The sequence below is a fragment of the Chlorocebus sabaeus genome, chromosome 15 (assembly GCF_047675955.1).
Source record: "Chlorocebus sabaeus isolate Y175 chromosome 15, mChlSab1.0.hap1, whole genome shotgun sequence".
Classification (NCBI taxonomy): domain Eukaryota; kingdom Metazoa; phylum Chordata; class Mammalia; order Primates; family Cercopithecidae; genus Chlorocebus; species Chlorocebus sabaeus.
Window position 1 is genome coordinate 49,855,848 of NC_132918.1, and position 144,179 is coordinate 50,000,026.

Here is a 144,179-nt window from a genome sequence, read left to right on the forward strand (position 1 = left end):
ATGTGCATAACGTGCAGGTTTGTTACATATGTATACTTGTGCCATGTTGGTGTGCTGCACCCATCAACTCGTCAGCACCCATCAGTTATACCAGACTTTCTTTCAAATTTGGAGTCAATCCTCTCAAACCCTAGGGCTACTTTATCAACTAGGTTTACGTAATATCCTAAATCCTTTGTTATCATTTCAACAATATTCACAGCATCTTCACTGGGAGCAGATTCCATCTTAAGAAACCACTTTCTCTATTCACCTATAAGAAGCAACTCCTCATCTGCTCAAGTTTTATCATGAGGTTGCAGCAATTCAGTCCCATCTTCAGGCTCCACTTCTAATTCTAGTTCTCTCGCTATTTCCATTACATCTGCAGTTACTTCCTCCACTGAAATCTTGAACCCCTCAAAGTCATCCATGACGGTTCGAATTAACTTCTTTCAAACTCCTGTTAATGTTGATAGTTGACCTCTTCCCATGAATCATGAATGTTCTTAATGAAATCTACAATGGTGAACCCTTTCCAGAAGGTTTTCAATTTGCTTTGCTTAGATCAATCAAAGGAATCACTGTTTATGGCAGCTACAACCTTATGAAATGTATTTCTTAAATAATAAGACTTGAGAGTTAAAAATTACTCCTTGATCAGGGCTGCAGAATGGATGTCGTGTTAGCAGATATGAAAACAACATTAATCTCCTTGTACATGTTGATCAGAGCTCTTGGTGACCAAGTGCATTGTCAATGAGCAGTAATATTTTGAAAGGATTTTTTTTTTCTGAGCAGTAGGTCTCAACAGTAGGCTTAAGATACTCATTCAGTAAACCATGCTGGAAACAGTTGTGCTATCATCCAGAAAGAGTAGATTTACCATAATTTTTTTGAGGGCTCCAGGGTTTTTGCAATGGTAAATGAGCACTGGCTTCAACTTAAAGTCACCAGCTGCATTACCTCCTAACAAGAGAGTCAGCCTGTCCTATGAAGCTTTGAAACCAGGCATTGACTTCTCTCTAGCTATGGAAGTCCTAGATGGCATCTTCTTTTAATAGAAGGTTGTTTTGTCTACATTGAAAATCTGTTGTTTAGTGTAGCCACCTTCATCAATTACCTTAGCTAAATCTTCTGAATAACTTTTTGTGGCTTCTTCAGCAGCACTTCCTGCTTCATCTTACAGTTTTACATTTGGAGATGGCTTTTTTCCTTAAACCTCAGGAACCAATCTCTGCTAGCCTCCAACTTTTCTTCTACACCTTCCTCATCTCTCTCAGGCTTCATAAAATTAGGTCAGGACCTTACTTTGGATTAAGGAAATGTGGCTGGTTCGATCTTCTATCCAGACCGCTCAGACTTCTCCATATTAGCAATAAGCCTGTTTTGCTCTCTTATCATTCATGCATTCACTGACGTAACACTTTTAACTTTCTTCAAGAACTTTTCATTTGCACTTACCACTTGGCTATTTGGTGAAAAAGGCCTAGATTTTTGCCTGTCTTGACTTTTAGCACGGCTTCTTCACTAAACTTAATTATTTTTGGCTTTTAAAGTGAGAAATGTTAAACACTTAGAAGCCATTGTAGGGTTAATTGCCCGAATTGCAATATTGTTGTTTCTCAGGGAAGAGGGAGGCCTGAGGAAAGACAGACAGAGAATGGCTGGTCAGTAGAACCGTCAGAACACATACATTTATTGATTAAGTTTGCCATCTTATATGGCTGTGGTTCATGGTGTCTCAAAACAATAGCAACATCAAAGATTACTGATCATAGATCCCCATAACAGGTATTAAATTCAGGCACAGTTGGCGTCACTGAGGAAATCTATAAAATATTTAAGAAAGAAGTAATATTAAAATTATACACAAACTCTTCCAGAAAATTGAAAAGGAGGGAATACTTGCCAACTCATTTTGAGGCCAATACTACCCTTACATAAAACCAGGTAAGAGAGACTATGAGAGACACTAGCTACAGACTAGTATCCCTCACAAACACAAATACAAAACTTTAAAACAAAACGTTAGCAAATTAATAAAAACGTGTAAAAAGAGATAACAAATTATTACCAAGTAGGGTTTATCTCAGGAATGCAAGGTTAGTTTAACATGTCACAATTGATAAATGTGATCTTCCCCATTAATAAACTAACAACAGCCAGGTGTGGTGGCTCATGCCTGTATTCCCAAAATTCGGGGAGGTGGGAAGGTTGGTTGAAGCCAGGAGTTCAAGACCAGCCTGTGCAACATAGTGAGACTCTAGGTCTACAAAAATAACTTAAAAGTAGCTGGATGTGATGGTATGCACCTGTAGTCCTGGCTACTGGGGTAGCTGAGACGGGAGGATTGCTTGAGTCCAGGAATCTGAGGCTGCAGTGAGCTATAATCCTGTCAACAGAATGAGAGCCTGTTTCAATAAATAAATGAATAAATAAATAAATAATAAACAAACTAAAAACCAAACCAAACCATATAATCACCTCAGTGCATGCAGAAAAAACATTTGATAAAATCCAATATCCACTCCAGATCAAAACTCAAAACAAACTAGCATTTCTTCTAAAGGAAATGTTCTCAACTTGTTAAAAGCCTCTATGAAAAACAGCTAACATCTTAGTTAACAGTGAAAGACTGAATACTTATGTCACTAAAATCAGCTATGAAACAAGAATGTCCTCTCACTGCTTCTATTCAACATCGTACTGGAGGGTCTGGCCAATGCAATAAGGCAAGGAAAGGAAATAAAAGACATCTTGATCAGTAATGAAGAAGTAGAGCTGTCCTTATTTGCAGACACTATGATTGATTATGTATAAAAACTAGTGAAATTTACAAAAAGACAATGGAACTAATAAGTAAAAATTTTCTACTATGGCAATGTTGGCAGGATACAAGATCAATATATAAAAATCAATTGGTTTTCTATATGTCAGCAATCAAGAATCCAAAGTAGAAAATTGTTTAAAAATTACAATGACATCAACAAATATTAGGCTGGTGCAAAAGTAATTGAAGGTTTTTAAAATGTAATGGCAAAAACCACAATTACTTTTACGCCAATTTAATATTAAATTAATATTAAATATCTAGGGAGTGGATCTATCAAAAGAAGTGCAAGGCTTGTCCACTAAAACTACTAAACACTTTTGGGAGAAATTTAAAAAGACCTAAATAAATGGAAAGGTTTTTTTTTTTTTCCCCCCCACAAAGTAGAAGAATCAGTAAAGTTAACATGTCAATTCTGTCCACAACTGATCTATAGATGCAATGCAATTTCTACTGAAATTCAAGTAAGTTTTCTTTTTGGGAGATATTGACAAGCTGATTCTGCAGTTTATATGGAAATACAAAAGACTTAGAATAGTCAAAATGACTTTCGTAAAGAAGAACAAGGTTGGAGGATTAATACTATCTGATTTCAAGACCTATTGTAAAGCTACAGTAGTCAAGATAGCATAATATTGGCATCAGGAAAAACAAACAAATCAATGGAACAGAATGAAGAGTCCATAAAAAGATCATACACATAGGGACAACTCAATTTTTACAAAGACGCAAAGGCAATTGGGGGGAGAAAGGATAGTCTTTTCAACAAATGGTGCTGGAATATTTGGATATACGCACTCAATAAAAAGACTTTGATCAATTCCTCCAAGGTAAAATGTGCAAAAATTTCCTCAAAGTGGATCAAATACCTAAATATAAAACTTAAAGCTATAAAATTTTGGAAGAAAATACAGATGCAAGTCTTTGGAATCATGAGTAAGGCAAAGATTTCTTTAATAAGACACCAAAAACAGTCTATAAAAGAACAAATGAATGATCTGGACCTTATCAAAGTAAAAAACTTTTGTTCTTGAAAGACACGGTTAAGAGAATGAAAAGACAAGTCACACACTGGGAGAAAATAAAGCATGTATCTTATAAAGAATATGCACTCAGAATATGTAAAGAGTTCTCAAAACTTAATTAAAAACAAACAAACCAATTAAAAATGGGAAAAAGATTTGAACAGATATTTCAGCAGAAAAACATGTTTGAGTGGTAAATAAACATATGAAACGATGCTCAACCTCACTAGTTATTAAGGATCTGCAAATTAAACACTCAATGAAATACCACTTCATACTTAAAACTACGAAGTCTGACCATATCAAATGTTGGCAAAGATGTGAAGAAACTAAAACCCTCATACACTGTTGGTGGGAATGTAAAATGACACAACTTTGGAAAGCAGTTTGGCAGTTTCCTAAAAAGTTAAACATACACCTCCCGTATGATTCAGCCGTTCCACTCCTAGGTATTTACCCAAGAGAAAAGAAAGTCTATGTTGGAACATTAATGCTCATAGTTGCCTTATTTGTAATGGCCCCAAACCAGAAGCAACCCAAATGCCCATCAATAGTGAGCAGATAAACAAATTGTAGTATATCTATGCAATGAAATACTACTCAGTAATAAAAAGGAATTAACTATTGCTACACATTAAAAACATGGATAATTATGCTGTTATTTATCTGAAAGAATTCAGGTAAAAAAAGAGTACAGAAGAACCAATATGTTCTTTAGCAATCAAAAATGAAAATAACAAGATATTAAACTCAAAGCTTGGACACCAGTTAGTGAAGAACAATTGAAAGCAGAAAATAATTAGGGACTTGGGTATCAAATCAGGGAATTTTATTTTCATTTTCCAAGCTTGATGAGAAATGGCAAGTTGATTAAATCAGTCAGAATCTCCTTGATTATAAATTCATGTGATCATATGTAAATGCTCAACCTTCCAAATCAATTCACCCGCAGAGAATTCTTATATTATAATTATTACGGGCAATTTCAAACAAGATTAGAACAAAGAGTATAATAAACTCTCATGTTCTCATTACTCAGCTTCAACAATTTTCAATTCATTGATAATTCTGGGTTTGTTTTTTTTTTTTCCTAGAGACAGAGTCTTGTTCTGTCACTCAGGCTGGAGTGCAGTGGCATCTCTGCTCACTGCAACCTCCGCCTCCTGGGTTCAAGCTATTCTCCTGCCTCAGCCTCCTGAGTAGCTGAGATTACAGACGCCCGCCACCATGCCTGGCTAATTTTCATATGTTTAGTAGAGACAGGGTTTCACCATGTTGGTCAGGCTAGGCTGATCTTGAATTCCTGACCTCAGGTGATAAATCTGCCTTGGCCTCCCAAAGTGCTGAGATTATAGGTATCAGCCACCGCACCTGGCCGTGACAATTCTGTTTCATCTTTATAGGCCCATCCATTCTCCTTGGCCCAGTTCCAAATATCATGCCATTTCATCTGAAAATATGTGTTTGTTTTTCTACAAGAAAAGGTTTTTTTTTTTTTGGTCTCTGTTTTGTATTTCTAATAATTCAAATCCAGTCCTGGCAACTTCATCTGAAAATTTTGGAGGAATTGGTGAGGAATATGGGACTGCCTACACATTGAGAAAAGTGAATTGATTTACCTGCCAGGAGATTTTTTTTTTTTTTAAGAAAAGGAAAAAGAAAAGGCTTATCTCCTCTGTTAAAAAAAAAAAAAAAAAAAAAAAAAAAGACTGATTTTTCTCTAGCTAGTGGGCAGTGATATCCTGTTTAGCTCTTTGTGAAAATCCCAGAGGATGTTGTGTAACATAATCTTTATCCAGGAAAAGAATTTTAGATGAAAATTTGCAATTCTAGAACCTATGGCCTGTGTGCAGTCGGGCTCCTGAGAGCACCCACACTTGCTTTATAGGAGGTCACTTGATCCAGGGAGTCACTGAACAGATGTTGAACTCCTGTGAGTGCTTCTAGGGCGTTAGCTCTGGGAGTTGTTTTCACTAGACAATAGGATTCTTCGTTCTTCCAGATCTTCCAATCTCTCAGCCCCTCTTTCTTTTTTCTGCCGTGGAACCATATCTCTGCTCAGATGCAGTTACTGCCAAGGGAAACACTGCATTGAGTCCAAAGAATTTCTAGTGAGAAGGTAGTAACTTTTTAAACACAGAAGTTTGGGGATATTACTCCTCCCTCCTCCTCAAAAAGAAACTTAGGTGGGCCGGGTGCGGTGGCTCAAGCCTGTAATCTCAGCACTTTGGGAGGCCGAGGCGGGCAGATCACGAGGTCAGGAGATCGAGACCATCCTGGCTAACACGGTGAAACCCCATCTCAACTAAAAATACAAAAAAATTAGCCGGGCGTGGTGGCGGGTGCCTGTAGTCCCAACTACTCAGGAGGCTGAGGCAGGAGAATGGCGTGAACCCGGGAGGTGGAGCTTGCAGTGAGCAGAGATTGCGCCACTGCACTCCAGCCTGGGCGACGGAGTAAGACTCCGTCAAAAAAAAAAACAACAAAAAACAACTTAGGTGTACTATACATAAACAAAGTACACGAATCCTAAGTACATAGTTTGATACATTTTTATGTATGTATGAATTCATATAATCATCACCCAGATAGAAATGTGAAACTTTTCTAGGACCCCAGCAAGCTCCCTCATGCTCATTCCCAAAATCAATAACATGCCTTTCTCCCTCCAAAGTAACACTATTTTGACTTCCACGATCATAGATAACGTTCACCTGTTCTTGAATTCACCTAAGTGGAATCATATAATCTTTCACGCGTAGCTTCTTTTATTCAACATTCCATGAGCTTCACCTATGCGGTGTGTAAGCAGTAGTGTGTTTCTTCTGTTGAAAATTGTTGTATAGTATTCCACTGTATGAATATGCCACTATTTATTTTTGTTTTCTACCAGTGATGCCATTTGGATTGTTTCCAATTTGGGAGTGTTAAGAATACTCTCCTTTATCAATTATGTATATTGCAACTATCTTTTCTCAGACTGTGCCTTGCCTTTCACTCTCTTAATGTGATTCTTAATGAAAAGTAGTTATTAATTTCAATGAAGTTCACAATGTTAGTCTTTTTCTTTATTGTTATTGCATTCAATGTTCTGTTGAAGAAAGCCTTGATCACTCCAAAAACATAAAGTTTTTTTTTTCCTATGTATTATTCTAGGAGTTTTTTTTGTTGTTGCTGTTTTGCTTTTCATGTTTAGGTTTATAATCACTTTCCATTTAGTTTTTGTCTATGGTGTAAGGAAGGGGTGAAGATTCATGTTTTTTCTATATGGATATCCTATTGATCCAGTACTATTTGTTGAAAACACCATCTTTTCCCCTACTGAATTGCAGCATCATGATGGACTATGTAAGTGTGGGTCTGTTTCTGGACTCTGTTCTATTCATTGGTCTATTTCTTTTTATGCTTACCCCAGTATCAAACTATCTTAATTATTTTTTTAGTCCATTTTGTGCAGCTGAAACATAATATCTGAGACTGGGTAACTTGTAAGGAATAGAGATTTATTTCTTCCAGTTCTGGACACTGGGAAGTCCAAGGTCAAGGGGACTGTATCTGGCAGAGGCCTTCTTGCTGCATCATCCTATGGCAGAAGGCAGAAGGGCAAGAGAGCACACGCCAGAAAAAGAGAGGGAAGGGGGTCAAACTCATCCTTTTATCAGGAAACCACTCCTATGATAACTCACTCATTCTCAAGGTAACAACATTAATCTATCCATGAGGGCTGCCCTCATGACCTAACCACCTTTTAAGGGCCCCATCTCTCAACATTGTTGCGTTGGGAATTACGTTTCTAATACATGAATTTGGGGGACACATTCAAACCATAGCAATGATCATATCTTCATAGTTTTCTCAGTATCTGGTAATGTAAGTTTCCTATTTTGTTTTTCTTTTCTTCATTATTATTATTTTTTAACTTGTATTTCAGGTTTGGGGGCACATATGAAGGTTACATAGGTAAACACATGTCACAGGGGTTTGCTGTGCATATTATTTGATTACCGAGGCCTTAATCCCAGTACACAATTGTTATCTTTTCTTCTCCTTTTCCTCCTCCCACCCTCCCCCATCAAGTAGACCCCAGTGTCTGTTGTTTCCTTCTTTGTGTTCATAAGTTCTCATAATTTAGTTCCCACTTTTAAGTGAGAACATGTGGTATTTGGTTTTCTGTTCCTGTGTTAGTTTGCTAGGATAATAGCCTCCAGCTCCATCCATGTTCCTGCAAAAGACATGATCTCATTCATTTTTATGGCTGCACAGTATTCCATAAGTGCATATGTACCACATTTCTTTATCCAGTCTACCAATGATGAGCATTTAAGTTGATTCCTTGTCTTTACTATTGTGAATAGTGCTGCAATGAACATTTGCATTCATGTATCTTTATGGTAGGATGATTTCTATTCCTCTGGATATATACCCAGTAATGGGATTGCTGGACTGAATGGTAGTTTTGCTTTTAGCTCTTTGAGGCATCCTCACACTGCTTCCCCCAATGGTTGAACTAATTTACACTCCCACCAGCAGTGTATAAGTGTTCCCTTTTCTCTGCAACCTTGCCAGCATCTGTTATTTTTAAATTTTTTTAAATAGCCATTTTGATTGCTGTGAGATGGTATCTTACTGTGATTTTGATTTGCATTTCTCTAATGATCAGTGATATTGAGCTTTTTTTCATATGATTGTTGGCTGCATGTATGTCTTCTTTTGAAATGTGTCTGTTCATGTCCTTTGCCCACTTTTTAATGGGGTTGTTTGGATTTTTTTCTTATAAATTTGTTTAAGTTCTTTGTAGATAATAGATACTAGACTTTGTCAGATGCATAGTTTGCAAATACTTTTTAAAAAAACTTTTATTTCAGTTTTGGGGGTACATGTGAAGGTTACATATGTAAACACATGTCACAGGGGTTTTGCAAATATTTTATCCCATTCTGTTGGTTTTTAGCTTTTTTAAAATTTTTATTTCAGATTTGGGGGTACATGTGAAAGTTACATAGGTAAACACATGTCACAGGGTTTTGCTGTGCATATTATTTCATTACCCAGGTATTAAGCCCAGTACCAAATCTGTGCTTACTCTGTTGATAGTTTCTTTTGCTGTGCAGAAGCTCCTGAGTTTAATTAAATCTCATTTGTCAATTTTTGCTTTTGTTGTAATTGCTTTCAATGTCTTTGTCATGAAATCTTTGCCCATTCTTATGTTCTGACTGGTATTGCCTAGGTTGTCTTCCAAGATTTTTATAGGTTCGAGTTTCACATTTAAGTCTTTAATCCATCTCAAGTTGATTTTTGTATATGCTGTAAAAAAAAAGAGGTCCAGTTTCAATCTTCTGCATATGGGTAGCCAGTTGTCCCAGCATCATTTATTGAACAGGGGATCTTTTCCCCATTGCTCATTTTTGTCAGCTTTGTCAAAGATCAGATGGGCATAGATGTGTGGCCTTATTTCTGGGCTCTCTATTCTGTTCCATTGGTCTATGTGACTGTTTTTGTACCAGTACCACGCTGTTTTGGTTACTGTAGCCTTGTAGTATAGTTTGAAGTCATGTAATGTGATGCCTCCAGCTTTTTCCTTTTTGCTTAGGATTGCCTTCATTATTTGGGTTCTTCTTTGGTTCTATATGAATTTTAAAATAGTTTTTTCTAGTTTTGTGAAGAATGTTATTGGTAGTTTGATAGGAATAGCAATGAATCTGTAAATTGCTTTGGGCAATATAGCCGTTTTAATGATATTGATTTTTCCTATCCATGAACATGGGATATTTGTGTCTTCTCTGATTTTTTTGAGCAGAGTTTTGTAATTCTCATTGTAGAGATCTTTCACTTCCCTGGTTAGCTGTATTCCTAGGTATTTTATTCTTTTTGTGACCATTGTGAACAGGATTGTCATTCTTATTTGGCTCTTGGTTTGACTGTTGTTAGTGTAGGAATGCTAGTAATTTTTGTACATTGATTTTTGTATCCTGCAATTTTGCTGGAGTTGTTTATCAGCAGGAAAAGCTTCTGAGCTGAGACTATGGGGTTTTCTAGATATAGAATCATGTCTTCTGCAAACAGAGATAGATCGACTTCCTCTCTTCCTATTTGGATGCCCTTTATTTCTTTCTCTTGACTTTGCTCTGGCTAGCACTTCCGATACTATGTTGAATAGTCTGAAATTAGGATTAGAACTCTTTTTTTTTTTCTGTTTTCCATTTGCTTAGTAGGTTTTCCTCCATCCCTTTATTTTGAGCCCATGAGTGACATTGTGAGATGGGTCTCTTGAAGACAGCATACCATTGGGTCTTGCTTTTTTTTTTTTTTTTTTTTTTTAGCTTGGTGGCCTACCCCTTCCTCTGGGAGCACTGTCCCAGGAGAATTCAAATCTCTGTCTTTTATGTGGGACATTTAGCCTGTTTACATTCAAGGTTGCCATTGATATGTGTGGATTTGATCCTGTCATTGTGCTGTTAACTGGTTATTATGTTGGCTTGTTTGTGTAATTGTTTTACAGTGATACTGGTCTCCATGTTTAAGTGTGTTTTTGTATTAGCTGGTAGTGGTCTATCCCTTCTATATTTAGTGCTCCTTTCAAGATCTCTTGCAAGGCAGATCTGGCAGTACTGAATTCCCTCAATGTTTGCTTATCTGAAAAAGATCTTATTTCTTCTTCACTTAGGAAACTTAGTTTGGCTGGATCTAAAATTCTCGGTTGAAGATGTTTTTCTTTAAGAATATTGAATATCGGCCCCCAAACTCTTCTGGCTTTTAGGGTTTCAGCCGAGAGGTCCACTGTTAGCCTGATGGGTTTCCCTTTTTTGATGACCTACCTTTTCTCCCTAGCTGCCTTTGACATTTTTCCCTCATTTCGACCTTGGAAAATCTGATGATTATGTATCTTCGGGATGAACTTCTTGTGTAGAATTTTGCAGAAGTTCTCTGTATTTTCTGATTTTGACCGATGGCCTCTCTAGCAAGGTTGGGGAAGTTTTCATATATGATATCCTGAAATATGCTTTCTAAGTTGTTTGCTTTCTCCTTATCTCTTTCAGGATTGCTAATGGTTCATAGATTTGGCCTCTTTACAGAATCCCATACTCCTCAGAGATTTTGTTCATTCCTTTTTATTCTTTTTTCTTTATTTTTGTCTGACTGTCTTATTTCAGAGAAACAGTCTTGTATTGTGTTAGTCAGCTCTGTTGGATCTGTTAGTTTCTTTTATATACCAACTATTTTGTCCTTCAGCTCCTGTATTGCTTTATCATGACTTTTATTTTCCTTGGATTGGGTTTTGCCATCCTCATGAATCTCGATGATCTTTGTTCCTATTTATATTCTGAATTCTGTTTCTGTCATTCCAGCCAGTTTGGCCTGGTTAAGAACTCTTGTTGGAGAACTGGTACTGTTGTTTGAAGGACATGTGACACTCTGGCCATTTGAGTTACCAGAGTTCCTGCACTGGTTCTTTCTCATCTCTACATGTGGGTATTCCTTTGATTGCAGTGTAGATTGAGTATAGTCAATGGACTTTTATTCTGAATGTTTTCACTGGGTCAAGGCTTTGTGCAGGGTCTTTACTTGATGCTGACTTCTTGTCCCTTATTTCAGAGAGTGGTATGTTAGTGAGGTATTTTTGGTGTTGAAGCTTTGGGGTGTGATTCAGCAGGTGGCATTCAGGCATGTTGGTCAGTTGGTAGACTCTTGCTTGGTTGTGTGGCTCCCCTATGTTTCCTCACAATTGCAGCCATGTCCCCTCTCAATGCTCTGAAAGTGTGGGTTCCTCTCCCCGTTGAGTCCTGACTGTACATCATGACTTGGCACTCTTGGGCTGCTCACTTTAGCTCTGGGGCTCTCTCGGTGTTTATGTTTCTTCTCCAACTTGAAGGCAGCAGAGGAAGAGATCTTAGTAGTGGTTGTGGCCGAGAGTCATTTGCTTGTCTCCCGGGAGCTCCACCCCAGAGAGCTTTGGGTCAGCAATTGCTCAGTGCAATCAGCCCAGGATGGAGGGTATGTACTGGGCCCAAGCAAGGGATTACCTGTCTGGTGACAAGCAGTGGGAGGTGTGTGGAACCCCTGGGAGACAGACGGGCCTCCTCTCCTTAGGTGGACCGCAGCTTGTTGGAAGTATGAATAAAGCACTTAGGGTCTTTACACCTTCATTAGTCAGAGGTTGGCAGGGCAGTTCCACTGCAGAGGCAGTGGCAGAGAGGCTTTCAGTTGTCCCTGGAGGCTCTGTCCGGGGAATTGCTGAGTTGCTAGTGGCTTGATAGCTCTGGCATAGAGTTGCTGGAGGCCCAGGCCTGGAGGACCTGCCTGGTGAGGAGATATGGGAATAGACACCCATGTAACAGTCTGGCCACTTTCTCTGTAGGGTCACTCCAGTCCCTAGTAACCTCACATTTTCCAGTATCTGGAGGTATCACCAGTGAAGGCTGCAAAACAGCAAAGATGGCAGCCTGTTCCGCCCTCAGGAAGCTTCATTCCCAAAACATACAGGTCTATTGGCAGTTCAAAGGCACCTGTAGGAGGTGGCTGGAAATCCTGGTTGGGAGGTCCTGCCTAGTGAGAAGGAATGAGACTGAGGACTCACTTAAAAAAGCAGTCTGGCCGCATTTTGGTAGAGCAGCTGTGCAGTGCTGGGGGATCCCTTCTGCCCCCAGTTGCTCGCTCTCCAAAGCCTGAAGGCTGGATTGGCTAGGTGGCCCAAACAGGAAAGACAGCGGTCCACCCGTTCCTCTGGGAGCACTGTCCCAACAGAATTCAAATTTCTGTCAGCTGGTGAACATGGGTAGGGTGGCTGGACACTCAGTTGGGAGGTCCCACCCAGTGAGGAGGAACAGGATCGGGTGTCTGCTTAAAGCAGCAGTCTGGCCATGTTTTGGTAAAGCAGCTGTGCTGTGGGGAATCCCTTCTGCCCCCCGTTGGCTCAGACTCTCCAAAGCTTGAAGGCTGGGATGGGTAAGGTGCCCAAACAGCAAAGATGGTGTTCCACCCCTCCCCCTAAGAGCTCCTTCTTATGGAGGTGCAATGCCACTACTGGTGGCTGGCTGGAATTCCAAGCCAGTGGGTCTTATCTTGTGAAGTGCTGTGGCAGTGGAGCCTGCAGGCTGTCACTGCTCCGTCCCCTGGATTCAGTCTCTTTCTTAGGTGTATGTATGGGAGTCTAACCTCCCATTTTGTTGGGTCTGCACCTACTTTTGCTGAAAAGCCCAAATACCTAAGCCTCCAGGTTTTCCACGCATGCCTGAACAGCCGCTCTGCCAAGAGTCCACATAGCTCTGTCTGTCAGACTAAAGGCCCTGGTGGAGTGGGTTCACAAGATCTCCTCACCTGAGGGTTGCAAAGATCCATGGGAGAAGTGTGGTTTCCTGGGGTTTCACATTCACTCACCCTTCCCTGGGCAGGGGAGGGTCTCCCTGGCTCTGTGTTGCTCCTGGGTGGGCCACTGTCCTGTCTTGCTTTTGCTCATTCTCCATGGGTCAAGTTGTTTCCTTGATTAGTCCCAGTGCAAGTGTCTGGATGTTTCAGTTGAAGGTGTTGTATTTACTCATGTCTTCTGTTCCTCTCCATGAGAGCCACACATACTACCTGCTTCTAGTTCGCCATCTTGGCCTGGCATTGTTTTCTTTTCTAATATTTTTACAGCTATTAAGGTCCTTTGCATTTCCAAATGAATTTAGAATCAACTTGTCAATTCCACAAAAAAAGCTCAGAAAATTTGTATTGTTATTGCATTGACTCTACAGATTACTTTGGGTAGAACTGACATTTTTAACAATATTGGATTATCCAATTGATACGGTAGAGCCCTCTATTTCTTTAGTTCTTCCATGTCTTTTCCCAATGTTTTGTAATTTTCAGTGTGGAGGTCTTGCACATTTTTCATTAGATTTTTCTATTTTTGTTACTATAAATGGCATTGTTTTACATTTCATTTTCTTTTTTTTTTTTTTTTTTTTTTTGAGACGGAGTCTTGCTCTGTTGCCCAGGTTGGAGTGCAGTGGCCGGATCTCAGCTCACTGCAAGCTCCACCTCCCGGGTTTACGCCATTCTCCTGCCTCAGCCTCCTGAGTAGCTGGGACTACAGGCGCCCACCACCTCGCCCGGCTAGTTTTTTGTATTTTTTAGTAGAGACGGGGTTTCACCATGTTAGCCAAGATGGTCTCGATCTCGTGACATCGTGATCCGCCCGTCTCGGCCTCCCAAAGTGCTGGGATTACAGGCTTGAGCCACCGCGCCCGGCTTACATTTCATTTTCTAATTGTTTATTGTTAATATGTAGAAATACAACTTCTAAAATATTAACCTTGTATTCATATTTTCTAAATTCCCTTATGAACTCTCATAGTTTCCTATATTTTTTCCTATGCATACAATGATGTCATTTGCAAATGATGGTGATTTTGTTTCTTTCCTTCTGATTTTTACACCTTCTAATTTCTTATTTTTGTCTTATTAAACTGCCTAGGGTTTCCAATACAATATTGTGTAGAAGTGGTAATAATGGACAACTTTTCTTGCTACTCATCTCAAAAGGAAGCATTCAATAATTTTTCATTAAATATGGTATTAACTGCAGGTGTTTCATAGATATCCTTTACTAGTTTCAGTAAGTGTATCTCTTCCTAGTTTTATGAAAATTTTTTTCAGAATCATAAACAGGTATTGAAATTTAGCAAATAATTTTTCTACCTCTATTGAGATGGTAATTTTTAAAATTTGGACAATACGATTATATCACTTTTTGATTATTAAGCCAAACTTGTACTCATAAAATAAATCCACTTTGGTCATGATGAACAGATATATATACTCCTCGGTTTGATCTGCTAACATTTTAAGATCTTTGCATCTCTGTTTTGAACTAGTGTCTCTGGTAATGTTGTGTGCATGCTGGGTGCCCAGGAATAGTTAGAGGTATAAACTCTCATACATGGGTCAGACTCTGTGTAGGTCATTGCTGTGAAAGCTTCATTGAGGCTTGGTTTCCCTCACTCCCATCTACTCTAAGCCAGCTTATCTTCATCACTAATCAAGGGGCATGTCAGAAAAGGGACCATTGTAATGTTAGGCCGCGTGAAATGTGCTCACACTTGGTAGAGTACCCAAACAAGGTCAGAATTAATATGGGATAATCCCAATGTCCGCAGCATAGTAGTATCCTGGAGCCAGCTCATACTGGTTAAAACTTTGGAAATCTTTCAAACTGGCTATTGATTACAGTCATTATTAAAAATTAAATTATATAAGCATACAATTAAATAAATTACATTAAAAACAAATACTGAAAACTCATCACTTTTTAATTATGTTACTACATTTCATTATTATCTTTGCTCTTCAGATCATTTACATCTACCATATCTGTATGATTGGAAACACTCTGTGTTGGTTGGCTACTGATCATCTTTTCCCAATCTGCATTCAGTGGCATCACGTTGGAGCTTAAAATTGGCTGTGGTGGGAGTATTTACATTATGGAAAACAGCAAACACTACAAATCAGGGCTTTTTACTTATCCCCAGAGAGATGGTTGTTAAACATTTACAAGCACATCACTGTGGCAGCGCAGCCATCTGCTCTCTCTACTCCTCTTCCCGGCTTAGCATGCATGTGGGATACTTTACATTTACCAGGTTACCTGTCTATGTACCTTTCCTACTAGAGTATAAGCTCTCCAAGGGTGCAGATTTTATATTCGTTTTCTTCATTGTAGTGTCCTCTGCATCAACAGCAGTGCCTCACACATAGCAGGCCCTGAATAAACGTATTGAGAACAAGCGAGTGAATGGTTTGCGAGTGTCCTCACTTCTTTTCTTGCCGGAGTCCTGCATGCACCAAGTCACTCATCTCTGTGGACTTGGCCTGTTTGCACCAGCTCTCTTTCCCAGCCCCTACTCCCATGGCCTTCATTTAGGCCCTCCTTCCCTCCCTAGAACCAACAGCCTTTCCCTCAATTTCCCCACCTGTACTCTTGTCTCTGGTTTTTTTTTTTTTTTTTTTTTCTTTTTAGATGGAGTCTTGCTCCATCACCCTGGCTGGAGTGCAATGGCACAATCTTGGCTCACTGCAACCTCTGACTCCCAGGTTCAAGCAATTCTCCTGACTCACCCTCCCAAGTAGCTGGGGTTACAGGTAAGGGCCACCACACCCAGCTACTTTTTGTATTTTTAGTAGAGACAGGGTTTCTCCATGTTGGCCAGGCTGGTCTTGAACTCCTGACCTCAAGTGATCTGCCTGCCTTGGCCTTGCAAAGTGCTGAGATTACAGGCATGAGCCACCGTGACTGCTGCCCACCTCTACTCCCACTGACTTGCTAAGCCCCCATCCAAAGACCCTGCATTCCTGCAAAAACACAAACCATACAAAAACACAAACTGGACCTCATAATTCCCACTTCAAATCCTCTGTCGCTCTTGCAACAGCATTTACAAAATCTAATTCTAGGCTCTGGACCTACCTCTTTGTGTCACACATTTGGGTTGTACTTTGGAAGAATGTAATTTTGATAATAACCTAAGGCTCTTTGGAGATGCTTCAGATGTTTAGCATCTGATGTTAGGGTGAGAGAGGAGTTCAAAATCTCCCACCCACATTTGAAACAAATTGGCTTTTATCTATTTATGCACTCAAGTTTTGCATATTTGCAATTTTGTTTGTTTATCCTATAGATAAAGTCTGTTGCATATATTCTTCTCTGGACATTCATCCACTCTCCCTCCTCCTCTGTCCTGCTCTGTGGGTAGAAAGCTGACCTCTGTGGATGACACCAATCAGGCTCCCTTGTTTGCTGTGCTCCTGAGTTTCAGCCAGTGGCAGGCACAGACAGGAGATGAGAGGAAGAGTAAGAGCAAATGAGAATATTTATGCCCTGCTTTCTCCTTGCCAGGCTTTGGTTGGCAGTGGCTGTGGCTGTGTTCCTCCATCTAACCTTGCATCTCCTGTTGGGTGGCTCTCTCTTGTAGCTATAGTTTTTCTTTTCCCAGTTACTGCTCCCTTTTCTTGGTCCTTTGAGCCGAGGGATGCTAATGCTTTTCCCTCCCAGTGTTGCCAGCGCAGGGTTCCTCACACTCAGCTGCTGGTTTCCCTGAACTCTGCCCATATCTCTGTAAATAGTCCCTTTCTTATTGAACTCTCCCTTCAGTCTACCGTTTCAGTGTGCTAGCTGTTTCCTCCTAGAACTCTGACCCGTACTGTTACGGACTGACTATTTGTGTCCCTCCAAAATTCATGTGTTGAAATCCTAACCCTCAACATAATGGTACTAGGAGATGGGACTTGATTAGGTTGTGAGAGTGGAGCCTTATGAATAGGATTAGTGCCCTTATAAAAGAGGCTCCAGGGAGCTCTCTTGCTCTCTGCCACGTGAAGACACAATGAGAAGTCAGCAGTCAGCAACCCACAAGGGGGCCCTCACCAGAAACTGACCATGCTGGCACCCTGATCTTGGACTTCCAGCCTCTAAAACTGTGGGGAATATTTACATTCCTGTTGTTTACAAGCTCTGCAGTCTGTGGTACTTTGTCATAGCAATATGAACTTACTAAGACACATCCCAACCCCTTATTCCTAAGTGTGACTTGCAAGGCCCCACCGTTCATCACTGGGTGCCCCCCTCCACTACCCCGTGTAGCTTCTCCTCTGTTGTTTGGGATTCCTCAACACTCCCCACCGCACTCTAGGCTCTCCACGCTCCAGCACTTGCTTCTGTTGTGCCTTCTCTCCACTGGCCCCGTTGCCCATCCTGTCAGCAGGCAGTTGACACCTGTTTGCCTGTTGGTCTCCCTGAGGTGTAGGGGCACTCTCGGGCAGCAGGAATGTTCTTGAACTTGCACAGAGCTTGGTACAGAGCCATTTGTTGAATCAGGCAAGTAACAGGCAACTCTTTTTTTTTTAAACGCCATCACTGTGTAGTAAATCATCAACATATTATCTCCCTTGGATGGAAATCCCCAGGCATAGGAGCAGTGTTACCGAGGCCCCTGGGGCTGGTTGGAAGAAGGGAAATGACTTACCTTGATCCTCCTCCATGGGCTAACGGGGCTGCACTCACCTGGTACCAGGCCTCCTCCCAGGAAAAGAGCCCTGCTTGCTGAAGAGGCAGAGCAGCTGGGGACACTAACACTGCCACCAAGCCAGGCTTGGCTTGTTCATGGCTCATTTTACTCTAAAACCTAGAAGTGTGTGTGTGAAGGGCACAATTTTATACTTATAACTATATAATGTATAAATACAAATACAAATGTAAATTACAAATATAATTATAATGATAAGCATATAATTTATAATTTATTATCTATTATTGGCCAAATGTGTTACCTGGCCTTAAGAAAACAAGGTTTGGAAATGCTAGGAACCAAACCACTCACTATCTCAAATTCTCATAATCTCACATTTTTCTATTCAAAATAGCACATTGAAGACCAAGCTGTTCTCAGTCTGCTCTTCACTTCTGATTCTAAGGTTATTCTGATTGCTCAGGACAATGCTCTCCGGAAGATCGCCCCCCACCATGGGCCTCACAGGTCAGGGAATGGGTGGGGCTGGAGTCAATTTGTCAAGAATTGTGCAGCATCAGGGCAAGTGTGGCTGGTCCTTTCTCCCCCGTGCTCAAGAGCAACCAGCTCAGCATCACTGGGAAGGGGGAAGAAGAGCTGGGAGGGACTCCCTGCCTTTGGACCTGGCCACAATGGGGACTCCCACCACTCAGCATCCCATTGGCTCTGGGAATGCAGGGAGCCCGGGCCAGCGGTTTCTGGTCTTGAATGTGCATTCTCAAAAATGTCAATCACCTCTTCAAGGAGATGACTTAATTAAGCACCTTATCCAGTGGTTCTCAGCCCTAGTTGAGCATAGAACCATCTAGGGAGCTTTAAAAACTGCCATGGCCCAGCCCTACCCCCAGAGGTCCTGATTTAATTGGACTGAAGAAGGGCCTGTGCACTGGGACTTTTTACAAAGTTCCTCAAGGAATTCTAATGTGCAGCCAGGCTGTCTAATCATATCACCCAGCTCATTACAAATAGGCCCTGAGAATTCTTGTCCTTGTCCTCTAGGAGTTCACCATCTAGCCAGGAACACCTGGGTTTCTCTGGTGTCTGAGTAAAGATCCTGGGTGTCTGTGAGCTCCTTGAATATCAGTGGCTGAGGCTGGAGAGACTTCAAAGTCAAATGCAGAGCCAGCAGACTCTCCCCTCCTGTGCCCTCCCTCGGTCGGGGGTGTGTGTGTGTGTGCACGCATGTGTGTATGTGTGTGCACGCCTATGTGTGGGTACTTACTACCCACTGATGTGTCTTATACCAATAGTCCAGAGAAGCAAACTCAGAAGCCTTAGCGCAGACGCAGGGAGTGAACGCCCTTCAGGGAGGTGGCGGTGAGAGGTCCCAATGCTGTGTTGTGGGAGTGCTGGACGTAGGGCTGGACCACAGAGCAGAGGCCTCTTCTCAAGGGACTGGCACTACTCAGCCTTGGCCAACCTCACCATGAAGGAATGTGGGCCTGGCTTTAACACATCTCCCTAGTTTTCAAGAGAAATCTGAAATCTGGATTTTTCTGTTAAATTACTTGATTTTTCTTTGCTAGGCTCAATTTTATTAAAACACACACACACACACACAAAGTATGATAACAACACAAATCTACACACACACAAAGTATGATAACAAAACAAATCTGTAGGCTGGAATGAGATCCAAGCACCCAGAGCTAGAGGCAAGAGTGCACCAATTTTCTTGTGTTCTGGACTAAAACTGAGCATTTCCACTCCTTGTTAGGGACCTGAAGTGTAATGCTGTGTGGTTCCCTGTTCCTCCGTCTTGGCAAATATGCGCCCCCTGTTCAGAGGCTGTGGCTGGGACCAAGGCCCTGGGGACAGAGACAGCTGCCCTGGCACACATCAACTGCCATATAACGGGGTTACTTGCTACCTGCTTCCATTTCTGTAACACTGTGAGATGAAATATTTGTTTTCTAGTGAAAGATAACCCACACAGGAGCCAGCTGCTAGTGCAGATGACAGAGGAGGAAAGCAAGGGAAAAAGGGCAGCTTTACTCAGAAGATAGGAATGTCAGATGGGGTAGAGTGAGCCAGGGTGCTCATGGGGATCATCAGATCTGTGGGGGACGGTGCCACCATATGCTGTATTCGTAGACAATTACAAAGTGACTAGCAGGACTGGTTTGGCAAGTGCCTCTGCTGGAAATGGGTCATGGAGAGGCCAAACTTTAGAGAATGTGCCAAGCATGGGAGGGGGCTGGATCCGGGTTACAATGTACTCTGGCACTAGGGGGCGGGGGTGGTCATGAGCTCCCAGGATGTCTGCTGCGGACAGGCCCTTGGTCGTGTGTGTGTCTGTGTGTGGGCGCACTTGCACACCTGCAGGGAGCACAATTGCACGAGCAAGCCCGGAGGTATGTGGGGCTCACATACACGGGGACGCTGAGCTGCAGTTTGGGTGGGAGTGGCGGCACAGGGGCCTCCTTTCCTCAGCTCAACTCACTGGGCTTGGGAGTTCCCACTTTGAGTAGGTTGGGAGAGCCAGAAGTTCCCCTCGACCTGGAGATCCAAGCCCTTTCAGGTATTTGGCTCTCTCTCATTTCTTCAGTACTCAGCATCTTCCCAGAGGGCACCCCCCAATCACCCTCAATTATTGGGTCCCTTCTGCTCCCCCGCTGTAGCCCACCCGCTGCTCATCTCCACCCTCTAACGTCATCTGTTTCTTTGCTTGTGTGTCCTATCTCTCCCTTAGAATGTGAGCTCTGATATGGCAGGGCCAGATTTCCTTATTCATGTGCTGGGTGCATGAAAAATGCCTGATAAATACCTGGGAAAAGGTGAGGGAATGAAAGGGCAAGAGATCCAGGAGGCCTCAAGGCCAGGTTCTTGGCTCTGGGAGGATCCTCCCCTCCCCGCTCCTCCTTGCAGTTTCCCATGGTCATCCCAGCTGCTGAGGCACCTCCACCCACCCCTCCATCTTCTCTGAGCCCAGGTGTCTGCTCTGGGCTGTGTGGGAAGGAGCAGGCAGAGGCCCCGCCCGTCAAACGTCCGTAGATCCCTGGGCAGGTGAGACCACAGGGCAGAGGAGCTCAAGTCCCAGTACTCAGGAGAGGGTCCTGGGCCCCTGGAGTGGCATCCTCAGGCCAGGACATGAAGAGCTGAATTCTCAGAGGAGGCAGAGATGGCAGGAGTGGTTAAAGAGGGCTTCCTGGAGGGCCACTGTAAGCCAGATCCTGGAGAGGGTAAAGATGGGGAGGACATTGTTGGGGTGAGGGAAACCACATAAGTGAGGCTTGGAAGCCAAGAAAAGGCAGATGCATCCAAGCTGGCAAGCTGGTGCTGAGATGGGGACTCCATGAGCTGGGAGAGGAAGAGTCCCCAGTTACTGGCTACCTGGCTCAGCCAGCACAGTGTGCACAGAAGGAAGTGACTTCCCCAAGGTCACAGCACAAAAACGATGAAGCTAGGACTCAAACCCAGGCTTCCTACATACAAAGCCACAAAGCCTTAATGCCACAGCCACAGGAAGCTGCCCCTGGCAAACAAAACGACTGAAAGCTGCCTGATGCAGAGCCCAGCCCTGAGGTCAGAGCTGGGAACACTGCCCCTGGGGAGAGGTGCAAGTTTGGTCTTTTGGTGTTCCTCAGGAAGGTTGTCTGCCCTTAAAAGTCTGGAGAGTGCCTCCTCCTCCAGGAAGCCTTCCCTTCCTACTCTACTCTCATCCACCCCGCTTCATGAGCTCCTTCTCACTTTATTATGCTGTACTACACGTCTCTGGGGATGAGACATATCAGCCTGGGCGCTGGGTCCCTGGAAATTGGCATAGTGCGTGCTGTTGGCTGGTACTGCTGAGTGAATGCTATGCCAGTCCTTACCCAGACCCTACACGGACTCTAACTCCTGAACTGCTACCAGCCCAGAGCCTGGCCTTACTTCACACTCACCTTCAGCAATTGGCACTGCTCCTTGATGACAATATACGTTCATCACAGTCACATCCAGCCCCACCTCCAGTCCACTTGGAAACTGGTGTTCCATTGGGTTTGCCCTCCCTGACCCTAAGCCCCTTTGCAGGGCTACCCCTTGGCTCTGGCAACAGGAGGCTGAGTTGTTTTTCCACCATTAAGGTCAGCTTTGCATGGACCCAGGACACAAGCACATTCTCTTGTCCAGGGCAGGCCTTTGCAAAATAGCTGCAGTTTGGGCTCAAGCAGGGACCACAAGTCAGACGAGACAAGAAATGTGCAAAGAGGGAGTCACGTGCCTGGCTTCTACGGGTCTGCGGACAGACCAGGCAGGCTGATGGAGGAAGCTCTCAGGGTCCCTCCCCAGACAACATTTAATACGCAGCTGAAGGACTGAATGACAAACTTTATTAGAAACGCTCCTCATTCATCAGTCAAATTCACATTAAGATGGGGGCAGTGGGGGGGGGCGGGTAGGGAGAGGCAGTGCTGTCTGGGGCTCTGATATCCCACTGCTGTGATGATTTCCAGTTAAAAATGAGCCTGGGCAGAGAGTGTCTGAAACATATAAGAGGTGGCGGCGGAGGCAGCAGCAGCATTCCTGCGAGAGGACCAGGCTTGGAGCGGGTGGAGGATGTGTCTCCCATATCCACCCTTCCAGTCACAAGGCCGCCCCCACAGACCTCAGCTGATAAATAAACAGCACATCACACACACATTTGAAACAGGAAACAGACTCGTACAAGTCTCCTGAAGTGAAAAAATAATTTCCTCAAATAAAGCTTTGGGACAGCCATGCTGCGCCCTGAATGGACGATGCCCAGAGACCCTGACACTCCAGGAAGGCCCCCCAACCCAGGACACATCAGACTTGGGTGTCACCATGCCCCCGGTTCCCCCGTTCCCCTGTTAGCACCTTTGGACTAAGTACTGTCCTCTCCGCATTCCTCTTTTAAAATGCAAATGCTACTTAAAATAATGGTAAGGATATGCTCTTCCCTGGGGCGAACCAGTCAGACTCCTCTTCCCTGAAGAGAGGTGTCTGGGCATCCAGAGAACTGTGAGTCAGTGGCTGGGAAGCGGGGCACGTGGAAAGGGGTAGGTAAACAACGTTCAAAGAGGTAAGCCGGAGGGTGTCTCCACACTGCACTGTCCACTTGCCAGGTCTGCGGTTGGGCCTCCTGGGAACAGTCCCTCAAAGTGGCACAAAGTCCTAAAATGGCATGACAATCCTGCTGCCCTGGCAAGGGGTGTGGGCCAGGAGGGGCACAGCGTCAGGCTGCTTTCATCATTCATTATTCAGAGGCAATTTTCTCCCTGCACTGGCTAATTTCTCCCTGGCCCTGTCTGCAACAGGGTACGCAATAGAAAGTCTCCTGCCTAAATGTTTTATTCATTCTCTTGAATAAGGAAATAGGCTCTCTGATCAATACAGTGGCTGCTGTGTCCTGGTTGGTGGCAGGATTTCCAGCAGGTGCAGACTCCAGGCTCTCTGTGGCTCCGAAGGAGGTGTCTGACTCGGGAAGGCTGCCTCGAGGGCAGTAGATACTGTTGGCAACAGACCTTTCGTTTCCAAAGTTGATACCACATCCTGGTCTTTGAAAGAACTGAGTGTCCTGGGGAGCCGGGGAAGGGTAGATCCTTTCCCCTATGTGCCACGGGACTGTGAATGACAGACGGGCCGGGCCCTGCGTTGTGTGTCTGTGCTGCCTGTCAGGCCCGGTTCACTGGTACTGCAGATAGTTTTTGAGAGACTGAGGCAAGGGCAGGGAGCTGATGTCCCGCAGGCGCTGGCGGCCCAGGGCCGAGCGGACGGATCTCCGGCACAGGTCCATCAGTGGCAGGGGCTCCGCTGCAACGAGAGGGGAAGCAGTTAGAATGTGCCCCGCGTCGTCCTGGCACCTTCTCATCCCAGCCCCCGCTGCACGCCGCCTCCTGCCCGCTCCTCTGAGCTGACCTTCAGGGCCAATGGCTTCTCCTCTGAGAAGATTTCTCTGGTTACATAAGCTGAAGGCGTAGAGCAGTGTTCATCAGACCGTGGAATGCAACCAGTGAGACTAAAGAGGCACAAAATCAATTCAGTGGGTGGTGACCAGCAATAATTTTTTTTTTTTTTTAAAGAGAAAATGGGAGCAATACCCATAGAAAGGACAAATATTGTTTCATGAAAGCCTTGTCTCTGATGTCGGTGTTTAGTGTGTCTTAATGTGAAAAGGACTTCTCACTGCAGGCCATGATGGAAAATGTTTAAAAGCTGCTGGCCTTGGGTGGATCTGCAGAGGGGTTTCCTCTACAGACCGGTTAGATTCTGAGAGGCTGGCTGCCTGAAATGCCTGTGAACCCTCGAACTTCCCCTATAGCTTTCCTTGATGGTCAGCAGCAGGCTGCATTTTCTTCCAGCACCTAGCTCTGGAAACATTTGTAAGTTAAAATCCATAAATAATGGAACCCCGGGACATAGGACCAGTTAAACCAAGTTTAACTAGGTCTATTGCAGACACCTTTAGTAAGATCTTATTCTGGTCCAAGCCCTATGATTAGCCCTGGGGAAACAGGGATAACTAAGCTAACACCAGAGGCAGCTCTGAAAGAGGGCGGGGGTGGAGTGGGAGGTGGAGGCTCATGATCTGGGATTTTAAATATGTGAATCATTTTAATAGAGTGTAATATATGCAATAATTCCTAAATATATAGGTACAGAAACTGGGAATTTCTTACATAGAAGAGCTGTTTGAAAGCTTCAAAGAGAAGACATATGATGGGGTTTTGAAGAGTGAATAGGAGTGTTAAAGGCACATGAGGGTGGAGAAGGTATCCTAGGCAGAGAGAACAGGCAAAGGCAAAAGAGGAATAAAACAGGACAGGCTGGAAGTTTGTGGGGAGAGGAACAGCGCTGATCAGTTAGCACCAGCTGGAAGGAAGATGATGATGGTGGTCACATGGCAACTGGTATGGTTTGTACAGGGCTGGTTTCCCCAATCCTACAGGCTGGAAGCCTGAACCTGCATCTTAATACTTTTTTTTGGTAATAGAATAAATGATATTTCATAAACATCCTATAATGTACTAAGATACAATAAAACTGTTGAGTGGTGAATACTAACACAAGAACTGTGATAGGAATAGTACCACAGAGAAAGGTCCTCTACAGATCCACCCGAGGCCTGCAGCTTTCAAACATTTTTTATCACGACCTGCAGTGAGTAGTACTTTTTACATGGGAATGTAGTCAAGAGTCAAGAATATGTTTTACAGGAATTTTTATTTACCTGAGCTGCACAGTTAATAAGGGGAGCCATTAAAATGAAAGTGGGGCTCGGGGCACATGCTTTGGAAGCTGTGCACAAGAGTACATCCAGCTCTCCTTCACTTGCGGCCAGGCTATCTGCAGGGAGCACTAGAGGCTTCAAACACTCACCTCTGTATCCTCTTTTTAAAACAATTATTTATTATTTTTATTGTATAATTCCACTTGTACAAAACCTCCAGAACAGTCAAATACGGAGACAGTATATTGATCCTCACAGAAAATGAGGCTGGACAGGGGAAGCCCAGCCATGCCCTATTTTCCAGGCCCAGAAGGCTGATCGCTCACCGCCAGTCACCCAATCACTGTGCCTAGGCCAACATTTGACAACCCTACCTCAGGGTGTCCCCATCTCTCCTCCAGCAACACCCTTGTCCCCGGTTCTCCCACTCCCTGTCCCCCATCTGGCATCAGGAAAACTGAGCTGTTAAAGTTTCAAAATCATTGGCAGACCTTAAGAGATTTTCTTATCACTTTAACACCCTGGGCATAATAGGTATTCGACGCCCAAAATGCTTAGCCTTGTCAGCAAACCCAACTCCTTGTGTGTTGCCTGCCCAATTAGGGGCTGAAGAGGACAGATGCCTTTTACCTTCATCTCTCTGCAGTCATTGAAATCAATCTAGAGTCTAAATTCCAAAGGGAGAAAGAGAAGGAGTTCAGAGTACGTTGCTAGCTCTAAATGTGAAATATAAATCCTCTCTCCTCACTTCTGAGGGGAGAGTAAACTGACAATCCCAAAGTGCACAGAGAAAGTCCTTGAGTTCCTGCCCCCACTGTGGAACGTTAAGAGCTCAGAGAATGCCCAGCATTGGCTGTGCCCATTCCCTTGGCTCTTCTTTCTCACCTCCCCTGGCTTTGAGGCTTTTCTTAGAACTACCAAATGTCAAAGCTTGGAAATAATCACCTAGATAGGAAGTGAAGCACAGAATTTTCCAGTATGGGAACTATTCTTAGAACTATTTTTTGACCAAAGTTAAAACTGAAAAAGAATCACTATTCACAAAGGTGAATATCCAAACGGCCGATAAACATATGTAAAAGTGCTCAACTTCATGAATCATCAGGAAAGTAGAAATTAATACCATAATATGACTCTGCTACCTACCAACAAGGAAGACTAAAATGATGATTTCCTCTTTCCTGTGATGCCTGAGACTGAAGTCTGGAGTGATGAAGACCTCTGATAGGATGTGCTTAGAAGTTGTCAAATATTTAGCCAAAATTCATACCCAGAGTTAACTGCATAGCCTGTCCTCCAATCCAAGTTTGCTCAAACAGCGGTGATGATTCCAAGATTGTCTATGCAGGCTCAACTGATGAACAAATAAATGTCCCGGACACTGTTAGGAGCTATTAATGTGGTCTTTTCTAAAAATAGGCTTTTCTTCTACTTTTTATTGTCTACTTATATTTAATTTATATATTAATGTAAAAATGAGGACTCATATGTTTGTCTATTTCTAAATTTGTATTCAGTCTGTAACCCTCAGATGTAATTAACCTAATGAAAAGAAGCGGCAGGCCACTGCAAATTCTGTGAGACAGGAAAAGAACACTGGTGCTCTCTTGAAAGTGCCACCTCCTGGCTGGAGGCCAACCAACTCAGGACATTACAGCAACTCACGACAGAACAACCTTGCTCCATGGAAGAAGAAAACAGGAGTTAATTCCACTGCCTGCCAAATCCTGGCTAACCAGTGGTTCCCAAGTCTGTCCATATTACAACCTCACTGCTAGCATAACCAGCATTAGAGAAAGCCAGTACACTAAACATATCTATAACCAAAGACTCTCACAGAGTCTACTTCACTCCCCTGCCGCCTCCACCAGAGCAGGTGCTGGTATCCATGGCTGGGAGACCTGAAGACAGATCACATCACAGGACTCCTTGAAAACATTTCCCAGCACCAGCCCAGAGCCTGGTAGCCCCGCTGCATGGTTAGACCCAGAAGAGCAATAACAATCTTTGCAGTCCAGCTCTCAGGTAGCCCCATCCCTAGGGGAAGCAGGAGAGCACCACATTAAGGTGGATAAAAATCCAACAAACAAGTATCTGCTGTCTTCAAGAGACTCACCTAGCACATAAGGACTCACATAAACTCAAGGTAAAGGGGGAAAAGAGATATTCCATGCAAATGGAAACCAAAAGCAAGCAGGAGTAGCTATTCTTATATCAGACAAAACAGGCTTTAAAGCAACAACAGTTTAAAAAGACAAAGATGGGGCCGGGTGCGGTGGCTTGGGCCTGTAATCCCAGCACTTTGGGAGGCCAAGGCTGGTGGATCCCAAGATCAGGAGATCAAGACCATCCCGGCTAACATGGTGAAACCCTGTCTCTACTAAAAATACAAAAAATTAGCCGGGTGTGGTGGTGGGCACCTGTAGTACCAGCTACTCGGGAGGCTGAGGCAGGAGAATGGCGTGAACCCAGGAGGTGGAGCTTGCAGTGAGCCGAGATCACGCCACTGCTCTCCAGCCTGGGTGACAGAGTAAGACTCTGTCCCAGAAAAAAAAAAAAAAAAAAAAAAAAGACAAAGAGGGACATTATATCGTAATAAAAGGATCAGTCCAAGAGGAAAATATCACAATCCTAAATATAAAGGCACCTGACACAGGAGCTCCCAACTTTATAAAACAATTATGACTAGACATAAGAAATGAGATAGACAACTACACAATAATAGTGGGGGACTTCAGTGCTCCACTGACAGCACTAGACAGTTCACCAAGACAGAGTCAACAAAGGAACAATGTAGTTCAACCATACCCTAGAACAAATGGACTTAACAAATATTTACAGAACATTCTACCCAACAACTGCAGAATATACATTCTTTTCTTCAGCACATGGAACATTCTCCAAGATAGACCATAAGATAGGCCACAAAACAAGTCTCAATACATTTAAGAAAATCAAAATTATATCAAGTATCCTCTCAGACCACAGTGGAATAAAATTGGAAATTAACTCCAAAAGGAACCCCCAAAACCATACAAGTACATGAAAATTAAATAATCTGCTCCTGAATGATCTTTGGGTCAACAATGAGATCAAGATGGAAATGTAAAAATTCTTTGAATTGAACAATAATAGTGACACAACTTAAAAAACCTCCGGGATGCAGTCAAAGCAGTGCTAAGAAGAAAGTTCATAGCATTAAATGCCTACATCAAAAAGCTGAAAGAACATGAACAGACAATCTAAGGTCACACCTCAAGGAACAAGAGAAACAAGAACAAACTAAAGTCAAACTCAGCAGAAGAAAATAAGTAACAAAGATCAGAGCAGAACTAAATGAAATTGAAACAAAAAATACAAAAGATAAATAAAACAAAAAGCAGGTTCTTTGAAAAGATAAACAAAACTGATAGACCATTAATGAGAATAACCAAGAAAAGACAAGAGAAGATCCAAATAAGTTCAATTAGAAACAAAACAGGAGATATTACAACTGATACCACAGAATACAAAAGAGCATTCAAGGGGCTTATTAACACCTTTACACACACAAACTAGAAAATTTAAAGGAGATAGATAAATTTCTTGAAATATACAACCTTCCTAGATTAAATCAGGAAGAAATAGAAATTCCAAACAGACCAGTAACAAGTAGTGAAATTGAAATGGAAATTTAAAAAATGCCACCAAAAAAAGTCAAGGACAAGATGGATTCACAGCTGAATTCTATCAGGTATTCAAAGAATTGGTACTAATCTTTCTGAAACTATTCCAAAGGATAGAGAAAGAGGGAATCCTCCTTAAATTATTGTATGAAGCCAGCATCACTAATTATCAGGGAAATGCAAATTAAAACCACAATGAAATACTCCTGCAAGAATGACCATAATTTAAGAAATAACAGATGTCAAAAAATAGCAGATGTTTGTGTGGATGTGGTGAAAAGGGAATACCTTACACTGCTGATGGGAATGTAAACCAGTACAACCATTATGGAAAACAGTACGGAGATTCCTTAAAGAACTAAAAGTAGAACTACTGCTTGATCTAGCAATCTCACGCTAGGTATCTACCCAGAAGAAGATAAGTTATTGTATGAACAAGACACTTGCACATGCATGTTTATAGCAGCACAATTCACAATTGTAAAAATATGGAAACAGCCTAAATGCCCACCAACAAATTAGTGGATAAACAAAATGTGTGTGTGTGTGTGTGTATATATATATACACACACACACACATACATACACGCATGCACACGCACACACACCTTGGAACACTACTCGGCCATAAAAAGGAATGAAATAATGGCAGTCACAGCAACCTGGATGAAGTTAGAGACCATTATTCTAAAAGAAGTAACTCAGGAATGGAAAACCAAACATCTATGTTCTCAGTTTTAAATGGGAGCTAAGGTAGGAGGATGCAAAGTCGTAAGAGTGATACAATGAGGCTGGGCATGGTGGCTCACACCTGTAATCTCAGCACTTTGGGAGGCTGAGGCGGGCAGATCATGAGGTCAGGAGTTTGAGATCAGTCTGGCCAATAGGGTGAAACCCCGTCTCTACTAAAAATAAAAAAATTAGCCGGGCATGGCGGTGCTCGCCTGTAGTCCCAGCTACTCGGGAAGCTGAGGCAGAAGAATCACTTGAACCTGGGAGGCGGAGGTTGCAGTGAGTCGAGATTGTGCCACTGCATTCCAGCCAGGGCGACAGAGCGAGACTCTATCTCAAAAATAAGTAAATAAATAAATAAATATTTAAAAAATAAAAAATGATAAAATGGACTTTAGGGACTTGGGGGAAAAGGTGGGAGGGGATTGAGGGATAAAAGACTACACATTGAGTAGGGCATCAAAATTTCAGAAACTACCACTAAAGACTTTTTCCTTGAAACCAGAAACCACCTGTTCCCCAAAAACTATTGAAGTTAAGAAAGTAAAAAAAAAAAGAATGACTAAAATGAGAAAGATAGTATTAAGTGCTGATAAGAATGTAGAGCAACCAGAATGCTCACAATGCTTTCAGTGGGAATGTGAACTGCACAACCACTTTGGAAAGCTAGGCACATTGACTAAAACTGCTGAATCTCCTGGGCAATCACCTAACAGAAAAGCATATGCATGTTCACCAAAATGTACATTCACAAATGCTCATAGGAGCATTACTTGTAACAGCACCAAACTGGAAGCAACAATTCTACTATCCATCAACAGTGCAATGTAAAAATAAATTGTGTAACTTTATATAGAACACTAATCAACCACAAGAATGAAGGAACCACAATTATATGTAAAAGCGTGGAGGAATCTTTCGACATAGTTTTGAGTGAAAAAAAGTAAATTTTGTGTGACATCTTGTGTATAAAAGCAAAAGCAAGGTGATGAAGTTAGGGCAGAGGTGACCTTAAGGGAGTAGTTAAAATGGGAAAAGTCACTGCATCCAGTTATGATGGTCTGTTTCTGTGACGGAAATTGGTGGAGATCTTGGCACAGAGATTGGTGGCTTAAGCTGCTTCCCTGGACCCTTTGAAGTCTTCTCTGCCTGCAGTGAGAAGATGCCAAGACACAAGTCACTACCCTACCCCAACCCTGTATTTATATTTGAAAAAAAAAATCAACATCTTAGGGTCAAGAGGTGAAATTCTCTTGTGGTAATTTTAGACAATGGTCAGCAGATGGGGGAGAGTTTGAGCGACAGTCCTGAAAGCTGAACTCAAATAGACCTGGGCACTGCTTGTTTTCAAGGAATGAAACGAGGAGGAGCCACATACATGTACAAGCACACACACACTCTGTGGCAGACACTGCGCTCATCAGTTATCCACAGAATATGGCTTTGGTGTCTGAAGCCTCAGAATTGCTTTCATGCCCCTGAGACTCCCCTCATGCTGCTCCTTTTGCCTAGAACACTATTCCTTGTACTTCCTGCCAGGAGCATGCTTCATCTTTCCAGACACAAATCAAGTGTCACCTCTTCCTCAATGACTTGGCTCTTCTGCCCTCAGGGTCTGCACCTGTTAGGTGTCAATCCACTTACTTAATCATGCAAATTGTCAAGTGTATCATTACCTGTAGTAATGATATTTCTAAAATATGGCATCCCTATATTGACTGGCCCTGTCATGGGCAACAGAGACCTCAGCTCCCATCTAGGAAGCATTTGGAATTTGGAGAGTTTTCTGTTGACAAGCTTCACTGTTTCCCCAGTAAAAAGGGTTGTGACTACAGCTGGGACACAAGCAGCATCTTCAGACGAACTCTGTGCCAACAAGCATCATCCACACAGATGGTCCCCACAGTCCAGGTGGGGCCCTCATTTTTCCCTGGGATAGGGAGCTATCAAGTTACTTCTTGTGCACAGAGGAGTGTTGCACAGGAAAATAGTCCTAAATAATGCATGGCCTTCCCTAGCAACGCTGCAAAGCAAGGATGTGAGAAACCTCCAAAGGGGACAACTCAGAACAGGGAGTGCTTGAAAAATTCCATTCAAATGTTCCAGCTGAACTGCATGGGGCTGTTCAAAGGACGAAGGCAGGGTGCTCAAGAGGGCAGCCTGGGCCCACACACTGCACCCCTCCCACCCAGCGTCTCTCTGAAATGACAGAAGATTCGCTCATGTGTGCATGCGTGTGCACGAGAGACAGGATAAGGGTGCTGGAAAACAAGAAAGGCCATCAGCAGCCAGACATTATGGTAAATTCCAGGAAGACAGGAAGCAGGTGCGACAGGATGGTGGAGAAATCAAGCAGCGAGACCAGTAGCCTTGTGTACCAGGGGTGCACAGGGTTCTCACCAAAAGAGTCCCAGAGGAATCCCAAGCTCCAAGGAGTAAATATAGGGTAATCCTCAAAGAACTGTAATCCCAACATCTGGGACAGTTGTGTTCCTGTCTGCCCCAGTTGCAGAGCCTGATCTAGCTCTGTTTGAGCAGGGCAGCCTTTGGGAGAGGCTCCTGGAGGTGTCAGGGTCCAATAGAGAAGCTGAATAAAGCATGGGCAAAACCTCCACAGCAGAGGTGGGCAGGATTTGTGGGAAAGACACCTCCACTTCGATGAAGAACTCAAGGGTCTGGCCTTCCCGTCAGCTCCCTGACTCAGTACTGACAGGAGAGTGTGTCTGGCAAAATATTTTCACCCAGACTCCTTACTCTCCCAGGCTAAGGGGAGCTACACTGTTGCAGAGCAAACAGCAGCTTCCTTTTCGGATGTGTGCAGTGGCTCTGAAAGAAGAGCTTCTATCCCCCTAGTCTGAAAGTTACTCAAGGAGGCATTCCAGCAAAATGAAAAAGGAGCCCTAGAAACAGGATGGTACCCACCTCCGGAAAAAGAGGAGAGTGAATGTAACCCTGAAGTGAAGGAAGGTAGAATGGAACAATTTGAAGTTCTGTTGGATCCTGATGCTTAGTAGAACCTCTTTCTAGCAGCTGACTTTGCTAAAGAGCCATCCCCCGATGATGCTCTGTCCCCCTCACCTCTGACTCCAGCCCTCAGCTTCCCCACCACTCAGATCTTCCACTGCACCCTTTGAAACTGCCACTCCACATACAGAAAACTGCAACCCCAGCTTCTTCTCTGTGAGCTCCCCTCCACTGCCTTAACTGGACCAAGCATCTGTCCCAGCACCCCACTGCCCTTCCACCTTCTCTGGGGGCTGTGTACTCACTCAGGCCTGGAGGCAGGGCACGGCCCCTCCTGGCTCCTCTGCCACATACAAAGCTCCACACCCACCTTCCGGTTGTGAGAAATCCCCCTTCCTGTGTGGTTCACACCACCTGGCTCAGTCCCCTCTCCACTCCTTGATGCGGTCATCCACTGACCACTGGCCCCATGTTTGTCAGGGCTTTGGCCTGGCCTCCCACACCCTCTCTCCACCCACACCTGCCACCCCTTGATGATTCCTCCACAGGGATCACTTTCTCATCACTTAGGCTCCTGATTCTTGACTGCCAGATCCTCAGGGACCCTCTCCTCCACCCAGCCACTATTACCTGGACCACCATGAACCTCAGCATCACCCCTAAACCCATTCTTGCACCCCAGTCTCTGACCAATGAATCGCCACACTCCACCTCCCTCCCCACCGACCATAACCATTATTTCCCCTCAGGGAAACCTGGAGGCCACAGGGCCGTCTCTTAAGATCTGCTCAACCCACCAGCCTTCTTTTTCTTCCCCTCCCCTCCTCATCCAGTTGAACAATTTACTATTGCCAGGAATCAAGGGTATGGGGCCAGGCAGGCCAATGGGGTAGCCAGTGAGGGGCTGTGGGAGGGGCAGGGCCAGGGACTAGGAAACGCACTGGGAACAAAGAGCATCTGGAATTCTGTTTGGTTCTCAGTTCTTAGACCTCAGTTCCACTGCAGGGCCTAAGAGAGGATTTGTCCTCCTTTCCCTGACCTGCCATGCAGCTGGGCAACTGGGAGCCCTGGGTGCCTGGCCAGTCTCAGCTACCAGCTGGCAGAGTGGCCTCGCCTTCCTTCTCCAGCTTGTGTCTCCATCAGAGTGGGAAATGGCTTGGCATGATGGCTGAGGCGCCTCTGCACTGGTTGACGTTTGGCAGAACAGAAATCACATTTAATCCTGGCAGTGAAAGGGCCTTGACTGTACCAAATCAAATTAGATTTGATAGAAAAAAAAAATGCACATGAAAAAGTGAATGGCAAGGCAAGTGATGTCTGTGAGATAAATGTTAGAAAAGCCTTGCAGACCTGGGAATGTGGCTTCTGAGCTCTGGACAGAGGCCAGGCAGGTTTCCTCGGGGAGGTGGGGCTGAACCAGACCCAAAGGCAGGTTCAAGCTGCTGTTATTATCAAAGGCCGGACTGGCTGAACTGAGGCCTCACTCAGCTTTACAGGTGAGGCTCATTTTAGCCATGGGCTCACACTAGCATTGTCAAAGGAACAAGGGGTCTAGAGACCTGAACCCCTTTCTGGGGGCCTTCCTTCCACAGGCCTCTGCCTTCCTGGCCAAGAGCTCAGCAGCGCTCAGCTGCCTGTCCACTGCTGGCTTGCTGCTGCACCCCAGCCCTGCTGAGCCACATGGGTGTTCACTATCGACCCCCTCCCAGCTGTGAGGAAGAATGACTGGCTCCAGGAAGGCGCTGGAGACTCGGGTCCTCCTGGGGGTTTGTGTCCAGGACCACTGTTAGGTCTTCTTGACCTTGAAGCGTACACATCTTAGAGAAACCTCTGTGTGTTTGGGTTGGGCAGGGAGTGAAGAGGTGGAAGAAGGTCTCATCCCTTGCCCAGCCTTTGAGAGCCCAGGCTGGGACACGGGGGGCTGTACTGGAGGTGAATCCTAGCTCAGCCTCCACCCTCGTGCAAGGCCCAAGCCAGACTCTTTCAGTAGCCTCTTACCATCGAAAGCAGAGGCAGATCCACCACTAATCTATCCGTGGAAGGGGTCGGAGTGGGCTCTGTTTTCACAGAGGAATTCAAGTTCTATTCCAGCCAAGGTCCTAGCAAACTCAGCTCATGGACCCGTCTTTGATGGTGCTTGTGTGAATTAAAGGAGGTAACCTATGGAAAGGATTAAAACATGGTCTGGCATACGCTCAGATGTCATCGATGTTTGGTTTGCTGTTGTTATTTGCTCTCCCTGGGTCTGTGGAAGAAGATCCTCTGGGGTAGATAAAATGGGCAGATGATGTCCCTAGAGAAATGTCACCCTTGGGATGTTGGTAGCAAGCTTGGAACCCTGGTTGGAAATTGAAGGAAAGTGGGAGAAAAACAGAGGACTGGACTGGGGTCTAGGAGCCTTGATCTCTATGGATGTGGACTTGGGGTCAGCTTCCATTCCAACAGGCTGCTCTATCTTCTCTCTTCAGGATTGAGTCTGAGATCTCCTGAGCCCAGGGCCTCAGGGATGAAAGGCTGGCTGGGACCTGGGCTGCTGCAGTGAATGCCACTCCTCAGGTCAAGGCAGGCAGGAAGGTGGAGGCAGAGGTGACTGGGTTCAGGAGACAGGAGTTTGAATCTCAGTTCCACCATTAACCCCTTGGGACGCTACAACGTTCCTTCCCTCTCCAAGCTTCTCTTTCCTTCTGAGGCCACTGAACGAGATTTTCTCTAAGCATCTGGTCAGTTCTGAAATGCTGGGGCTCACTCTCTTGTGGGGAATCATAAAACCCCACAGCCTTGGGGAGCATTTGGTGGGGTGGCAAGGATGTAACCAGAACCCCTTTCTCAGGCAGGTCTTTCAAAGCTGTCTGCGTGGGGCACCCATAAGCTTGACTGGCTTTCCCACAAAATCTCCACGAGCAGGGGAAAGGCCAGGATCCAATATGATTCTCCTCTGTCTCCACACCTCTTAGAAGAGAAGCCTTGGACCAGGAGAATGATATTTCTATAGTAATATTTATTTAAAACTCCCAAAGAAAACCAAGTCACAAAATCAACTGTTTTTTTTTTTTTTTTTTTGGTGTCATTAAAGTTCAAAATAAGCCCAATATACAGGAGCCGAATTGCAACCCTTCCCTGAATATCAGTGGAGGGAAGAAGGGTCTGCAGAGACAACCCTGGGGCAGGACGCAGCTTCCTGATTCTCAGAGGAACCACATACATCCCCCTGCACCCTGGGCCTGTGCCTGAAATCACTTCACTGCTTATTTCTGCAGGCAGACTGTGGTCTCAGAATGAGACTGACCCCTGGCAGGGGGCACATGTTGACTTCAATTCATACTAATAGACATGCCTGAGAACACCTGAGTCCAGGTATTATGAGGAGGAGGCATGGGAGTCCTGGTCTCCAGCGTTCTGAACCTTCTGATTCTTCCCCTGTCATGATGTGATGAAGGCACAGAGCTGCCCTGACTCTAATATTACCGCAACATCAGCCACTTCCTGTCTGAGTGCAGATCCTGTCACCTTGTGCTGGTGAGAGCATGGGTGAAATGCAGAGAAGGAGCTAACCTCATCAGAAAATTCACTCCCGAAGAGGCAGAAAGAAAAAACTGGCTCTGTTCAACTGCTTACAACCAAAGTCATACCTGTGAAAGTTATAGGAATCATTTCTTCATATGAAAAAAATTATATAAAGGCACATCTCCCCTTCCATTTTTGCATTCCTGGATTTTGATCAGGATGATCGATAATGGTTTTCCTGGAAGTTGAGACATTTTTCTTGTGGGGAGAAGTGAAAAATGACACTACATACCTCAATTCAACATGTACTTAACTCCTTATCCAAATTAGGGACATTGTCACACGCGATCTCTGCCCAGTCCTTGTCTGGGACCCTCATTAGCCTGGCTATGTGGTCTGTGGACTGGTAGCACCGGTGTCACCTGGGAGCCTGTTGAAAATGCAGGATCTCATGCTCCACCCTGACCTACAGCATCATAAGCAACATTTTAACATGATCTGAGTGATTCTGATACACTGGTCCACACGCCCTGTCCGTGACCTCACAGACATGAAAATGCTCTGCAGTGAAACCAAGTTCCTTGCCCTTCCTTCTTACTGCTGTACTTCTCTAGTGGGAGCCCTGTCTTTGTAGCCGTGTTACCAGGCTGAGGCCTTCAGACATACTCATGATGTCCCTCCTCTGCTCTCCAAGCCCAACCTACCCCCAAGTGCTTTCATGTCCACCTCCTAAATATCTCAGTGCTCCATCCTTTCTATCTTCCTGACTCCATCAGGAACGCAGCCTCCCTAGGTCTCCTTGCCCTTTTCTGTCCCCATCCAACACAGCTCACACCTGCTGCTGTGAGCCCTTCTCCACACCCTCATCAGACTCTCCCAGGCAGAGGCCTGTGAATGGTTCTCATCATTATGGTGACGAAACCTGAGAGTTTTATGAGACGGTCCTAGTTTGAAATATTCTGTCCTGCTGCCAGACCTCATTGTCCTAATTTGGGGTTTGGGAAATGTGGTCTCCCTGCCCTCAAACTTCAGGAAATCCCTGACTACCCTAAATCGCTATAGAACCATTCCCTGTTGCTGGAGCTGTCCGCACCCCTATGGGCTCCCACAGGCAGGCCTGGGAGCTGTCCTCACCCCTATGGGCTCCCACAGACAGGGCTGGGTCTCGTGCTAGCTGTCCAGCCCTTACCGCTCTGCTTTGGATATTGTGGGTGCTGGGTCAATAAGAATGAGAAACTTGGTGTTCAGGAGAGAGGAGGCAGCTGAAATTAGCCTGCATCTCTACAAAGGAAAATGCAGCCCAGGTCCTCTGATGCAGGTAATGAATAAAAAGTAGCTCTTTCATACTGCCCTGAGTCCACTGAAGAACCCCAGCAAGGCCCTGCAGGCAGACAGAATTAGTAACACTGCACCAGTTCCTTGGTCTGATAGAGGATACTCCTAACTCAGCTTAAAATTGTCCCAGAAAATCTGACTGTGTTTAACTTGGAGCCTGTCCCGGGGAGCTGCACAATGGTTGGACGTGCTGGCCTCGGATGGGACATCCCTTGTCACATGGGGAGAGTGTCAGGTGGGGGTGCCTCTGGGTTGGCATGCACCCTGCTCCACGGATCTTCCCAACCTCTGCAGTGTTCTCTGTCACTGCAGCACCAGAACAACCCAGCCGCCCCTACAGGTACTGAAAGAAACACATCCAACATGGGAGAGCAGGCAGGGGAAGCAGAAGGGTGCTTGCAGAGACAGCTAGTGCTAATTTCATCCAGGGCAGGGTGAAGTCCTCAGGAATGGGTCCCCAGTTCCCTGTGGCATCTCCTTCTAAAAAGGAAGGAGGAATGTGGGGACAGCAGGACTTACCTACCAGATATCAGGCTATTTAACGCTGTAGCAATGACACTGAGTGGTACTGGTATAGGAGTAAGTAATTTAGGAAGTTGCAGAACAACTAAAATGAAACAAGGCATTATTGAGGTACACATGTATGCACAAAAAATCTATAAGGAAAAGAGCAAAGGAATAATAAGCACAAAATTCTAAGAGTGGTTGCCTGCAGCAAGGGTGCAGATTGGCGGAGATAACACGAGGGACATAAAGGTGCTTGATTATCAATGTTCTAGGCACTGGGTTGGGTGGTAGATTCTTGGGTGTGCATTACATTATAAAGGGGTAAATACATAAACAAGGAAATTAGAATTAAAGAGGGCTATGCATGGGACCAAAGATGACAGTGTATTACAACTAAGGATTATGTTTAATCCAATTCTGTATATCAGAAGTTCAGTTAAAAACAAAGAGAGAGGATTTAGGCCCAGCTTCCAAGATGGCCAAATAGGAACAGCTTCGATCTGCAGCTCCCAGCGAGATCGACGCAGAAGACAGGTGATTTCTGCATTTCCAACTGAAGTACCTGGTTTATCTCATTGGGACTGGTTGGACAGTGGGTGCAGCCCATGGAGGGTGAGCCAAAGCAGGGCAGGGCATCGCCTCACCCAGGAAGTGCAAGGGGTTGAGGGATTTCCCTTTTCTAGCCAAGGGAAGCCGTGACAGTCTGTACCTGGAGGAATGGTACACTCCTGCCCAAATACCGCACTTTTCCCACAGTCTTTGCAACAGGCAGACCAGGAAATTCCCTCCCGTGCCTGGTTTGGCAGGTCCCATGCCCACAGAGCCTTGCTCACTGCTAGCACAGCAGTCTGAGATTGACCTGCGATGCTGCAGCATGGTGAGGGGAGGGTCGTCCACTGTTGCTGAGGCTTGAGTAGGTGGTTTTGTGCTCACAGTATAAACAAAGAGGCTGGGAAGCTCAAACTGGGCAGAGCCCACTGCAGTTCAGCAAGGCCTACTGCCTTGCTGTAGATTCCACCCCTGTGAGCAGGGCATATCAGAACAAAAGGCAGCAGATAGTTTCAGCAGACCTAAATGTCCCTGTCTGACAGCTCTGAAGAGAGCAGTGGTTCTCCCAGCACGGTGTTCGACCTCTGAGAATGGACAGACTGCCTCCTCAAGTGGTTCCCTGACCCCCGTGTAGCCTGACAGGGAGACACCTCCCAGTAGGGGCCGACAGACACCTCATACAGGCAGGTGACCCTCCGGGATGAAGCTTCCAGAGGAAGGATCAGGCAGCAATATTCGGTGTTCTGCAGCCTCTGCTGGTGATACCCAGGCAAATAGGGTCTGGAGTGAACCTCCACCAAATTCCAACAGACCTGCAGCTGAGGGGCCCAACTGTTAGAAGGAAAACTAACAAACAGAAAGGAATAGCATCAACATCAACAAAAAGCACATCCACACCAAAACCCCATCTGTAGGGGTCACTAACATCAAAGACCAAATGTAGATAAAACCACAAAGAATGGGAGAAACGAGAGCAGAAAAGCTGAAAATTCCAAAAACCAGAGTGCCTCTTCTCCTCCAAAGGATTGCAGCTCCTCACCAGCAAAGGAACAAAACTGGACGGAGAATGAGTTTAACAAGTTGACAGAAGTAGGCTTCAGAAGGTCGATAATAACAAACTTCTCCGAGCTAAAGCAGAATGTTCTAACCCATTGCAAGGAAGCTAAAAACCTTGAAGAAAGGTTAGAATAATGGATAACTAGAATAAACAGTGTAGAGAAGACCTTAAATGACCTGATGGAGCTGAAAATCACAGCACAAGAACTTCGCGACGCATGCACAAGCTTCAATAACCGATTCAATCAAGTGGAAGAAAGGATATCAGTGATTGATGATCAAATTAATGAAATAAAGTGAGAAGACAAGATTAGAGCAAAAAGAGTGAAAAGAAACAAACAAAGCCTCCAAGAAATATGGAACTATGTGAAAAGACCACATCTACGTTTGATTGGTGTTCCTGAAAGTGACGGGGAGAATGGATCCAAGTTAGAAAATACTCTTCAGGATATTATCCAGGAGAACTTCCCCAACCTAGCAAGGCAGGCCAACATTCAAATTCAGGAAATACAGAGAACACCACAAAGATACTCCTCGAGAAAAGCAACCCCAAGACACATAATTGTCAGATTCTCCAAGGTTGAAGTGAAGGAAAAAATGTTAAGGGCAGCCAGAGAAAAAGGTCAGGTTACTCACACAGGGAAGCCCATCAAACTAACAGTGAATCTCTCGGCTGAAACCCTACAAGCCAGAAGAGAGCGAGGGCCAATATTCAACATTCTTAAAGAAAAGAATTTCCAACCCAGAATTTCATATCCAGCCAAACTAAGCTTCATAAGTGAAGGAGAAATAAAATCCTTTACAGACAAGCAAATGCTGAGAGATTTTGTCCCCATCAGGCCTGCCTTACAAGAGCTCCTGAAGGAAGCACTAAACATGGAAAGGAACAACTGGTACCAGCCACCGCAAAAACATGCCAAATTGTAAAGACCATTGATGCTGTGAAGAAACTGCATCAATTAACGGGCATAAAAACCAGTTAACATCATAATGACAGGATCAAATTCACACTTAACAATATTAACATTAAATGTAAATGGGCTAAATGCCCCAATTAAAAGAAACAGACTGGCAAATTGGATACAGTCAAGACCCATGGGCGTGCTGTATTCCAGAGACCCATCTCACATGCAAAGACACACACAGGCTCAAAATAAAGGGATGGAGGAAGATCTACCAAGCAAATGGAAAGCAAAAAATAAAAAAACAAAATTTAAAAAGCAGGGGTTGCAATCCTAGTCTCCAATAAAACAGACTTTAAACCAACAAAGATCAAAAGAGACAAAGAAGGCCATTACATAATGGTAAAGGGATCAATTCAACAGGAAGAGCTAACTATCCTAAATATATAAGCACCCAATACAGGAGCACATAGATTCATAAAGGAAGTCCTTAGAGACCTACAAAGAGACTTAGACTCTCACACAATAATAATGGGAGACTTTAACACCCCATTGTCAACATTAGACAGATCAACGAGACAGAAGGTTAACAAGGATATCCAGGAATTGAACTCAGCTCTGGACCAAGTGGACCTAATAGACATCTACAGAGCTCTCCACCCCAAATCAACAGAATATATATTCTTCTCAGCACCACATCGCACTTATTCTAAAATTGACCACATAATTGGAAGTAAAGCACTCCTCAGTAAATGCAAAAGAACACAAATCACAACAATCTGTCTCTAAGACCACAGTGCAATCAAACTAGAACTCAGGATTAAGAAACTCACTCAAGGCCAGTGGGGCGTGGTGGCTCATGCCTGTAATTGCAGCACTTTGGGAGGCCGAGGTGGGCAGATCACGAGGTCAAGAGATCGAGACCATTCTGGCTAACACAGTGAAACTCCGTCTTTACTAAAAAAAAAAACAAAAAGATTAGCCAGGTGTGGTGGCAGGCACCTGTAGTCCCAGCTACTCAGGAGGCTGAGGCAGGAGAATGGCATGAACCCGGGAGGCGGAGCTTGCAGTGAGCCGAGATCACACCACTGCACTCCAGCCTGGGCGACAGAGCGAGACTCCATAACAACAACAACAACAACAACAACAACAAAAAGAAACTCACTCAAAACCACACAACTACATAGAAACTGAACAACCTGCTCCTGAATGACTACTGGGTAAATAATGAAATGAAGGCAGAAATAAATAAGTTCTTTGAAACCAATGAGAACAAAGACACAATGTACCAGAATCTCTGGGACACATTTAAAGCAGTGTTTAGAGGGAAATTATAGCACTAAATGCCCACAAGAGGAAGCAGGAAAGATCTAAAATCGACACCCTAAAATCACAATGAAAAGAACTAGAGAGGCAAGGGCAAACAAACTCAAAAGCTAGCAGAAGTCAAGAAATAACTGAGATCACAGCAGAACTGAAGGAGATACAGACACAAAAAACACTTCAATAAAAATTAATGAATTCAGGAGCTGGTTTTTTGAAAAAAATCAACAAAATGCATAGACTGCTAGCAAGACTAATAAAGAAGAAATGAGAGAAGAATCAAATAGATGCAATAAAAAATGATAAAGGGGATATCACCACTCATCCCACAGAAATAGAAACCATCATCAGAGAATACTATAAACACCTCTACACAAATAAACTAGAAAATCTAGAAGAAATGGATAAATTCCTGGACACATATACCCTCCCAAGACTAAACCAGGAAGAAGTTGAATCTCCAAATAGACCAATAACAGGTTCTGAAATTGAGGCCATAATTAATAGCCTACTAACCAAAAAAAGTCCAGGACCAGACAGATTCACAGCCGAATTCTACCAGAGGTACAAAGTGGAGCTGGTACCATTCCTTCTGAAACTATTCCAATCAATAGAAAAAGAAGGAATCCTCCCTAACTCATTTTATGAGGCCAGCATCATCCCGATACCGAAGCCTGGCAGAGACGCAACAAAAAGAGAATTTTAGGCCAATATCCCTGATGAACATTGATACAAAAATCCTCAATAAAATACTGGCAAACTGAATCCAGGAGCACATCAAAAAGTTTATCCAACATGATCAAGTTGACTTCATCCCTGGGATGCAAGGCTGATTCAGCATATGCAAATCAATAAACGTAATCCATCATATAGACAGAACCAATGACAAAAACCACATGATTATCTCAATAGACACAGAAAAGGCCATTGACAGAATTCAACAGCTCTTCATGCTGAAAACTCTCAATAAACTAGGCATTGATGGAACATATCTCAAAATAATAAGAGCTATTTATGACAAGCCCACAGCCATATCATACTGAATGGGCAAAAACTGGAAGCATTTCCTTTGAAAACTGGCACAAGACAAGGATGCCCTCTCTCACCACTGCTATTCAAAATAGTGTTGGAAGTTCTGGCAAGGGCAATCAGGCAAGAGAAAGAAATAAAGTGTATTCAATAAGGAAAAGAGGAAATTAAATTGTCTCTGTCTGCAGAGGACATGACTGTATATTTAGAAAACCCCATCATCTCAGCCCCAAATCTCCTTAAGTTGATAAGCAACTTCAGCAAAGTCTCAGGATACAAAATCAATGTGCAAAAATCACAAGTATTCCTATACACCAATAACAGACAAACTGAGCCAAATCATGAGTGAAATCCCATTCACAATTACTACAAAGAGAATAAAATACCTAGGAATACAACTTACAAGGGATGTGAAGGACCTCTTCAAGGAGAACTACAAACCATGGCTCAATGAAATAAAAGAGGACATAAACAAATGGAAGAACATTCCATGCTCATGGATAGGAAGAATCAATATCGTGAAAATGGCCATACTCCCCAAGGTAATTTATAGATTCAATGCCATCCCCATCAAACTACCAATGACTTTCTTCACAGAATTGGAAAAAAACTACTTTAAAGTGCATATGGAACCAAAAAAGAGCCCACATAGCCAAGACAATCCCAAGCAAAAAGAACAAAGCTGAAGGCATCAGGCTACCTGATTTCAAACTATACTACAAGGCTAGAGTAACCAAAACAGCATGGTACTGGTACCAAAATAGAGATATAGACCACTGGAACAGAACAGAGGCCTCAGAAATAACACTATACATCTGCAACCATCTGATCTTTGACAAACCTGACAAAAACAAGAAATGGGGAAAGGAGTCCCTATTTAATAAGTGGTGCTGGGAAAACTGGCTAGCCATATGTAGAAAGCTGAAACTGGATCCCTTCCTTACACTTTATACAAAAATTAACTCAAGATGGATTAAAGACCTAAATGTAAGACCTAAAACCATAAAAACCCTAGAAGAAAATCTAGGCAGTACCATTGAGGACATAGGCATGAGCAAAGACTTCATGACTAAAACACCAAAAGCAATGGCAACAAAAGCCAAAATAGACAAATCGGATCTAATTCAACCAAAGAGCTTCTGCACAGCAAAAGAAACTATCATCAGAGTGAAAAGGCAACCTGCAGAATGGGAGAAAATGTTTGCAATCTACTCATCTGACAAAGGGCTAATATCCAGAATCTACAAATAACTTAAACAAATTTACAAGAAAAAAACAAACAACCCCGTCAAAAAGTGGGCAAAGGATATGAATAGACACTTCTCAAAAGAAGACATTAATGCAGCCAACAGACATATGAAAAAATGCTTGTCATCACTGGTCATCAGAGAAATGCAAATCAAAACCACAATGAGATACCATCTCACGCCAGTTAGAATGGTGATCACTAAAAAGTGAGGAAAGAACAGATGCTGGAGAGGATGTGGAGAAATAGGAACACTTTTATACTGTTGGTGGGAGTGTAAATTAGTTCAACCATTGTGGAAGACAGTGTGGAGATTCTTCAAGGATCTAGAACTAGAAGTACCATTTGACCCAGCAATCCCATTACTGGGTATATACCCAAAGGATTATAAATCATGCTACAATAAAGACACATGCACATGTATGTTTATTGCAGCACTATCCACAATAGCCAAGACTTGGAACCAATCCAAATGTCCATCAATGATAGACTGGATTAAGAAAATGTGGCACATATACACCATGGAATACTATGCAGCCATAAAAAAGGATGAGTTAATGTCCTTTGCAGGGACTTGGTTGAATTGGAAACCATCATTCTCAGCAAACTATCACAAGGACAGAAAACCAAACACCATACGTTCTTACTCATAAGTGGGAGTTGAACAGTGAGAACACATGGACACAAGGCGGGGAACATCACACACTGGGGCCTGTTGGGGGGTGGGGGGCTATAGGAGGGATAGTATTAGGAGAAATACCTAATGTAGATGACAAGTTGATGGGTGCAGCAAACCAACGTGGCACAAGTATATCTATGTAACAAACCTGCACATTGTACACATGTGCCCTAGAACTTAAATAAAAATAAAAATAAACAGAGAGAGAGAACAGAAGTGAATGAGAAAGTTGTGAGGTGGCCCCAACGAAACTCAAAGAGCTTGGCCAGAAGATGAATTATAAATTCTAGCTAAGGAGTAATAATGGAGTCACTCTTGCCTGCTTAGAACTTAGCGTGGCTGGACAAAGGCAGAGCTGGAAGGAAACAGCAGCCCAGGCCTGGACTTAGAAGACCTAGAGTCAAGTTCTGGCTTTACAGGGCAGGCCGCTTCTTCTGTAAAATGGGAACATCACCTGCATCATGGGGAGTGCTGGGAGGATTAGAAGAGGGACAGAGTCCAGGTACCCAGCATAGGCCCTGTCTTTTGTGGGCAATGAATCAATGACAGCCATTATTAATATTTCAGAGAAGTTAGTGTTCTTTGGGACAAGGTGAAAAATAGACAGCTGGTGTAGGGAGCTGAGGACTGGACACCTAGGTAGGATGCCTCTACATCAATAACCACAGATAATTCCAAACAGAGGCCTGCACAGGACACAGCATCTAATGCATCCGCGAGCTGGGGCTCAGAGCCAGCTCCGTGTGGCCCACGGCTCCCACTGCACCCATCAGCCTGCTCCACTCTTCAGGATCCTCCTTCTAATCTTCTCATCAGAAGCAGAGGCCTTGGGAAACTTATGAGTGTTGACATATTTTCAAAGTCCATCTGCGTGCTCTTACTGGACTCTTCAACTGATTTTTTGGCGATAATAATAGTAATATTATAGTTGTAGTAAGTGGTAGCTTACATAGTACTTCCTATGTCATGAGACGTTCTAAGCACTTTCTTTGTCTTACTGTATTTAGTCCTCATAACAACCCAATGAGGTAGTTACCATTATGAATGCACAGCTACAGACTGGAGGAAATGGAGGCAGTTGAGAGGATAGGCGCTTGCTCAAGGCCACCGTTAAGTGGTGAGAATGGGATTGGAACTGGGGCAACATGCTCTGGGATGCACTCTCTGTTGCCAACTCCCCTGAAGAAGTGGGATGACGGTCACTGCAAAGGAAACCTCTTCACCAACCCTATCAGTTCTGTTCCTGAGTCCCAGGGGCCCCATGGCCCTGACCCTCAGCCCTGCTTCATGTGGTGGTGCCAGTTGGTTTTCCAAGCTCAGCCAGAGTGAGGGACTCTGTCTAGTGGGGGGCAGCAACTAACGGGTTCAATCCACTTAATTCCAACTGGGATTTGGCCTAAAGAATTTGGAAAGGGAAAGGGAGCTGACACGGACTCCACAAGGGGGTGTTCTCCCCTCCAGACCCAGCCACCAGAACCACCACCATCAAGTCCCCTTCCTGAAGCAACCTGGGGCTGTGCTCCTCACAACCGCTGAGACTACCTGGCACAGTTGACTCCTGTTTTCTAGCAAACAGCTATGCTTGAGCAAACTTCCTCTACTTGGGAAACGTCATCCCTTAGCCTCTTGCTAAATAGCATAAGCCCCAGGGGCTTAATATGATGGCCTTCTAATGGATTTATTGTGTTTATTTGACCTTTCCAAGTGTGAGCTCAGAAACAGGCCCAGAGGAGGATGGTGGAAGCTTGTTTTTCTTAAGTGAAGCAAAACTGATGAGTAAACTGAATTCTTGGATGGAGTCTGCCCAGTTTTCTCACCAGAGCTCCCCTCCTCCTTTAGTCAAATGATCCAATTAGGCCCAAGAGGAACTCAGTATTTATGAGATACTCCAGAAGAGGAAAATTGTGTCTAAGAAGAAGTGGTAAATGATGAAGTCTGAAATAAATGTTTTCAGTTTATAAACAGCCATGATACAAAATAATAGTTGGCCAATTTAAAAACAGCAACTTTACTTCCACTTCTGGTTTCAAGGCAAATGATTTTTTGTTTTAGATACATTTTTAAAAAGTTAATGATCAGTGCATTAATGAAAACTATGTCAGGTGCCACAAATACATTTGCAATTTAGATCAAAGGCTGCAAACTCCAGTGTCCATGGTGCCAGGCAGGTAACCTAAGTGAATAGTGGGGAGCAGGTGTAAGCTATGGGCAGGGGGCATTTCCTGCTCTTTCCAGAAAACTCCAAAATTCAGGTTTTTATGTGACATTTCTATGTTGTTTTAATTTAGTATGGCCAAACAAAATATTTCTAGGCCCAGATCCAGCCCTGAGCTGACAGTGTCACGTCTATTGCAGAATAAGGCTCATCCACCATTAGGGATGTCAGTACCTGCCAACACCACCAGGGGACAGCTGGTCCCTCAGTAAACTGCCAGAGATCGGATCCAACCACAGAGGCCCAAATGCAGTTGCATCCAGGAATCTGATCATTGTTCTTCCATACCTCAACCAACTCTAGCTGTGATGTCCGTAACTACGTAAAAAACCAGAACTGCTTTTAAACCCCATTTAGTGTCTGAGTGTCCAGATTGGGAAGTTCACTTTGTGCTGATGCCGGCTGAGCACTTGACCTGCAGTAACTTACTCAGTGCTCCTCATACTCTATGAGGGAACTCAGGCACAGAGAGGTCACACGATTTCCAAGGTCACACAGGCAGCATCGGCAGGGCTGCTGGGCTCACAAGACTCTTGTGTTCCTCACAAGACACTGGTCAATGCCCAGAACATTCACACATATTTGATGTACAATGCCTATGATATCTACTTTTTCCATAAAACCAGACACTTTCTTTCTTATTTTACCGTAGACAAGAGGTAGCAGACATTAGAGGTTTATGGACAAAAATGTATTGGTAGAGAAAAATGACAAAGAAAATGAACTTTTTTTGAATTGGGAAAAGGCAGAAAAATACCTTAGTTCAGGTAGTGGCAAAAGCAGTTTCTTGAAAGACCACAGACTGAGATGCCCTTGACCATGGATAACAATGATAACCATCTAAGACCAGCAGCAGCTGCCCTTTGCAGAGCCCTGCCAACGCGCCCAACCTGGCCATAGTGGTTTAGATGCGTCCCGTTGCTGCGCCAGCATAGCAGGTCTAGACTCGGCCTCGTTGTCCCATGTTACTTCACAGTGAGGAAAACTAAGTGCTGAGATTAAGCTTCTAGCACAATATTGCAGTGCCAGTGAGTGGAGGACAGGTGCCTGTGCATTCACTGTGTTTCGTCAATTACCCACAGGAGTTAGTTCCAAATCTCTTAAGAATTTGTCTTGTGCCAGATCAGGTGCAGGGGAGCTGGAAATGAGTAAGATGCCCTCAGCTAAAGGAGTGCAGTTTCCTGGGCTCGTGGGGAATGAAGGGTGCTCCCCCAGGGCCATGCTCAGGGTGGCGATTGACGGAGTTCACCCCTGGTATTTTCCACATGAACACAACTGACCTGTTGACTGAATTCTGATGGTAACTTCTTGCACTGAATTTATTTATAATTTTTTAATTGAGGTGAAGTTTACATAACATGAAATTAATAATTTATTTTGTGTTTGAGATGGAGTCTTACTCTGTCACTCAGGCTGGAGTGCAGTGGTGTGATCATAACTCACTGTAACCTCAAATTCCTGGGCTCAAGGAATCCTCCCACCTCAGCCTCTTGAGTAGCCAGGACCACAGGCATGCACCACCATGTCTGGCTAATGTTTTGTAGAGACGGGGTTTCACCATGTTGACCAGCCAGGTCTCGAACTCCTGGACTCAAGTGATCTGCCTGCCTTGGCCTACCAAAATGCTGGGATTACAGTCGTGAGCCACCATGCTCAGCCAAAATTAACCATTTTAAAGTGTACAATTCAGTGGCGTTTAATACATTCACAGTGTTATTCAATAATCACTTCTGTCAAGTTCCAAACCATTTTTATCACTTCCAAAGGAAACTCTGTGCCCATTAAGCAGTCGTGTCCCATCCTCCTTTCCCCAGCCACTGGAAACCACTAATCTACCCTCTGTCTCTATGAATTTACCTACTCTGGATATTCCATACCCTGAATATGAATACGGAATATTATATGATTGTATGGAATCATATAATATGAGACCTTTTGTATCAGGCTTCTTTCACTTAGCACAATGTTTTCAAAGTTCATCCATGTTGTAGTATGTATCTGAATATCATTCCTTTTTATGGCTAAATAATATTCCATTATATCAATATGCCACATTTTGTTTGCCCATTAATCCACCGGTGGACATTTTGGGCTGTTTGCACATTTTGGCTATTGTGAATGGTGCTGCTATATTCATGCATAAGTATTTGTTTGAATACCTACCTGTTTTCATTCCTCTTGGGTATATACCTAAGAAAGGAATTGCTGGGTCATATGGTGATTCTATATTTAACTTTTTGAGGAACTGCCAAACTGTTTTCCACAGCAGCTGCATCGTTTTACATTGTCGCCAGGAATTCCTCCAAATCTTCCTCATTTGTTATTTTCTGTTCTGCTTGTTTGCTTTTTAATTATAACCCTCCTAGTGGGTATGAAGTGGCATCTCACTGTGGTTTAGATCCTTGCACTGAATTTAAAGCACTGCTTCCTGACCTTTTGCTCAGCACGAGATACAAAGAAGATAGGAGAACAGCTGGGGTAACCTGGAGGGGCTCTGTCCAGGCATCTGTCCAAGACATGGTCAAACAATTCATTTGCCCATTGTCCTAGCTACCTAGAGGGGCCTCAGAGGCCGCTGTCAGAACCCCTCTATGTGGGCCACTTGCTGAGAGGCCCTGGAAAGCTCCTTGAGGCCAGAAGTGGTCCGTCCACGGACTCTGCTGCCCCATGCCTTGCCTGGCCACTCCGAGGACTGAGAGGAGCAGGGTCTGGCACCCAATAACCCATCTAAGGTCATGATGGGACGGCCCAGTCAGCAGGCAGAGGGCAAATCCATGAATTTAGTTGAACAAGATTCCTTCTCTCTTTTGATAGAACGCCCAAGTACTGGCTCTACCACAAACTTGCTGTGAGAAAATATTAATAATAGCCAGCATCACCAGTATGTCTACTGCACCAGGCGTTGTTGTAAGAACTATCTGCAAACTAACTCATTTAATCCTCATAACGACCCTTGACATCTTCATTTAGAGATGAGGAAAGTGAATCACAGGGGGGTCACCACCTGCCTAAGGGCATCTTGGAGCCAGTGAGTGATCAGTGGGGATCCCACCACAGTCCTAGCCCAGGTTCTGACTGCCACGCATGGTGCCTCCCTGGGCTGCAGTTCTCCAGCTGCAAGGAGAAGGGCGAGTTTTCTCCAAACAGCAGAACACTTTGCCAAATGAAATTGACGCAGAACTCCAGACTATTTAGCAGAGAGACGGGAAGCTGCTCAGAGTGGAGGACGGGGTCTTGGGTTCTAACCGTGAGGCAGGGCTTTGAGGTCTTCCCAGGAACAAGGTTTTGGGTTCCACGATTCTGAGAAATGAACATGACAAAGCCCTAGACTCTTGCCCGATGGTAAGGGCACATCACATTTAATAAGTGTGAAAACAATACCTTATACTTACAAAGCACTTTGTCTTTTTCCGAGGACCCAAACAATCCATTTGCTCTCAGAGTGAATCATTCCAAAAACCCCCTAGAGGATTAATGGGGCCCTAAAGAACCTCTATTTTCTAGGACAGAACACTCAGGAAACTGAGAGACCCGCTGATGTGGGTTCTGTGCAAACTGGAGTGTTGCCAGTCTTTTCTTGCTGTGGTTTCAGCTTGTATGGCAGTCTCTCGCAGCCCAGGCCTCTTCCTGCCTCGACAGTTCAATCTAGGGACCAAAAATAACCACCAAGTATGGAGCACTCACTATGTGCTGGGCCCTTGCTCAGAATTTTTTGACAAATCATTTCCCTTAATCCTTATGATGAACTATTAGGGAGGTACTATAGGACCACTGTCCCTTATCCAAAAAAAAAAAAAAAAAAAAAAAGAAAGTTCCAGGGTTTAGTAATTAGGTTGCATATGCCATGTATGGTATAACATCCCCAGTGGCCTGCAATCAAACACTTTAATATTTCTACAGTGAAACCTATGAATATTCACACCAAGTGGAATAAGGAATGATAGAAATAGTCTCACTCAGTTCAAGTTGAGTCTGGCTGCCACATGAGTTTGCCCTAAACTTATGAAAAAAGTCTTGGTTTTCAGAACATAGTCCTGCACTAGTGTCTTCATTTAACAAATAAGTGAGGCTCTGAGAGGTTAAATGACTGGCCTAATTAGGATAACCTAGCTGGTGAATACTGGAGATAGAGTTCAAGCCAGAAGTATGACGTTAGAGCCCAAGTCTATAACCACTTTGTTACATGCACAGGTTTCTGGGGGAAGCAGCTGACAGTTCAAATCCCTGCTCTGCCACTTTGGAGCCGTGGCATCTGGGCAAATCACTTCACCTCTGGGACTCTCAGCTTCTGGGGAGGTCATTGCAGTTGTTCTCAAATATTCTGGCTCTTGCCCTCTGAGCAATGATCAGCTTACCCTTCCTTACTCACTTGAAGTCAGGTGTGGCCATAAGACTTGCTAAGGAAATGGCAGCAGAAGTGATGTGTGTTACTTTTGCTGGGAAGCTTTAGGAGCCAGGGTGAATTTTGCTGCCTTCACTTTTCCATTAGTCACCATTAGCGGCTGTTCCTTCTGCCTTGGACCCGAAGTGAGGACATACTTTGTGGAATAAAGCCTCCTGCTGAACAGCAATGAGCACACAGTATGGGCAAAAACAAACCTTTGTTGTTTGAAGTCAATGAGGTTTGGGGATTGTCTGTTACTGCAACAAAACCTTGGCTATCCTGACTGGTATAGGTTTCTTCTCTATAAAACAAGTTGTGTGAAGATCGAATGAGATGGTACACATAAATCTCCACGGCAGTGTGTGGCAATGGGTATCTGTTAATTCCCTCTCACATTCTCAGCCTCAATTTCCCCAACTGTAAGAAACAGTTAACTTGCTCTGTTTTAATGAGTGAAACTGCTTGTTAACTTATGAGATGTTAATGGAAAGAATTTTTGGAGTATCCGTAAAAACCTGGATATATTGTCTTACATGTCCCTCTTACCACTCTGGTTTGATGGGGATGCTGAGAAAAGGTGGTGGGAGGTTGTGGACAGAATTCCAGCCCTGGGACAGGCAGCCTCCTGAGGCCTCTGGGTTCCTGACAGAAGCATCCGCTATGGACCAAATATCCCCAAAGGCAGGGCTGCAAAGGGCCGGAGCATGTCAGGAGGAGGTCAGAAGGGCCAAGCGGCCTGCTGAGAGCTGCTGAGCACAGAGGAGGCGCCATTTCTCCCTCAGGCCAACAGATGGAGGGGGTGAGGCTGTGGGGCGGAGATTTCTGTGATGAAAATGTGCAGTTGCCACAGGACTTGCGTTAAGACCCATTTAGCAACGTGGATTAAGGAGCTATAAATAGCACCTAGGCTCTCTCACAGGCCATAAAACACTGTTCTCTGCACTGCTCCCAGCCTGTGGCCTGCCCTGCTTAATTGGGGCTCAAAATAAAATACCTGGAAGGCTGCTTTTTGATGGAAGGCCCTTGTTGCCATGGTGACCAGTTGCTGGGACCGGGATGGGGCAGAGGCTTGATAGAAGGCTGCTAAGACTTAAGGTAGGGAGGAAGAGGAGGAGGAAGAGGGGAGAGAAAGGGAAAGTGAGAAAACATTGATAAAGATTACTGTGGAAGTCTAAAATCCACATCACGAGGCCAATGGAAACACCACCTTCTGCCCATAATGGCTACGAAAAATGGCAGCCTCACCCAGCTGATGGGCTAGCAAATGAGGACCGCCGGCAAGGAAGTGGATCTGGCTGGCCCAGGGTGGGTATGGAAGGCAGAGGAGGGAGTTTCAGGCCTAGCTCAGTCCCTGAACAGCAGGTGAGCTGGAGCTGCTCCCCACCTTCTCTGGGCCTTTCCACTGTACGACGAGGGGCGGAATGAGAAGGTCTCTAAGCTAGGACTAACAACTGAGCTCCCACCATTGTCAAGGAGAAGGCAGAAGCTCCAGGTGCTGAATCACCTCCAAGATACATGAAGTGATGGAAGCAAGGTGCACGGCAGGGTGTGAGCGGACTGCTGCTGCTTGTGTATTTGTGCGAAACACCTTAGAATACACAAGAATCTGACAGCCTCGGTTGCCTCTGGGGAGGGTGGCTGAAACAGGGGTGGGCCGAAGACTGGTGACTGTCATGTTTTGATAAAACCTTATAAAGGTATTCAAAATAAATGAAATCTAAATTTAAAAAACTGGACTCCAAAAGGCCCAGGTTTTGATGAATGAATGAATACCAGTTAGAGCAGTGGGGTCACCCTCCATGATCTGGTCTCTTTGCTGACTGCTCCTTGGACTTCTCACAACCTCCTGAGTGCTGCTGTGCAATTTAAAGCCACTGTGCCTTCGCACGTGCTGTACCCTCCCCTGAAATGCCGTTTTCAGTCTTCTCCATCTAGGGAAAGGGATACTTGAGTCTTTAAATCTCAACTCAATTATTCCTCCTCTGTCTGCACTTCCTCGATGCCACAGCTGACCCAAACACCTGATATTCTCCCTCTCCTCCACACCTCCTGCACAACCCAGACCCCTTTATTAATGCTCATCTCACTGAGTTATCATGATTATTACTTGTGTGTCTACCTGATAAACTAGGGGCTCTTTGAGGCAGAGCCTGGGTCTGATCCTAGGGAGTACCCCAGGACCTAGCACAGAATGCTGCTCAGTAAATATTCTGCGTCTGAGAGATCACACACACACAGAACGTCTATCCCAGGTGGCTCCCTGGTGGTCTGTCCACTAAAAATTAAGTCTTTTCTCTCATTCCACTTCCAGCTTTGGCCTCATCTGAATGCTGGGAAAGTTAATTTTTAACATCAGTTTGAGCAAAATACAATTAGGAAGGGAAGCCCTGCAGCAAGAAGTGATCTCAGTACACGTGCCCAGCAGCACACAGTGAGGGGCCTGGCTGCTGCTCTGCCCACTGCGGTAATTGATTTTGTGGGTTATTCATAGCAAAGGTGTCATCTGGGCCTTCACCTTGGCTGCCTCTCTGTCTGCCTGCTTGGGAACCCAGTGGTAACGAGACACCCACGAGAAGGGGTTGCCAGGCAGAGGCTCCTGAGCTCAGTGACTTAACTAGCTCAGTGATTTAACTAGCTCTGAGAACTCAGTAAGACCCTGTCCCTCGCTGGCCCCCATTCACAGCAAAAAGGGCTTGCACCAGTGTCCCTAAGGCCCTGCCCACTTGGACACTCTATCTGAAATTTTAAACATTAGCCCAAGCAGGACAGAACAGTGAAAGACGCCACTGCAGACAAATAAAAATCTTTTTTTCTTTTTTTCTTTTTTTTTTTTTTTTTTGAGACGGCATCTTGCTCTGTTGCCCAGGCTGGAGTGCAGCGGTGTGATCTCCGTTCACTGCAACCTCCGCCTCCTAGGTTCAAGCAATTCTCGTGCCTCAGCCTCCCGAGTGGCTGGGATTACAGGCACGCGCCATCATGCCCAGCTAATTTTGTACTTTTAGTGGAGACGGGGTTTCACCATGTTGCCCAGGCTGGTCTTGAACTCCTAACCTCAGGCGATCCACCCGTCTTGGCCTCCCAAAGTACTGGGATTACAGGCCTGAGCCACTGTGCCCGGGCACAAATAAAAATCTTCAAATCAACATTAGAGACTAGCAGAGGGGATTTAAGGCTGTCCCACTAGTTACAGGATGATATTCACATGCAAGACAGACTCCCAGAGGGAAACTCAGAAACCTAAGGGACTACCTCTCTTCCTCAGGGCTGAGTTGAAGGCACTGTTGAAACATGTCTTCACCAATACTGTCCTTGCCCTTGCCCTGGATGGAAGCGTAGTGGGGACAAGACAGAGGCCAGGCCCAACTCAGTTTTCTCTGTCATTGAACAGACTTTTCTCTTTTCTTATTTATTTTTTCCTAAGCCTTTTGCATTCCTAGGAACATGCCTTTTCAGTGAATGAAGGGACATTACCATGAATATAGTCTTATCATTCTGATTTACTCAAAAGATAAATCATTTATGAACTTCCATTCTACTAACCTTTATGTTAGTTACTAATGGATTTCTGATGGTTTTGCCTCCAGCATCCTCCACCTGCCCTTTAGGTAAAACACTTCAGATTCCTTGGGGAGTGTGTTTTTCCTGAGGCTTTGCCCCATCCCAACCCCAGGCTTGGAGCCTCTGACCAGGCTGAGCCAATCAGCACATTCCAGTCCAGTGGCCGCCGTGACTGGTTCAGGGGTGAGCCTGAGATCCCAGTGGAGCCCATAAGAATGGATTCCAGGACTTATGCTGGGCATGGCCTGCAATAAGAAGGAGCAACAGGTGGACCCAGGGCCTCCTTGAAATCATTTGGGGACCTGAGAAAGATGACCCCGTAGAGGGGCCTCTAGAATGTGTATGTAGGAGGGGCTCAGAAGTGGTGGTCTGTGAGATGTGAGATCTAGGAAACACTGTCTACTTAGATCGTGTTATTTCGGGTAGGTTGAGGGTGTGGGGCCTAAAGCCCCATAAGACACCCCTAAGGTGCCACTAGACACGTAGGAAGAAGAGGTGAGAAATGGAGAGAGAGATGCCAGACCCTGCCAATGGTGTTTGAACCTGGGATACAGGTGAGGCTGAAACAACTACAACTACTCAGTGATAAAAGCACAGATATTCCTTTTATTAACGTAAGGAAGTTTGGGGTCAGGTCTTCTGTTCCTTGTAAAAGAATACAACTAATAAACTACTTCTGCTGTGCTAAGTCCATCCTAGACCCTGAACATGGTTTCTTGAATTATGATTGGAGGTAATTCCTGATGGATACCCTAGGGTGTGGTAGAGGGTCTCTGGTCTGGTGAAGAAAGGCATAGGGTGAGAACTGCCCTTAAAAGGACTGCAGTCAGAGCAGATCCCAGGGAGGGTGAGAAGCCATAATGGGATGCCTGAGGCCAGGCCAAGGTGCACACTTAGAGGAGGAGGTGCTGCTCCAGAAAGCCTTGCCCCACCTTGTCTCCCCAACTGGTACCTCAAAACCCACCTGAGCTTTTTTCTTTGAGTTCCATGCAACATAAGAGGACAACAAAGAGTCAGGGAATGTCCAAGTTAAAAGGGAGTCTCCAGGGGCACCAGCCCACACAGGAACTGCAAAAAAAAGGATCTGCCACCTAGAGGGCTGGAGTGGCTGACTCAGTGCCACCGTGGCCAGTCTAGGCAGACCACAGACTAGAACCTCTGAATTCTCACTTCCAGATCGTAGTCCCTTCCAAAGGCCCATAGCTGTTGTCTTTGCTCTTGATTTACATCCCGTTATGCAAAATCTCTACCACCAGGTGGCGATGTAGAGTTACCGCATGTAGTGTGGAATTTTAAGTGGCCATCGCGGATTCGCTTTTATGAAAGTGTATCTTTATTTCATCTAAAAGATAATGGAAAGGGAGATGGAAAAGAAAATTTTTTTAAAAAAGGTAGTAGGCATTTAAAACTTTGATCAGTTTTATTATAACTTCGAAGGCAAAGAAAAGAATTCTGATTACTTGCATTGTGTCGTCTTTAATAATTACTTGCCTCTTCCTAACCCTGTCAATGAGGGAGTGGAGAGAAGCCATACCTTGAAGTCAGACCCGCCTGGCTTTGAAATCCAACTCTGCCATGTAGTAGCTGTATGTCTTTGGTAAGTCACTCCTCTTTGAGCTCAAATGATCCATCTGTAACAAGGGATTCAATACTACGACAGATAGGGCTGCTGCATCCTCGGGGGATAGCATATAGTAGGTGTTCGATAAATCTCAGCTGAATGAATGAATGAGGTACCTACTGGAATGCTTGGCATAATATAGCAAGTACCCAATAAATGACACTTATTACTAGAGGCAAAAGAGAAGCAGATCTACCAATGAAATTATAGGCCGTGGGCAGTAAGAAATGGGGCTTTGTAGGGGATGTGGGAACTCAGTGGGAGGCCAGGAATCACAGCGCAATGGTGGCTGCCCACTGGCTTACTGCACAAGGCGGATGCTTTTCAACTTCAGTGTGTAACATCCCGTTTCACCACGCACCTCAGTCTCAAAGCCCTTCTGGAATCCTTTCTGCCTTGTGGTGAAGTTCTGAAAGAGAATTCCCAGCCACCCTTTTCTGTGAGCCTCTCTGGCCTCACCTGTGAAAAAGAGGCTGAAATGGTTCCTGAATGTGTGGTGCTAAAGATGTGTAAGGAGCTCAGTCTCCTCACTCGTCTGACGCCATCCGCCTTGTGGGCTGAAGACTTTCCAGACTCAGGGCCTCATTCTCTACGTCTGCAAAACCCGCAGGCGGCTTGGATGGTACCCATCCCTTCCAGAGGTGGGATCTTGAGTCTACTGCTCCCCGGCAGGCTGACAGGCTTTCCCAGGGGCACAGAATTCTTTTAAAAGGAGCATTGGTTCACTTCAAACCTCCTCAACTCTAACGGCGCAAATTATGTGACGCTTTATTTTTCCCAGCTTGAATGGGTAGAGCTAGCACCTCGTAAAGTGACAGGGAAAATATTTGACTGGTTTCGTAAACCGGGGCCACAAAGGCTCACTTGTGATGGGCCAGCCGCGCAGCCTGTGCCGGTTCCCAGGACGCCCTGGCAGGCCCTGCCCAGGTCTGGGCAGCAAAGTCTGCAGACACCACTGCCTGCCTGACACCGGCCACCTGTGTGCAGGCCATGAGGCCTGGCAGCCTTTCAGTCCTGCTTGGCCATCTCCTCCCACAGACTTCCAGAATCCAAGCTGCCAAAAACAACCCCAGCCATCTGCCATGCTGAGGAGATCCTTGGGGGTGTGTCTGGGAGGCCCTCAAAGAAGCTTCTGTGGCTGGTCAGTGGCAGCCACCCGGGAGGTGTCTGCAGTGTGTCCGGGTCACAGTCTGGCCCCAGCAGGCTCTCCTCAAGGAATCTGCCCACAAACGTCCCCCTTGCCAGGCTTATGTACTGTCTTCTCCTTCCCCAAGAAACGAAGCACATTCCAGCCCCTCGCCTTTGCTCCTGCCATTCCCACCGCCTGGAGTGCTTTTCCCCTGCCCTCTCCCTCCAGCCCATTCCTGCCCCATTTCAGTGCGGCACAAGGTCCTCCTCTCAGTCCAGTCCCTCTGTCATTCTGCACCCGCAGGGACCCGCAGGCACTCATTGTCTGTACCCCTCACTAGATAATCATACCTTCTTGGGGCTGCTTTATTGTTTAATGCTGGGATTACTTATTTCACGGCTGAGATCATTTCACTGACACCTCATTTTTTAGAAACTGTTGGGGAAAGCTTTCTCAACATGAGTGAATTTGTCTGATCAATGGTCCTTTTAAATGACCAACCTACTCTGAGCATGATCCCTTTGGGTGGAATTTTTCTAAGACCCATTATTCCCTCATCTTAAACCAATCACCCTAAACATAACTGAATTCATTTTGGAGGATTCAGAATTAGAAAAACCAAGCAAACAAACAAACAAAAAAAGCAAAGTCATTTTTGGTACTGCAACCTTGCTCTGCCTGGCTCCTGAGGGCTGGGCCTCATCCCCCTTTGCTGAATGGCTCTGGACAGCTGCACTTTAAGAGTTCTTGTTCGCTGTGGCTGTTCTGTGTCCCTCGTGTGGGTATGCAGTTGGCTGCGTGCGGGCTGTGGCTGGTGTGTCTGTCTCTGGCCTTACCTATCCCTCATTCTCATTTGTGGTTTGTTGTGCGGAGGGAATGGGAGGCAGGTAACCAGGCAAGTGTAAATGAACTGCAAGCAAGTAGCACCTGAGAAGACCTTTCTTTAATATACTCAGGACAAAAGCTGATTCCTTCCCAGGCACCAAGTGAGTCTTTTCCGTTCATTTTCAGGGTCAGGACTGTGTAGAGCTGATGGCATCAAAGGTGTGTGCCGTTCCGATGCTGCCATTTCCTTGGGTTGATGAGTGAGCTGGATGGGAAGCCCTTTGTTCCCTGTTGCGGGGCCCCTCTGTGTCCACACTGTGCCTGACCTGGAGTAGCTCAGTAACAAGTCCCAGTTGACTTGCCTTGGAGGATGTGACCTACCCCAGGGTTCACTGTTATCAGCTCCCACTTTAGAATTAATTGCGTCTTGAAAGGGCATGCTAGGTCTGCAAATGGAGCCAGCTCAGAGGGGGCCATGGCTCCAGGCCAGTGTAGGCTGCTGCCTTCAGAGGCTGCCCCTTTGCCACTGGGATTCCTAAAGCCTTGTTTCTAACCATCACGTATTGGGAAAACGGAGATGTCAAACAGCTTTACGCAACACAAAGGACAGGCACGGCCACTTGGGAGCCATTCCTTTTTTCATAAGTGACCATATCTGGTTTGGGCTGCAGGAAATCCTCTTTTAGGGTCTGGGAACAGAGAGGAGTCCCTGGAGTCCAAGTGTGAGGTAGAGGCAGAGATGTGGCCTCTTCCTCATGAGCGGGGTGAAGCTTGGCTGCCCTAGGGCTTGATGAATTCTGCCAAGCAGTGTTCTTCTCTTGGCCATGCTTTCTTTGAGCAACCGCGTTGACCTCCAGGCGTCTCAAAGGGGCCACTTATCTGTTAGTAAGTCTGCAATTTTGCCCACACCCCAACTTACCTTACTAAAAATTTTCATATATACAAAGTTTCCATTCCTGCTTGGCTCTTTTATCCTCTGTAAGACCTTGCCTGCTTCTCCAGCTTTTTTTCCTGCCATGCTCCCTGCATGCCACCTGCCACCTGAGTTCCTAAATTGTGCCAGGTTCCCTCTTGCCACAGGGCCTTTGCACATGCTGCTGCTGCTGCCTAGAATACCTTTTTCTTCATCCCTCACCCCCAAACAGGCACCTCGCATGTTAATTCCTCCTCTAAGCTTAGCAGTTCCTTAGATTAGCCTTGTCTGGCTCTCAAGACAGACCAGACACCACTCATACACTCTCCCAGGGCTGTCTACCTTCCCAACATGCCACCCTGCACACTTGTAACCACAGGCTAATTTCTGTAATCGGTTGTATGTTTTCCTTGTTAAGTTGTACGTTCCATGGGGTAGGATCCCTGGCTGCCTGTTCACCGCCTTATCTTCAGTACCTAGCACAGGGCCTGGCCACAGTACCCGCTCTGTATATATTACTCAGTTACTCAGTGGCTACACCCTTCACTCTGGCTTTAGCCCCACTGAGCTGCCCCAGACCCCGAGCCCTCTCATAACTCCGATTTCTTGCTCTTTCTGCCTGGATACACCTTTCTTGCCTGAGTAATTCCTACTCTTTGATGAAGGAATGACTGAATCAATGAAAGCATGAATAAACAAACTATTAGAACTTTTGGTGACTTATGTGAGAATCCACTGCACAACTGGAAAGGCACGAAATGTGGGGCTGGAGCATTCCCAGAGGAAAAGGCCGTTGAGAAGGAGTACTGCCTTCAGGGAAGCACGATGACTTTACAAGCATCTCTCTAAATGCTTCAGGGAAACCTACAGGTCTCCAGTGAGCAAGGGCTGCTGCGTGGAAATGAATAGTGCAGAACCTATTACGACTAATTTAAGATGGGCAATGCGTTATCGGTGCATCTTCTATTTAGTGTGCTGTCAGTTGTTTAACTTAAGGGAAGGTAAAAACATTAATACGTGGGAAAGAACTTAGGTGTCCATCATTTGGGGAATATTACATGGGTAATAATAAAAGCCATCTGATGGTGATCACCTCTGTGTGCCAGCAGCATCCTGGACAGTTTATACCCACTCTATTATTTAATCCTTAGGAGAACTTTGCGAGGTGGGGATTATTGTCTCCATTTTACGGATGGGAAGACAGAGGCTTGAAAAGGTTGGGGAACTCAGCTGTGGTTCCAGAACTAGCTTGGGGCACAGCTGGGCTTTCCCCCTGGCAGCTGGACTCCTACGTCTCTGCCCCAGCTGCAGAGCGAGGAGCTAGGCAGGGTCCCCTCACCAGGCAGGTGTCCCCAGGCTGAAGACAAAGGTGCTGTCATGAAAAGAAGGTTCCCAGCCCCTGGTCCTGCCAGGTCTGTCTCTCCTGACCTCCTAGCCTTAGTGCAATGCCAAGGGGAGGTGAAAAGGGTGGGCCCTCAGATCACTCTGGCCAGGTCACTACAGCATGGCAGTGTCAACCTGGTGGAGCTGTGGCAGTGTCCAAGGGGACAAGAGTTGAGCTCTAAGCTCCACCCACCATTCTCCTCAGGGGGCTCCTTCACTGCCAGCTTCAGAAGGTCCAGGTGGCATTTTCTGGGCCAGTGCCATTCACCCATGACAACTTGTACTGCATCCTTCCACATTCACAGAGCTGCAGGTGTCAGGGGGACCCAGCCCTCTGCTGTCTGGAAGTTTCCATTCCCTTCTTAGCCATCATGCATCCTCACCACCAGAGGGGCAGCTGTCTGTCTTGGGTCCTGGAAAAGAGACCTCCAACCACTTCACAGGGACCCTTTGTTGAGTTTATAAAACAAGCATTCACCAGAGGGCTACGATGTGGGTACCAGGGCGCCCTCCCTTCTCTCCCTAGGCCCCTGCCCATACCCAGGGCTACCATACCCCAGGACTCAGGGAACCCACTCCACAGGCTCTCTCTCCTCTCTCCTCCTGCCCCCTCCCCATCCTTGGCCTCACCTGTTCAAGCCACCGCGACAAGTCATTCCTGAGCAGTGGAGAACCTTTGCTTCACACTGGCTGAGGAGATGCACCCTAACCCTGGGTATCAGTTTCCTGGGGCTGCCGTAACAAAGTGCCATGGACTGTGTAACTTCACGGAAATTATTGCCTCACAGTTCTGGAGGCTGGAAGTCCAAGATCAAGTTGTCTACAGGGTTGGTTTCTCCTGAGGAGTGTGAGAGGGAATCTGTTCCATGCTTCTCCCCTAGCTTCTGGTGGTTTACCGGCAATCTTTGACTTTCCTTGGCTTATAGATGCATCTCCCTGGTCTCTGCCTTCATGCTCACAGAGCGTTCTTCTCATGTGCATGTCTATGTCCAAATTTCCCCTTTCCATAAGGACACCAGTCACAGCAGATTTAGGCCCACCCTGATGACCTCATCTTAACTTATTACATCTGCAATGACCTCATTTCCCAATGAGGTCACTTTCTGGGGTGCTGGGGGTTAGGACATCAACGTATGAATTTGTGGGGGACACAATCAACTCATAACACTTCTGTCTACTTTCTGCAAGGGAAAACAAGAGCTGCCAGGGAAGAACAAGGCACAGCCCAGCAGCTGACTACAGGGCAGTTGGGTTGACCACCAGAGAGCAATGAGAGAGAATGAGTGAGAGTGAGACACTTGTTCAAAGTGAGCACAGAGGGCAGAGCCATGGGGAGCCAGAGGAGGAGGCCACATGGCTGCTGTATGGCTGATGACAGCCACTGTCACGAACTTGTGGCTTCTTGGGCTTGGACAAGACCAGTCAAGACCATACTAGGGCATGTGTCTGATGGTTGCATGGTTTATAACAGTCCTTAATGGAAGGGGATTCTCAGAAAGAGGTAAACAGAGGCTTTGTTTGATTGACCTCAGGTTAGGGGGGATGGCCTCAGTAGCAGCACATTCTGGTGCCACAATGTCTTGTTCTTAACTAAATCTAAGCTCACAAGAAAACACCTTCCCAACAAGACTAACATACAAGCTCACACAACATAAATTCCCTTCTCAGGAAATCCCCCCACAATCCTAAGACTCTGCAAGGCACTAACCAACATCTGAAGCTTTGAAGTATACACTTTGGTTAACAAAGAAATCTTTTCTGAGAAATCAGATGGCATTCAGCATCAGCAATGTCAAAAACAATTTTATTCCATGACTCATCATTTTTACTCCTAACAATCTACCACATGGATATAAATAACACGGGTGGTAAATGTATAAGCAAAAGCATTCCCTGCAATATTACTTATCAATTATAAACAATCTATACATACAAAATCAAGGACATTAATTGGATTATGGTATAACCAAATGGTGACACATTATTTAGTCATTAAAAGTCATATTATCCCATTACTGTGGTTTAACTGTCCCCCTAAAACTCATGTCGATATTTAACTGCCATTGTAACCGTATTAAGAGATCAGACCTTCAGGAGGTAAGACGTCCTGAGGGGTCCATGCTCAGAAATATGTTAGTGCTGTTACTACAGGACTGGACTAGTATCGTGGGAGGGGCCTCCTGATAGAAGGATGTCTGGCCCCCATCTGGTCTCTTTCTCATGTGTTCACTTCCACCTTCTGCCATGGGATGACCCTCGCCGGATGCCAACGCCATGCTCTTGGACTTCCCAACCTCCAGAACCGTGAGACAAATGAACTTCTGTCTTTATAAATTACCCAGTCTTTGGAATTCTATTTTAGCAGCAGAAAATGAACTAAGACACCCACCAACACCACTATTACCTTTCACTGTTCTGGACATATTAGCCAAATAATTATAAAAAAAAAAAGAAGGCAAAATTGTCGTTACCTGCAGATGACTTGATGGTATGCCTAGAATACCCTAGAGAATCAAAAGAGAATCTACTAGAGGAACTTAGAATTCAGTGAGGCAGATAATTACAAAGTTGGTAACAAAAAATCATCAGCTTCCTTCTAGACAAATAACAAGTTAGGAAATATAATGAAAGATAGGCTTCTTTCATAATAAAAACAATTTAGTATCCCTAAATACTTAGGGATAAACATGACAAGAATTATGTAAGACTTGTAAGAAAAAATTAAATATACTAAAAGATATAACAAAAGCTGAATAAATGGAAAGACATTTATGTTTGGATTGGCATACCTAACAATTTAAAAATATCATTTATCCCTTAAAATAATCTATAAATGCCATATAATCTCAATAAAAATACCAATAGGATTTGTGGGGACCATACTAAAATAATTAACTAAAATTCTTCAAAAAAACAAACACAAAAGAAGAAACAGAAAAATATCTAAAACAAAGATGAGTGAGGTGGGAGTGGTTCTATCAGCTATTAAAACAGATTTTTAACCATAGCATTACAGTAATCAAAACCACTTGGTACCGGTGAAGGACTAGACGGATCAGTGGAACACTGCATTTCTCTAGAAACTGGCACATAGTTGCTAATTAGTAAGAAAATGGTTTAGTGAAGAAGAAAGGGCATGGATTTGAGAACCAGACAGGCCTGAGCTGTCCTCCCAGCCCGTGTGACCTTAGGTGTCTCTGGTATTTGCTCTGAGCCTGTTTTTGTTTCATGTGAATACTGTGGGAATTAAGTAAGGTAATGTATGTAAAGTGCTCAGACTAGGAACTCCAATACAACGGCTACTCATTAAAGGGTCACTATTATTATCAATAATTTTCTTATTATTGGTTATTACATTTTCTTTTAAAATTATTTCAATTATTAAATATTATCAATCTGCCACCCAATCAGAGGCTCACTGACCTTTTGCTCTGTGGGACCAGCCACATCTCAGTTCCCTGTCAGGTCCTCCCTCCCAAATATAGCTACCTGCGGATCCCAGAGACCATTCCTCCTCACTGAACAGGAGGGAGGCCAGTCTCTCTCCTCTATGAGAGACAAGCAGGAAGTCAAAGTGAAGAGGCATTAGGAGATAGTTCTCAGAGAGGGTCAAGAATATGGGAAATGTGTGGCCGAGCGCGGTGGCTCACGCCTGTAATCCCAGCACTTTAGGAGGCCGAGGTGGTGGATCACCTGAGGTCAGGAGTTCAAGACCAGCCTGGCCAACATGGGGAAACCCTGTCTCAAAAAAACAAACAAACAAACAAACAAAATATGGGTGTCTTTGGCAGTCTCAGAAACAGTTTCTGTAGTTTGAAAGCCTTGGATGAAATACCATCCCTGGGTCTAGGATGGTATTGGTGAAGCTCTTCCCATTCTCAGTCTAGGTAAGAGCAGGAACAATGGGGGAAATGAAGGAATCAGCATGGCAGGTCCAAGGGCCAACAAAGGCCCTGGCCAGACTACAGCAATGGCCTATGTAAGGGCAGAGGGACATTGGGTCATATGGGGGCTGGGAGCTCCTGATGGAGAGCCCCCATGCAGGCTGAGTGGCATGGCCTGGTTCCAGTCACCATCACAAGACTGTCAAGAAAGGGTGAAAATGGAAAGAACGGGTATTTCAGGGTGATGAATTTAGAAGCCATGCACAAAGACGAAAGATTGAGGACGAGGAACCAGAGACAGGAAGGTTGGCTGGGATGTTCATTCAGCTGACCAGCACACCGGGGAGAAGGCGATGGGCCCGTTTCAACCATGGGGCACTCATTCCAGGCACAGGGCTCTGGACTACATGTTTTTCAAGGGCTTTAAAAAATGTTTGAGACATGTGGTGAACTTATTGGTTCAAAAACTACTGAAAGAAAATCACAAAGTTAAAATGAATATGTTTTAATTAAACACCTACCAAAAAAAGAGCATTATGTCAAGAAGTCACATGCAACTTGGATCACAGTTACACATCCATCATGTTTAATGTAGGATGCTATATACTTTAATATGTTTACTATGATGTTAACAAATTCGTAAGCAGCACATGCTGGAAAAAGAGAGATAGCACAAAGAATATGGAATTAGAAACCCAATTGGTCTCCATACTCTAGGAAATCTGTCATAGTGCAGTTAGATGGAACCCATTAGGGATTCCTGTAAAGTCCTGTTTTTAGGCCTTGGAGATCAATCCAGCTGGCAGGACAGGGAGAGGTGGCCTGGCAATATGTTCCATGAAAGAGAGTCACAAGTTCTCTGAGACTGGGCAACATGAGCTGGCTGTTCAATTAGCTAAGACTAACAGAGGCTGCATCAAAAGAAGTATAAGGTCCAGATGATGGGAGGTGAGGGTCCTACTACAACCTGTGTTGTAGGAGGTCCCAAGTGTCTAACACGTCATGTACCTCCTTTGGTCACTACTTTCATGTGCCATGTTATTCAGCTATTTAGATGTTTCCCCCTGTGCTCCTGGGTGGTTGTCACATTCTAGGTTTGGCTCCTTTTCTACAAGGAAGCACATAAAAGGCTTCTGGCTGAGGCAGAAGGTACCTCCGGTTTTTCTGTCTCAGGCGTTATTCCTACCTCTGTGCTTCCCCCACTTACCTACCTGGAACCTTTCTGGCTCCCCTGAGAGTTTTCTGGGACTTGGTGTTGTCAAAAGTCATATAAACCCTAATGTCATCTGGTTCTGTTGTTCCCCACAGCCACAGACATCAGGCAGAAGAAGGAAGTTTTTACTTTTAGCTGTAAGAAGGATGGATGAGGAAGACCTGTGCTCTTCTTGCCCAAATCCAGGCGTCTCAGGAGTCTCCTGGCTCTCCACTGAGTCTGGATCCAAGATCTCCAATAATCTCTGCCACATCTCCTCCCTGGGCCTCCCTCATCCTGGGAGAGTACCTCTGCCCACAGTGCCAGCTCCACCCTGGTTAGCCCCAGGCCCAGCCTCATAAGCAGAAAGCACTGGGATAGATTTTCCAGAATGTTCCGAGGGGACAGGACACAATGGGTCCAGGTCCTGGCAGCTTCCCAGGAAGTTTGGGTGGGCACAGGCCCTCCTCATCCATCCTTTTCACAGAGAAAAGTAAAAACTCCCTTCTTCTGCCTGATGTCTGGGGCAGTGGGGGACAACAGAGCCAGATGACATTAGGATTTATATGACTTTTGACAACACCAAGTCCCAGCAAAGTCTCAGGGGAGGCGGGAAGGGAGCAGGTGGGTGAGTGGGGAATGAATAAGTCTGTTCTGCGCCCCAGGACAGCCTCTTCCATTATGCATTTGTATTCATTCCGTAGCCATGGTGCTCCAGGCAGCGACCCAAACAATACAGAGGACACAGCTGTTGAGGAGCTTATAGTCTCAAATTTTCCGCCTCAGAGTAGCCCGGAAATCCCTTCCTGAACATGCCCTCCGCAGTCTCGGCAGCACAGCAACTCTCCGGGGACTGCGGAGGGCTGCGGCATCACCCTCACACCTAGCACACAGGGATACTGCTGCACGGTGGCTGAAGCGGTCTTCACCCCTACCCCTGGCCTGCCTCAGCCTCTTCCCCACCTCTAACCCAAATAGGGACGGACGAGACACACCCCGTGTGGCAGCAGAATACACCGCCAGCCAGTGGAGCCTTTTCTCTCACATGATACAATGCATCCCTAGTGGCCTCGAAGGTACTTCCAAATCTCCCATGTTCTCTGGGAGCAGCAGTGCAGCCACAGAGAAAATGGATGAGGTCTTGGAGACAAGGGAAGCACAGGCAGGATAGTGGGAAAGTGACATCGGGAAGGCTTGTCCTCAGCCAGCTACAGGGTGAGCCAACACAAGGGGTAGGGTGAGGGGGCTGGAGAATGTGTACACCAACCCTCCAGACAGTGATTGAGGGCCGCTCCCAGGGGGCACAGGTGGGGGGCTGTGGGGGACTGTCGGGGGCGGGCAGGGCACAAGGGAAAACCTTCAGGCCAAGAAATAAGCCAACATCTCAGTCTAGCAGGCAACCAGCTTCCTCCTCAGGGTACAATAAGGCGGTTTCCACTTGAGAGCATTTTGTTACAGGACTTTTGGGGGTGGTTAAAAAAAAGGCCCAGGAGTAAACACAATATCCAACCCATGTTCTCTTCAGGCCGTCATTAAAAAATTACCTCCTCTAAGAGGCCTTCCCTGAGTCTCTCCCCAGCCATTCTCTGGGTTCAGGGCACAGAAGCGCGTGCAACAGCTGTCCAGCTCAGCTCCCTCCGAGATGACTGACAGAGATAAGGAGCTGCCTCATCTCCCCACAGTCACCTGGAGAAGGCAGGAGCCGAGACTCTCCCCCGGATGTCCCATGGCAGCCAGTGCAGATCTGGAAACAGCCAGACACAAATGCAATGACTCATTCATTCACCAGGTTCCCATCCACCTGCTCTGCGCCGGCCCAGTGCTGGAGGCCAGAGGTGCACAGACCAACCAGGCTCACAGTCAGGTGAGGAGGGCCATGGCGGGAGAGGACTGGGAGCTGGAGAAGGAAGAGAAGGTGGCCATGAGAAGTGTCAGCCTCAGGGCAGACCATTGAGCCCCAGCTGACCCCAGGCAGCAAGGCTGCGGCAAAACTGCTCTAGAGATACAGCAAGCACGCCCGGCTGCCATCAACTACAGGGAACCTGGCCAGGTCGGGGGAGCGTTTGCCTGCCAGGACCTGGCTGGCTTTGTTTTTACAGACATCTCATGGGGCTGGTGCTGCTAGCTCCGACTTCCCAGAGGTGGAAACAGAGGCTCAGAACACAGCAGTGACCAGAACAAGGTCACATGGGAGATCTGTGTGGTATTAGAAGAGGAGGCCAAGGCACGGCTCAGGCTGGAGTTCAGCAAGGCATGGCTCAGGCTCTGGAGGGCCGGAGGAGTGGGCACAGGGCTCTTCATGCCCAGCTGGTGAGGACCCTTGGCTTCTGGTCTGAGCCTGCTGCAGAGGTTGGACTGCTCATTAGAGTCTATGTGTGCGATTAATATGCATGTGGGACGATGGGAGGGAGGCACAGCTGAGCCTTGGCAGCCGGCATGGCCCTTCTCCAGCGCCACAGGGTGGGAAGGTGGCTCTGGAGAACCGGAAGCTTCACTGGCTGTGACTAATCCACCATGAATCTCAAGCCCAGCTTAACCTCTCTGGGCCGCCTCTGTGTCACCTAAGCTCAAACACTGTGATGAATTACACCTCGGTATGGCCGAATGAGTAAGGTTTTGGAATGAGACAGACCCAGGTTTGGATCCTGGCTCTGTCACTTATTAGTTGGGTGACCTTGGGAAAGTTATGTGACCCCTCTGAGCCATTAAGTGCAAAAGAAACTAAGGCCTACTCTGCAGATTTGCTGGGAAGATTTACAATATGAAAAGTGCTTACCGCAATGTATGGCATTACTAGATATTTTATTATTGTTGTTGTCATCATATTCAGCTGGCATTTTTAGGTTTAAGTTCCAAGAAGCTTTGGTTTTTTTCTCTACAGACTCTTATGAAAGAGAACCATTTCGTCTCCCTGCAGTCCCTCTGCAAATGTTCCCACATCCCTGCAGCTGCCCCATCTTCCACCACCTCTTCCCATCCCATCCACATATAGGGCTCCTGACACCTTTTCCTGTCAGGCGGTCTCAGCCCCATTGCCACCCCCTTCCCAGAGCCACCCTGAAGCCTGTACTGCAGGCCAGCAACCACGGTGTGACCACAGCCTCCTCTGAGCCAGGCCTGGGGAGGGAGAAAGCAGGCAGAGGAAAAAGAGCAGAGCCCAAGCACCAGACTAGCCTGAAAACAGCTGTGTGGTCTTGGGCATGTCACTTCCCCTCTCTGAGCCTCATCAAATGGGAGAGCAGTCCGTCCCCGCAGCAGTGCAGGTGTGAGGAAGTGGATAAGACCGTGAGTGTGCACTGCCGCATAGGAAGATTCCCTGTCTGTGCAGGGAATGTGGCCTCCTCGTTCCCTGCCTTGGGACAGTGCACAGGCCGCTCACCCGGCCTCAGCAGCAGTAAACCCCACAGCAAGAGTCTAAGCCCACATGCCAATCAAGCCTCTAAAGAGTCAGCTGATGGGGCAGTGCAGGAAGCGGTGTCTGGGCAAAGGTGGTAGCTGCCTGAGCAGGCCCCAGCTGCCCAGAGTTGTTCTGACAGAGTCCAGCTCCATCCCAGTCTCCAGGCGCACTCCTGGTGCACAGGGGCACATGGAGATATTAGTTGTATCAACAACAATGGCCTTACGTGTAGTCGGCTCTAATGCATGCTTCTTGACTGATCATTTGTTGACAGTTGAGAATGGTAGATGTGGTTAGTGAAGGAGAAGGGCTTTGGTTGAATGTAGGTTGATTTCACCCTGGAAGTCTTTCTTTTGCTAATATGCTAATGCTAATAATAATATCTACTATTTAGCAGGCCTTGTTTGTGCCTCTCACTCTACATTGTTATTTCTGATCCTTAAACAATGCTGAGAAGCAAGGGTTACCCTCCCATCTTGCAGAAGAGAAAGTCAAAGCTCGGAGAGGTTAAATGACTTGCACCAGGTCTCCCAGCTCAGGATAAAGGAAGCTGAGATTTGAACCCAGCTCCGTCTGAATCAAAACTGACATTATGCTTCCCACAAACCCAGACCTTGCCTGTCCCCATGCTGCTAGCTCTGGGTTCATAGCTTCCTCCAGAGTTTGCTCCCTGCTGTGTTCGATGCTACATTGACTACTGAGAAAAGCGGCATCTGGGGTGAGCAGGCTCTAGAGACACAGGCTTTGCTGAAGGGAGCTGGTAGGGAATGAGCTCTGCCTGCTTGTCTACCTTCCAAAAGGAAACTGTCTGACAAAAGGAAGTCTCTCTGCCCTCTCGCCACCTCTGTAGGTTGTAGCCTGTGTTCCCTGGCCATTTTTAGCATGAACCTGGGCCCCTGGTACCACCTGTAGTGGGCAGTGCCACTGGGTTGTCCTGAGCAGTCAGCATCCACATTATTGCTGGCAAACGGCACCTGCACCACTTTAATTAAGTCATTCGTCAGCAGTAACAGGCTGTGGCAGAGAGATCAGAGGAGCAGGAGTCTGGGGTTTCCACGACAGCCCTGGCTCTGTCACCAACATGTGGTGGAGATCTGGGCACTTCCCTTATACTCTCTGAACTCAGGGTTCTCACTTGTCAGATGGGAAGAATTATGTCCTGCTTTATTGCTCAGGACAGTTTTGTTGGTCAAAAATAATAGGAAACAGATTCAAAAGTTGAAAAGCACTTATAAGTAGACAGCATTATGCTCGTTGAAACAATAATTTCTGTCATTAATAGAAACTCATGTTTCTGTTACTCTTACTCTATGCACTTTATTATAAGCACTGTCTCACTAATCTCCATGACAACGCTCATGAGGTGGTTATGGCTTTTATCCCTATTTTACAGAAGCGGAAACTGAGCCTTGGTTTCTAAGCATTACAGTGCCCAAGGGCTTGGTGCTGGGACCTCTTCTCTTCAGTAGCCACCCTCCTTCGCCAGGGGATTTCATGCTACATCGTGACTGTTTTAAAAATCTGGATGCTTGACCTCTGTCCACACAGAACCTCCTCTTGGATGTCTGATGGGCATCTCAACCATAGCATGTCCAAATCTGAGCCCCTGCTGGCCACTCCCCAACCTACAGTCTTCCCCATCTTGGTGAATGGCCCCTTCATCCTTCCAGTTGCTTGGGCCCAAAGCTTTGGGGTTTTCCTTGACTCTTTTCTTATCCCTTACAGCAAATTATGTTGGCTTCACTTTCAAAATAAATCCAGCATCCAACCACTTCTCACCATCTTCATTGCTGCCATCCCGATCCGAGCCACCAGCATCTCTTACCTTTATTGAAATAGCCTCCTTCCTAGCTGGCCTCCTTACTTCTGCCCTGGCCCCTCTACAGTCTATTTTCAAGACTGCAGTTAAAGTGATCCCTCTAAAACCTAAGGCAAATCATGCCACCCTCTTCTCAAAAGTCTGTAATGACTCCCTGTCTCACTCAGAAAAAAAGTCAAACATCATCCTTGATCTGCTAACCTCTGCGCCTGATTTCTCTCTGGTCTCAGCCCCTGCTCCTCTCTCCCTTGCTCTTGGGCTCCAATACATGTGCCACAGGGCCTTTGTACATGCTGTTTCTGCTGCCTGGATAGCCCTTCCCAGAGATACCCACATTGCTCACTCCCTCCCCTCTTTCAGGTTTTTTTTTGCTTAAATGTCACTTTCTCCACAGGTTTCTCAACCATCTTATTTAAAATTGCAAATCCCAGCCTCCTCCGACACACTCCAGCCCCTTCCATATTTTGTTTTTCTCCACAGCACTTATAGTTAGCTAACACTTTACTGTTCATGTATTGACTGATTTTCTGTCTCCACCTACTAAAATATAAGCTTCATGAGGACAAAGACTTTTGTCTGTTTTGTCCCTGCTGTTTTGTATCGTCAGTGCCAGGAATAGTGCTTGGCACATAGTAGGTACTCAATTAATATGTGCAGATTCAGTGAATTTAAAAATAGACTTTCTCAGGGACACATGGTGGTAGAGTTGGGAGTTTAAATTCTGGGCTAATGCCAACATATTAATACATTCCCAATCTGGGAAGCAGGAGAAGAGAGGGAGAGGAGGGGATGGGAAAGAACTGTTCTGCTTAGCATCTCCCTTCATTCATATGCAGTCTGGAAGGGAGGCAGGAGCAAGAACACAAGGGATGGGGGAGGGAGGGAGTGGCCAACACCAACCAAGACAAGTGTTCATGGACCTCCCCACCCCACTGCAAGCTTTCACCAGCTGCTTTCAAAACAACAAAAAGAGCAATTCTCAAAGCAGGACCTAGAGTGACTTTCCCAAGGTCACCCTAGCTGATTAATGGCAGAGCTGTCAACACCCAAATATTGTGAAATGATTTCTGTGAAATCCCTGAAAATTGGTTTTGCAAAGATAACTGGCTTTTGACAAATTCCCCCAAAGAATAAGGCAAGAGGTTCTGTCCAAATGTGTCCGTCATCTCATCTGGTTCCCAACCCTGAGGCTGCTGGCACAGGCCTGGCTGTGAAAGTCTGTGATAAAAGACTTCATTGCCATCCAGGAAAACTACAGGCTAAGACATTGGAAACACCACCTCTGCTTACTGTCTTACCTGCCCCACACCTACCTCCTCCCTCCACCTTTGCTCAAGCTGGCCCCTGGCCTGCCTTGCCTTCCTGCTAGGCCTCTCCTTCTCCTCCAGGCTCTACCCCACTAGGCAAATACACAGATTCCAGGACTCAGAGTGTCACCTCCTCTGCACAGCCCTCCCTTCACTCCCTGACTCCTCTGTGTCCTGTGTCTCCTTCCTGAGGTCTGTGGGCACCTGGGGTCCTTACTGGACTGTTCTACTCCTGCTGGACATATGGGCTGGAACCGCGTTGGCCAATCTTTGTGGCTGCAATTCCCCGTCCTGGTCTGGACTCCCGACGCAGGTGGGGAAGGTCAGCCAGTGTTTGGACACTCGTCCACCTGAAGAGAACAAAAACTTGTCACACACACCCTTCCTTAACGACCAGTAGCCTCTGGCTTGGGTTGGTCCCAACCTTGGGGGTTGGGGGTGACCCCCTAAGCAGGATTGAGGCTCCCAGGAAGGGCTGCTTGGCCTGAAATTCCTCCTGCAATGTTTCATTGAATCATGAAGGAAGCGAGTTGCACACTGGTGAGTTCAGTGTGGTCCCGTTTGTACTCTGTGAAAAAGAAAGTGTATACATCAGTGTTTGGATATGGACACAGATGTGCGTATACATGCCTAGAATATGTCTGTGGAGCTCTATGAGAAATTGGTCAGAGTGGGCCTTGGTTTGAATATGTCTGTGGAGCTCTATGAGAAATTGGTCAGAGTGGGCCTTGGTTTGGGTTCCTGAGACAAAGATGTGGGCGCAGATGGCTTTGTGGGACTATCTCAGGAGATGAAAATGAGAGAGGGAGAAAGCGAGACAGAGAAGGGAGGAAGACTAGAGGGAATGTGTCAATGAGCCGCATACTACTGTGCGCATCCTGGGCTCTCATTCACTAGGACGCTCTGAGCCCCTGTGTAGGATGAACCTCGGAACCGTGCCCCTGGAGGCTGGGGAGCTGGGGGCACTTATCCATGGACTCCTGTCTCTGAGTCATTGAGGGGTGTCTCCAAGGGTGTTAACTCCCCTGCACCTCCCGGTGCTGCCTGCATCCTGCTGAGTGGCTACCTGCAGCTCAGGAGAAAGCAAAGCTGGCTGACGTCCACAGCAGTACCTAACCAGGTGAGCTGAGAGGATGTGGTGGGGGCACCCCAAGAGTCTGCTAGGAAGTGGGGATACAGGCACTTTAGAATTTTCACAATTATATCCTTTTGTATGTGTTGATTTGAAGTACCTAAAAGCACAAAGAGGCAGGAAAATTCACCTCTTATCCTGCCACCTAGAAGTAATCGCCAATAGCCTGTTTGGAATATACCTCCCAGCATTATTTTTTGTAGCATGGATGTATGCAGTACATTTAACTGTGTGCCCTTTTCTGTGTCCCTGTGTACCGCTGGCAACAACTTCCCTTGAAACCAGCACTAACAGCATCTGCAGTCCAGGGGAAGGGTTGGGCAGCTCCTGGGTCCTTTTCCAAGAGAGCCCTGGGGGAAGGAGTTTCAGGACCAGATGGAACTCAGAGAGCAGGGAGACCCCCTTGGGCCATTCCCCACCCCACAGCACACTGCGGATTTATCACCCTGATGCTGTGTCTCAGCTATTAAACACGGTGCTGCCTAAATGGCCAACCGGGCTTTAAATCTCCGCTCAAGGGTCACTTCCATTTTCCTGTTCATTGAGCCCAACCAAACTTTTGCTTCCTAAAGAAAAGTCTATCATTTAAGGTTGTGGAGTACAGAAGCATCTCACCACTCCCCACCTCTACCACAGACAAGGCCAGAACGCATCCGGCAGCAACTCCTCACAGGCGACTAGAGACACTTGCCATCCCCCCTCCCATTCCTCCTCTCCCCTGCCTGCATTTGCCTTGGCGGCCACGTGGGGAATGCAGCACTCTGTGGCTTGCTATGCAGCCCTGGGCTCTGGTCCAGCTCTGCCACTCCCTGGTCTTGCAACCTCAAGCCGCCACTTGACCTTCCGAGGCTCTGTTTGCTCATCTGGAAAATGGGTACATCACACACACTTCCCAGGACTATTTGAGGATCAAATGAGGTCATGGATGTAAAGCAGCTGCCACAGTGCCTGACGTCATTGGGGTCCTACAACTGGGGGCTCCCTGAGCATATGCTGGACATTTTACCCCATACTGGGACCCTCTTCCTGGGTTACCTCCCTATGTGGCCTGCCTCCCTCCACCTTCTTCAGTTTTGTCTGTCCAAGGCCCCCTGGTGCTTCCTACCATGTTACTAAAGGAAAATCCTAACACGTGGCTTTCATCATGCGCCGCCAGCCTGTCCCCCGGCTCCCACTGCCTACAGGCAGTCTAAATTCTGCAGCCGCCTGCTCCAGGCCTCCTGGAGGTCTCCTCCCGGCCTGTCAACCTACTGCAACCATACTGCTGTCCACGCTGCCTGCTACGCCAGCCGCAGGAGGACAGCCCCCCTCAAGATAGGTTCAGAGAGCTCATCCTCCTAAATAAGGGTCAGGCTTCTGCATGCAAATCTGACTGTGAAGGCTCAGAAGCCCTAGTCCTCTGTGCTGTGTGCACGTCATCTTCCAGGCAGCTGGTCCTGAAGCTCTGGGCCACCTTTCTCCCCTTCCTTCTGCCCTTAAACCCAGGGCCTGCTCCTCTGCAGAATCAGTGTTCCCAGGCAGGACAGCACAGGCTCTGGGTCAGCTGACCCAGGAAATCAACTCTCAGCTTCCTTTCTCACCAGCTACGTGACCTTGGGCAAGCCTCTATGCCTCAGTTTCCCCAAGAGGAATGTTCACACCACCTGCCTCTATAATGTCCTTACGAGGTAAAAGAGGTGACACATATAAAGTGCTGATAACAGAGCCTGGGACACGGTTTCATTAGTTTGTAATCTCCACCATAGTTCTAACTTATTGCTTATGTCCTGTGTCAGGACTTTAAAGTTATTCTGTCAGTAATCCTCACTCTGCAAGGCAAGTCATATTATCCTTGTTTCAAAAAAAGAAACTGGGGCTTAGAGGAGTAGTTTACCCAGGATCATAGCCCAGACCTGTTGGATCCAAATACTGTATCATGACCAAAGGAGCCATTACCACTTACACGTCCACACTGTGTGCCAGGTCTTAAGATGATTATGTGTATGTCACATGTACAGGCCTCAAAACAGCCCCATAAGGTGGGTACTATTATCATCATCTCCATTTTACAGGCAAAGAAACTGAAGCACAGAGAGGTTAAGTAACAGATACAGGATCACACAGCAAGCAAGCAGAAAAGCTAAGACTTGAACCCAGACAGTTTGAACACAACCTCTGCACCCAATTGCTACCCTCTGTGTCTCTCACCTGCTTTGCCCTCTTTTATTTTGTGTGATCCTCTTAAAACCCCTTCAAGGAAGGTAGTATTACCCCCTTTCACAGCTAAGGAAACTGGGCTGTGACACACAGCAGGAGTGAAATTAAACTAAAACACAATGCATTTCCAGGTGTGAAAATAAAATGGCTCAGAACTTCCCTCAAATTCTTTTGGTATTATTGCATTCTGGAAAACCTCTCACCAGGGGATGAGACTGCAGCTACATTAGTGACATCGTATTTCCTTCTCTTCCTCCTAATTCATGCTCCAACCACACAGAGTATTCTGCAGACTTAAGCCCTGCTGAAGGTCAATGGACGCCTTAAGGAGGCTGCAGATCAGAAATAAAATCAGACTGCAGAGCACCAAGAAACCCTTCACCTAAATTCTGCTCTGCTTTGGGGCTTTGGGGGATGGTGGGCCTTGTGCCAGCTCTGTTTGCAGGAGCTGCACCAAGCCTTGGGAATCCCTAGGGAGAAGACCTTCTGGCAGAAGACCAGCAAGACACATACTATTGGCTCCACACCCACACCAAAGGGAGGCATCATTAATTGATCACAGCGTTCTTTCCCACAGAAGTAAGATTGGGCTGCAGAATCCTTTGCAGAACAGTGCTCTGCGCAGCACCTACTGATCAGAACTGTATCTCTCAGCTTCCTTGCACTAAAAGTGGTCATGTGATAATGTTCTGGCCATTGGGCTGTGCACAGAAGCATAGTAAGGCAGTTCAGAAAAATATTTTAAAAGATGAGTCATGTGCCCTCCTTTAGCTCTTCCATGCTGCTGCCTGGAATGTGGGTGCAATGGCTGAAGCTCTAGCAGCCATTCTGGTCAATGAGGTACCTATGGGAATGGAAGCCACAAGGTAGGAAGGTGGGGCAGCAGGTAGAAGGAGCCAGGGGCAGTGATCATGGAGCCCCCAATATCCTTGCACTGCCTGCTTCCAGACTTCTCTTCCATGAGAAATAAATTCTTATTTAAGTCCATAGTATTAGGCATTCTTGGTTGCAAACAAGCAGACCTAATTCTCACTGATACAGTTCCAACTCCTCATTTTCTCCCCTAGTTGTACTTCCAGCATGCTGTCCAGCTTGCAGGTCCCTGAATCCATCAAGCTGGTTCCCATCCTGTGCCTGCACCTTCCTTCCACATGCTGTTCCTTCTGTCTGAAGCACCCTTCTGCCACCCTATCTATTTGGCAAACGCCAACTCATCCTTCAAGACTCAGCTCAAGTGCTGCTCTCTGGAAAGCTGTCCTGGATTCTCACACTGCAGTGCATCCATCTTGAGTTCCCATGGTGCCCTGGCCTTCCTGCTCAGTTACAGCCCCTATCACCGATTCCTACAATTCCGTATCCATAGCTGTCTTTGGGACTGACTGGCACAAGGGCAGCGTCTGATCTTCCCCATAGGCCCAGGCAGATGAAGCACAGTAAATGTTTGCACAAAGAATGAACAAGGTATGAATGAGCATCTGGAGGGGTCAGACATTCTGAGCTATAGAAGCTCCAGCAGCTGCCGTGGTGCAGAAAAGCTTCTTGGAGGAGGAAGGAGAGATAGCGGCACAGGGAATGCCAGCTTGGTCTGTTGGTCCAGGTTAATGCCTGTGCCATAACAAGTAGACACCACAGACCCTCCAGAGATCTTTATATGGCTTAATGGAATATCTCCAAGATGGTCCCTGATGTCTTGAAGAGGTCACAGCCCCCAGCTGCTGCCCGGGCCTGGATCACCAAGTGTTTGTGATTGACAGGGCAGCTGCCTAAAAAGTTCCAAGCCCCAGGGCAGGCAGGGGGAGGGGGGCCAAGCATTGTTGGAAGCTAAGCTTACTCTGCGCTGGCATAGTACAGCCATCTGGTTTGGGTCAAAGGTCTCCAGGGACCCGTTTGATTTATAGGCCAGTTCAGCCACCCAGGCGGCATGAGGGTGAGGGCACGGAGAGGCCAGGAGAGGGGTGTGGGGGGAGGTGGAGGGAAGGGACGGTTAGAGGCCCCTTCAGAGGCTGAGCAAGCCTGTGCTTCTGCTCCAGACCATAGAGTGCCTTAGATTGCTTTTAAAAGAAACATCACAAAAGAAAGTATTAGAAAATTCAAGAAGTATTTATTGTGTGCCCACTGTCTCCCTGGGTCTGCATTGGATGCTGTTACTCTCCGGAGAGGAAGTAAATCCACATGAGCCCTATCCAGCGACGCCGGGCTTTCCACACTGCGGCCTCATCCACCTCTCTCTGCCATTATTAACCACATTCTGCAGATGATGATGCCAAAGAGCAGAGTCCCACAGCCTGCAGTGGCAGAGCTGGGAGTCAAACCCAGGCTTTCTGCCCAGCTGCAGAGTCTTTCCCCTTTACCCTGCAGGGCTTCCAGAGGGTTCTGGAATTCGGAGGAGAGGGAGGTAAGCAGGGGCCAGAGTCAAACGAGGAGTCTCAGAGAAAGGCTTGTGAGGATTGCTCACTAAGAAGGGGGCCATGCCTTATAAAGACCCCGCAGACCCCCTTCACCACCGCAAACGTGCTCCAGCAGCATAGAACAGAGTGGGCAATATGGACTAAGGTCGTTAAAGAGGACTTTAAAAACCAAGGTGGCCTTGCTCGGAGCCTTCAGAAAGGATAGCTTTAGACAGGTGGAGAAGTGGGCTGGCATCAAGCAGGGAGCACAGCACAAGTGGAAGCGTGGAGGCAGAGACTTGCCCGCCAGGGGATGTGGAGGCTGCACTGAGGGCTGGGAGGTCACACTCCTCTGCTGGGGGAGGTGGAGAAGCAGGCTGTGGTGCTGGGTGCCACACACAAGGGTCATCTCCCTGGCCCTGCCTAGAGAAAGCGGCAGACCTAAGCCCCATGTGGGGCTGGGGCCTTTCTCATATCTTCTGCTGGACACACCCTGGGACCATGAGGGGCACCACCCAGGGCTTTACAGAGGGTGGGGTGTGGCAGTGTGGAGACAACAGTGATTGTCTCCTTGGAAAAGTCACAGTACACAGTCCCCATGGGCCCTCCAAACCAGCCGGGGAAGCCATGCACGTGGCACTCCAGCCCTCCATCTCCTCCATCAAATAAGCCAGCCAGGCACCCCCACTCTAGTGAGGGCACCTGGGGGGTCTGTGGTGGACACAGGTCACACAGCTTAGCAAAACCTGGCCTTAAACCCAAATCTAAGGAAGCCCAGATCGCCACATTGAGGCCAAACACAGAATGTAGAGACGGCGCTAGAAAGCCTGGTGCAGCTCATCATGGTCTGGGGGGGTCTGTGGTGGACGCAGGTCCCATAGCTCACCAAAACCTGGCCTTAAACCCAAATCTGAGGAAGCCCAGATCACCACACTGAGGCCAAACAAAGAAAGCAGGGATGGCGTAGAGCATTTCAGATACTCAGAAAGCCTGATGCAGCTCCTCATGGTCAGAGTGAAGACAGCAGGGAAGAAAGGAGCCCTCAGGACATCCCGAAAGTGAGGCTTTGAGCCTGAAATCAGGCAGACTAGAGTCCAAATTCTAGTTCCAGCTCTGAGACCTTTCAGCCTCTCACAGCCTCAGTTTCCCCATCTGTGAAATGAGGATATTATTAACACTCCCCACATGGGGCTAAAAGGATTTAATGGAAAGATAGATAGATAGATAGATAGATAGATAGATAGATAGATAGATAGCACCTGGGTTGGGGCAAGGAGATAATCATCAAATGGTTACTTTGGCTTTTCTTCACCGCCAATATTGTTGGGAAGCACAGCAGTTCTGTGACAGAAAAAGTTTATCTGGCAGGGTTCAAACTCCTCTCTATGTTCTGCATGTCTGTGGCATGGACCTCATGAAAAGCCAAAGCCAGATCTGAGCAATGAACCCACTCAGGGCTAGAGTGTAGCAGACAATCCATCATCAATAAGTCAGCTGGAAATGCCACCTCCCAACCACGGATGCGGATGAGAGCCTGGCCCAGCCTGGGGAGGGCCCGCCTGATGCAGCCTGGCACTGGGCTACTTTCCGCCAGGCGCACTCCCTGGGAGACCTGGCAAAGCCCAGCTCTGGCCTTTGACCTCTGCCCCTGAATTGTTTTCACATGGTGGGGCTGGGGTCAGAGCTCAGGATGGGCCATGGGTTCAGCAAATGACAACCAGACCCAGCCAGATGCACACATGTGTCCAGGACAAGGAACATGTTCAACAACTCTCGGGGCAGGAATATGGCCTGGTGAAAGGTCACCAGGTCAGGAGGAAAAGAGAAAGACGTGGGCTCCCCACGCAGCGGCCACCAGTGCTGTTCATGGCTGTTGGGGATACAAGAGGGACATGGCTGGCCTCCTTCTCTAAACGGTCTAGAGTCCCATCAGAAAGACAGGATGGACACCCCAGAACCCTAAAATCATAACTGAGGACGGTCTAGGATTACTGTAGCAGGAAGAGCTGCAGGCAAAACCAGCTTTATTACAAGCTGAGATAAATAATAACGCCATATGAAGTAGCCCCTAACACCGTCCAGGCCTTTGCCATTTACAAAGGGCTTTCACAGGTTTTGCTTTATTTCATCTCCATAACAGCCCTCGTTCTTATTTTTCCCATTTCACCCACAAAGAAATGGAGCCTCAGCAGGCTCAGGGACGTCCCCAAGGACACAGAGTTAGCGAGAGGCCTGCTGCAGAACTGCTGCTGTGTTCTGCACAGTGCCCCTCCCCCCGCAGAGCTCCTGGCCCCTGCTGTCCCCCAGGCCCTCCTCAGCATTCCTGGCATACCTCCTGTCAGTGGCCACCCCCCACCACCCAGGACCTTTGACATTCTCCTAAGGTTTTCTGGTCCTGCAGCCTGACACTCATTGGCCGGTATCTGGGCTAAATCTTTCTCCTACACCCGCCCCCACTTGAACTCGCTCCTTGGGCCCTGGAGCCACTCGGCTGACCACTGGCCCAGAAGAAGGCCCATGGCAGAAACAGAGGCCTGTGCTCTCTCTCTCTGGGACTCCCCAGCCCTCTCCAGTGGCTCTAAAGCAGCCCCATCCGCTAGAATTTTGAGCCGTGGTGGGAATGGTTTACATGGGCTCATCCAGTAGGGCAGCCACCAGCCGTGAGTGTCTGTGGAGCATTCGGATGTGGCTGGCACAACCAAGTAACTAAACATTTAACTTTATTTAATTTGAATGAAACGTCCACATATGGTTAGGGCTAGTGGCTCCCACATTGGATAGGGCAGACGTGGAGCCGCTGTAGCACCACAGTGTAGTGTTTGTCAACCAAAAAATCGAGATGCGTAATCCCTCAATCTCAGAGACTGCAGAATGATGGAGACCACTTGAGGTCATCTTACCCAGTCTCCTCCTTGCAATGGAGAAACTGAGGCACAAAGAGAGGAGCTGACTTACCCGAGGTCACAGAGCTAGTGGGCAAGCTGGAGCCCGCTGGGCCAGGTTTCCTGACTCCCAGACAAGTGCTCTTTCCAGGACCTGTCTGCCTCCTGCCTGTTTTATAATCCCACACCAGACTCTGAGTACATCAATTCAGTTCAGGTTGAGTATGCTTTTTTAACTTTCACATATCTGAACAGTCCACTCTGGCACAACATCTTAAATATCCAAGGAAGGTTGCCCATGTCAGCCAAAAAGGAAATACAAGCCCTCACTTCGCTCCAGGGTGACTTGCCCAGCCTGGCAGTGACAAGTGCCCAGGCCAGCTTGAGCTCCACCATCCCAGGTGACAGAAGGGGAAGCAGAGCTCACCCAAGCAGAGCCCTGCCCTGGTGCTGCCTTCCCAGGATCCAGCCAAGAATATGGAGAGCTTGCAGCATGATGGACAAGGCGGGGGACCTGTCCCAGTGGAAAAGACACTGGTAGTAAGAATTGCTTCTTTCAAATGAGATTGTGTATAACTTTTTAAAAAGTAGTGGAATGACTGGAGTCTGAAGGATGAAAAGACACGCTGGTGTCTCCCTGCTGCTGACCCGAGCCTCACCACCCCCACTCTGCCCTCCACGATCCCCAGCCTTGCCAGCCACAGGCTTGCCTGTTGGTCCCCAGTGACTCACTCTTCTCCTAGATCTTCACATGGCTCCCTCCGCCCCATCATTTAGGTCTCACTCAAATGCCCCTCCTTCAAAGGGGGCCACTGCAGCAGCTGACCTCCCTCCCTTATCATATTCTCCAACTTTGTTCTGTATCTGGATTTTCATAAGCATTTATGAATTTTCATAAGCATTTATTCTTGTTTTTTTCTGTTTCCTCCATGAGAGTAGAAACTGGACCTGACTTGCACACTCCTGCTGCCTGGCTCCCGGCTGAGGGTCAGCACACCACAGGCCCTTCACAAACACCAGTGCAGGGATAGATGACCGGGTGTCACTGCCCTCCCCACGCGGCTCGGCTGATTGATCTAGCAGGACTGCATGGGATTGAGGAAACAGCGATGGCTTCTTTACACTCATATCAAATTAAGTAGCTATGGGCAGGGTGCAATGAATTTCAATTTACTATTAGTAGCTAATTGGAAATTTCTCAGGATTCCCTTCTCCAAAATTTCAGTGAGAAGCTTGTCTATACTCTTTCTGTTTTGTGGGATGCTGTGGGAAGCAGGCACTCTTTCCCTGCCTCTGCTGCCAACCAAATGTGCTTTTCATCCCACTGTGTGGCATCTGAGTGATGCAGCAGCTCATTTAACAAACACGCACAGAACCCACTACATGTCAGGACAAATAGGACAGCCCCCTGCTGTCAGGAGAGGGGCAGCGACTGGGAGGACTTGAGACCGTACTGCACAATCTTGAGGGTGCAGAAGTGGCACCCACGAGAGCACCGCACCTCCAGGAACTGCAGCAGAGGGCCTGACTTTCGGCAGAGTGCTTCCATGCACTGGCGCTTAACCCAGAGGCCCCTCAGGAGGCCCCAGCAAGAAACAGTGAAATGAAGCTGCTTTTTCGAATCAGAGCACCTACCACTGGTACTTAGGTTGCACGGACACATTTTCCCTTTGGAGAGGAAAGCCACTGAATTCTGCTAAACACACCTTTCCTTGGTGGCGGAGTCGACGGAAAGGATCTTCAGGTCCCCCAAGCTTGTTCCAGCCAATACGGAGAGCCTGACCCTTGCTTCTGCCCCGGACCGAGCTCCCCGACCCTGGGAATCTGGAGCATTGCGGCTCCCTCTACCATACCCTGCCCCTAAAGACCTTGCACTCCCCACACTCTCCTTCCGGCCAGGCATTCCAGGCAGCTGACTTCTGGCCAGTGCTGGGACAGATGGCACAAGTCAACTGGGAAGCTTGTGACACACACGTTCCAAGTCCCACTACAAGGGTTTCTGATTTGGGAGGTGAAAGACAGCAGAGATCTGTGTCTTCCACATGCCCTGAAGGATGCTGAGGTCCAGGCACGTATGCTAAGGGCCAAGTTCTTCCACAGCTAAGGAAGCAGCAGCTAGGCCCATCCCAGCCAGAGGGCTGGTAGGAGCCTCTGCCTGCACCTGAGGAGAAGCACCGGGCCCATCAGACACTCACAGGATTTTAAACCAAGATCTGGGAACACAGCATGCCAGCTAGCACATTATTAAAGTTGCCAGGGCCACAGTAAGCCGAAGCCAAGGGGCACCTCAAATTATGAGGGAACAGAAAAGATAGAGGAGAGGTTGGGAGTGGTGGGGAGACCAGGGCAGACGTGCAGTTGATGCAGTGATGGGGTGCCTAAAGGCTTTCTCATTCCTGGACCACCTGCTGCCTCCCACAATCCACATGCAGCCTATACTCACCACGTCCCTGAGGCAATTTGTGAGTTCTGGGCTTCCAAAGGAGGCCCCACTAAACAGCCCACTCCCACTCTTGGCACCTGGCCTGGCCTCTGCATAAGCACTGTGAGTGGCCCTCAGTTGTGACCCCTGGCCCCTCACTCCAGAAGGGTGACCCCTCGCCCTTAAGAGATGAACGGGATCTCCCATGCTCCTCCTTGTGAGGCTCAAACATCAGGCAGAGAGCTGTCCTCTACCCCAGAACATGCCAGAAGCAAACATGCTCTCACCCTGGGACCTCCTCATGAATTGCATTTTGAGGGAGAAACATCAACAAAGAGGGCAAGATCTGGAAGTCAGCTGTGGCTCCCTGGGTTGACTCAGAAGCATCTACTTAAATGACTTCAAAGCTGGGACGATGACAAGGTCTTTGCTGGCAGTTCCAGCCCCCTGCTGCTCACTAGTGAGATCATAGGCGTGGGAGACAGGAGGGATGGGGGACACCAGGTGCCCACTGGGGCTCCCAGCAGGCGGGTCACGAAGCAGAACTCACGGCTCTATTTATAGAAAGCAGCCGCTGTGAAGGATGAAGAACCAGGGAGAGCCTGCACGGCAGTATTTTCCAAGCTCACGCTGTCTTGGCTTAATTTCATCCCAAGCAAATAAATCATTAAGGAGGCACTGAGTCCTGGAAGATCTGACGAAGACGGGCCATTAAGCGGCACAGCCTTTGCTTGAATTATGGAAGGCCTCAGACAAGCAGCCTTATTAGTGTCTGGGCGAGGCCGTAACTCACGCTAACCGCCCCCTTGCCTTAACCAAAGGACGAGACTGGGCAAATCAGCTGGCTCCCGACCCTGTAAATGAAGGCTGCCGCCAGCCTGGCAGGCGGTTGGCTCTCCCCACTCACTTACACCCCACCCCCACCCCGGCAAATTTGCTTCCTCCATTCAATGCTTTCCCAGCACCACCCACTCAGAATCATCAGCAAGTCAGAAGAGTTCAGAGTGAATGCGGTTTGCTGTACTGTATTTAAGGGTATCTAAGCGCTATGATACTGGGGGCTGCCAACCCTGGCTTCAGCAAACTCTTGTTAAGCACAGTCAATCCAAGGCCTGGGACCACCTACAAAACCACTGAAGACTCAAAGTGATCCTGAGTAGCACAGAGGTTACAGGTGTGGGCGCTGGAGTAGGCCCGGACTCAAGTTCGGGACAGATACCTCCCAAGCAAGTGCTGGCTCTTCATCTCCCTCAGGCCCAATATCCACACGTGCAGACTGTGATAGCCGCACTTCTCCTCACCCATGGATTAAATGAGCTACCCCGCATAGGGTGCTGATGAGCCTTTGTGTGGGGCGGTGGAGTTGGGCAGTGTCTGGCCTTTCGTGAGTGCTCAATCAATGACTGTTTAACAAAGAGCTGTTTCCATTTGCAGTAATCCCTTGCCAAACAAAGTCACCCTCACAGGAACATTCATGGATAAGAGTGTGGATTTACTTGTGTACACTGCGTTGGCAACTATAAGAATTTGGGTTCCAGGGCACATACATGGAATCACTTGGTAGCTGGGGAGGGAAGTAAGGCCGGACGTGAAAAGTAGGAAATGCAGAAGGCATAGCTGCCTTGTCAGGAGCAGGGCCAAGGAAGGCCTGAGACTGGCCTGGAGTCAGCCAGGTGGCAAGGATGAGGGCAGAGCCAGGCTCAGCAACCCCAGGCTGAGCTGGCATCAGGGAAGTGGGCCATTTCCAACAAAGAGGGCAATGCAGACCAAGGCACAGAGGAATATGCATTTTATTTTATCTTATTTATTTATTTTTATTGTTTGAGACACAGTTTCATTCTCTTGCCCAGGCTGGAGTGCAGCGGCTTGATCTCGGCTCACTGCAACCTCCACCTTTGGGTTCAAATGATTCTTGTGCCTCAGCCTCCCAAGTAGCTGGGATTACAGGCATGTCCCACCACACCTGGCTATTTTTTTTTTTTTTTTTTTTTTTGCATTTTTAGTAGAGACAGGGTTTCATCATGTTGGCCAGGGTGGTCTCGAACTCCTGACCTCAAGTGATCCGCCTGCCTCGGCCTCCCAAAGTGCTGGGATTACAAGTGTGAGCCACAACGCCTGGCTGGAATATGCATTTTAGCTTGGCTGCCGGATCATTCAGCATGGGGGTAGACGAGTGGATGGTGGGGCATGGGGACAAGCTGTGATTGGGGGCCCTTGCTCTGTGTCACACTCTTCATCAGCATCATCCGGGAGCTTGTTAGAGATGCAGAATCTTGGGCCCGACCCAGTCCTACTAAGTCAGAATCGGCATTTTAATAAGGTCACCAGGTGGCTTGAATGCACACTGAGGTTTGAGCAGCATTGCTGACAACTCTACGGGTAAGTATCATCACTATATCCACTTTACAGGTGAGGATACCGAGGAACTGCAAAGTTAGGAAACGTATGCCCAGGTCACGCAGGTACTAAACAGACAGACCAGTTCTTACCTGGGTATCTGTGACTGGGCTAACCCCCTGGTTGTATGGTCTGAGCGGTGGCCAGGGCAGGGTCTCTGACATGCAGGAGGCACTGAGAAGCCATGGAGGATCTTCATCTGCGTGTGTTGTGGGGAGACGCTGGTCTAAACTCTGCCCAGGCTCCAAGGCCTCCCCTGCGAAAGTCCCTCCGACTCATCAGCGTCATACCCGGCCCTAATCACTCTCCTCTCCTCCTAAGCACCTACATCCTCCCACAGCTGTGTTTTCCAATACAGACTCATAAACGGCACTGAATTCTCACTCCCTTGTTTCTGACGGGGAACATTTTCAAGGGGGATTGGAGGCCTGGGTTTTAGTTCAGGTTCTGCCACTAACTGGCAGGTAACCTTGGGCAAAGCCTCCCAGCTCTCTGGTCCAGTCAGCTCCTACCTATAAAATGTGGGTGTTGCATTGGCTGCCAGATATCATCTCTTCTATCCCTGTGTCTGGGGCCTTGCCTTCACCCTTCTGCCAGGGCCTGAAAAGGTGAGACCCTTTACCTCTTCCCCTCCCCTTTTTCCCAAAGGTCCAATAATGGCCAGCCCACAACTAGACCAAGTCACTATTTTTGCAGAGGTGGACACTGGCCCTCAGGGCTGCCACCTTGGCAGCTCATCTCTGCTGAATGTCTGCCTGCACACAGCTGGTGAAGGTGCTGCTTGTTTGGGTATCCTTGTGAACACATGTCCACCAGGCAAGTCACCACTGGAAGCTGCGGCCTTTTAGAGAACCGCTTGAATAAGACATGCAGCCAGAAACAGTTGAAACCGCTCACAGGGAAGGCTAAACACTCCTAGTTCATTTGCAACAGACTCACAATGGCCTCTGAACCTCAGGTGGCATTTCCATCATGTATCTTAGAAACGAGACCAAGACCATCCAAACCATCACAAATTCCCTCGTGTGAAATCCTTCAGTTTCACGGTGTGGACCAAAATTTAATAACCAGAATTATTTCTATATTTAATAACAGTAATTTTACCAATTTATGAGAGCAGTCATAGTCATAATTAGCCATTTTTAAACCTACCACTTTTTCAGTAGCTATGTTCTAGGCACTAGATCAGTCACTTTCTATATAGTAATCCATGATCCTGACACCTCGTGACAAAGTAAGTTTCTATTTTTCAGATGAGAAAATGAAGGCTTGGGCGTGAAATGACTTGTTCAGGGTCACAGCTAATCAGAAGCCAAGCCAGTGCTGGAAGACCCCTGAACCCTGCGCTTCCCACAAGACCGTGCTGTGGCCCACGGTGATGCTTGTCCTGATAAAGCCTGATTTCAAATGCTGTCACCTGCATTTCAAGCCACCTTTCTGCAAGCCAGACTTCCATGAACCTAATTATGACTATGTTAATGTGAAAACCTCCTTCAAAGAAGGGCCACAGCATCTGATCGAGGCCTTTTCTCAAATGGGAGACTGTTCCCTTCAAACAAAGGGTAGGGGCAGTTTCTGAATGTCAGGATCCTGAATTAACATGCCTGGCCTGTGTGCGGGGACAGATGTGCTGTACACAGGACACAATGAGAGGTGGGAAAGGGGTCACTCAGGGGCCAGGCTTCAAGTGGCGGGGGCAGCTCATAGCCAGCCCCTCTGCTCCAGCCAACTGTGACTCAAGTCCCCCTGTGGCAGAGGAAAGAAAAGCTTATTCAGGTGGTGAGAGGCCAGGACATTAATATGCATTTACTGAGCACGTACTATGTACTCTGTTGCAAGGGCTGCTATAGGGTGGTTGAAAAGGCCAAGATGCAGTGGCCACAGCAAAGAGCCACCACTTTCAGCATTAACAGCAGCAGCAATAACAGAAAAGCAAAACACACACATTATGGGCCTATTCTGTGAAGTAAAGGGCTAGGTGTCTTATGTTGACTATACACTATGTAAGGACCGGCTGAATTAGACACCTCAAATAATCTTAATCCAACAATGTGTCTGAAGCCTCCTTAATATCAAATTAATAAATTTTAAAAAGAGAAAAAATTAATGTGATTCTACTGTATTTTAAACTAGAAACAAAGTCATTCATGAGCCTTCATCAGGTGCGCAAGATGAGCTCAGCACCGCAATCAGAAATTCAGGATACGCATATCAATATTAACCTACTGAGAGCCACGTGCTGGACCATGCTTCATTTCTGCATCACTTCTAATACAGCAACTCTGCAAGGTACATATAATTATTCCCACTGCACAGATGGGAAAACTGAGACTTGGGGATGTTAATTAGCCAGAGGGGGCAGAAAGGAAATTTCAATTGGGATCAAAAGTTTATGTTCAAAGACTGGAAACTGCCTAAATGTCCAAATATGGGGATCTGAATAATTAGATTATAACACAACTATATCATGGCCCCATGCGACTGTTAAGAAAGAATGAAGCAGCTCTGCATTAACTGATATTAGATAACTGCCAAGGTCCATTGAAGGGAGAAAACAAGATATTGGGGAATGTTTTCAGTACGATCTAAAAATTATCTGTCACAAATATCTCTGGAAAGACAAGAAACTGCTAATAGTGGCTGCCAGCAGGAGGGGATGGGGGCCGAGCTACAGAGGAGGGGTTACTTCACCATATACCCTTTGGTACTATTCAAATCTGTTGCCACACGTACAGTTTTCCTTTCAAGAGCAATGTCTTAGTCTGTCTTGTGTCACTATAAAGAAATATCTGAGGCTGGGTAATTTCATGGCACGGCTCTGCTGAGGGTCTCAGGAAGCTTTTACTCATGACGAAAGGCAAAGGGAAAGTAGGTGTGTCACATGATAAGAGAGGGAGGAAGAGAGATGCCAGGCGCTGTCAAACAACCAGCTCTCACACGAACTAATAGTGAGAACTCACTCATTACCATGAGGAGGGCGCCAAGCCATTCATGATAGATCTGCCCCCGTGGCCCAATCACCTCCCACCAACCCTCGCCTCTAACATGGGGGATCTCATTTCAACACAAGATTTGGAAGAAACAAATATCCAAGTGATATCAAGTAAATAGGCACATATGACGTCCCTAATCTTCCCAGTTCACCATGCATGCCTCCTGGGTCTCCATCCCTGCCCTGAGGAACTTCATAACCACTTGGGGAAAGAAGGCCTATGCATGGGTGGAAAAACGAGTGAACCCTGCAGATGTAGGAGAAGTCAGCGCTAAACTCCTGGTGCAGAGACAGAGTCCTCAGCTGAGGCCTGGGGGTGAGCTGGAGTCAGGACAGATTGATAAGGGATGGGGGCAAAGGGGCGACCAGGCCCAGAGGAGCCAAGTCCAGATGTCCCGGACGTTAGGAGGACCAAACTACCCTGTGAGACGCACGGGAGTCTAGTGAGAAGGTCTGGAGTGCAGCTCTGGCAAGGAGATGGTGTCCTTGTAGTCATTGGGAGAGTAAACTCTCTCTGGCCTTCATCAATACCAGAAGCCTTGGCTAGCTGCCAGCCTCCTCTGCTCAGCCATTGAGCCAATAAATACTTGTTGGCAGATCAATTAAACCATCTAGGAAAGACGTCTGGAAATACAGCTTCCTTGGCTCCGCGCAGGGGGAAAGCCCTCTCAGCCAGTTAGGCCCAAGATACCTGCATTTCCACGCTCCACCCTGTGAAAGTCAGCCCTGACACTGGCGTCCACTCTGTGGGGCCGGGCCACGCTTGGCGGTAGGCAGGCTTGGACAGGTTGGCTCAGGCATAGGAGGCAGAGCTGGGTATAAGCACAGCTGTGTCATTTGCTAGCTGTGTGGCCTTGGCAAATTCGTTACCTTTCCAAGACATTTTCCTCATCTACAAAATGGGGCTAACAGTCATATTGCCTCATGGCTTATTGCGATGAAAAGAAAAAAAATATGAGTAAAACCCTAAGCCCAGGGTACAGAACAGAACATGGATGGGAGCCAACAAAAGTGTCATCAATACCCCCAAATCAAAGCTGCCTGGGACCCCAAGGCCGCTTGTCTCTGTCTGAGACTCCCCTCCGCTTCCTGTGTCACTCACACACCACTCACCACCCAGAAACTCCGAGATGTGAGACAGAGCCATTCTGTCAGCCTTCCCGCCGCCAGCATGTGGAGAGAGGAGCTGGGGAGCCATGGAGCAATTCCAGAAAGCAGCCCAGAGCAGATTCCAAAGGCCTGGCCCACCCCAGGGGCCCACACCTCACAGTAGTTGAGACATTTACAATGACATTCCCCTGTTAGTGATCAAGAATGCCTGATCCATGGCCACTGCTGGGGATGCCTTTATACAACAGAACACCCTGCAGAGTTCCATGCTGAGCCAAGAGCTTTGAGGGCTGGAGGTAAAGCCAGTCAGAGGAGGAAAAATGACAGGGACAGCATTTCTGGGACTCGCCCAAACTCACTGCTAAAGGCAAGGACCTGGCCCTGGGCTGCATGGTCACCAGCCAGATGGAGTAGATGCTCCTGCGCATTCTCTCCCTGCCTTGAGGGTAAATGTCTCCACAAGGTGCCCATGTGCGCCTCCATTTGAATCCAGGCTCTCTTAGTTACTCATAGTGTCCCCTTCAGCAATTTACTCAAGCTCTCTGTGCCTCAATCTCTTCATCACACACTGAAAATGATAATATAGACAGTACTAGTGCACAAGAGTCATAACAAAAATTAAATGAATTAAAATTTGCAAAATGGCTGGGTGAGGTGTCTCACGCCTGTAATCCCAGTGCTTTGGGAGGCAGAGGTGGAAGGATTGCTTGAGGCCAGGAATTCAAGACCAGCCTGGGTGACATAGTGAGAGCATTGTCTCTATAAAAAAAATAAAATAAAATAAATTAGCCATTACCTCCTGAGCCAGTTTCATTCATATTTATATATATGCTAGGAGTGGTGGCATATCCTTGTAGTCCCAGCTACTCAGGAGGCTGAGGGGAGGATCATTTGAGCCCAGGAGTGAGAGGTTACAGTGAGCTATGATTGCACCGCTGCACTGCAGCCTGGGTGACAGTGTGAGATTCTGTCTCTAAAAAACAAACAAAACCAAAAAAAGAAAAGAAAAGAAATTGTAAAGTGTTTAGAATACTACCCCCCTTACCCACTTAGACTAAACACTACATAAGTATTAGTTGTTGCTGTTATTGCTATTATTATTATTATTATTTGTGCCCTGGACAACCTGGGACAGCTTCTCCATTTGCCTGGCCTCAGCTCCATGCTTCTCAGTTCACTTAAGTGGCAGGGCCCCCGTGCATCCTGCAGCTCTTTGTAGTTAGCTTTGAGATGCTAAGCCACTTCACTCCACAGTGCAGCAAAACAATTCCACCTGCAGAAGGTTTGACAATGTTATGCATTTGCAATAGGAAATCACACCTCCAGGAGTTCTTGCCCTCAACAAACACATGCTTCCAGAGTTAAATGTAGTGAGCCCTTTCTAAGTCTTGCTTTTACCGTAATAAAAATTCAAAAATTGAGAAAGTGATATCCATTACCTTACTTTCATCATGTCAGAGGAAAAGCCTCTATTAAGGCCATTTTGCTTTAAGCCACAGATGAACCCCAGAGTTTGCCTCAGCTCACCTAGTTAATCAACGCAGGGGCACCAATTGCTATGTGTTTGCTCTGTGCCGGTGAGCTTTATCATCCTCGTCCTTTTTCAAAGGAGAACACTGAGGTTCAGAAAGAGGAAGCAATCGCCAACTGCCATTTGTTGAGTGCTGGGGCCCGGGTCTGGCCCGGCTCTGTGAGGGGCCCCGGGCAGAGTTCTCTCCTATGATCCTGTGGGGAAGCAACTCCAGAGAGCTGGCCTGCCTTTTGCTTCCAAGCATGTCTTTGACTCTGGTCCCTCACACCCCAATCATGTCTGAGTTTGGGGACCTGCCACCATGTCCACAACCGACGTTAACTCAGAATCCTTTCCATCCACAGAATCCACCTTGGGTCACCTTCCCTGCTCAGGGACTCCCTAGAGCCAAAGTAGTCCCAAACCCGGGGATTCATGGTAGACTTCAGCCCAGGACACAGGCTATAGGCATCACATAGTCCCTTCCCCAACTATCCGTGCGAGACTCCACTGCAGCTTCTCCTACGGCCTGCTCTGGAGATTGTCCCAGGCTGGCCATGAATAGACCTTTCAAAACCAGAGAAGCTGAGCTTCCCTTTTCTGCAATCACACTCCTGTCTGAGAGAGAGAACATTACCCCTATCTAGAGAACACACTAGTGCCGTAGCAGATAAGCCAACCCTATCACTGAACGGAAGATGCCCCAGGCTTGCATCCCATGACATCTGGCCTCTCTTGCCTCCTAGATTCAATATTCCAGATTCAGCCAACCTGAAAAATCACTACCAGTAAGGAAGAGGATAGAACACTTCACATTTTAGTTCCACCAAACTTTTTCAACCACCTGAAGGACCCATAAGCTTAAAATACCCCAAACACAACTGCCCTTCCCCACCCAACCTCCCTGAGGTAGGTCCTTGCTCCTGATCCCAACATGCATAGCCCCACGGGCTGGAACCCTGTTAGCACCTTGGCTTTGTACCTGAAAACCAGGCACCCAATAAAACCCAAGTGTGAATTAATAGCCAAGAGGAAGCCTACAGCAGGAGTATAACCGTTGGCTCTGATAGCTCCCACTGGGTGTCAATGTCAGGCCTTAAATCTCAGCTACCATATTATTGGCGCTACCACACAAGAGCTTACAGCAGCAAAAAGGGGACCTGATACTATCCCATTTTACCGATGAGTAAAATGAGTCTTAAGGAGTAAGAGTGACTCACCAAAGACACAAAACCACTGAGCACTTGGAAATAAGTCACATCAGACTCCAGAGCCTTGGTACACCGAGGCCACTCTTCTAGTCCAGTGATTAATTCCAGCAAATAAATTTTCCAATTCCATTAAATAAAGATTGTTTGTTGTTTCTGTTGGTTTTCTCACCACTGGGATTTGCCTGGTCACTATGTCTCAGAAGGTTCCAGACACTTTCCACAAGGCACTGTGATGACTAAATTAGCCCTTCTCAGGGACATAATCATCAGTTCCTAGATTTAACCCATTAAACAGAGAAAATGGAACAACATTTTGCCATTCAATGGCAATTGTAGGCAACGATCATGGAAATAAAATAGGAGCAAGAACGTCGACAATTATACCAGAGCGCTGAGCGTACCAGCCACTTTTCCGTTAGCCTGCCACCCTTGGAAACCATCAAATGTCCCCTTCCTGTGCTACAGTAAATGTAAATTTTGCTTAAGTAAAATCTCGTCCTTGACTTCTTTTCTGGAGAAGTGTTACTCTTTTCTGGGGTGTTACTCTCAGTCCCTCATCTAAAGGGGAGAACATAGGGAAAGAGTGGACTTTGGGGCCATCAGAACTGGGGGAACCCTGATTCTGGCTCTCTGTAGCTCTGCTCTTAAGTTTCCTTATTTCTAAAAGGGGGATCTGCCTCAGGGGCTGGTAATTACATCTCCTATTTAGAATGAATAACTGGAAATTCTAGCTTTCAGCATCGCCTCTGAGAGCTTCATTAGGGGTGTGGCAGGAAGTCTGGACGGGTGCTGGTGGGCTGATGTTGGGGAGTGTGCAAGCCCACAAGTGCCTGGCTCCTGGCCCCTCCGCTGGGATTCAGCTCAGGACAGGCAGCCACGTGTGCCTCGGTCCAGAGGCCACTGTCTTCCTGAGTGACTCCCTCCCGAAACCAATAACCGTCTTTGTTCCTATACTTTTTATCTTGCCGGATGGTTGTGTATATTAAATGAGAGCAAGCTGTAGAATTGTCAGGAGTCAACCCCAGCAGCCTGTGGGATGGTTTGTAGCCTGCAAGGGTATTTTGTTTGCCCATAGAGAGTTTTCAGCAGCTGTCAACTTTAAAAATTGGAATAGTTCACACAATCTAGATTTCTGAGCTCTCTTGGAAAAAGTCACAAGATTCCACAACCCAGGGTTTTCATTCCCATGAGATGACAGTCGGCTGGAGATGACAGGCAGCTGCCCCCCTTAGCAGATGGCCCGTAAGCACTGGAATTGGGATATTCAGCCTCTCGAATACAGTAGGTGGCCAATGAAGGACGGTTGTCATTACTTATTACTTATCAATAACTTGAGTACATGGCATTTAAGTGCAGGGACTGGGGACTTGTCAGTATCCTCCCATTGAGACTAGCTTGGGTCATTTGGTACAACCTTTGTACAGACTAGAAGACTGGTAATTGGCATCAATACTCAAAGCCCCTATTAGGTGCCAGTCACTGTCCTGAGCACTTCACACATGTGATCTTATTTGATCTTCACAGCTGTGAGCTAGATTACTATCACAGTGATGCTTTTGCCCATGGGAGAACTAAGGCACAGCCCCAAATCACCAGACCAGCAAAGGAGAGAGTCAGGATTGAAACCCAGGTCCCGACTATTCCTCCACATTGCAGGATCCTCCCAACGGGCGATGGAGGCGTGGCCTGCCCTGCTTTCCCAGGGCCTGGCACAACTGAAAGCCCTGCCCCCCAGTCCGGCACAACTTACGGTCAAGGCCGTTGATGTAGCGCATGGTGACTTCGCAGTGGCCCCACACGGCACTCACCACCGGGTACAGCTTCTTGCCTTTGAGACCTCGGAAGGCCACCCCCAGGTACTGGCCGTCCACGATGAAGCTGAGTGTGCCTTCATCCATGTCCAGCACCACGAGCAGCGAGTCGGGCAGCGCGAAGGCCTCGTCGGGCCCCAGGAAGGCCGGGTAGGCCACGCCGGGCCGGTTCTTGCCGTCGTGGTAGAGGCGGCTGCGGCCCAGGTCCCAGCCCCACGACTCGGCGTCACTGCCCACCAGCGCCGTGTAGCCCACGGAGTGCAGGGGAGCACGGGCCGTGGCCACACCAACTACAGCGTGGGTGCCGCGCTGCCGAGCTGGCCAGTTGATCTGCCAGGCGTGCAGGCCGCGGGCGTGGCCCACCTTGCCGCGGATGCCGTCGGTGCTCTGGGCCACGGGGTGCCGGTGGAAGGTGAGCCGGTCGTCATCCTTGACGAAGACGTTGAGCGAGCGGTCCTCGGGGTTCCACGCATGCCGCAGCTGCACAGCTAGCCCCGCCGCTGGCATGTCCAACAGCTGGTCCAGCCGCGCCGGCCGCCCGGGCTCTGCACCCCGCAGCTCCCGCTTGGCCGGCCGCAGCGCGGGCTCTCGCACCTCCACCGACTTGAGGCTCCCCGAGAGCTTCTGGCCCATGCTTCACTGCCGGGAGGGGGCCGCTGCAGGCCACCGCTACCTCGTGGGAGCCTCCACTCCCCGTAGCCAGGAATGGGCCACGGGGCTGGGAAGCAGGCTTCTGGACGGTAGACCTCCACAGCCTCTACCGGGCTGTGGCAGGGGCCCAAGCTCCTGGAAGGAAGCAAAGGGCACGGGTTATAGCAGCAGCAGCAGCAGCCAGTTGCCAATCCCTTCATTTATGTCCATGCCTTGGCTGAGCCCTGTGCATGCACAATAATAGTACTAATTCGTACACTCATATCTGGCACTAATCTAGCACTTGCCATATGCCAGTGTTCTAAATGATTTATGTTTATTATTTCGTTTAAACCTTAACACCTCCCTATAAGAGATATACATTATTATTCACCATTTACAGATGAGAACACTGAAGTGCAGAGAGAAGTTAAGTGATTAGCCAAAGTCCCACTGGAAATAGGTGACTGAGCCAAGATTCAAACCAAGGTCATCTGGCTTCAGGATCTCTGTTCCAGACCTAGAACAGGGAGTCTGACTTTAGAAATAAGGCATGAGCCCAGAGCAGTTGTGACTTGCTCAAGATCAGAGCCTGGATGAGAACCCAGGTGCATTTGATCCCAGGGACAAGCCCTGTACCAAGGCTGCAGAGGCACTCAGCTGCTCAAGACACAGGGCTGTAGGGTGTGGCCCACTGGTTCCCAACCCTGGAGTCCTGGGGAGCCTAAATAACCTCCTAAAATGTAGCCAGGCTTGAGAGGGAAGACACAGAACAAGGGTGCAGCAGGGTCACCAGGGACATGGACATCAGGCAGTGTGGGAAGATGGGGTGAGGGCTCCATGGGAAGGTGAATGGAGGTAAATAGAGGTGAGGAGGAAGGATAAGGGAGCCGGTGTCCAGGCTCTGTAGCCAGACAGAACTGCATCCAAATCCCTCTCTCCATCTCTTACTGTGGGTCCACAGGAAAGCCTCCTAGCCTCTTGGATACTCCAGATTCCTTGCCAGTAAAATGAGGATAAAACACCTCCCTCTGGTGATGGGGGAACTTAAGAGACCATAATATAAAGGGTCCTGGAACTCGGCCAACAGGTTTTCCTCTCTGGCTCTGTTTTCTGGGCATCCCATGTGGATCCCCTCCTTTTGGATGGGTGAGCTCTTTCTTCAGCCATGTAAACACCATTAACAGCATTGACCCCAGATTGCCTTCCCTGAGGCAGGATCCTGGTTTTCATGGAAAAGGAATTGGCCACCATTACCAGGAAACCAGCCAGAACCTAAGGAGCTTGGACTACTTGGACGGGCCCTGGGTATGGGGAGAGATGGAGAGCCAAGCCCTGTCCAGAGCAGAGGCATGTGCCCTCCCCTCCCTGGCCTGAGAGCTGCTGGGCCCAGAACAACTTCTCCTGAGTCAGATGAGGAGATGGATGGGTGTTTTTCATGCCCTGCCTTCCCCGGCCTCAAACTCCCACCCAGACAGTGGTGCACCCCTAGCCAAAGTCCAGGTAGGGAAGGAAAGAACTCTGCTGCCACATAGCACAGACAAGTATCCTGTGGGTTTTTCACCATTCCATTTTATTCTTAACTCTCATATTCTTTCCTTTCTATTGTCAGATCCCAGCTTCAGCAGATGTTGACCCTATTCTGAGAGCTCTGGCTAATGTTCAATCTGAGGGAATACCAGAACACATAACAATTTGCAACACTAGACAGTTTTAAGATAGCAGAATAAAGTTACTCCTTTTCATATCTGAAATCACCCAAAATCAAGGAGAAAAAAAGAAATGCAAACTCCTTCTTCAGCAAACTAGAACACATTTGTAACCTGAACCACAACTTATAAGGAAAGGCTGCCAAAAACAGGCAAGGGCTGCCAAAAGCAGTGAAGATAAAAAATACTGTGAGAAAACACCTAGAGAAGACACCTGTGGTGGCAGATCTCAAACCTGGCAGAGCCACCAGGAGCTGGCATTCCCTGAAGGAAAAAACTAATGATCCTTTATCAGAAACAATGGGAACAGGGCCTGTGGTCTGGTAGTGGGAGCTGCCTCCTACGCCTTGGAGGAAGAGGAGGGCAGGGCCAACAGAGGAAACCACAGACCCGCCATCTTCACAGGAAGCAGTGTGTTGGTGAGGCAGAGTGAGAGGAGGGCTCTGAATTGGGAAAAGCCCACAGCTGCAGAACTCTGCTGACTGAGTAGAAGCAAAGACTAAAGGAAATCACTAAGACAACCCTGTGAACAAAGTTCCTGGGAACCAGGGAGCAATCCTACCCTCTTCCTGGTACCTCCTCCACATGCGTCTCCTGCAAAATGCTGATCCAAGAAGGTTCACCTCTTTCAAAGAGGAACCAGCACAGGATATAGTCAAAGATGCTATAGAAGAAAGAAAGGAATAAACGAAAAGGACAAAACACGGCAAATCAAGCAAACTCACCTGAAAAAAACCTGTCACAAAGCAGATAAAAATGGGAACCAAAGTTGTAAACTAATTTTATAATTGATTATTTCAGAAGGGAGACAACTAGCATGGGCTCAACAAAAGATTAAATCCGTTTTCCCTAGTTATAAAGGTAATCTCCAGAACTAAAAATAAAAATACACATCTTGCAAATATAAACCTTGAACACAATACAAAATAAAACAGACCATGTACTGAAAGATTTTGTTTGAAAGCAAGAGAGGCATAAAAGCATGAAATATGATAGTAAAACTAAGACCAAAATATTAACCATGTCATTAAATGACTGTAGTAAACTGCTAAAAAAAGATTCTAAGACTGGGGAACAACACAAAACCCCCAACCATATGCTACATGTAAGAGACATTCCCCAAAGCAAAGTGATTTAACAATTTTGAAAATAAAGGAAAGGCAAACACATAACAGGGATGTGTGAACTCAAACTAAGCAGGCACTGTAATCTTAATATTAGGCAAGTAAAGTTCATTTCAGGACAAAAGGTTTTAAGTGAGACAAGAACACTTAATAATAATAAAGAATAAGATCCACAGTTGAAGACTGAACTCACCAAATAGCACCAAAATTCAGAGCAAAAGCAAGAGGAAATATAAGGAGGGACCTTAGACAGATACACATCAGAGGCATATAATTTTAATTTCCCTCTTCTAGCTCATGATGGACCAATGGACTAAAATTAAGTAAAGACATAGAAAAACCAAATTACATAATTAATAAGACAGATCTAATTAGTGTATTCATCAAATTCCATACCTTGAAAACAAAGAATGCATGTTCTTTTCAAGTGTTCATGGAACCATCAAAAAAATTTTCTTGCATATTAGGTCACAAATGAAACTTCCAAAAAAGCAAAAATAATACAGTATCTGATAACACAGAAGGAAAACTACAAATTAATCATAAAATTATAGATCACAAGATCCTATCACTTGGGCATTTTAAAAAATTCTTTAAACAACTTGACTCCAACTCAGATCAAAAAGGAAATCCATACAGAAATTGCAGAATATCTGGAATACAACAATAACAAAAAGCATTCTATATACTAGAGCCTGCGGGATGCCTCTACAGCAGTTCTCAGAGGAAATCATGGCTGGTATATTTATGATATTAAATTTTTGAAAATGAATGGAGCATAATAAAATAGGGAAATAATAGAACTAAGCAAAAACTCAAGAGCTGGTTCTACCACAAAAAACCAAACCAATAAAACATATAAACTATTAAAGCTAATCATGTAATGTATCATATTATATTATATTATTATATTACTATTATATTAATCTATCATGTTGATAGTATGTACCCTTGATACGATATAATGAAATAGCACTTTACCTCTATGGGCATCTTCCCCAAAACTCATAACCTCACTCTAATCATGAGAAAAACAAAGGACAAATTCCATTTGGAGGCCATCCACAAAATACCTGACCTAACCAGCAAGGTCGTCAGAACCAAAGTCTGAGAAATCATCATAGTGAAGACGGCCCTAAGGATACCTAACAATTCCACGTAATGTGGTATCCCAGATGGGATCTGGAACAGAAGAAGGATATTAGGAGCCAGGATTGGTGGCTCACACCTATAATCCCAGCACTTTGGGAGGCCAAGGCAGGTGGATCATCTGAGGTCAAGAGTTCAAGACCAGCCAGGCCCAACATGGTGAAACCCCATCTCTACTAAAAATACAAAAAAAAAAAAAAATAGCCAGGTGTGGTGGCACATGCCTGTAATCCCAGCTACTTGGGAGGCTGAGGCGGGAGGACTACTTTAACCCTGAAGGTGGAGGTTGCAGTGAGCCAAGATTGTGCCACTGTGCTCCAGCTTGGACAACAGAGGGAGACTCCATCTCAAAAAAAAAAAAAAAAAAGAAAAAGAAAGAAAAGAAAAAGGATATTAGGCAAAAACTGAAATCTGAGGAAAAAAGGAAATCTGAAAAAATATGTTAATACTAATAACTTAACTATTAATATTAATTATTAAAAGAAGTTAATAATTATTAATACTGGTTCATTAGTTGTGAAAAATGTACAATACTAATGTAAGATGCTAATAATTGGGGAAACTAGGGTGGTAAATGGCGTGACCATATGGGAACTCTCTGTACTATCTGTTTAGTTTTTCTTTAAATCTAAAACTATTCTGAAGAAATAAAGCCCATTAATTAGAAAAGCTTACATAAATGTCTAAATTTTAGGGAATACAAAAAAAGGACAAAAACTAGAATTCACCTCTTTCTCCTACTCATTAACCAGATATAAACACTGTCAGCTTTCGGAGGAATTTCACTTTATTCTCTTTTTTTGTTGTTGTTGTCTACAAATTATAGTAAATTTTATTTTTAAAAATTGGTATAAAGGACCTTTATTTAGATTATTACACCTAAAATGATGTAATTAGCATTTTAACATATTACTAAATATACTTTAAATGCATGACTTAAGTAACTAAATTTCTAAAAACACATAAAACATAAACCATTTAATCATTTAATGGGGGAGAAGACAGAAATCTGTAAAATAAGAAATGAATATGGGAAATAACAAAACGGTGTAGCTAAAAGCACTTGTAAAAGAAGTTAGACTTGTTTGTTGTTTTAACATAGGAAAAAATTTGCAACACACCAACAAATATATGACAAACTCCTACAAATGAATACAAGTACAAAATGTGAAAAGATATCAACAGTTTACACAGAAACAAATGGTTTCTTTGAAAAGATACTCAATGTATACTGAAAAAGAAATGAGTTAGAACTCCATTGAAATGCCATTTTTGTCTATCAGATTATCAAAGGTCAAAAAAATGGATAACGCATGCTAGGAGAATGTGTGGAACAAAAGACAGACTCATACATTGCTAAAATGGATATAAACTGGTTTAGCCTCAGCAAATGGCAAATTAACACCGTCTTTCAGAATTGCAAATGTGCAAACCCTTTGACCTAGCAACTCTACTTCCAGCATGTATTCAGATGTGTTCTCAAATGCACAAAACTACCTATGTACACAGCACATGCATACATACGCAGCACTGTTTCTAATAGCAGCCTGGGCTCAGAGAGGTTGCATAACTTGCACAACCTGGGGTCACACAGCCAGGAAGTAGCAGGACTGGGATCAATCCCAGAGTCACCATATGACAAGCCTGTGTCTTACAGCTTCCTCCATGTTGTTTAGAATTATGCCTTCTCCACGGCAATGACTGTAACCAGCTCTGTGTGGCCCACACAGAACATTTCTAAGGAAAACTGCTTTATCTTTGCACACAACCATGCCAACTTTGGAGCTGCTGTTGTTGAAAAGACACTTACACGTGTTTGAAAGCAATAGCCAAATAACAGCCCCAAGAGAGACCTCTTATTAGTACTTGGCTTGGCCCGTACTGGGTCACTGAGAGCACAGTGCTCTCCTTTGCAATCATTGTCTCAAAGTCTCTGTCTCTACCAGAGGCAGGCAGAGATCCTGAAGGGTGCTCACACTGTGGTGTGACAAGGTGGGCATGTAAATAGACAGCCCCTTTGCTGCTCCCCCAGTCGAGGGCACGCCGCAGAGTGCTCATGTCCATGAATGGCAAGCCGTTAAGGGAAACTAGCAGCTGGGCAATCTAATGAAGGACAGACCTGGATGTGAATCCCTACCTGTCTGTTGGGCCCTAGGCCAGGACTTAACCTCTCTGAGACTAGCTGGAAGTACTGCTAACTATGTGCTAACCTTGCCTGCCTTGGCAAGTATCAGAGCAGACACCTGTAAAGTCTGGCACATCACAGGGCTTCCAGTAAGTGGTGAGTGCTCTTTTAAATTGTGGATGTCCTCCAACATTGCCATCTCACCACTTGAATGTGCCTTGCTATGAACTGATTGTGTCCTCCCCAAATTCACATGTTGAAGCCTGATATAGGTTGGATATTTGTCCCTGCCCAAATCTCATGTTGAGTTATAATCCCCAGTGCTGGAGGTGAGGCCTGGTGGGAGCTGTCTGGGTCACGGGTCATGAGTCTGTCAAGGTTTGGTGCTGTCTTAGGGATAGTGACTGAGTTGTGGAGAGAGATCTGCTCATTTAAAAGTGCGTGACACCTCTCCACCCTCGCCTCTTGCTCCTGTTTTCACCATGTGACATGCCTTCTCCCCCTTCACCTTCTGCCATGATTGTAAGCTTCCTGAGGCCTCTCTAGAAGCCAGGCAGACGCCAGCACCATGCTTCCTGTAAAGCCTGCAGAACCTTGAGCCAACTAAACTTCTTTTCGATATAAATTGCTCAGTCTTAGGTATTTCTTTATAACAATGCAAAAATGGCCTAACACAAAGCCCCAGCGTGACAGTATTTGGAGGTGGAGCCTTTGAGAGATAATTAGTCCATGAGAGTGAGTTCCACCTCCTCTAGGAAGCCTGCCCGGATCCAGTAGGCCTCCAGGGGCCTGCCCTGTACCTCTGTCCACCCTTGAGTCAGTCAGGGGCGACATCTTTCAGGCCTTACTGATCTGCTTTTCTCTACTTTGAGGGCATTCCTCTGATGGCAGGAAGCTTTCACCATCACTTCTGTGCTCCCAGCCACTGCCCCACTCCCTCCATGCAAGACACAAGCCTGGTACTTTGAACATGGGGCAGAGCACACAGATGGACTGTGGAGAGGTTGTGCTGGGCTTCAGGGAGGGCTCATGCTCTGTTCTTTTTCAGAGGATGAAGCAGAGAAAGTGCCAGGGCTAAAGTCAGAATATGGGGACATGAAGCCCAGTAATGCCACTATCACAGTTGGACTCCCACTCCTGAGCAGCTGACTCTTGGCTCTATCCAGTCTGCTCCTTTATTAGCTACTGCTTTGCATCCTTCCCTGCTTCCAACCCTCATTTATTTGTTCAAAAAATGCTTAGTGAACACAGTGCCAGGCACTGTGCAGCTGAGAGCCAGGGGCACAGCAGTGGCCAACTCAGGCTCATCCCTGCCTTCTCTCTCCAGCCAGAGGGAGTGGCCACTTAGCACATTTCTCCTCTCCTCTTCTCCACCACAGCACACAGCACTGGGCCAGGCACATGGGACATACAGCAGAATCCACCTTCCTGATAGGAATACCATCATCTCTCAACCCTGTAAGCAGCCAGCATCCTGAAGAATGCCAAAGGGTGCCTCCGTCACTTTCCCCCAAAACCAAACTTAATTTCCTACGTCATACTTGGATGGGGATGCTTAATGACATTATCCGGAAGGATCTGCTCTGGGGCGTCAATCATGGCTGATCAAGAAAACAAAAACTCTAATTTGCTAATTGCCATTCCCAGGACCCTAGCAGATGTTCCTACCCGACAGGTGAATGAGGAGACACGAAGTGGCAATGCCACACTGTTTAAGGAACCTCATTAGTTTGAAAAATAAGATGCACAGTCTTCAGAGGCCTGGGACCCGAAATCACAGCCACAGAGGCCTGTCTGGCTGAGCTCAACGGGCACGAGGCCTGCAAGAAGACATGACTGCTGTGGGGATTGGTAGTGACTGCATGAAATGCCCTTCTCTCTGTGTGGCCTCTGGCTTTGGACTTGCTGGAGCCGCAGTGGGGGCAAGTCTCCTTCTTTCATCTAGCCAGCAGTAATGACGCTGGCCTGGGGATCTCAGGCTGCTGAAAATCATAAGACTCAACCACTTTCCCTTAGGGAGACAGCCTACACCGAAGGGGTCAGACTCCGCCACAGATCTGAATAATGACAAAGACTGTAAAAAGAAATCCAGTTAGATACCACTGGAATTCCTTTATAGACTGCACATACCTTTCAAATATATACTACAGCACTTGTAAAAGTACAAAGTTGATCTAATCACGCTCCTGCTCAAAATCCTCCACAGGTTCTCTGAGGCTTTCAGGATATTAGATATTAGTGACTCTGGGGAGCTCCCCAGCCTCCTGTGCTCTCACAGCCCTTGTACTTGTGCCCACCACAGCACTTATCACAAGGGGACATGATGTCTGTTTGGCTGCTTCCCTCCCATCGGACTGGGGCAACTGGGGAGCAGGGGCCGGGTCTCCCTCATCAGAGTCCCCATGGGCCTGGCTTAGAGAAAGTGGTGGGTGAATGTCTATGGAATGCACAAGGATGAACAAATGAAGAAAAGCAATACACTGCTTTAGAAAGAACCAACACGTAAGAATGAACTGGGAATGCAGAGCACTGTGAGCTCAGACTATTTATTTCCTGTCTTTATTTTTCAATTTTTAGCTCTGTGCAAAGGTACCAATGATAGGTGCCTGACCTTAGTTTAACTGGCATGTTTTTAAGATTTTTCTTGTGCAAATATTAAGTAGGGAGGCTGTTTTATTAAAGATGCTCATTCAGAATGAACCCACCAACAATGAATGAACTAAAGAACCCCCAAGGTTCTGTTCATAGGCGTTCATTAGCTTTTCCCTGCTATACACACATGGAGCTCAGGCTACAACTGGCTGGGCAAGCCCTTTCTTCCCCAAGAGCTCACAAAGACAGCCATCTGTCCAGTTCCAGGTGGAATCATCTCACGCCTGTCTTCCTGGAGTGAGAATCAATGAGGTTTCCCTGAGCCTCTCCTTCTCCTGGGGTTTCCATGGGAATCCTCCCACGCGTGACTGAGCCAGGGGCCCCCAAGGTGCAAGCTGGGCTGTCAGCCAGCAAGGAGAGCAGCGGATGGGATGAAGGAGGTTTGCTAGGCTGTGACCAGGGCAGCAAGCTCTGCAAGGTCATTTGAAAGAGACGTACCACTGAGCCAGTGAGGCCACGTGCAGTCCGGGCCAGCCTGGTCACTGCAGCTGCCCCTGTGCCCAGAGGCCTGCCCCAGGCACATTTGGAGGTAGTTTGCAGGGCAGCTGGCCTCCCTGAGGCCCAGCATGTCTGGGCTGGGTCAAAGCATGTAGGGAGAAGATGGAAAGGGTGCCATTTAATGAAGCCCTCTGGGGAAAACGATGATGAAAACATGATAAGGTTTGCGTCCAACCCCTCATTTACCTCCCAAGATGAACTTTCCCCACTTGGTATAACTCTTGTCTGGAAACAGAATGCCTAAAAGAAAAGCAGAACTATTCATGCCTCTGGCTTGAGCTAGGTCATAACAGGGACCTGCTGGGATTTCTGAAGATCCCTCTGTTAAGCCTACAGTATCTCTCGGGGCATTTTTGAGATACTAAGGAGGAAAGTAGAGAGGATGAGAGGAAGAGAGGAGAAAGGGAGCAGGATCGGGGAGGGAGCTGCTCCAGTCCCAGGAATCTGTACAACTTGCACATTTCATAGAATGCAGATAACAGGTGGATATCTCCCAAAGGTAGACAACAGGTGCAATGTCTCTGTGGCCAGCAAACCGGGCCCAGGCCCACACACTTCTGGAGAAAGCAGAGCTCCAGTTCACCGCACATGACATTTCACAAGTTTAAAGCTCAGATGGATGACTTTGGCACTGCTCCAGCGTCTCCCACCACACACATGAGCACACTGAAGTGTAGAGCTTACCACAGCAGCTTTCCTGCGTCCTCCTGGCTCCAGGGTCTTCCTGCCTACCCCATCAATGGGGCACCCCCAAGTCCACAGCTTCAACTTCAGTTTCTGCTTCTCACTCTCTCTCTCCATGCATCTTCTCTTATGACCTGCATCTCCAGCGCCCTGCAGACACTCTCAAGCCGGGTCTCCAGTGCTGCCTTAACTCTCCTCAGCCCAAGACCCACCTACTAGAAGCCACTGGCCAGCCCTGCCTGGGTGTTCTTTCAAATGACCTTGTAAGGCCAGTTGACCTCTTTCCATCCTAAGCCTCCTACCATGGGCACACCCACACTCTCAGCCCTGTGGGACATCTGTGGTCCATGGGCACCTCAGAATCTGTAGGTCCTGGGCTGAGCCTGGCCTCTTCCCTCTCTCACATACCAGGTTCCTCTGCATATCACTGCTCCTGCCATGGGTCCCGTCTCTCAGTTCCCACCACCCAACCCTGTCACCTTTCCCCTAGTTCAGACCTTGCCTGGATTAATTCACTAGTCTCTTAGCAGGTTTCCCTGACTCCAGTGTTTGCCCACCAGCCCCCTCTCCATGCTGCCAACGGGTAAATTTGACCAAGACACCCACCAATCTCTTCATTCAACCCTCCAGGTGGTTTCTTCGGAGAGAAGCTGCACCTCTTTGCTTGGAACCCAGGTGCCCTCCAGGCTGCTCTTATTTCTCCCACACTGTCTGTCATCACTGCCCACCTCAGACCCGTCATGCCAGACTCTCCTCGTCAGCACATCCTGGGACCCTTCCCATCTTCTCTGACCTGGCTGACATTCTCTCACTCCCCCGCCCCTTCTAGCAGAAGCAGAACTAGACACCCCTCCATGGCAGCCCCCCAGCCCACTGCATCCTCTTCCCTCCGCCCCATTATGTCCTATTCCCTACGTCCCACTGCACCCTCTGCCCTCCATCCCAGTTTGTCTTCATCTTAGCTGTTGATTCCTGCCACTATCTCTTGCATCACATCTGCATTTCTTGGTGGAGCCAGCACCCAACCAGCCTTTACCTCCAATACTCGTACACAGCCTTGTACCTGTTACCTCTGGCTACATTAAGAAGTAAGTCTTGTCAGACTGAAGAAGGACTAGCCACTCTATACCTCCTGCATGGTTTGCTTTTTTTTTTTTTTTTTTTTTTGAGACAGAGTCTCACTCTGTCGCCCAGGCTGGAGTGCAGTGGTGTGATCTCAGCTCACTGCAAGCTCTACCTCCTGGGTTCACACCATTCTCCTGCCTCAGCCTCCCCAGCAGCTGGGACTACAGGCGCACACCGCCGGGCCTGGCTAATTTTTTGTATTTTTAGTAGAGATGGGGTTTCACCATGTTAGCCAGGATGGTCTCGATCTCCTGACCTTGTGATCCGCCCGCCTTGGCCTCCCAAAGTGCTGGGATTACAGGCATGAGCCACCAGGTGTATACGTTTTAAATGGAGTAAGTTCTGAACTCAATGTGTAAAGCAAAAATCACATGCAATCAGCACTGCTTAGGAAAGTTCTTTCTAAAGTTCCACAAAGTTCATGGTAACTGGTTTGAGGTATACCACTGTCTTTCCCAAAGGACACGCCACCCACAACTGTTTTACCTATAGCCTCAAAACAAATCCCTATTTCTTGAACTGATCAGCAGCAAATAAATTAGTTGGCTTATGTAGGAGCCATGTTTGATTAAAAATGTGTTGCTGGTTTTTAAATTTTTTGTAGTTGATCTTTTCTTGCCACAGATCGTCATGTTCACATAAATCAAGAGTACATACTATGTTCTTATATAGTACATATATAGGCAGAGACTTCTGGTGACCTTGGTCTAGGGCCTGGCACCCCCTGATTTTCATGCCCGAGACCCTTCACTCCTGTATCAACAGAGAAAAAAACTTTTCGAGAGCATGGATATGTGACAACAGGTTGGGCAGCTCAGAGGAAATCAAGTAACTCCCGTATGGTGAGTTGTACTAGGTCTTTCCCCAAAAGGGCAAGGAATTCTGCACTGGCCACTGCTGCTTGGCCACTTTCTGGGATAGAAATGAAGCCCTTCCAAGGACAGGTCTATATAAATGATGGGAAGTTTCAGTTGTATGAAAAACTAGGAGGAAAAATATTCTAGGCAGGGGGAACAGCAAGTGAATGAGCCTTTGGAGTGTTGGAGTAGAACCAAGAAGGCTAGGAGAGTGGGTAGGGGGAGAGGAAAATGGTGATGAAGAGGTGGAGGAGGGCAGTACCAGACCTGAGGGCCCCTGGGATCATCTAGATTTTACTCTGTGGCAGCCTTAAGGAGGTCTTGAGCTAGGGAGAAATGTGATCAGCATTTTTTAAAGATGCTTCTGATAAATAGTTATGACTACTTGCTAATTTGATACATTAAAAACAAAATATTTTAATTTTAACTTGCATTTTTCTTATTGAGATAACGCATCTTGTCATATGTTTCAGTATCATTTCTATTTTATTTCGCGTATATAAATTATGTCTTTGCTCATTTGATCTTTTGTTTGTTGACCTCAGGAATCTTTTACATATTTAAAGAGATGAGCCTGTTGTGATAGGAGTGGCATATGTCATATGTGACAGTTTGTCATATATCTTTTGACTGTTTCTGGTGATTTCTTTTCACTGCAGATTTTATTTTTATATCATTAAACGTATCTTTAAAATAAACAAGAAATACAAACTGGAGAGCTACTTGGGTAGAATGACCAGTAAGTTGAATTTTGTTTGTGGTTTGCCAGAGGTGGCTTAAATTCTTTTCATTATGATTTTTAAAGAATGTTTTAAAAATGGAATAAATTAGAGGGTATGTGTCTCAGAGGAATATGCCCTTGGGTAAAGGATGTTTATATCATGCTTTTACACATTTCACATCTTCCAGACTTAAGCTCATCAAATTGCGGGGGTAGGGGGTGGGTGGGGGGTGCAGAAAGTGGGTGGGAGGATAGAGGGCTCAGAGTCTGAGAGAAGTGAACTCCAATCTTCATCCCCCAACCCCCCAAGGAGGAGGGTGGGGCGCAGACCAGGAAACCAAGCTGGGGGAGGTTAGAGAACTTGCCCAAGGTCACACCACCAGCTGGTGGTGAAGACAGATTCGAACACAAGCCTGACTCCAGAACTGAGAGCTCTCCACCTTCTCGCGACAGCGGTACAGAAGTGCCCTCCTCTCCTTCCTATCGGCAGCAGCCTGCGCTTGGCCATGGGCCGGCGGGAGCAGCCACTCCCCCGGTTCTCCCGCCAGTCAGAGGTCGGGGGCTCGACGTCCCCTCCTGGCTTGGAGCCCCTGGCACATACAGAGCGACCAGGGCGGACACATTTGCCGCGCTCAAGGCTCTGGCCCCCTACCTCCTTCCCAGAGCCCCGCGCCCAGGGTTTCCTGAGCTCCCAGGAAGCTCCCTGGGGCAGGAACTGGTCCCCGAGTCGCTCTCGGGTCAGGGGACCAGCCTTACTGCCCCAGCGTTAGGAATAAACGGTAACAACAGCCACCGGTGCTTATTGCGTGACCCGTGCTTTACTTCTACCTCTCCGAACACCCCGGACGAACAGATCCCCAGGAATTATTGTCCCCATTACACGGACCAGGGAACTGCTGCAGCTCCGGAAAGTTGGATAACAAGCTTGGGCTCGCAAAGCTAATAATAATGCTAGCTAACATATGATTGAGTGCTTCCTGTGTGCCTGGCACATGCCTACCTACAAGCACCATCCCATAGATCTTTCCAATACCCCTATAAAACATGCACAATTATTCCCATCCTACGGATGAGGAAACAGAGGTTTGGGGCCCTGTCCAAGGTCACCCAGCCAGTGAGTGACGGATCCTGGATCCAAACCCAAGCGGGTGAATCGGGTGGCAGTTTTTTGTGCGTTGTCCACTACGCAGAGAAGCAAAGGGCTTAGAGAACCCATGATACCAAGGGCCAGGCCCCAAACGTCCCAGGGCTGAGGGCAAATCAACCTCCTCGAACTGCCACAACCTGCAGAGAGGAATTCTCGGGGACTGGGACGCCAGGAGCGCCAGCTGTGCCGAGTGCTGACCCACACAAAGTCCGTGCAGCCGGATCTTGGCTCCCGGCCCCCGCGCGCCCCTCACCAGGAGCTGGAGAGTACTCACCATAAACGAGAGGGCAAGCGCCTCTTCGGGAAGAATCCCCAGCGCTGGCAGGTCCTGGACTCCCGGGAGAGGAGTCTGCTGCCGCCGCCGCCGCCCACTCAGGGGCGCCCGAGCGACCCGCAAATGCCCGCTCTCTCCCCACGGCCAGGGGCGCGTCCTCAAGGCTGATGCCCGGCAGCAGCGCCCCCTCTGCGCTGCAGGATGGCCTGGAGTTAGGAGCGTTCTTCGCGAAGTTGGAGCTCAGGCGCCGGGGGTCGGGCCTGGAGTGGGGAAGCGCCTTACTGAGGCGATCCTGGGGGCGCTCCAAGCCCCGCGCTTTAGCCGCTTGGAAGCTTGGCGCCTGACCCGGAGGGCGACGAGTCCCGCGCTCAGGGCGCACGGGCCGCGCCTCGGCCGCCGGCCCCGAGCGCGCCGGGCGTCTTCCCCAGCGCCCTGAGCGCACGCAGCGGAAGCAGCAGCTGGGGCCCGGGCCCGGGATGTGGTGTGTTCATCGCCCTCCCCTGGGGCTGGGCGCCTTTGTGCGCGGGGCGCGCTGGCAGCCACGGCCAGCTCTGGATGCTGCAGCCGCCGCCGCCTCCCCCTCCTCCTCCGCCGCCGCCCGCTCCCCGCCTTCCCGGCCGGCCCGGAGGCTGCAGCTGAAAGCCGATCTGGCTGAGCTCATCCCTGAAGGCCACTAATCCAATAGCCGCGGAAGGCGCGGTCGCCGGGAACGCCCCTTCCCCCACCATCCCGCGCCCCAGCCGTCCCAGCCCGGGCCGCTGCCGGCGCCGCCACCTTCTCGAGGCCACCAGCTGGCGGGAGAGGGAAGTGGAGCCCGCGCCCGCGCCCCTGTTCCGAGGCGGCGGCGCGGTCGCCATTCACTCAACCGCCCGCTCGCGCGCTCACTCTCTAGCTCTCGCACTCATTCATGCGCGCTGGTCCTCTCGGATTCATTCAAGCGCGCCTGGAGCGCCAGGGTGGGTGCCTCTGACCGGGAGTAGACACCCAGTCACTAGGCAGCTTTGGTGCCTTTACTCAACGCACGTGGGAAATAGCAGCCGGGAGGAAAAGAGGGTGGTTTTATATCCACCTTCCTCGGACACACACATGTCCACACTTTATTTTTGAGATCAGGCTCCAACTCATCTCTTAAAGTCCAATTTCATACCGCACCTGCTCAAGGAGCGTTCCTCGCCCACTCGAGGCGCAGGAAGTCGGTCTCTTTGCTCTACCAGCGCTGATGGTGGGCAGCGTCTTTGGGAGCCTGAACTGAGCGTTGAGGAAAAGGGCGTGGCCAAAACAGAAGCCGCCAGGGAGCTTCTGGTATCTGCGCTTCCTTGGGGAAATTGAAAGTTCTTGTCTTGGTGGCTCTTGTCTATCTCCCAGAATTGACTTCAGGTCCATTACGCAGTCATTTGCTGACCCAATCCCTCTCTGTGCCAGGTAAGAGGCAAAGAGTAGATGCAGAGTGCCCATTTCATCAAGGACACGGAAATCAAGTAAAGACAATCCAACTCTGTGAAGGAAACGTTTTGAGAGAGGTTCTGGGGCGAATTTGTCAGACTGGAAGAGGCAACTGGGAATGTTTTCTAGTAAATGTGTCTACATGAATTAGCTCCTGGAGGCAGGGGTACAACATGGTCACCTGGAGAGCTACCTATCACAGCACAGAGCCTGTGCTATGAGCAGAGGGAGTATGATGGAGCTGTAGGGATGGATGGTGTCTAGGGTCTTGGGTGGAGACTGGATCAAGAGCTTGACCTTCCCCATCACTTGGAGAGGCCTTTAACCAGGGTAGTGACGTTGTCGGATTTGCATTCCAGAAAGACCTCTTAGCAGCCAAGTGGATGGATGGATGGAGGAAACCAGGTTGGCAGCTATTGTAATGGTCTAAGCATAAGATGATGCTTTATGAACTAAGATAACCATGATGAGGTGACAAAAGTATGTATTGACACGTATTTATTGTACTTATTCTAACGTTTCATCATTGTTTGCATGTCTGCCCCTCCTAAAACTGTGAGCCCCCCCTGGAGGGCAAGTATAGGTACCTTACACATCTCTGGATGGCCTGTACAAGCACAAGATAGATGCTGAGGACAGTGAATGTCATTTGAACTGCCCTAAGTGGCAGTGCTAATCTACATCCACACTTGGTGTCTCTCCTTCCTACCTCCTATTGACAAGCTCCTGGAGCACCTCTGCTGTTAGCTACTGTGGGGGTTATGGATGTGGCTGGGGAGCAAGAAAAGAAAATTTGTGGAAAGAAGGTCAGAAGCAAAGGAAAGTTTAAAGAACATGTTCATGCTGATGGTTTCTCTACTAATCTGGTTAACAGGCTGGGTGTGTGTGTGCAGGATGCCTGTTGCTTCCACTCTTTGCTGGGAAGCATCACAGTAGCTTCAAGGACAAGGGAGGGAGGGAGTAGTGGCCATAATTTGAGAAAACAACTCCCCTCTCCCTTAGGGGCTCCAGTTAGGTTCACCACACTGGCCTTTCCCAATAAGATGATGCCCCAGGCACAAAAGAGTGGTCCAAAACAGGGCCCCCTTGTGTCGCTGTACACCCCCAAATCCTCCAGCCTCTGGATAACAAGGGAAACCACTTGCCATTTGGGGAGAAGCCAGGATAGCCTGGCTACCAAAATTCTTTAGATTGTGATCAGCAGCTTCTACATGGCCCCCAGTGATCCCTGACTCCTGGTATGTACTCCCTTGTGTAAACCCTTTCCTTTAAAGCGTGGGCTGGACTTACTGATTTGCTTCTCACTAACAGAATACAGCAGAGGTAATGGGATGTTCCTTCCAATATTAGGTTATAAGAAGACTGTGGCTTCTGTTTTGAGCATGCACTCTTGCTCTCTTTTGGAATCACCCCCCTGGAGAAGCCAGCTGCCATATCCTGTAGTGGCACTGTGGAGAGAGGCCCTATGGTGAGTGACTGAGACCTGCCGATAACCACATGAGTGAACTTGGGAGCAGATCTCTGCCCCCCCAGCTGAGCCTTCATAGGAGACTACAGCCCTGTGTGATGCCTTGACTGCAACTTCATGGGAGATCGTGAATCACCGAAACCAACTACCTGTGCTCAGATTTCCGATGCATGGAAACTGTAAGATAATAAATGTTTGTTGTTTTCATCATTTAAATGTTGGAGCAATTTGTTATTCAGCAGAAGATAACTAATACAAGATGTTCTTTTTTTTTTTTTTTTTTTTTTGAGACGGAGTCTTGCTCTGTCGCCCAGGCTGGAGTGCAGTGGCCGGATCTCAGCTCACTGCAAGCTCCGCCTCCCGGGTTTACGCCATTCTCCTGCCTCAGCCTCCCGAGTAGCTGGGACTACAGGCGCCCGCCATCTCGCCCGGCTAGTTTTTTTTGTATTTTTTAGTAGAGACGGGGTTTCACCGTGTTAGCCAGGATGGTCTCGATCTCCTGACCTCGTGATCCGCCCGTCTCGGCCTCCCAAAGTGCTGGGATTACAGGCTTGAGCCACCGCGCCCGGCCTACAAGATGTTCTTAACTGTCCAAGAGTGAGTCTAAAACTACACCCGTGAAAAACTAGCCACAGTATTGCTCTAAAGAATGTGCAGTATTGCATCGGCATAGTCAGACAGCTCTGGGCTTAAATCTCAGTTCCAAGCCTTTGGGTCCTAGCTTTCTCATTTGTAAACAGGAACAGAAGAATGTCTCCAGAGTATAATTGTGGGTTGTAGCTTGTCGTGTAGTAGGTGCACAATACATCTTTTTCCTTCTACTTCTCAGGAGTAGACCAAGCTCTGTAGCATTCGTGGGATTCTTGGACTAAGGCGGAGTAATGCCCAGGGCAGAAGGTGCAGTAGGGAGCTGCTGGAGTCAGGAGTCCAGAACCCCTTGGGTAAAGCAAAGCTGTGACCCTCACTCCTCCTGCCTTTGCTCCCACAAGACATGGTACACAGTCTACTTCCCAGTTTTTAGCTATTGAAATCTTGGACTCCTTCTCTGTCTTGCAAAAGTACTTACCTTGGTTTTACAGAAGTTGGAGGAAAAACTTTCAGTTCTGAGAAATTTTGGAGCTTGAAGCTTGCTCCAAGGAGGTCTGTGGCAAGATAGAACTGTATTGTGTGAGGTCTGAATGTCCTCTGCCCATCCCTCAGGAGCAGTCGTGTTTGAGCCCAGTCTGCCATGTGGCATTGCCCATCAGGTGCTCAGCTCTCAAATTCTGTTCCTCTCTACAACCCCAACATCACCATCTCTTTCCCCAGCAGTGAAAGCAGCCCCCTCACCTCTACTCTACTGCTGGGCTCTCTTCATAAAGGAAAAACCACCCTTGCCACTCCCTTCAGAGGTACCCCATGGCCCACAGGATAATGGTCACGCTTTTTCATGGCTCCCTGCCTACTCATCTAGTTTCACCTCCTCTCATTTGCACTCTGGGTCAGGCCACACTGGGGCCCCCTGAGCTCCTTCATGCTCTTTTTCCCTGCCACAGGCCATTGTACATGCTTACCTTTCTTTCTGGTACAGACTTTCCAGGTAACTCTAATTCATACTTCGTCTCTCTACCTGTATACATGTCATCTCCTCCAGGAAGCCTTCCTAACACCGCAGGCACAGCACGGTGCCCTCCTATGTGCACCTCAAGACTGTGCTTGCCTCTCTCACAACCCCAAGTCCCACTGTTGTAGCCTCCTTTCTTGTCCCTCACCCCAAGATATGAGCTCTTCGAGGGCAGGGCTGTCTTTTTCATTTTTATACCTGTTACACCCCCAACCACATTTTCTTCTTGCTAATTTGTCAAAGCAGAAAGCTCCACAGTATTCCCAAATAGCCCAGGCTGGGTTAAGGGCCCCTTCTGTAAGCCCTACCACACCTTGTTGCTTTACATTTGTCATAGCACCTTGAAAACCTTTGGGGAATTGTCAGACTCCTGCATTGCATGGTGACTCTTTAGGGCAGGATTGTGTCTGATTCATCCCAGTGTTCCTAGTTCTCAGCCTGGTGCAGTGTATACAGTCAACAGACAGTAGATGTTTGTGGAATAATTAAAGGTAAAGAAGAAGAAAAGAAAGACAGGCAGGTGGGGAGGAAGGGAGGGAGGAAAAAAGGAAGGAAGGCTAACTGCGTTGGCTTCCCTCTCTCTAGTTCTGTCTTCCATTTAAGGTATTGAATGATCAGAATTGAATTAATCATAGTCCTTGATCATGACACATTGTCGACATTAGCCCAAGTATGGCACTTATTAATTTATGTATTTATTCATAATATAATGAACACACATGAACCCACTATTGAACCCAAGACCCAGAACATTTCCAACATCTACATCTTCCCGTGTGCTCCTTTCCTAGCCCATCTTTCTGCCTCCCTTTCACACAAAAACACTATCCTGCACTTTGGGAGGCCGAGGTGGGAGGATCATGAGGTCAGGAGATCGAGACCATCCTGGCTAACACAGTGAAACCCCGTCTCTACTGAAAATACAAAAAATTAGCTGGGTGTGGTGGCAGGCACCTGTAGTCCCAGCTACTTGGGAGGCTAAGGCAGTGAACCCGGGAGGCGGATCTTGTACAGAGCTGAGATCACACCACTGCACTCCAGCCTGGGTGACAGAGGGAGACTCCGTCTCAAAAAAAACACAAAACACAAAAAACAAAAAACAAAAAACACTATTCTTCTTCTTATTATTATTTTTTATGGAGTCGTGCTCTGTTACCCAGGCTAGAGTACAGTGGCATCATCTCAGCTCACTGCAACCTCCACCTCCCAGGTTCAAGCAATTATCTGCCTCAGCCTCCTGGGTAGCTGGGATTACAGGCACACGCCACCATGCCCAGCTAATTTTTTGTATTTTTAGTAGAGATGGGGTTTCACCATTTTGGCCAGGCTGGTCTTGAACTCCTGACCTCTTGATCCACCCACCTCAGCCTCCCAAAGTGTTGGGATTACAGGCGTGAGCCACCGCGCCTGGCCACTATCCTGATTTTTATGGTTTATCATTTCTTTGGATTTAAAAACACATGTAACATGAATTTATTTAGCTTTACTTGATTTTGAACTTTATTAAGAGATACTGTACTATATATCATTTTCTAGGAATTGCCATTTGGACTTAACAAGATTCATCCATGTTGATGCATGTAACAGTATCTCATTCATTTTCATGGCTCTATAATAGTTCATTGAGTGAACATACAAGATTAATTTTTCCATTTTCCTTCCATAGGTGTTCAGATTGATTTTATTTTGAAGCTACTATAAACAGTGCTGCTATTAACATTTCTGAACAGGTTCCCTGGTGCATCTGTGCTACTGTTTTCTTGGGTCTATTCGTAGGAGTGGAATCATTGTGTCTTGTTGTCCTCTTCATCACTGTCTAGCATGGGTCAGTCTATTCAAATGAAGGGCTAAAAACTGTTTCAATCTAGCCACAAAACAGGAAGGGTTGTATGTACCAAAAGTAATTTACATCATTCACAGGAGACAAAAATGTTTGCACAAGGGATACCCAGCTCCATTTCCTTGGAATTATTTGCATGCAAGTAAGTTATTTGCATACTGACAGAGCTTCCGATTCCAGGCCATTCCATTCCCTGCCCCATTTCCCTTTACTTCTTAGATAATTAGACCTACTGGGGCCCAGAAGTCTTAGCCTCCCAGGAGGACTCTGGAAAAGACCTGAGTTAGTCTGTAGTAGGAAAGAAGACAGGTGAGGCTCAGTGACAGATACTCAAATATATCCAGTGATCACTGAATTTTGTGTAGGACAAGATATTAAGGACAAACACACACACGCACAGAGACCTGGAGAGTTCTGCTATAAAATGACTTGGTACCCTGGAAGGAAGCATTGGGGTGGGCGTGGCAGATTATGGCAGGGTTGCACGTACCACAGGATCTTTAGCTTTTAATTAGTTTCTATAATCCTCATTTTTCTCTTATATGAAATGGGGGCAATAACACCTACCACATAAAATTGTAAAGATGAAAGGAGGTTATGCATATGAGGGCTTGGCGAATGTTTGTTCTTTGGGCTGTGGTCTTACACAAGTTGCTAAATGTCTAGGAAATTTCTGTTTCCAATTTGTAAAATGGAACTAATAAAAGTACTTTCCTCTATTGGCATTTGTTACTTTTTGGACTTTGAGCAGCTGAATTCCCCTGCATAAGCTGGGGAATTCCCTACCACATTACTCTAAGTAGGAAGCAGAGTCACTTCGCAGTAATGTCCAAAAAGCCCAGCATTCAGTCATGACATGATGCTCAAAATCTTTTGAAAACCCTCTTCACAATTTGTTTTTGGTAAAATCAAATAAACAAAACTCTTTCATTTCCTAGCCTCCCTTGCACTGGAAGTGTCAGAGGCATTTGAACCAGAGCAACTCCATCTTGGATAGGGGCTGGATAAAATGACAATGAGACCTGTGGGGCTGCATTTCCAGGAGCTTAGGCATTTTCAGACCAGGATGAGATAGAAGGTTGGCACAAGATACAGATCACAAAGACCCTGTTGATAAAACAGGATGCAGCAGGCCGGTCGCGGTGGCTCACGCCTGTAATCCCAGCACTTTGTGAGGCGGAGATGGGCGGATCACGAGGTCAGGAGATCGAGACCATCCTGGTTAACACGGTGAAACCCCGTCTCTACTAAAAATACAAAAAATTAGCCGGGCATGGTGGCGGGCGCCTGTAGTCCCAACTTTGCGGGAGGCTGAGGCAGGAGAAGGGCGTGAATCCGGGAGGTGGAGCTTGCGGTGAGCCGAGATTGCGACACTGCACTCCAGCCTGGGCGACAGAGTGAGACTCCGTCTCAAACAAACTAACAAACAAACAAAACAGGATGCACTAAAGACGCTGGCCAAAACCCACCAAATCTAAGATGGTGATGAAAGTGACCTCCAATCATCCTCGCTGATCATTATACACTGATTATAATGCATTAGCATACTAAAAGTCACTCCCACCAGTGCCGTGACAGTTTACAAATGCCATGGCAATGTCCAGAAGTTACCCTATACGGTCTAAGAAAGAGAGGAACCCACAGTTCCAGGAAATCCCCACCCCTTTTCCAGAAAACTCATGAATAATCCACTCCTTGTTTAGCATATGATCAAGAAACAGCCATAAAAATAGTCAACCAGGCCGGGCACAGCGGCTCACGCCTGTAATTCTTGCACTTTGGGGGGTTGAGATGGGCGGATCACGAGGTCAGGAGATCGAGACCATCCTGGCTAACACGGTGAAACCCCGTCTGTACTAAAACTACAAAACATTAGCCGGACGTGATAGCGGGCGCCTGTAGTCCCAGCTACTTGGGAGGCTGAGGCAGGAGAATGGCATGATCCTGAGAGGCGGAGCTTGCAGAGAGTCGAGATAGCACCACTGCACTCCAGCCTGGGCTACAGAGCCAGACTCCATCTCAAAAAAAAAAAAAAAAAAAAAAAAAAAAAGTCAACCAGCAGTCCTCAAGGCTGCTCTGCCTATGAAGTAGTCATTCTTTTGTTTCTTTACTTCTCTAATACACTTGTTTTCACTATACTTGCCCCAAATTTTTTCTTGCCCAAGATCCAAGAACCCTCTCTTGGAATCTGGATCAAGACTCCTTTCTAGTAATCTATGCAGATGTCATCTGGATTCTGCGAACGGACACACTGATCTGACTCAGAAGTGAACTACTTGAAGAAACTCTCTAGGGCTAGAGCATTCATTCTGGCTGCTGTGAGGAAGATGCAACTCTTGTTTGGAGTCAGTGGTAGGAGTAGCAATTTCCTACTCTTGGCTATGGCAGAAGCTCCCTTATCGCGTCAGTTCTTCAGCGTAATGACAGGTATATTCCTGAAAACTCCGTTCAGAACCTACGTTTCAACAATCACAATGATTCTGTGAGCCAGTCAATCTTTCAAACTAAGTCCCTATCTGAATGTAGTAGTTAGAGTGAATTCTGTTGTTAGCAACTAAGACCCCTTGTTGGTTCCTTACTATTCCGCCTTCCTGATGGTTCGGCCAATCAAAACCTCCCTCTTAGGTTTTTGAAGCTGGGACCAGCCATTCAAAAATGCAAGGATGGAGAATTTTTTCTGTTGGGGGCAGGGTTGGCAGAAGAGCCCATGGGCAATGTTAGCTTTTGTGGTCACCTCTATATCCAGTGATCAGTGCCGGGAGTGGCAGTAGTGGGCCTCACGAGATTGGGTTTGAGGCAAGATTTCCTTCGTGGTTCTGCTGCCTAGAATTTGTCGTTGTTGTTCCTGTCTGTTTTTGTTTGTTTGCTTGTTTATTTGTTTTCTGGATCTGGTTTTCCATCCTTCCCCATCCACTCTGTGAGTTTCCCAATTTCCTTTCAGTTTGAGTCTCTTCATACAGAAAATTGCATTAATTGAATTTTGAATGCGAAACTAGCTTTGCAATCCTAAGCTAAATCCCACTTAGTCATAACGTATTTGTCTTTTTAATATATTGTTGGATTCAATTTGCGTCTGTGCTCACAGGGATATTGGTCTGTGTTTGTCTTTTCTTGTGACATCTTTGTCTGGCTATGGCATCAAACTAATACTGACCTTAATTAGTTAAGATGTGTTGTTTTTTCTTCTATTTTCTGAAACAATTTGTATAGAATTGGAGTTATTTAGTCCTTAAGTGTGTCATAGAATTTACCAGTGAGGTAATAGGGCCTTGGAGTTTTCTTTGTGGAGAGGTTTTTAAGTGGAAATTCAATATCTTTAATAGATACAGAGCTCTTCAGGTTATCTCTTTTTTAGTGAATTGTAGTAGTTAACACCTTTCAAGAAATCTGTCCATTTCATCTAATTATAGGATATATTGACATTAAGTTGTGCATCCTATTTCTTTCTAATCTTTTAAATACCTGCATAATCTATAATGATGTCACCTCTCTCATTTCTGATATTGTTAATTTGGGTCTCTCTCTGGATCTCCCCCAAACCCCCAGCTCTCGTTCTCACTTTTTTTTTTTTTGTCTGTTCAGTCTCATTAGCAATTTGTCAATCCTCTCAAAGAAACAGCTTTTGGTATTATTTATTTTCTCTGTGTTTTTCTGGTTTCTATTTTATTGAGTTTTTTCACTCTGATCTTTAGTATTTCCTTTATGCTGCCTACGGTGAGATCCATCTGCTCTTCTTTTTCTATCTTGTTAAGGTGAAAACTGAGATCATTTATTTAAGACCATTTTTCTTGTCTAATATAGGCATTTAGGGCTATACATTTCCTTCTAAGTACTGTTTCCGATACCTCTCACATATTTTGCTATATTGTATTTGTATTTTCTTCAAATTCAGAATATTGTGTAATTTAAAAAATTTCTTCGTTGACTCATAAGTTACTTAGAATTGTGTTTTTTTGGCAAACATTTGGAGATTTTTAGACAGCATTCTAGAATTGATTGCTAATTTGGTTCTATTGTGATCAGACAGCACTCTTTGCATGATTTGAATAGCTTTAAATTTATTTAAATGTATTTTCAGCTCAAAATACAGTTGATCTTTATGTTTCAGATGCACTTGGAATGAATGTGTATTCTGCCATTGGTGGGTGGAGTGCTTTGGAAATGGCAATTAAGTCAGGTTGGTTGTGTTATTCAAGTCTTCTATATCCTTAATGACTTTCTGTCTACCTGTTCTGTCCATTACTAAGAAAAGGATATTGAAATCTATGAATGTACTTATGGATTGTCTGCTACTCCTTGTAGTTCTATCCATTTTTGTTTCAGGTATTTTGAAGTTTTGTTTTACATGCGTATATTTCTGGTTTGTTATGTCCCTTCATGAAATTACCTTGTTTAAGCTTGCTAATACCACTTTGAAATCTACCGTTTGATATTAATATAACTATGCTAGACTCTGTTAAAACTTAGCATTAACATATCTTTTCCCATCTTTTTGCTTTTAACACACATGTGTCCTTATATTTCAAAAGGTTTTCTTATAGACAGCATGTAGTTGTGATTTGATTTTGTTATCTGATTGGGTAATCTCTGCCTTTTGATTGGGATATTTAGACTATTATATTTAATGTGATTATTGATATGGTTGGGTTTAAATCTAATATCTTGCTATTTGTTTTGTATTTTCTCCATTTGTTCTTTGCTGCTGTTTCCTCTCTTTTTTTCTGCCTCCTTTTTGATTATTTTCTATAAATCCTTTTTATTTCCTTTGTTGGTTCATGGGTATAAGTTACTGTGTTATTTTGGTGGTTGCTTTAGAATTTATATTAATAGGATACACATTAACTTGTCATAGTCTACCTTCAAGTAATATTATACCATTTCATGTATAGTATAAGAACTTTACAAAACTTTTATTTCCATTTTTACCCTTTTTTGTATACTTTTATGTATAGTTGTCATACATTTTACTCCTAGATATGTTATAAACCCCTTAATATATTGTTATTTTTGCCCCAAATGGTTATCTTTTAAAGAGATTTAGGTATTTTAAAGTCGTTACGTTTATCCACATAGTTGCCATTTCAAATACTTTTCATTCCAGTGTATAGATTCACATTGTCATCTGGTATAATTTGCCTTCTGCCTAGAGGATTTCCTTTTAGCATTTCTTATGGTGCAGGTCTGATTGTGATAAATTCTTTCAGCTTTTGCATGTATGGAAAAGTCTTATTTTGCCTTAATTTTTGAGTGATATTTTCCCTTAGTAAAGAATTTTGGACTGATTAATTTTTTTTCTTCTTTCAGACTTTAAAGATGTTGCTTCTTTGTCCTTTAGCTTACATTGTTTCTGACGAACAGTCTAAGGCCATTCTCGTCTTTGTTTTTCTGTAATATGTCCTGCCTTCCTCCAGGCTACTTGGCCCTAATGTTTTTTCTTAATCAATGGTTTTAATAAAGGGAAGTATGATGTGTCCTGTAGCAGTCTTCCTTATATTTCTTGTACTTGGGTTTCATTTAGCTTTTGGATCTGTTGGTTTACAGTTTTTATCACATTGGGAAATTTTTTAGCGATTATTTTTACAAATACTTTTCTTCCCCCTTCATTTTCTTCAAAGACTCCATTACACATGTATAGGCTGCCTAAAGTTGTCCTGTTATTCTGAACATTCTTTCATCCTTTTTCTCTGTGTGCTTAATTTTCAGTAGCTTCTATTTTTACGTCTTCAAGTTCACCACTCCTTTCTGCAATGTAGAATCTGCTATTAGTCGCTTTCAGCATATTTTTTTATCTCAGACCTTGTAGTTGTATCTCTAAAAATTCAACTTGGGACTTTATTATGTCATCTATACCTTTAACTTAACATGTTTAGTTTTTCCTTTAGCTTCTTGAACATATAAAATAGAGTCATAATACTTTTTTAAATGTCTTTGTCTACTAATTCTATTATCCATGTCATTTTTAGGCCAGTTTCAAGTGATGGATTTTTCTCCAAATTTAGGATTGTATATACCTGCTTCTTTGTATGTCTGCTAGTTTTTTCCAACTATGGAGCAAGATCCCTCTAAGGGACTGAACTCAGTGGCTCTCACCTTTAATCTCAGCACTTTGGGAAGTCAAGGTGGAAGGATCACTTGAGCCCAGGAGTTCCAGACCAATTCTGGCAACATAGTGAGACCCCCATCTCTATAAAAAATTAAAAACTTAGCCAGGCATGGTGGCATGTGCCTGTCGCTCCAGTTATTTGGGTGACTGAGGTGGGAGGATTACCTGAGCCTGGGAGGTGGAGGCTGCAGTGGTCGAGCCAGAATCGGGCCACTGCACTCCAGCCTGGGCAACAGAATGAGACTCTGTCTCAAAAAAAAAAAAATTCCTTCTGAGTATTCCACCCAAAGTCCACTCTGCCTGGTAAGACTAGGCACTATTCTGAGTCCTATGTGAGCTCTACTAATTGTTCCCTCTCTTTGGTTGTTTTTTTCCAGGTCTTGAATAGTTTCCTCTCATGCATGTGCTCATCTGTACTCAGCTAAATCCTCAAGGGGGAACTCTATGTAAATCTCAATGTTCCTCTCTATGTAGCTTTTTCCTTTCTAGAATTCTGCCCCACAAATCTTAGTCCCCTTGGCCTCCCCTCTCTCAGCTCCATATTCCCAAATCAAGGAGACTGCCAAGCTCTGCCTGGCCTCTTCTGTTTTGCACCATGGCCTGGAAACTCTATCCAGGTAGTCAGCTGGGTCAATTGCAGTGTTCGTTACGTTTGTTTGTCATCTCTCAGAAATCAGTCTCCTATATTGCCTGTTGTCTAATATCTTGAGAACCATTGTTTCACATGTTTTTTCTGCCTTTTTAGTTCTTTCAGATGGGAAGGTACATCCAGATTCTGTTGTTCTATCGTGGCTGGAAACAGAAGTCTTTTTGAACACAGCCAGAGTAGTTTTCTGGTGTTTACACTGGAGAACCCTGGCTGAAACACTACATTACATGATTAATGCGAGGATTAATGAGAGGACACATGTTAAATGCTTAGGACAATGCCAGCACAGAGCAAGTGTTTAATTACTGTTGATGAATTAGTCAGCTTTTGCTGTGGCAACAAACAACCTCCACGTTTCAGTGGCTTGCAATAACATTTCTAGCTCCTGGGTCTGCCGGTCTATTGGTCTGCTTAACTCTGTCTGTCATAGCTCAGCTCTGCTTGGTTCACCTTGAGCACAAGGCTTTCTCATTCTGAGACCCAGGCTGATAGTAGAATCATCTGAGATGTGCTGTTCTCATGGTAGAGACAAGAGGATGATGCCAAATAAACTTACATTAGGCACTTGATATTTCTTACAGAAGAGGGACTTGATAATTGGGAACAGCAATATAATTTACCACAGCTGAATTTTTTTTTTTTTTTTTTTTTTTTTTGAGATGGAGTCTTGCTCTGTTACCTAGGCTGGAATGCAATGTCACAATCTTGGCTCACCGAAACCTCTGCCTCCCAGGTTCAAGCAATTCTCCTGCCTGAGCTTCCTGAGGAGCTGGGATTACAGGCGTGAGCCACCACACCTGGCTAATTTTTGTATTTTTTGTAGAGATGGGATTTTGCCATGTTGCCCAGGCTGGTCTCGAACTCCTGACCTCAGGTGATCCACCTGCCTCGGCCTCCTAAATTGCTGGGATTACAGGCGTGAGCCGCTGTGCCCAGTCTGATCATTGTTATTAAAAGCCTCTTCTGCAGGTAAATTTCCCTGTATATTTTTGTTAAAAGCAACATACATTTTTGGTAAAAGCTATACTTTCTCAGGAATCTCAAGGTGAACACATCTCTGTCCATTCACATTTCCTTTATCCCAGGCATATCTCTGCCCTCCACTCGGCTTTTGATTGCTCAGTGAACTCTGGTTACTCACACTGCAGGAAGTGGGATGCTTCATTCATAATGGCTAGAAGGCCATTGAGGCAGGTGGATGGTAAAAGCACAGTTTGAGGGCAAACAGTATCAGTGGTCTAAGCACTGAGAGAATACCTGAATTACTTTCTCAATCTTCAATGTATCAGTTGGATACTCAAGTTTTTATTTCTTACCAATAGTGCAGAGCAACGGCTTAGGGCCAAAGCTCCCACGATTCATCAGAGAAAATCAGCCCATAGTGAAATGCCAGTCACTTTTCTTCTTTTTCCAGGAATTTACCCCACCTACCTCAGTCTGAATGGCCCTGGCCTTCACTGAACTCCAAGAGCCTTTATTTCAGGGCATTTCACTTGGTAATGAATTATAAGTTATCTTGTAATAGATTTTCTGCTTTATTATTTAACTAATATATGGTTTGAGGACGATGGAATTCAGATTTTTTTCAAATGCCTACTCTGCACCAGGTCCGTTACATGTAGTGCAATTTTAAACCTCGTGACAACCTAATGATATAGGAGGCCACAGAGCTAGTAAGTGGCAGAGGTTGGATTTAAACCCAGGTCTGTCTACTTTGCATTGTGCTTATTTGGGTTCCTTTGGGGCATTTTAAGCCCCTTGAAAGCAGGGGCCATATCATATACTTCTTTGAATCATCTAAAAAATCTAATACAGAGTCAGGACACTGGGTGGCTGTTCAAAAACATTTATTTATTTTTCTTTACAAAGAGAGAAGCAGGTGGCTCAGTGCTCCTAGGGTCTTGAAAGAAATACTGGGTATAGAGTCGGAAAAATTATTATTCCTTTTGGCTCTCATTCCTCTGGTGGTCTAATCCTCATAGCTGGTTGATGGTGTATTAGGCTGAGACTACTTTGGGGCTGAGAAGGTAGATAAGTAGGGCTTTGTCAAGGCACAAAAGTAAAGCCATGGAAGTCACAGAGAGACAGAAAGGAACTCACGTTTACAGGGTGCCTGTTAGCCAGGCTTTCATCATTCATTATTTCAGCCAAGGCACATCATATCTTCTGGGGAGAGGATTTCTTACCATCATTTAACAGCTCAGCATCACACAGCAGTAAATAACAGAGCTGGAATTTAAATACGGGTCTAACTGACTCTAAAGCCCTGATTGCTGCTGCTACACCCCACGACTAGCCTGAATAGCACGAGCCCTATTGAGAGGAAACCAGTTCAAGCCATCAGTGAGGACGGCTGGTCTCAAGCACTTGGGGAATTAATAACCAGGAATATATTCCACCACAAGACTGAAAGTTACCCACTCCACACTGCCCAATCTACTGCCACTCAAGGCTTGTAAGCTATTACCTGTGTGGTAGTCAAGCATTTTATCTTTTTCATTGAATTATCTTATGTCTTGACATAGTTGCTCATTCTCTCCAAAAATAAAGTGATTTATGAAGAAAACTGCAATTACAATGCCATCTATTAAAAGAATCTGAGATTCCTGTAGAGTTAAAAGGAATATGTAATTGCCAATTAAAGAAAAGCATGCCATTGGCCAAAATTGTTGATTAGAAGTAAATCTGGAAAAATTCTCTGAGCAGCATTACAGACAGACTCATTTCCTTTCTCCTAGAGCCGAAGTGATCTGTGAAAAGTTGATTTCATAGATAACATGAAATCAACTTTTTTCTGATTTCTGGATTTTATTATTTCTCCCCTGGGCTTTGGCAGTCGAGTCTCCTCTCCCTGTCCTCACTCTTTCCCCACCATGTTCTCAAAATAACACCCATGGTGATGTGGCAATCACTATTGATTGCCTGTCGAAAAACCTTCCCCATCCCTTTTACATCAACAGAACAATAGTTTTAAATTTGGTCCAGTGGCAATATATTCAGCCTCAGGAGATGAATCCTGATAGGTCTCAGTCCTTCCTGGCAACCACATTTTATTTTACCAGTGATTGATCTAGGAGTAGGCAAGTGAACTAATTCTGGTTAATGAAACTTAAGGGGAAGTCTACTGGGACTCTCTGGGGAAGGTTTTTCTCCCTTGATAGAAGGTCCATCTTGAGCAAAGGAGAAAATTCCACTTATTGTTGCTTCTTCCTTCTAGCTTCAGACAATTACCATGTAAGAAAATGATGCTTGAAGCTGTAGACACCTCTCAACCATGAAGACAAGACTAAGAGAATCATAGAGATGCCAGCCCAGCGTTCCAATGTTGTTGAGCCACTAAACCAACTGGGAACCACGATCCCATGACTACATTCATATATTCAACAAACACTTCTTAAGCACCACTGTGTGCCAGGCACTGTTTCTGGCATTAAAGATACATCAAGGAACAGCAATGATTTTTAACCTTGTGGTTTTTAGATGGGGGCAGGGGTGGAGAGGTGGAAGTCAGACAATAAACAGCACACATAGAAAATACAGAATATTTAAGTGGGTGATGAGTATATAGGAAAAAAAAGAACAGAAGAGAGGAAAGGTGATTGCAAGTACTGGGGCATCATGGAAACAGTGAGATTGGAGCAAAGTCCCAAGGAGGTGAGTGAGTGAGCCATGCATGTAACTGGGGGAAGAAATTCCCAGGCACCTAGTGCAAAGGCCCTAAATAGGGAATTGCACATTGTGTTCAAGAACAGCAAAGAGACCAGTATGACTATTCCCTCCACTGGGATATTGAAAATAGGGGGACAAGGGCAGGAGCAAAATTAGGAGGCCATTGAAGTAGTATTTTCGTTATTGTAGCTTCTTGTTATAAAATAGATAATTACACATTTTTCTCTACTTGAGCCATTGACAGTAGTCTATTGTTTGCAGTCAAAATGATTCCTAATCATTATCGTAATCTTGCTAATACATAATCTAATCATAGTACTGCCTTGTAATTGGGGGAAGACTTAAACAGAATACAAACAGATAAATGAAGTCAACTGTGCCTCAAAAGAATATCCACAGTGAAGGGGGAAAAAAAAATGAACTTAAGTAATTTTTCAGCACAACCCTTGACTTACTTCCCATTGAATAAAATACAGACTTCTTGACTTGACATAAAGGTCCTCCATGAATAAATGAATTTCCTAGCCCCTGAATTAGCTCCTTTTCTCAGTTCTCTTGAATCTCAAGTGAATAGGTTTTCCTGCCTATATACAAACAGAATTTGGCTACGAAGAAAACTTGACAGCCTGGGTAATATGGCAAAACCTCATCTCTACTAAAATTTTAAAAAACAATAAAAGAAAAATCAGGTGTGGTGGTGGTGTGCATATGTAGTCTCAACTACTCAGGAGGTTGAGGTGGGAGAATCACCTAAGCCCGGGAAGTTGAGGCTGAAGTAAGTTATGCTCGTACACTACTGCACTCCAGCCTGGGCGAGAAACCCTGTGTCGAAAGAAAAAAAGAAAAGAAAAGAAAACGTGTTGGCCAGCCACGGTGGCTCATACCTGCAATCCCAGGGCTGTGGGAGGCTGAGGTGGGAGGCTCACTTAAGCCCAGGAGTTTGAGGTTACATTGAGCTACAATTGTACCACTGTATTCCGGCCTGGGTGACAGAGCAAGACTCTGTCTCTACAAAACATAAAAAGGAAAAAGAAAACTAGTCAAAATTATTTTATTTTTTGTTTTGTTTTGGAGATGGAGTTTCACTCTTGTTGCCCAGGCTGGACTGCAGTGGTATGATCTCAGGCTCTCTACAACCTCTGCCTCCTTGGTTCAAGTGATTCTCCTGCCTTAGCCTCCTGAGTAGCTGGGATTACAGGTGCCTGCCACCACACCTGCCTAATTTTTGGTATTTTTAGTAGAGATGGAGTTTCACCATGTTGGCCAGACTGGTCTTGAACTCTTGACTTCAGTTGATCCACCTGCCTCGGCCACCCACAGTGCTGGGATTACAGGCGTGAGCCACTGCACCTGGCCTCAAAATTATTTTAAATAAGAATGAGAGTTGAAAAGTTAGGACCATTACTTTCATACATTGCTGCTGGTGGGAATGCAAAGTAGTACTGCCACATGAGGAGAAATTGACATCTAACAAAATGTCATAAGCATTTACCCTTTGATCCAGATGATTCTTCTTTTAGAATTTACCCTGAAGATATACCTCAAATAATATGAAAATACATCTGCATGAGGCTATTTATTGCAGCATTATTTTGTATTATAAATTATGAGATACCACCAAAATGTTAAGAAACGGGTTGAATAAGGCTGGGCATGGTGGCTCATGCCTGTAATCCCAGCACTTTGGGAGGTCGAGAAGGGCGGATTACGAGGTCAGGAGATCAAGACCATTCTGGCTAACATGGTGAAACCCCATCTCTACTAAAAATACAAAAAAATTAGCCGGGCGTGGTGGCGGGCGCCTGTAGTCCCAGCTGCTTGGGAGGCTGAGGCAGGAGAATGGCGTGAACCCGGGAGACAGAGTTTGCAGTGAGCAGAGATTGCACCACTGCACTCCAGCCTGGGTGACTAAGAGAGACTCCGTCTCCAAAAAAAAAAAAAAAGAAAGAAAGAAATTGTTGAATAAACTGTGATGCATTCACACAATAGAGCACCATGCAGCTGTAAAGAAAAAATGCAGAAGATCTTGAATTCATGGCTGAGTGTGGTAGCTTATGTCTGTAATCCCAGCACTTTGGGAGGCTGAAGTGGGAGGATCACTTGAGGCCAGGAGTTTGAGACCAGCCTGGGCAACATAGTGAAGCAGTCCCTGTCTCTACAAAAAATATTTTTTTAATTAGCCAGGGATGGTGGCATGTTTCTGTAGTCCCAACTACTAAGGAGGCTGAAACAAGAAGACTGCTTAAGCCCAGGAGTTCAAGACTACAATGATCTGTGATCACACAACTCCCCTCCAGCCTGGGTGACATGACAGAGCGAGATCATCTCTAAACAAACAAACACAAAAGATCTTTATGAACTCATATGGGGGAGTTCCATGATACACTGTCAAGGGAAAAAAAGCAAAGTACAAAAGAATATGCAACCTTTCATGTAAGAAAAAGAGTAAATAAGAAAATACACACGTATCTGTTCATCATTTAAAAATGCAATACTGGAATAAAAACTAGAAACCACTGAAGTTTGTTGCTTAGACAGGTGGGCAGGAAGGAAGAGAAAAGGATGGGGAGAAGGAATAACATTTCACTGAGTTTAATCTTTGCACAGTTTTGGATATTGGAAGTGTGCTAGCGTTTTGCATATTCAAACTAATCTAAAGTAATTGGGGGAAGACTAAAATGGAATACAAACAGATAAATGAACCCAACTGTGTCTCAAAAGAATATCCACAGTGAAGGGGAATAAAGAATGAATTTAAGTAATTTTTCAGCACAGTATTTTGACTATAAACCTTCAGTTCATCAACAAAAAGAAGTGCATAGATAAACAAATAAATCTTATATTCAACTTAATAGATCTGGTTTTCTGTAGAAGTTTAAGAATTCTGAAACGATTTTCTATGATTTCCAGATCTGAACAAATAAGCAAATACGCTAATGTTGTTGGTAACCAGAGTTCTTACTGTGGAAGTTAAGGAGACATAACTACGAAACCAGCAAGGCAAGCACAACCTTACAGAGGGGGCTTGGAATGAGAGATAATTAGTATTTCTGGCTTTGTCCAGCCAAAGGCCCAAAGCGCTGACGTTCTAGTGGAATGAGCATGCTCTAACACACAATTCTTGGTTTCTGAAAAACATTTTCTTCTGCTCAAGAGAACCAGAAATTCTTGAAGAAATAGTTGATTCCAGGACTAGGACAGGAAAAGTGTAAGATAAATCTGGAACATGATGCTATAACAGAAATTAAGAAATAATGGCAACATATCAAAAGTATGCAAGACACACCTGAAGGCACTAAGTATCCAAATATAAAGCAGTAATAGATTATAAGCAAATGAATATAATAAGAATTCATAAATTTGTACAAGTGCATACATACATACATAAAGAACAGCTCTTCCTTACTGTAGAATGCCAACTAATAAATGCAGAACAAATAACACTATTAGAAAATCACCATTTTGCTACCATTCTAGTAATAGACACAGGCCATAATTATCAAGAAATGCTAAAACATGTGGGTGAAAGTTCAATGAGGATCAAGATATTTGCAGTCCCAACAAAGCTCTCCACAAACATAATTATTAATTTGAAAAGGAAAACTAGAAACTCAGTAAGCACCACCTTAGCATAGGAATGAAAGTCATCACCATTATGGAGCAAATCTGCATCACGTGCTTTCTAGTACGCTGCACCGACAAGAATACATCACTTCTATGGTATTCTGGCCAAAAGTATATAATCTAAATCTAACAATGTGGACATATCGGACAAGCCCAAATGGAGGGACATTCTGTAGAACAATTGGCCTGACTATATGGTTCAGAATATCAAGGTTATAGAAGAAAAAGAAGGAGGAATTGTTCCAGATTAAAGGAGAATAAAAAGACCGGACGATCAAATGCAATATGTGATGCTGGATTTGATCCTGGCCTAGAAAAAATTCGCTATAAATGATATTATTTGGATGATTGGTACAATTGGAATATGGACTATAGATTAGATAACAGTGGTTATCAGTGTTAAATTCCTGCGATATTGTGGATATGTAAGAGAATTCTTTGTTTTAATAAATGACAAATATTTCAGATGGTACAAATGCTAATTACCTCAATCTGATCACTATACATTATATGTACGGAAACACCACTACATGCCCCGTGAATAAGTACAATTGCTATTTGTCATTTAAAAAATAAAATTAAAAAGAACGGTTTTTAGAATGTATATAAGGATGTATCTAGAAGTAAAGGAGCATAATGTATGTAACCTACTCTCAACGAGCCCAGATGAAGAATGATAAGGCAAATGTGGCAAATGTTAACAATTGGCCAGTTGTTGTATAATAAAGGTAGTCACTAGTTTTTTGCTACTCCTCTGATTGAAAGATGGAGTCCATTTTCCCACCTTTAAATCTGAGCTGGCTTTTTTTTTTTTTTTTTTTTTTTGAGATGGAGTCTCACTCTGTTGCCCAGGCTGGAGTGCAGTGGCACGATCTTGGTTCAGTGCAACCTCCGCCACCCAGGTTCAAGCGATTCTCCTGCCTCTGCCTCCCAGGTAGCTGGGACTACAGGCGCCCGCCACCATGTCTGGCTAATTTTTGTATTTTTAGTAGAGACAGGGTTTCGCTATGTTGGGCAGGTTGCTCTTGAACTCCTGGGCTCAGGTGATCCACCCGCCTCGGCCTCCCACAGTGCTGGGATTACAGGCGTGAGCCACTGTGCCCGGCTGGAGCTGGCTTTAGTGACTTGTTTGACTAACAGAATGTGGGGGAACTGATGCTTTGCAACTTGCAGGACTCTCATGAGAAACTTTATGTCTTCAATCTGGGGCTCTTAGAACATGTTGTCTGGGAACCTTGAACTGCTATAAGGCATCCAACTCCCTGACACCACCACACTGAAGGTGTCTTGAGTAGGTGTTCCTGTCGATAGTTCCCATTGGACCCAGCCTTCCAGCCATCCTCAGCAAGGTGCCAGAAGCTCTTTTGGATTCTCCAGACCCATCCATCCACTTGCCAAATACTATCCTATGACTTCTGTGAACACCACATTGAACGTAAATCACTAAACTGAGCTCTGCCCAAATTCTTGTCATAGAAAAGAATAATATATACTTATAATGGTGCTTGTTTTAAGCCATCAAGTTTTGGAGTAGATTTTTATGCAGAAATTGATAACTAGCACTAGGTGACTGATGAAAATGATATTCTTTGTATTGTTTTTGCAACTTTTCTGCATGTTTGATATTATTCTTAAATTAGAAGATAAAAAGTTAGAGCCAGAAATTCATGGCTAAAATGAGTATGTATTTCTGTTTAAACCAATGGTCCTTTCTCCCAGCAGGAAAATCATTCAGCAATTTCTTAAATGTGTGCCAATCTCTGGATCCAAGTTGAGCTCTCTGAGTGAAACATTATGAATCGAAACCATGAAGGGGTTCATTGAGCTTAGATCCTCAATATGGAACTAAGATTCATCCAAATGGAAACATCCTATCAAAAGAGCTTGCCTCTCTGCTCTGTTCCCGTGGTTCTTCTGCTTTTCCACTGGGTATCTCAGAGATATTGCAACTCAGCATAACCTAAATCAGACCCACATTTTCACCTCCTTGAGAACCAACCCCCACCAAAACAAACAAACAAACAAATAAAAAAAACTTGGCTCTCCTTCAGCCAACATAAAAGAGAAAAATGGCATATGAATACACAAAAGGATTCTTAGCTGCCGTAATTAAATAAATATGAAACTAAGAAACAAGCACAAGATTTGCTTACCATATTGGCATAAATAAAAAGTTGTGAAAATATGCAAGTTGATGAGAATATAAAGATACAGGCAAGTTCCTACGTGGTTGTACAATTAAGGTATTTAAAAACCTTCACAGGTCTCAGGCAGTCTTACTTTTGAAAACCATACCCTACAGTATATAAAATATATTAAACTACACATACATTCATAGTAAGTGTAATTTTTGCTGATATTGAAATATTGAAAGGGTTTTTAAAATAATTTTTCTTTTGAAATGTCTTGGCTGTAAGTAATTTTTATAATGGGCTATTGAATTTATAATACGCTATTTGATTTATGATAGGCCATTTATCAACAAGAATTCACATACTTGTGAATTCCTGCAAAATGAGTAAAATATATAGCCTACAATTTTTTTTTCAAATATAATGAACTTTTTAGGAATAAAACATTACAAGAAATACATTGTAGAGATATTTGATGAAATATTTATTGATCTCAAATTTGCAGTTTCCCTTTGTGTTAGGAAGCTAATATATGCTTTTCAGTGCCCAAACCTGTTCCTAGACCCCTAATGATAAGCTATGCCTACAGAACATTTTAATGATGAAATGGCCCTAGACAAACATCTCTGTGGGACAATTATGCAATGTCTATAAAAATTGTAAATGTGCATACTTTTTTCACCAAGAAATTCCACCAAAACTAATTTATCCTACACATATACTCACAAATGTACCCAAATATGTCTTTAAAATATATATATTTTAAAACATAATATATATTTTATATATATATATTTTTTTACTTTAAGTTCCGGGATACATGTGCTGAATGTGCAGGTTTGTTGCATAGGTATACATGTGCCATGGTGGTTTGCTGCACCTGACAACCCATCATCTAGGTTTTAAGCCCTGCATGCATTAGGTATTTGTCCTAACACTCTCCTTCCCCTTGCCGCAACCACCTGACAGACCCCAGTGTGTGCTGTTCTCCTCCCTGTGTCCAAATATGTCTTTACAAGAGTGTTCATTGCTACATTGTTTGTAACAACAAAGAATAGAAGAAACTTAAAATATCCATCAATCAGGGACTGAGTAAATAAATCATGGCACGTCTGTCCACTGGAGTACTGTACAGCTCTTGAAAATATTGGTGTACATCTAACTGTGTTGATGTGGAAAAGTCTCCTTGTGTATTGTCAAATGAAGCAAGTGAAGGTTCAAAACGTTGTGTATAGAACCCCATCTCCCTTCTTGCTACATACCAGTTTTTTTAAAAAGAAGCTACACATTTTCACATATGTTTTTGTGTTTGTGAAATAGTTCTAGAAACCTCGATGGTGGTTGTCTCTATGGAGTTGGACAGGGAAGGGGCAAGAGAGGGTCACTGGGTTTTCTTTGAATAAATCTATAGGTTATTTTCATTGTTCAACAAAGGGTAAAAGGAGAAGGAAGATGAGGCAAGAAAAGAAAAAGAAAAACGTATTTCTAAACTGGACCACAAAGTTTGCCTGGCCATGACTCTGTCCTCTATGGATTTATCTTGTGCTACTCACTTTCACTGTCCTTCAGGCTCTAGCTCACTAGTCTGCTCTCCATTCTTTGCATTTTCAATCCTCCCTCTGACCTCTGGATCTTTACACATGCTGTTCCTTTTAACTGGAACTACCCCAACTAGCACACACAGTTAACTTTTACTTCCTTTTAAATGACTTCTTGCTCCTGAGGGAAGCCTTCTGTGACTTCTCAGGCTGGGCCAAGTTCCCCATTATGCATTCTTGTAGCATCAGTGCTTTTCATGCATGGCACCAATCACAGTTTAAAATCCTGTATCTGTGGGCTGTTGTTTAACATCTGACTCCCCTATTAAATTGCTGCTAATCATTTCACCATCACTTAGCACCACATATGACACATATGAGGTGCTCCATAAGTATTAATGAGTAAATGAATCAACTAAGGGGGTTGCAAGGGGCAAGTCTCCCAATATGGAGTGGGGCGTTGTTTACCTAGCATGGCTCCTTTCAAGTTCTTCCCACTCAGTGGTCTCCCAATTTGAGCTAATGGCTTTACCTTTGTTGTGGGAAAGTGTCCTGCAAAGGTCTGCCCTTCAGAAATGTTAGAACACACAAGAATGAACCCTTTCTTGTGGAAAACTGGAGGAGGTGTCAATAGGATTTTTGTTCATTTCAACGTTGTTAGAACTCGGCAAAATAAAAGTTTATTTTATGTTGGACACATTTTGTCATACATATGTCAAACAGGCCTAAAATAAATATAACAGAAGTAAGCATATAGACAAAACAAAGGCAAAAGGAGATTTTCACTGCCAATATGACCAATGGATCTGATCCTCCCAGAGAGAACAATATAAACTTGGATAAACATATATATAAAAAAAAAAATGACCTGGGCCTGAAGAATGATGGTAAGCAGGTAGATTCTGGAGAGGCATCTACACTTGGAAAACATGAATGGCACAGATTGAATTACTCACACGTGTGTCTTTTAGCCTTTGTTCCAGGTCTAAATCAGTACTACACAAAGTAGCTAAATCTCTGCTAGAAAACCAATAGTCTTTCTGGCCTGAAAAAACTAGAGGACCCTTTTCTGCCTGTGGACGCCGCGGAAGAACTGTCCTTAAAGTCTCTCTTCTCCCTGCGTCATGTCTAAGTCAGAGTCTCCTACAGAGCCCCAAGAGCTAAGGAAGCTCTTCATTGGAGGGTTGAGCTTTGAAACAACCAATGAGAGCCTGAGGAGCCATTTTGAGCAATGGGGAACGCTCCAGGACTGTGTGGTAATGAGAGATCCCAACACCAAGCTCCAGGGGCTTTGGGTTTGTCACATAGGCCACTGTGAAGGAGGTGGATGCAGCTATGAATGCAAGGCCACACAACGTGGATGGAAGAGTTGTGGAACCAAAGAGAGCTGTCTCAAGAGAAGATTCTCAAAGACCAGGTGCCCACTTAACTGTGAAAAAGGTATTTGTTGGTGGCATTAAAGAAGACACTGAAGAACATCACCTAAGAGATTATTTTGAACAGTATAGAAAAACTGAAGTGATTGAAATCATGACTGACCGAGGCAGTGGCAAGAAAAGGGGCTTTGCTTTTGTAACCTTTGATGACCATGACTCCGTGGATAAGATTGTCATTCAGAAATACTATACTGTGAATGGCCACAACTGTGAAGTTAGGAAAGCCCTGTCAAAGCAAGAGATGGCTAGTGCTTCAGCCAGCCAAAGAGGTCGAAGTGGTTCTGGAAACTTTGGTGGTGGTCGTGGAGTTGGTTTTGGTGGGAATGACAACTTTGGTCGTGGAGGAAACTTCAGTGGTCATGGTGGCTTTGATGGCAGCCGTGGTGGTGGTGGATATGGTGGCAGTGGGGATGGCTATAATGGATTTGGTAATGATGGAAGCAATTTTGGAGGTGGTGGAAGCTACAATGATTTTGTCAATTATAACAATCAGTCTTCAAATTTTGGACCCATGAAGGGAGGAAATTTTGGAGGCAGAAGCTCTGGCCCCTATGGTGGTGGAGGCCAATACTTTGCAAAACCATGAAACCAAGGTAGCTATGGTGGTTCCGGCAGCAGCAGTAGCTATGACAGTGGCAGAAGATTTTAATTAGGAAACAAAGCTTAGCAGGAGAGGAAAGCCAGAGAAGTGACAGGGAAGCTACAGGTTACAACAGATTTGTGAACTCAGTCAAGCACAGTGGTGGCAGGGCCTAGCTGCTACAAAGAAGACATGTTTTAGACAAATACTCATGTGTATGGGCAAAAAACTCAAGGACTGTATTTGTGACTAATTGTATAACAGGTTATTTTAGTTTCTGTTCTATGGAAAGTATAAAGCATTCCAACAAAGGGTTTTAATGTAGATTTTTTTTTTTTTGCACCCATGCTGTTGATTGCTAAATGTAATAGTCTGATCGTGATGCTGAATAAATGTCTTTTTTTTAATGTGCTGTGTAAAGTTAGTCTACTCTGAAGCCATCTTGGCAAATTTCCCCAACAGTGTGAAGTTAGAATTTCTTCAGGATGATGCAAGGTTCTATTTGGAATTTATATACAATCTGCTTGGGTGGAGAAGCCATTGTCTTTGGAAACCTTGGTGTAGTTGAGCTGATAGTTACTGCTGTGACCTGAAGTTCACCATTGAAAGGGATTACCCAAGCAAAATCATGGAACTATTGGTGATAAAACTGATTGTTGGCACATCCTATGCAATATATCTAAACTGAATAATGGTACCAGATAAAATTATAGATGGGAATGAAGCTTGTGTATCATCCATTATCATGTGTAATCAATAAACGATTTAATTCTCTTGAATGAAATGAAAAAAAAAAAAAAAAGAAAAACTAGAGGACAGAGTTCAGGGCAACTGAAGCCACTGAGAAGTGAGGAGGGATTCTGTAAAGGACACAGCTAGAGAGAAGTCCCAAATTCTGTGCAAAATCTCTACCCTAATTTCTGCATAGCCCTTGATCCATGCATACCTGGGCAGATTGTGAGCATCCGAGTTAGAAAAAAAAATAAGCGAACTGAGTTTTCAGGTAGTATAATTTACCTTCACTCTGAAGAATTTTCTTTGCTTTTTATTTTGTCATATAGTTCTGTCAGTAACAAGTTCTCTCAGTCTTCTTTATCTAAAAATATCTTCTTAATAGTTTTCTTCTTTATTCCTGAAAGAATACTTTCACTGGAAGTAGAATTCTGAGATGACAGTGTTTTTCACATTCACATTGTGAATATAATGTTCACAATGTTGGGGTACAATCCAAAAATATTTGACACATGAAGATCAGAAAAATCTAACCAATTATCAAGAAAGAAAATCAGCAAAGACCAACCCTGAGATAACACAGATGTTAAAATGAGCATATAAAAATTTTAAAGCAGCTATTATAATTGTGCTCAAGCAAGTAGAGGAAAATATATGAAAACATAGCACACACACAGGTACACACACACACACACACACACCCCCCAAATGGAAAATCTACAAATGAAAAGTATAATCTCTGAAGTTTTTTAAAAAAGTACTGATGGGCTTAACAGAAGAATAGAAATAAAGGAAGAACCAATGAACTTGAAGATAGGAGAAAGTCTTCGATCTGAATAACAGAAAGGGGAAGAAAAGATTGTAAGAAGTGAACAAAGATTCCAGACCCTGTAAGACTGTATCAAAAGACCCACCATAGGTGTAGTTGGAATCCCAGAGAAGAGAGAAAATGCAGCAGAAAATATATTCAAATAAATAATTGCTGGAAATGGCTCAAATTTGGTGAAAAATATACACTTGAAGGTTCAAGAAACTTAGAGAACCAAAAATAGAATAGATAAGAAGAAAATCACATCTAGGCATATTACAGTTAAATTGATGAAACCAAAGATAAAGAGAAAATCTTGAAAGCAGTTAGGTAAAAATGAAACATTACTTATAGAGGAGCAATGATTTGAATATCAATGAGTGTTTCATCAGAAACTGTAGAAGCCAGAGAACAGTGAAACATTTTTTTAAGAGCCAAAAGAAAAACACTGTCATCTCAGAATTCAACATCTAGTGAAAGTATTCTTCGGATAACTAAGATATTTTTAGTTAAAGAAGACTAAGAGAACTTGTCGCTAGCAGGACTACATGACCGAAAAAGGCAGAAAAAATTCTTCAGGGTGAAGGGAAATGATACTATATGAAAACTCGGATATCTAGGAAGGAATGAAACGTATCAAAATTTGTAAATATTTGTGTAAATAAAACGACTATTATTATGATCTCTCTTTTCTTTGAAATGCATAGAACTGTTTAAACAAAAAAGTATATTATCTTATGGGATTTATAATGTGTGTAGAAGTAATACTATGAGAACTGTGGCATAAAGAATGAAATTAGGTGGACTAAGACATATAAGGCTGCAAAATATTGTACCATATTTTCATGAAGTGGTACAATATTAATTTTAAATAAACCATGAAAAGTTAAGGATATATATTGTAATTCCTGGTACAACTAACAAAAAGAAATGCAAAGACGTATAGATAAAAGCCAACTGATGAATTTAAATGAAATGCTAGAAACAGGACTCAATGTGAAATAAAATAGAACAGGGGGAAAAGAAAAATTATTTAAAAATTAAAAAAAGAGGCCGGGCGCGGTGGCTCAAGCCTGTAATCCCAGCACTTTGGGAGGCCGAGACGGGCGGATCACGAGGTCAGGAGATCGAGACCATGCTGGCTAACACGGTGAAACCCCGTCTCTACTAAAAAATACAAAAAATTAGCCGGGCGTGGTGGCGGGCGCCTGTAGTCCCAGCTACTCAGGAGGCTGAGGCAGGAGAATGGTGGGAACCCGGGAGGCGGGGCTTGCAGTGAGCTGAGATCCGGCCACTGCACTCCAGCCTGGGCGGCAGAGCGAGACTCCGTCTCAAAAAAAAAAAAAAAAAAAAAAAAAAAATTAAAAAAAGAGGAGACAGAGAACTAATCATAAAGTTATTAATTCAAATTCAACTATATAAATAACTACACCAAATGTTTTGAGTAACCCTCTAATGAAAAGCCTGAGATTGTCAAAGTATACTAAAAAATAGTGCAAACTAAGAGGAGCATTTTAAAAACTAAGTGCAACTAAGAGATGCACTTTAAAAATAAAAATCCAGAGCGATTGAAAGAAAATAGATTTTTAAAAATACAGCAGGTGAACGCTAAGCATAAGAGAGCTATGGTGGCTATCTTAATGGCAGCAAAAATGTTACAGAGATTAAAAAAAGGGTCATTTCATAATTATAAATGGGTAAACTAATCAGGAAGACATATGAATTATAAATATGTATATATTCAACATCATAAAATGAATCATAAAAATGTATATACTCAACATAACAGCTTTATAATTTATGAAGCAAAATTACACAGAATTAAAGGAAAAATAGACAATTTCTAAGTTATAAGTAAAGATTTTTACTCTCTCTCTTAGTAAATAATAACCACAAAGAAATCTGTAATAATAAAAAATACATATTATTTTTCCAATCCCATAAGGTATATTCAGCAACATAGACCATATAATGAGCCACAAAACAACTTTCAATATATTGAAGTCACGCAGAGATCAACCAACATGACCTAATTGGCATTTATAGCACAGTCTAACCCAAATAGTAGAATACACAATCTTTTCAAGTGCACATTGAACAAACATGAAAATAAACCATATTCTATGCCATGAAACAAATCTCAACATGTTTACAAAAAACAACATCATAAAAAGCATAATCATTTGAACAAAATTAAACCAGAAATCAGTTAAATATAATCAAAAAGAAAGATATTTGGAACATACACAAATATTTGGAAATTGAGCAATGCATTTTTAAATAATTCATAAGTCAAAGAGAAGGTTACAAGGAAAATTAAACCTATTTTAAATTGAATGATAATAAAAACACAACACAACATACTCTATAGCTTTTTCAATTAGAGTAATGCTTAGAGAGAAGTTTGTTACAAAATGCTGATATTACAAAACAGAAAGGGCCTTAAATCAATAATATATTCTACATTAAGCAACTAGAAAAAGAATAAAGTAATCCCAAAGCGAGCAGAAAGAAAGGAACAATAAAGAGAATAACAGGAATAAACGGAATTAAAAACAGAGAAAGAATAAAAATAATGAAGTGTTTTTTGAAAAAAAGATACATAAAGTTGATAAACATCTAGCCAAACTAATCAAGAAAAAAAGAGAAAAGACACAAATTATCACTATGAGGAATGAAAGAGGAGAAAGACGTTACTATAGATCCAATAAATATTTAAAAGAAAAATAAAGGAAAAATTTTATGCCACTTTTATGAACAACTTTACAAACAACTTTGTATCAATAAAACTGATAACTTAGATGAAATGGACAAATTCTCTGAAAGATACAAATTACCAAAACTCACTTGACAAGAAATATATGACCTGAATAGCTCTCTATGTAGAAATAAACTAAATTCAGAGTTTAAAATATTCTCACAAAAAGAGTTCAATCCTAGAGGGTTTTACTTGTGATTTCTACCAAACACCTAAGAAGGATATAAGATCAGTTCTACACAAACTCTTCCAGAAAATAGAAGAGGATGGAACACTTCCCAACTCATTCTGAGGCCAGCACTATCCTGATACCAAAGACAACATGAAAAGAAAGTAAACCACAGACTATTATGAACACTGATGCAAACATTTCTTTAAAATTTAGCAAATCTAATCCAAATACATATATGTGTGTGTATATATATATAAAATCAAAATACATATTTTATATATATATATATATATATATATATAGAGAGAGAGAGAGAGAGAGAGAGAGAGAGAGTCTCCCTGTGTTGTCCAGGCTAGAGTGCAGTGGCACAATCTCAGCTCACTGCAACCTCCTCCACCTTTGAGGCTCAAGAGATCCTCCCACCTCAGCCTCCCAAGTAGCTGGGACTACAGGCACCATGCTCAGCTAATTTTTGTATTTTTTGTAGAGATGGAGTTTTGCTATGTTGCCCAGGCTGGTCTTGAACTCCTGAGCTCAAGAAATCTGCCTGTCTCAGCCTCCCAAAGTATTGGGATTACAGGTGTGAGCTGTCACTGCACCCAGCTCCAATAATATATTTTAAAAGATCATGACCAAGTAAGGTTTATTGCAGGAATGCAAGGTTGGCTCAATATTCAAACATCAACCAAGGTAATTCACAGTATCAACAGACTAAAAGAGAAAAAGAAAAAGAAAAAGAAACTATGTAAGCATCTCAATAGTTGCAGAACAAGTATTTGACAAAATTCAATTCACATTTATGACTTTAAAAAAATCATCAGCAGACTAATAGAAGTGAATAAACAGAAATTTCTCAACCTGATTAGGGTATCTATTAAGAACCTACAGGTAAACTCATACCATTGGTGAAAAACTGAAGACTTTCCCCCAAGAATGAAAACAAAAATATTCACTCTCAGCACTTCTATTCAACATCATAGTAGAGATCCTCACAAGCTCATTGAGACAAAGAAAAGAAATAGAAGGCATTCAGATTGGAAAGGAGGAAATATAACTGTCCTTATTTGTCAACATGATCATATGGGTAAAAAATTCTAAAGAATCTACAAAAAACCAATTAAGACTATTAAGAGAATGTAGCAACATCAGAGGAAACAAAGTCAATATACAAAAATCTGTATTTGTGTATACTACAAGTGAATGATTAGAAATAAAATTTATAAAACAGTACCATTTATCAGAGCACAAAAGCAAAATAGTTGGCATGGTGGCTCACGCCTATAATCCCAACACTTTGGAAGGCTGAGGCCAGTAGATCACTTGTACTCAGGAGTTCGACAACAGCCTGGGCAATATGAGGAAACCCCATCTCTACAAAAAATACAAAAATTAGCCAGGCATCGTGGTGTGCACTTGTAGTCCCAGCTATTCGGGAGGCTGAGGTTGGGGGATAGCTTGAGTTCGGGAGGCAGAGGTTGCAGTGAGCCAAGATCACACCATTGCACTCCAGCCTGGGTGATAGAGAGAAATCCTGTCTCAAAAAGCAAACAAAAAATACAAAGGGATGCATCTTAGTAAGTACATGCAAGATATGTATGAAAGAAATCAAAGAAGACTCAAATAAATGAACAGACATACCATATTCATAAATCAGAAGACTCAAGATTAAACATCAATTCCCTGAAACTGATGTATAAATTCAGCACAATCTTAATCAATATTCCAGGAGGCTTTTCAAAATTTACAAGCTGATTCTAAAATTCATATGGGAAAACAAAGAACCGATAGTAGCCAAAACCATTTTGAAAAGGAAGAACAAGTTAGAGGATTCACACTACGTGGTTTCATAACTTATTATAATAATCAGGACAGTGTGGAATTGGCATAAGAGTGGACATATAGATCAATGGAACAGAATAGAAACCATAAATAGACCTACACATATATAGTCAATTTATTTTCAACAAAGTTCCACAGTCAATCAATGGAGAAAGCATAGGTTTTTCAACAAATAATATTAAAATATTTGGACCTCCACATGCACACAAAAAAATCTTAATCTTTAACTTGAACCATATGCAAAAATTAATTCAAAATGGATCCTAGAATTACTGTCAAATCTTCATCTTCCTGACTTTAAGACAGGCAAATATTTCCTAAAGAGAACATAAAAAGCATGAACCTTAAGAGAAAAATTGATAAATTGGACTTCATCAAAATGAAAAGTTTCTGTTCTTTGAAAGACTACTATGACTATAAGAAGATAAGCCACAGTGGGCAGAAAGTATGTGCAAAACACATATTTGGTAAGTGACTTGTATCCAGAATTTATGAACAACTCTCACAGCTCAATAATAAGACAACAAATAACTCAGTTTATAAAATGGGAACAGGCACGGTGACTCATGCCTGTAATCCCAGCACTTTGGGAGGCCAAGGCGGGCGGATCACTTGAGACCCAGAGTTTGAAACCAACCTGGCCAACACGGCAAAACCCACTAAAATCTTTAGTCTCACTAAAAATACAAAAAAAATTAGCCGGACCTAGTGGGGTGTGCCTGTAATCTCAGCTACTTGGGTGGCTGAGGCGAGAGAATCACTTGAACCCAGGAGGCAGAGGTTGCAGTGAGCCGAGATTGCACCACTGCACTCCAGCCTGGGCAATAGAAATGAGACTCTGTCTCAAACAACAACAACAACAAAACAAACAAACAAAACACACACACACACACACACAAAAGAAAAAGAAATGGACAATGAAATGTATATATACAAAAAAATATAGAATGTTAACAGAAGTATAAAATGCCCTTTTGGATACTTATGGAAAAACAAAATGGGGTCTTGGCAGCTTTAATTCTTCTTTCCCTGGTTAGAGACCCTCGCTATTTTGGGGTGGGTTCTGAAAAGCACTGGGAACACCCAGTGGTCTCCGTGCCATGTGTTGTGGGGCACCTGGAGTTGCTGGAAAGTCAAGACGCTGAGGTGGCTTCTTTGCTGTGGCTTTCTTTCTTTCATTTGTGTGTTTCCTCTTCCCTGGCTCTGCCTCTAAGGCCGGAGTCACCTCTCCTGCCCTTCCCTGTGGCCACCTGTACTTTGAATCTTCATCCCCTCTTCTTCCTCACTGTGGCTTCCTTCCTCCTCTTCGAAGCCATCACATTGGGCTTCCTGCACCCTGGCCAGAGATGTTGCATTTCTCTGAATGTCACCTGTTACAAGAAATTACAGGGTTCACAGGCTTGGGATAAAAAGCAGCATCCACACAGAGAACAGCTGCTCTCTGTACCTTTAACAATCCCTCCTTATCTATTATTTCACTTAAGGCTTAGGAGCACCTTCTGCAATAGGATGAGTAATACCCCTGCTTTACAGGGAAGGAGGCTGAGGCCTTGCGGGCCTTCCCTACCGAGGTCACATCACCCATCAATGAGCGAGCAACACAAGATACACCCACAGGGCTCCATGCCTCACAGGGGACTGGGTGAGCCTGTTGAGATGAGCACAGGGTTTGGAGCCAGAAAATCCCGGGTCTGAGTTAGCCTTTGCCATTTGCCAGCTGTGTGATTTAAGGCAAGTCACTTACCTCCTCTGAGCTTTCCTTTCCTGTGCTCTGCTGTGGTGATAATGCTACCTGCCGCACAGGGCTATCAGTGATGGTCAAAGGCACAATGGAGGTAAAATTCTTCTACAAGGAACTCATTTGATTTCTTTCTCTGTGAAGACAAGTCTGTTTATTATTATTATTATTATTATTATTATTATTATTATTATTTTGGATTCTTGCTCATTTTATTGTGAAATATTAAAACCTAAACGTTCAAAGCCTCAGGTTATATATGCAAATAAAAACGGAACTGTTTCCCCCAATTATTTGAAAATACTGTTTTCTTCTCCATTTTTCCTCCTACCCTCCCCAGGCCCCTTGTACATACATAATCACGCACCCTCGGCCCACCAGCTCTCCCTGTGCAGAGCCTAACTGAGGAAACATCCACAGAATCACTGCAACAAAATTACAGAGAGGAACTTCTTTAATGAACACCACCTAAACACGGAGGATGGGTCGACGTCCAAAAAGGAGGAAGAAGGAGAATAACGCGCAGCGGACAAAATTAACTCAGTACATTCTTGTAAATCCAGACACACTCGTGCCTCCAGGCCTGGTCCTACACAAAGTCAGAACCATCACAGTGAGGAAACAGCGCTGAGGCAGGCCTGGGGTGGAGCAGCGAGGCAGCAAGGGAATCCAGGAAAGTCTGGCTCCGAGGGAGAGGGGCCGAGGAGCAGGCTCCAAGCAGAGACTGGCTCGCCCGGCAGGCGCCCTCAGCGTTATTCAGAGGGAGGCCCTGCGCAGCCCGAGCCTAGGGAGGCGGAGCAGGCTGGGCCCAGACGGCAGACGGCACCCTGGGCCAGGCAGATGGTGAACAAAGAGGCAGCACAAAGGAACCAGAACCTCACAGCTCCGTCCCGCCAAGAGCCCCCACTTGCTGCCCTCAAGCGCACACCATGCCTCAGACCAGCTAGGCACAGGAGGAAAGGGAGCTGCCCTTTGCGGTTGGCCCGCCCCAAGCTGGGAACAACCCAGTTTCCTCCTCCAAATTTCACAGCCACATTCTAATCCCCATTTTACGGGTGAGGACAGTGCTTGTCTGTCTGCTTCCAAAGCCAATGTTATTTTTATGTCTTTTTCCATAACCATTAATAAACC

The 144,179-nt window shown here is 45.3% G+C and overlaps 1 protein-coding gene and 1 pseudogene across 1 annotated transcript; one reads left to right on the top strand and one right to left on the bottom strand.

Annotated features, from left to right (window-relative positions):
* Positions 1 to 22,170: 22,170 nt before the first annotated feature.
* SPSB4 (splA/ryanodine receptor domain and SOCS box containing 4) lies at positions 22,171 to 94,861 on the bottom strand. Its single transcript, XM_008008913.3, has 2 exons — positions 94,161 to 94,861; positions 22,171 to 23,636 (listed from the first exon to the last, which is right to left on the bottom strand). The coding sequence occupies exons 1-2, from the start codon at positions 94,852 to 94,854 to the stop codon at positions 23,509 to 23,511; spliced, it is 822 nt and encodes a 273-aa protein (XP_008007104.3). The 5' UTR covers positions 94,855 to 94,861; the 3' UTR covers positions 22,171 to 23,508.
* A 39,248-nt stretch (positions 94,862 to 134,109) lies between these two features.
* Positions 134,110 to 135,472, top strand: LOC103241575 (heterogeneous nuclear ribonucleoprotein A1-like; annotated as a pseudogene).
* Positions 135,473 to 144,179: the final 8,707 nt, after the last annotated feature.

Bases quoted from the DNA above. Each gene is read 5' to 3' on its own strand.
- SPSB4 (XM_008008913.3), bottom strand. From the start codon at position 94,854: ATGGGCCAGAAGCTCTCGGGGAGCCTCAAGTCGGTGGAGGTGCGAGAG. The intron at 23,637-94,160 runs GTAAGTTGTGCC...CTCTCGTTGCAG, and splicing joins CTACATCAACGGCCTTGACC to CGGAGCCCCTGCCACTGATG.